This window comes from Crassostrea angulata, chromosome 4 (genome assembly GCF_025612915.1).
Source record: "Crassostrea angulata isolate pt1a10 chromosome 4, ASM2561291v2, whole genome shotgun sequence".
Taxonomy (NCBI): Eukaryota; Metazoa; Mollusca; class Bivalvia; order Ostreida; family Ostreidae; genus Magallana; species Magallana angulata.
Genome location: NC_069114.1, coordinates 43,541,655 through 43,685,833, shown reverse-complemented (window position 1 = coordinate 43,685,833; position 144,179 = coordinate 43,541,655). Strand labels below are relative to the sequence as shown.

At 32.7% G+C, this 144,179-nt stretch overlaps 8 protein-coding genes across 16 annotated transcripts; 3 read left to right on the top strand and 5 right to left on the bottom strand.

The window, feature by feature from the left end:
* Positions 1-32,963: 32,963 nt before the first annotated feature.
* On the bottom strand, positions 32,964-47,342 carry LOC128181438 (galactocerebrosidase-like). Of its 2 annotated transcripts, none has more exons than XM_052849836.1 (18): positions 47,184-47,342; positions 46,396-46,464; positions 45,134-45,197; positions 44,932-45,020; positions 44,572-44,736; positions 44,259-44,297; positions 43,728-43,855; positions 43,292-43,409; positions 42,912-42,949; positions 40,717-40,841; positions 39,487-39,626; positions 38,985-39,074; positions 38,266-38,361; positions 37,670-37,811; positions 37,307-37,487; positions 35,099-35,268; positions 34,841-34,917; positions 32,964-34,069 (listed from the first exon to the last, which is right to left on the bottom strand). In XM_052849836.1, the coding sequence occupies exons 1-18, from the start codon at positions 47,319-47,321 to the stop codon at positions 33,833-33,835; spliced, it is 2,106 nt and encodes a 701-aa protein (XP_052705796.1). In that variant the 5' UTR covers positions 47,322-47,342; the 3' UTR covers positions 32,964-33,832. The 2 variants fall into 2 exon arrangements, with proteins under 2 accessions (XP_052705796.1, XP_052705798.1); XM_052849838.1 differs by lacking the exon at positions 37,307-37,487 and adding an exon at positions 36,449-36,626 and having other exon boundaries at positions 32,966-34,069.
* Positions 47,343-50,933: 3,591 nt separating this feature from the next.
* Positions 50,934-74,796, top strand: LOC128179948 (uncharacterized). 5 transcript variants are annotated; one of them, XM_052847639.1, is made up of 10 exons: positions 50,934-51,084; positions 61,644-61,805; positions 62,181-62,272; positions 65,004-65,147; positions 65,489-65,657; positions 66,464-67,378; positions 67,693-67,869; positions 72,292-72,380; positions 72,567-72,707; positions 72,791-74,796. In XM_052847639.1, exons 1-10 carry the CDS (start codon positions 51,055-51,057, stop codon positions 74,499-74,501), a joined length of 3,630 nt encoding a protein of 1,209 aa, XP_052703599.1. In that variant the 5' UTR covers positions 50,934-51,054; the 3' UTR covers positions 74,502-74,796. The 5 variants fall into 5 exon arrangements, with proteins under 5 accessions (XP_052703599.1, XP_052703603.1, XP_052703600.1 ...); XM_052847643.1 differs by lacking the exon at positions 50,934-51,084 and adding an exon at positions 54,046-54,122; XM_052847640.1 differs by lacking the exon at positions 50,934-51,084 and adding an exon at positions 55,711-56,216.
* Positions 74,797-74,952: 156 nt separating this feature from the next.
* Positions 74,953-78,873, bottom strand: LOC128179951 (uncharacterized). Of its 2 annotated transcripts, none has more exons than XM_052847647.1 (3): positions 78,803-78,873; positions 77,229-77,335; positions 74,953-76,233 (listed from the first exon to the last, which is right to left on the bottom strand). In XM_052847647.1, the coding sequence occupies exons 2-3, from the start codon at positions 77,320-77,322 to the stop codon at positions 74,960-74,962; spliced, it is 1,368 nt and encodes a 455-aa protein (XP_052703607.1). In that variant the 5' UTR covers positions 77,323-77,335; positions 78,803-78,873; the 3' UTR covers positions 74,953-74,959. The 2 variants fall into 2 exon arrangements, with proteins under 2 accessions (XP_052703607.1, XP_052703608.1); XM_052847648.1 differs by lacking the exon at positions 78,803-78,873 and adding an exon at positions 78,113-78,220.
* LOC128179949 (uncharacterized) lies at positions 78,819-89,001 on the top strand. Of its 3 annotated transcripts, none has more exons than XM_052847645.1 (4): positions 78,819-78,941; positions 79,221-79,294; positions 84,558-84,689; positions 84,915-89,001. In XM_052847645.1, exons 2-4 carry the CDS (start codon positions 79,279-79,281, stop codon positions 86,192-86,194), a joined length of 1,428 nt encoding a protein of 475 aa, XP_052703605.1. In that variant the 5' UTR covers positions 78,819-78,941; positions 79,221-79,278; the 3' UTR covers positions 86,195-89,001. The 3 variants fall into 3 exon arrangements, with proteins under 3 accessions (XP_052703605.1, XP_052703604.1, XP_052703606.1); XM_052847644.1 differs by having other exon boundaries at positions 78,858-78,941; positions 79,238-79,294; XM_052847646.1 differs by lacking the exon at positions 78,819-78,941 and adding an exon at positions 78,973-79,071 and having other exon boundaries at positions 79,238-79,294.
* An 8,481-nt stretch (positions 89,002-97,482) lies between these two features.
* Positions 97,483-104,790, top strand: LOC128182034 (uncharacterized). Its single transcript, XM_052850638.1, has 4 exons — positions 97,483-97,678; positions 99,441-99,552; positions 101,078-101,148; positions 104,090-104,790. The coding sequence occupies exons 1-4, from the start codon at positions 97,612-97,614 to the stop codon at positions 104,146-104,148; spliced, it is 309 nt and encodes a 102-aa protein (XP_052706598.1). The 5' UTR covers positions 97,483-97,611; the 3' UTR covers positions 104,149-104,790.
* A 4,571-nt stretch (positions 104,791-109,361) lies between these two features.
* On the bottom strand, positions 109,362-121,607 carry LOC128181073 (1-deoxyxylulose-5-phosphate synthase YajO-like). The gene is made up of 8 exons (XM_052849326.1): positions 121,449-121,607; positions 116,675-116,814; positions 114,963-115,113; positions 113,632-113,805; positions 113,419-113,516; positions 113,112-113,293; positions 112,672-112,811; positions 109,362-109,864 (listed from the first exon to the last, which is right to left on the bottom strand). Exons 1-8 carry the CDS (start codon positions 121,527-121,529, stop codon positions 109,736-109,738), a joined length of 1,095 nt encoding a protein of 364 aa, XP_052705286.1. The 5' UTR covers positions 121,530-121,607; the 3' UTR covers positions 109,362-109,735.
* Positions 121,608-129,523: 7,916 nt separating this feature from the next.
* Positions 129,524-136,180, bottom strand: LOC128181136 (1-deoxyxylulose-5-phosphate synthase YajO-like). Its single transcript, XM_052849407.1, has 8 exons — positions 136,024-136,180; positions 132,811-132,944; positions 132,521-132,671; positions 132,192-132,365; positions 131,998-132,095; positions 130,850-131,031; positions 130,292-130,431; positions 129,524-129,782 (listed from the first exon to the last, which is right to left on the bottom strand). The coding sequence occupies exons 1-8, from the start codon at positions 136,102-136,104 to the stop codon at positions 129,660-129,662; spliced, it is 1,083 nt and encodes a 360-aa protein (XP_052705367.1). The 5' UTR covers positions 136,105-136,180; the 3' UTR covers positions 129,524-129,659.
* Positions 136,181-137,802: 1,622 nt separating this feature from the next.
* On the bottom strand, positions 137,803-143,250 carry LOC128182280 (1-deoxyxylulose-5-phosphate synthase YajO-like). Its single transcript, XM_052850869.1, has 9 exons — positions 143,214-143,250; positions 142,589-142,803; positions 142,322-142,455; positions 142,067-142,217; positions 139,368-139,541; positions 139,101-139,198; positions 138,571-138,752; positions 138,231-138,370; positions 137,803-137,998 (listed from the first exon to the last, which is right to left on the bottom strand). The coding sequence occupies exons 1-9, from the start codon at positions 143,248-143,250 to the stop codon at positions 137,876-137,878; spliced, it is 1,254 nt and encodes a 417-aa protein (XP_052706829.1). The 3' UTR covers positions 137,803-137,875.
* Between the last annotated feature and the right edge of the window lie 929 nt (positions 143,251-144,179).

The following is a 144,179-nucleotide window of genomic DNA, read 5'->3' as shown; positions in this document are numbered from 1 at the left end:
TGTTAACTGACCATTCATAGTAGTCTAGTAGTAGTTTTATTACAGGTCACATTTTCTTCTGTGACCAAATCGATTACTAAATGAAAGGAATATTTTATAATATATAATAGTATAGTAATAGTGTAAAGAATGCTTAACTGATATACTCTGGAAAAATCGAAATGCTGCACAGATTATCATAAAGATGAATCTTTATATTTTAATCAAGCTAAAATGCTATTTTCATGGTGTGTATATTCTAAAATGTTGAGGATATACAAACAAGTATACACTGTATGTTGTTATCTGTAAAAAATAAGATTACAATAGCAGAGCTACACAAAACGAAATTTTAAGAGAGTAAACAAAGGATATTTTCATTGCAAACAGATAAGTGAGAACCAATATATTTGTAAGGCATTGTAAATATTGAATGCATATGATTTACATACTAAATTGTAGAAAATGGTTAGCTTACAGTTTAAGTTACTGATTATGGTTTACGATTTAAATATTTTTGTATTGTTATTTTATGCACGAGAATTCTACAAACATATGTATAAAATAAAATTAAGATTTGAACAAATGTTTGATTTTCTGCAGGAATATGAAATTCATTTGCATGGACGTTTTAGTTTCTTTGTTTGTTTATTATTTTTTTTATTACCAGTCATTCAATTTAACAGTGTAATTATCCCGAAAGTTGCGACATTGTTTTTATTGATAGGTGGCTATATAACAACCAGATTAGTCAGATTGACAACAATGCATTTAAAGGGCTGTCACAGCTAAGAGAATTGTGAGTAAAAACTATGGTTATTCTTAACTTACCTTGAACTTTTTACCAAATTGTAAAAGAACTTTAGACTTTTTGTAAATATTTCTTTTTACTTACATAAATGTAATACTTACACGGAAACGGTATTCTCATTTATACATTCATAACATTTCATCGTGAGCCAAAACATTATACAGAAATATTGAGACGTACTCTAGAAAAAGAAATATTCCTTGAAGATTTTCATTATTTTCGTTGGCAGTATTAATCAACTGGATTAAATCTACAACATTTTTTTTATTTTAACCAAAGTTTAATTATGAAGCCATCTTGGTAAAAGGGTGTCAAATATATTGCAAGCGAACATATGCGTCTGAAACTACATGTGCATTTCATTGTTTGATCAGGGTATATTTAAACTCAATGAAAAGTTCGTCTCTCATTTAACACTCTTAATTTCAAGGTTTTGTTTTGTTTTTGTTGTGTTCTATTTTTATGTGGGATAGGTGATATGTACTGCATTTGTCTGAATTTCTCTTTTTGGTAGAAAATGATTCTAAGCTACGCTCAAATGTTGTGATGAGAGCATGCACAAATCTATGTAGCAATTTAATTCTCATCAAAATTTACATTTTATTTTGAAGGATCTACTTTTATTTTCGAGAAAAATAATGAAATGATAATGGAGTTCACCGATCAAAAACGAAGCAATGAAAGCGAAAATTAAACCATATCAAAATAAATGAATGTAAATATTTCGTTTTAAATAAAAACATGTTCTCAACATTATTTAAAATTGTGGTATACTCATAAATCATTTAACCTTCTATATGTAAATGAATGTTTTTTTGTTATTTTTTTCAAAAAACAGCCACCATTTCCAGAACACATGTTATTCCATTTTTATTAAAAGATACATAAACAGACTGCACACATAACATTCAAAACCTGTAACGTATTACACATTTTGATTATACCAGACAAACAGGTATTAGCAGTTTCCGGAACACATAAACAACAATACATTGAATTTTTGTAGGCACCTTGATAGAAATCAGATAAGTGGAATCGACAACAACACCTTTCGGGGGTTATCTCAGCTTCAAACACTGTAAGCCTGGTTCTTCGGTCTCAATTCCTACTTAGTTAATGTATAGTCAATGCGTTCTACTCAACTGAAATTACAAAAGTAATACTGTGTGTTAAATAATGGCAACAGGCTTCTTTCTGAAAAAAAAATACATGTTTGTTAATTGATTAATAAATGGTCATATCATTGCCTGCTAGTAGCTTTGCACATATCTCAGTCACAAGCCATGCTACTCTGAAAAACTTAATTCTTATACCTTACTAGATAATGGTTGCTAACAGCGGCGTCTACAGCTTAAAGTAGGTTTATAAAGCCGTAAGACAACCATTTTTTCCTATATTTTAATTCATAAAAATTTGGATTAGACATAAACGTTCATAAAGAAGAAAATATCCCATAAAAAAATAGTTTTAACCATTCAAAGTCTGTATTCCTTGGGGGGAAGGGGTGTGAAGACCATCTAACTCAGGAAAAAAACACTCTGTTCCATGATATTCACCTTTAAGGACGACGGACCCAATTCAAGATTTCGCACCTCTGCACAGTAATCCGTGCATATTCTTTGAATATGACTGTCGTAATTACGTACATCAGAAAAAGAGAAAATCAATTCCCTCTTATTCATTTCTAGCAGTGTTCATACAATTGCAATCAGACAACGAAATCATATCTGCGGTAGATAAAATTGGGAATGCCAATAATTAAGTTTATTTAACCGTTAATTGATATCAACACACCCGGTCCTGATGTAGAGCTGACACGTTTTGCCAAAGCTGTCAATCGGATTTAGGTCATTGTTTCTTTTGTGATTGACAAGGTGTATGGTTTTTTTTTATCTCAATCCAGATTAACTTTAAGGGAGGTGGCTTCAAATTGGGTCTTTAACGATTAATACAATAAAAGTACGTGATCAGATAAAAGTATTGCAAATACAAGGATACTAAAATCATATTTAAATTGAAGACATTATTTTGGTTATTCATTTTATTTGCTTTTTTGTTTATTTATTGTTTGTTTGTTTATAATTAAAAAAATGTGCATCGTGTGAATTATAGTAATTATGAGTTCCATTTACGACAAGCGTTCATTAACAAATTATTAAGAAATGAAAGTTACCTCTAGATATAACTTCCGTCATTTTGCTCGTGCAAATTGCTTAACAACAAGGTGCAACAGCAAATACATATAAATGTACCAACTTTTTTTCTTGGATCCTCGCGTGATGCGTCAGAGTCCTCCAACTTAAAACTTTGTTGACCAATTACTATGAGAGAGAGAGAGAGAGAGAGAGAAAGAGAGAGAGAATTAGAATGAGACGGGAGGGGGATGGGGAGTTTTGTGTTTGCTATCAACAAGAAACCCTCCTCCCTGAACGGCTGATAAAGTTTTAGATGAAATTACATTTTTGTCATTTGTCTCAAATCATAACAAATGTCTGCATGTTACAGTTTTTTTTATTTGAAGAAACTATTGCGTTTAGGAGAAGAGCTATATTGATAACGTGTTTAAAATAATAGTTAATGCACTATCTGCTAGTCTACATTTAAGGTATCTGGCGGGTTTCCTGACATCATTATAATAACAGACGTAAAAAATTGACCGTCTTAGCATAATTATTTAACTTTTTAGAAAATTACTAATACTCTATAACGACTTAAAATATTTCAAAAATGTTGCTTACACTTTATAAAATCTCTTAACTATTAAGTGATGACATTTCATAGACGTGATTTATAGGGTAACAGTATGTTCTATTAGGTATGCTTCGGTCCTAAATGATAGAAAATGCGTTACTTTTACAATTAAAACTTAAACGTTGTGTCTTCAATTACTGATCTAAAGATCTAAACCATTTAGCTGCTTATTATATACGATTACAAACTTACTACCTCTATGGTTTTATGCAATTATTTCTGCATTGATTAAGTTTCTTGAACAGAAAAAAAGTCATTTTTATTCTCTTTACAGACTTCCATTAATTGTTTATCTGCATTCGATATTAACTAAGAGATATGTATTTATGATATCTACTAAGTGTTTTCATGTAATGATATGTGTTGCTGTCTAATTAACAAAATTAATTTTTGGTTCTCAAACGTAAGATAATAATAACGTCGCGCTAACTTAGAGTAAAGTCATAATGGAAATATAAGGTTTTGTCAAATATTAGAACTTTAAAGTTGTAATACAAAAATTTTTGATAATCTTTATAAACTGAGTCTAAATTATCTCTTCTGATATTGTGTTGAGTAACATAAATTCGTCTAATTTGTAAAAAACAAAATTAGGAGAACAGTTTTTAAATGCGTTAACGGACTAAAATGTGTATGTTGCATATTTTTTTCTGTCATTGAAATTGCATTGCTTGATTTGATCAGCATTGCTGTGTTTTAAACACAATAACATCATAACAACGAAAACGAATCTCAAAAAAAATCAGATATAAAACTTTGAGCCCAATGGATCAAGCGGACAAGTTGTTAGGGTGTGTTTCTCACAAACAGTTACCCACGAGCTACCTTAAGTTTGAACACTTTATTTTAAATATAACATTTGAGGTTGAGGGCCTCTACATTTATTTCTTTAAATACCAATTAGCAATTAATCTATTTATATATAACTCTATCGTTGATCATGGCGACTGGTTAGTATCAAATGACATATAGGGGTTAAACAAGCGTTCGACCTTATTTTTTAGGAAATCAGCTAATATAAACTGAATTGGAAGTAGTTTAAGAGTTAGGTCTGCTGTCTGATCTCTATTTATGTACTTTTTTGTGATAAAAGACTGTCAATATTATTTCTTCTAATTACAATGCAATGTGCTTTAAATATGGTATAATGCCGTTATTTTGAATGTTGATATTCAGGCATTGGGAAATCGTAATGGAGTAATCGTAATCGATTGTAATGATTACTCTTTTTCAAGTATCGACAGTTATCTGTAATCGAAGAGATTTTCGATTACTTGTAATCGTAATTTAATCGATAACAGCTAAAAAATTAGTGTAATTATAATAACTTTTTCGATTACTTTCGATTACCTTTCACATTAATATATTGTGATGCAGATATTAATAGAAAAAAAATACTCTACCCGTGTTATTTATAATATTATAATAAGAGTAAAATTGATTATATTCATGTAGTTAGTATGATTTTCCTCTTTCACTAAACATATAAATATTGGTTAACTTGAGTATATAATCAGATAATCAGTTGTATAGTATGCGTTCACTCCGCAATTGTTTTCATAATTGAATCTAATATGTCTTAGAAAAATCACTAGAGCTCTTATTGATTGACCATTACTGAGAGAGAGAGAGAGAGAGAGAGAGAGAGAGAGAGAGAGAGAGAATACTCAAGAAAACTGCTTAATGTTTGAATAAGCAGTAGAAATTATAAAATGTTATCCAAAAAAGATAGAAATTGAAGTCTCAATTTCTTTTTCATTGTTAAAAAAATTCCCTATATAACTCTAAATCGAAATCAACTGATACGCTATGTTCAAAAGAGATATCAATTACATTTTAGTGAAAAATACTAGAAGTAATCGATCATTAAATGAAAACCTGTTTTAAAGTAATCGATTACAATCGATTATAGGACTAAAATGAGTGTGATTAATAATCGATTACACAAATATCCACTATGTAATCGATAATCAATCAATTATATTTTCAAGTAATCGTGCCCATGCCTGTTGATATTTCTATATTGTACATAATCCTCTTCCCCTGGTATCCTGCATTTCATCACACTAATTAGTTTTATTAATTTATATTAATTAGGTTACATCCACATTTGGGAAAAAGGTGTAAAAAAAAAATCCACATTCATTTTGGACATTGGTAGATTTAACCGGTGATGTGATGTGATTTACTGTATACCAAAAATCTAAAATTGTTCAAAGGCACTCACAATGTTCCTGCAGTTGCTTGAATTTATGTTTCTCGTAAATATTAGATTGCCTAAATAATAATAATCAGATTCCAGTTCTATTGGGATCATTTCATAATTAGAGGTTGCGTCATCAAGCTTGGGATTTTAACAACCTTTGAAAGAAAGGGAGCACATGTCTTATTTTATCATGTGTTTCCTTTCCTTTGAAAACACAGGATGTGATACAATTTGATATGACATGACTTTTTTTAAAATTATGTATTCTTTTCTTTGAACACACACCATATAACACAACTTGATTGAATTAAAAATGCCATCATTATACCACTACATATATTTAATTTTGGTTGAAACGCCTCATTTCATTATCTAAACAAATTCATCTATATCGTATAACATATCTTGTCACAATATGACGGCGTGAAAAGCTTATTATTAAGCCGCTTGGTGTTATATTTACATTTTTTACAAATTAACCTCAGGTTTTAATTTAATGCGCCAAATTTTCACATTTTGCACATTAACTCAGTACACGTAATATAAATCCATCTATTTTTACTTAAGTAACTTTCTAAACGACATTGTAAAAGAATGTAGACAATATTCTGTGCGTTTGGTTTGCTTTCATCTTTGTGTAAATTTGCTGCAACCTTGATGTGTGGTTCCCCTATTGTAGACTTGGAGTCGTTGACTCGAACCCGTCGTTATTGTCATGACTTTTAAAGCGCCGTGGATTCATTAACAAACCCTAGCAGTCATACAATCACATTGAGATCGCTAAGGTTCACACATTCTATCAACATTAATCAATAAAAGAATAAAAAGTTACGAACAAGGATTACATTTTCTGAAAGGGCGAGATATGAAAACTAAACCACAGTCCATCATTTTAAATGCAGGATAACGTAAAGGTAAAAGTTTTGAAACAGACGACTAATATAATAATCGTTACACCATTATATTTCTTGAAGTAGTGTATGTATGCTATGATACAAAACTTAACCATAGAAAATATACGCATTCAGCTATTTGTTAAGAAGATATCAATCGATTTTGTATTGAGCCGTTTAATTCAACTTATTTGTCCGAGGTATGACAGGGTTGAATCGAATTAATTTTACGAATTTAAATATTATTTCGTCAGTCTCTCCTCTGTCTATATTTTACAAACAGTTATTCTGTGAGTTGTGTGTTATGTTATTTTTTGTACGGTAGATTTCCCTTCTACGTGAATAAATAATGTTAAAAAACAATGGTTGGTTGCAAATCCCAAGAACGTTAAACTGAATATGCTTGGTAACAACATACTTAAAATTTTGATTTTTAGTGACTTTAAGTTTTGATTTTGAGTGTTTAGGACAACAAAATTTTTATAACTTAATGTAAATATCACTACTTAACAAACCCATACCTTCCATCTCTAACCACCCTTTCAAAAATCTTAAAAATCAAGTTACAAACCAATGATCTTGTACTTAAAACAACTAAGAAATTTAAAAAAAAATTGTAAATATTTTTTTTTGAAATCATTTAATAAGTGTTAAGCGATAAAATATACTACGTGTCAGATAAAACATACAAACTTAAATTATACGTTCGTAAACATTTCTTTTATTCATACTTTATTCCTAAAACAGTGTTTTACTCATAAATGATTATACCTTGTATTTAATTATTTATTTTCCATGCTGACATGAACTTATAAAAGTATTTGATTGCCATATTATTTTTGTTTGACTCTCAGCTGCTAATGAGATCGATTAAAAAGTCAATATAGCCACGGTCGGTTGCTTTTCGAACGAGGCATCCAGTTTGCATATACTTCTAAATGGATGAAGTATAATTTGTAGCAATGTAAAAAAAAAAAGAAATAACAAATTCTACAATGAATGACAAGTATAAAAAAATGTATTGCATTTGAAAGATTCGCAAAGGTATCCACATCAAGATAGCGCTGCCTTACTTTGCACCCTCATCGAAAACTTCTGTCGTTTATACAAAATGTAAAACGTCTAAATCATTATAGACTACGGTTGCACTTCCTATACCATGGTAAAAAAGCGGTAGTAAATTAAAAATAATAATAATAGATAAATAAAAAATAAAAGCCTGTTGTCGTTTTTATCAGTTTCTACAAGGAACACTTTGTTATCTTAAGTTCATGCTGTCACTCAACAGTCTACATATACTACTTACCGTGTATGGTTTGTGAATGTGCGATGGTATAACAGTATGACATAGATGACATAGGAAACGTTCTACAGTAATTTACGACGATTTTGAAATACTTGTGCTTGAATTACAGTCAGTGTTGATATGTCTTTCGTTGGGTATTTCTTACCGTGTAGTTGTTGTTATTTGTTTTATTTACTAAATATATAAAACTATATAAAAGATAAACATAAACGCTTTTATTTTCATCTTCAGATGTTTTACAAAAGTTGGTGTCTAGTGTACCAATGGCGAATTCGTTAGGCTGTGAGACATTTTTTTAATTCATTAAATAAAATATACGCAAATGTATCATGAACTATTAGTTTGCATTAAATGTGGTCATTATAATATTTCTGACTGTTGAGTCACGTTTTGTCCGCCGTCACGATATTCCGCCACTTTTTTTTTTTAAATCGTCACGTTATGTCCGCCATCAGGAAATGTCCGCCACTTTTTCGAAAAAATCATCACGTTATGTCCGCCTTAACAAATATTCCGTATATTCCCCCAAAAGTCATTACCATATGTCCGCCGCCTTCGAATTTCGGAGAAATTGTATTCAATACATGCACTGTTGCAACCACTATTGAAATAAGACCACTATTGAAATAATTTGTTCAATAGTGGTTGGGAATGTATTGCAAAGGAATCCTCAAATGAAATACATTCCCAACCACTATTGCAATAATTTATTTCAATAGTGGTTTTATTTCAATAGTGGTTGCAAAGTGATTTTACTAGTGAAATGCATTCCCAACCACTATTGAAATAATTTATTTCAATAGTGGTTTCATTTCAATAGTGGTTGCAACACATCCCTTCGAATGTAATCGTCATTTAAATTTTATACCACGTATGTTTATTTGACCCTTTCAGTTTCGCAGTAAAAATCGTGCCTCATGTTTATAGACTATTTGATAAAATCTAGGTACTTGTAGTCAAATATAAAATATAGACGTTTATTGATTTTGAACATAAAATTTATCTCCATTAATTGATGGATAAAATGTGTTCTAGAAATGAATTTGACAATACAAATAAAATATTTGTTTCTGCTGTTGCAACAATTAACATATTCAGAAGAGACTCCATTAAGGGTTTATTTTCGATCCGCGCCTGACCTTGTAATAGTAATGATAGTAAACAAACTATACTATTTTATGCCGGATGTTCCTTAAATATAGCTCGATATACTTATACGTTTTTATGCAAAACAGACAACCATTTTTTTTAAAAATAGTATTTCACACAAAAAGCATCAAACATGGCTATGATTTTATTAAGCAACACAATGTTTATATTTACAACCGCTCTTCACGTGATTGAACACGAACGATAACTCTGTTCTGAATATCATTGTTTAATATAAATAACCGCTAGGTTGTGAAATAAAATATACATCTTAAAAATTGTTCATGTTTTAAATCAAAGTAGGATATGATATGAGAAACAACCAGTACTTACGTATTTTGAGACTATTATCCAAACACATATACTTCCGATCGAATTTTACAGGAATCTCGGTGAAGTCTAGTGAACTGGATTTATCAATTAGCAACGATAAAGAAAACATTCCAAACACATTTGCAGAGGTGATCTTCGGGTTTAGTGGCTGCCGTTAGTACTTGTGTCTGTCTATCTGTCTGTCTACATTGATATTTTCAAATGCGTTTATATGGTCTACATTATTAACGCATTTTGAAAAACAAATAGTGTGCAGGGTCCAGTCGGAATTGTTATGACCGTCAAATATGATAATATTATAATTTGGTTTAACATATTTAAGCTCGTTGCTACATTGACAAAATAACCCAAGAATTTAAGTTATCATGGATAGCAATTTCGCAATGACAAAGATTGTCGAAGCAAGTTAGTTTAACAACTTACACATAAAGAACAACAGTTCAATGGTTTAATAATTGAGATTTGTATATCAGAATGACGGTATCACATAGACTGCAACAATTAGCTGCCATCTGTTCATTCAATTTCTAATCAACTTTTACTTTGTGTGAATATTTACTTCTTAAAGAGATGGGGGAAAATAATCAATTTATATGACTATAATCTGTTTATATAAGTTTATTGAATTGATAGGATGTTTGGGAAGGATAGATACGGGTGCATTCTTCAAGTTATCAGTTCAATTATTTATAATTTGGGAATTAGACTGTATCTTTAGTTGTCTACTCCTTTTCCCAGTGATGCTAGACCAAATTTAACAGTTGTTTTATTAAATAGAAATTATCAAATAACTAGATAAGAAATCAGAACGAGGGATGAAGTCCGTATTTTAAGATTTATACAATTTTTACAAAGTGTGTTATTTATATTTAGTTATCTACTCTCTTTCCCAGTGATTCTAGACCCTATTAAACAGTTTTTTTGCATTAAATAGGAGTTTTCAAATGACTAGATAAGAATTCAGAACGGATAACGAAGTCTGTATTTTGAGATTTATACATTTTTTTTTAAATGTCTTGTTGAAAAAAAATGTTGCAGTCATAATTCACTTTTGAATTTTTTAAAGTATGTTGACTTGGTTTAGATTTAACGCATTTTGAAAAAAAAAATGAAGGTGCGTTGCTTTTGTCCAAAATTGAACGCACTTTTAAAACGGTTTTCAAGGTTCGCATTTTTTTCATAAAGCGTTGCCACACTGCTTTCTGATTCAAATTTACAATTTATTATCATTTAAAGGTGCAACTGCAACACTCAATGATAGATTGTCATTTTACGTTACCCATTTTATATCTATCACCTTATTATTTCTTTACTTATGTAGGTTCCTTGAAGAAAATCAGATAAGTAAGATTGACGGCAACACCTTTTAGGGGTTATCACAGCTTCAAACGCTGTAAGTCTTTCACCCTAGTGTATTATTCCTAAGAAGTATTATTCAGCCAATTTGTTTGTATACAACATACACGGACATGTAGAAATGTTTGCTGCACGGTTTCATTCCACTGCCAAAAATATCACTTAGTTACTGGTGGTGTAATGATGATGACCATATATATCTTTTAGGAATGGAAATGTAGTTTAAATTTTAGCGGGCTTATATATGTCGGCGGGTGACACATGAATACGACCCGAACCATGCTTTTCTAATAGATTTAATGATTCAATAAAAAACATAGAACGTGCAATAATATGGTTGCTACATTTGCTATTGATACATCATATACGCCATCGTCAGGCCGTTCTTAACACCAAAAAACATAACAATTATAGAAGCTTCTGCAGATTACGTGAGTCCTATAGTCATTGCCCTTTAGTGATAATGGTCTTTTCTAGATAAAATATTACAACATATTCAATATTTCAAATTGAAAATAACATGCCCCCCCCAAATAATAATAACAGTTTAATAATATCGATTGGCGAAATTTATATAGAGGTAAAATTGTTTAAAAAAAACAGTTTAGAAGGTATTTATGTTCATGAAATTCACCTTAACTGTAGCTTTTACATGTAACTACCCGGAGGACGCATGAGGCCATGCAACAAAAAATGCCACTGACGTCGGTCACTGGCAACAACCTGCGCCCCTCTCCAACTGTTCCAGTCCAGTTCTTCTCTCTCTTTCTCCACTGTACGCCTCCAGGTGTTCCTTGGCCTTCCTCGCCTTCTTTTTCCTTTGAAAGCCCAAGTCAGCGCGATTCTGATATTCGAGTTGTTGTCCCTTTAGAGAACATGGTCTATCAATTAAATTTGCACTCGCGATGGTTTACAAAAAGTTTCAATTATAGTACCTAATAGGTAGGGGTTTTTTGTTGTCTCTGGATCTCCGCATGAATTGTCGGAGTTGTACATTGACTATATATGTATATACAAGCGCCAGTGATATGTGTAGATAATTTTTTTTTAAACTATGACGTGCGCAAAATTCAATTTAAAGAACACATGCAATCAAATTTTAAGGGCTTTTTAAGCACTCTCTACAAATCCTCACCACATCACTTATATATTTGATCATATATAAATAAATATAAATTTTTCTATATACAAACAATGTAAACAACTATACTTATGAAGTTTTATTGTTTTGAAAAGAAATCATAAAATGTACAAAACAAATTAAATTAGATCTGATCAAATATTATACCTGCATTTTTTGTCTAAAAAATGATACTCATTGCTTAAACCAGACTGGAAATTTTTAGTTAGATTAAAACCTATTTTGAAAAATAATATCTTTACTAACCACATGTTTACACAACCGGGGCGAAAACATCCCTTGTTTAGACATATTAAGGGATAAATACACCCCGGGTTGAATACTATCGGAATGTAAGGGGGGGGGGGGTGGTGTAGAAAAAACCCAAAGGCCGAGATAGATAAGTTAGATACGCAGACAGTTTCCCACTATTTCATTATATTTAGTCGTATATCTAGTTTTCTGTCAAATGAAACAAATTTTATTATGGACGAATTTGTTTTTGTTTGTAAAAATGAGCAACATTTTATTGAAATTTAACCATAAGTTTTTGGAGAGAGAGAGAGAGAGAGAGAGAGAGAGAGAGAGAGAGAATTAGAATGAGACGGAGAGAAAGTTGTGTGTCTCCTATCAACAAGAAATCCTCCTCCCTGAACGGCTGACAAAGTTTTAGATGAAATTAAATTTTGTCATTTGTCTCACATCATAACAAATGTATGCATGTTACATGATTTTTTTCTTTTATTTGAGGAAAGTCTTGTGTTTAAGAGAAGAGGAATGTTGATAGCGTGTTTAAAATAATAGGCAATGCACTATCCGCTAGTGTACATGTTTAGGTATCTGGCGGCTTTGGTGACATCAATATACGAATAGACGTAAAAAGTGGACAGTCTTAGCAAAAATTTTCAACTTTTTAGAAAAATACAAATAATCTATAACGACTTAAAAATGAAATATTTCAAAAAGATTGATTACACTTCATATAATTTCTTAACTATCAAGTGATGACATTTCATAGACGTAATTTATAAGGTCACATTTTGTTTTATTAGGTATGCTTCGGCCCTAAATGAAAGAAAATGCGTTACTTTTACAATTTTAACTTAAACTTTGTGTCTTCAATAACTGATCTAAACATCGACATCGTTTAGCTACTTATTATATACGATTACAAAATCACTATGTCTATGGCTTTATACAATTATATCTGCATTGATTAAGTTTCATGAACAGAAAAAAGGTCATATTTATTCTATTTGCAGACTTCAATAAATTGCTTTCATTTCATATTAACTAAAAGATTTGTAATTATGATATCTACTAAGTGTTTACGTGTTATATGTGTTGCTATCTAATCAACAAATTTTATTTTGGTTCTCAAACGTAATATGCTAACTTAGTGTAACGTCATAATGAAAACATAAGGTTTTGTAAAATATCAAAACTTTAATGTTTTAATGCCGGAACGCATATTGATAAATTTTATAACCGAGTCTAAATTGTCTTTTCAATTATTGGGTTAAGTAATAGAAATTCGTCTGATTCGTTTAAAAATTAAGAGAACAGTTTCCAAATGCGTTAAACAGCTAAAATTTGTATGTTGCATAATTTTCTGACATTGAAATTTCATTGCTTGATTTGATCAGCACTGCTGTGTTTGAAAGACAATTACATAACATCATAACCACTAAGACGAATCTCAAATAAATCTCAGATATAAAACTTTAAACCCAATGGATCAAGCGGACAAGTCTCACAAGCATATAACATGATTTAACAAATAATGTTTTATCAAGAAAAACTGAATTCTTTTTACAAGTATTAACTTCCTAAAATGCACAGACGTCACTGAAATATAACACATACAATAGTTACATGTATCATAGACTGTCAGTTATCAAATGGAACTGTACACGTTAATACATGTACAAACGACAACCACCAACCACTGCCAATTGAGTGCTCAAACTGTATTGGCAGAGGCGTTCACCAGAACCTCAAGTGTCACAAAAGGTGCATTTACTTAAAGAGAATTGGAGGAACCTACATGTATCTGGTTTGTTGGGGGGTTTTTTTATGGGGGTTTTTTTTTTTGGGGGGGGGGGGGTGTTGGTATGGGTTTTTTTAAATTTGGCCACATGAACATAATCTACATCCGAATGATATACACATCATCATGATTAAAGTGTTAAGGTTATTCATCAATTTAAGGTCAAGATCTAGTAAGTGAAAGGTGCCTACAGGTTTATGAAATTCAATATATAAATTCTTCCAATAGTGCTTCATAACAATATCTTTGTTTTATAGGGTGTACAGGGGCTTAAATGTTTGGTAAACATAATGACATATCATGTTTTAAATAACCATTTTCTATGAAATATGAAGGATAAAAGTAACAAATCTAGGAGTTTTGTCTATTTTTGACCAATTTAATATATCTAGATTGCCTAAAGTCTCTCCAAAAACGGCAGTACACAAGCTCTTGACCTTCTCTTTAAAATGGTGTCAAATTGAATATAGGTACCGGGATTTTTTTTCACATGATTAAATATAGAATGTCGACATATTGTTTTATTCTCTACATTATTGCTTTAAAGCCGTGAAATACGGGAAAAGATTCATCAAAATCAATGTTGTCGTCATAACGGTTCTAGCACTAAAAGTCACTCTGGGATCATTTTCTAGATCTTGGCCTTTATACCTTCTTCTCATGGTACAGACCTAATATGTATCCTATCCAATATTTACTTGATTGGTCTGTAACTCTTATCCATGTAGAGAATTGCATTACGTGGACGGGTAAGAGAATACATTATTTAAGATGCTGGAAACACTTCTACGAGTTTTCACAAAGCATCAAAAAGGCCAATTAAGGGTCAACGAATTCATAGATTTTTTTTCTTCTTTAGATTATATTCCTCACAATGAATCATGAAGAATTTAGGTTATCCTCAACGTGATTAAATGCTACATGTAAGTCTTGTAGCCTCATTTCTTAATAGCCACACAATTACATGTACGTGTAACATAAAAACAAAGATCAATTTAATATCATATAATGATATAAATAAAATGCCCATGAGCTGCACATCAATAAACTAGATTATAAATGTAAGAGCGATATGTTTTTGCAAACCAAAAACCAGAAACTTGATTGGTTTAATAATCAAACCTTATTGAGCGAAAATCGTTGCTGTCTTTATGCAAAATGAATGATTTTGTTGTTACGGTTGGGTTGTCAATACCACGTGGAACAAGAGTATTAAACAGAATAAACAGAGTGGCATTGAAATGATAGCGAATTAATGTTTGACCCAACATGCCAAAAACGTGAACCTAGTTTATTTTTGCGACTTTGCAAATAATCCATAATGACCTGAAAATTAGAACATTGGTAATGTGATAGTAGTTCCTATATTCAGCTTGATAATTTTGAAATATTTGAGTGTAGAACATTGCGGTTTTTTTGTACAGGAGTAAGATGTGCTCAAAATGCACAACCTTATGATTAAGCCTAGTGTTGCGTTTTGATATATCAGTTTCGCCGGTAATAATGCTTACCAATAAAAAAGCCGACCTGAATAGTTTGGTTTCATAGACATTGTTAAAAACTGCTAATTTCGAATGAAATAAATAACCATGTCAAAAACTAGGCACGCTAATTTCGAATGAAATAAATAACCATGTCAAGAACTAGGCACTTGGTGTCTGGGTATGCCATAGTGTGTTACATACCTTGTGACAATACCTTAATAAGTAGTGGGACCGACCACTAGAGTTGTGTAGTACATACACAACACAAAATGCTTGTTGTGTTGTATGAGCTGGTGGTTGTGGGCCTGTATTTCCTAAAAGACTTTTTAGCAATGAATCTATTCATATATGACTCTGATGTAGAACGTGGCGACTGGTTGGTATCAAATGATATAAGGGAGTTACACAAACGTTCCACCTCATTTTTAAGGAAATCAGCGGAACTGAAATGGAACTAGTTTAAGGATAAGGTCTGCTGCCTGATCTCATTTTCTTACTGCTGTGTGTTAAAGAACCTATGTCATCACAGAAAGTTTATTATCATAAACAACTTTTATTCATTGGCTTAAATTATTTGACATTTTATTATTTAACAAACGTTGTACTATTTAATGTAAGCATGTCACCTTCTTAATAATTTAGTAAAAGGATAAGATGCGTAAATACGGTTTCCTTTCATAACCTTATCCATTTTCACTAAGTATTTTCAAGGAATATATGTGTTTTCTCTTAGTGGCATGTCTGAAAATGTTATGGGAACAAACCATTTTTTTTTATCTTCAACTGAATACATATCTTAAGTCAAATTAATATCACCTAATGTGCTAAGGTTCACACATTTTTTCATAATTTATCAATAACAGAATACAAAGTTACAAACAAGAATTATATTTGCTAAAACGGGGATCTTATGGAAACTTAACCAGAGTCCATCATTTTAGATACAGGATTACGTAAAAGATTAAAGAGCAAATTAAAGTTTTGAAACAGATGTTCTGTTAAACGTGTCACACATGTAGTAAACGTTCTTACTTGAAAAGCAGTGATAATAGTAAGGAACGATAAGACGATTTAGTGTCTCCAGTAGTGTATTTATCTGAGTAATTGATTTAAAAATTACGATGTAGTGAATCTGCATAAAACTGAGGCACCCGATTTCTCAAACTTATAGTAGCCCAGTACCCGAAATCTGCGGTGACAATGTACCCAGCCATCAAGTATAAATTGTAAAGCCGCTGATATAATAATCGTTATTTTAAACGAATCATTACAACTCAGGTAAAGTAAATATGCAACGTTACCAAACTTAACCATAGAAAATATATAAATCCAGCTATTTGTTTAGAAGATATAAATCGGTGTTGTATTTAGCCGTCTAATTCACCTTATTTGCCCGAGGTATGACAGGGTTGAGTCTTATTGATTTAATGAATGTAAATAATGTTTCTTCAGTCTCTCATCTGTCTATTTTTTACAAAAAGTAATTATGGGAGTTGTATGTTATGATTTTGTGTACGGTGGATTTCCCTTCTACCTGAAAAAATAATGTTGAACAACAACGGTTGGTTGCAAATTGCAAGAACGTATAATTGAATATGCTTGATTACAACATACTTTACGTTTTGATTTTCAGTGACTTAAAGTTTTGATTTTGAGTGTTTAGGGCAACAAACTTCGTTTAACTTTATTGTAATGTCACTACTTCATATTATAGTCAACAGCAACAGTGCATGTAAAGGAGTGTTTAGTACGCAACCATTGAAAAAACATGCCATGAAACCAACCCCTTCCACCCCTAACTGCCCTTTAAAAAATCATACAAATTAAGTTAAAAATCAATGATCTTGTACATAAAACAACTCAAAAATGAAAGATTTGTAAATAATTTTAATATATACGTTAGATAGGTACATAGCGATAAAATATACTATGTGTCAAATATAGCATGCAAACTTAAATCATACGTTCGTGAAAATTACTTCTCTTCATGCTTTATTATCTAAAACATTAACGTGCTTTACTCATAAATGGTTATACCTTGCACTCATATAGGAACCTTTATAGAAATCAGATAAACAGAATTGACAGCAACACTTTTCAGGGATTACCACAACTTCAGAAACTGTAGGTCTGATTTTTTTCCTTCCTTATTTATCATCTTTACGTTCTACCCAACAACAATTTCAAAAATTGTATTACATGTAAAATTTTGACAGCAGGCTTCTTTCTGATAAGATATAAGATACAAGTTTGTTTTTTATTCATAATGAACTAAGCAATACCTGCTACATGTAGTAGATTTGCACATATCTCAGTCTCTAGCCATGCTGATCTGATACCTATACGCGTTTTATTGCAAATCACATACTTTACCTGAAAATGGTTCCTAAATAGTGGTTTTTGAGTGGCCTTTAGGAAGGAGTCTTCTCGTTTTCAAACAAAATTCCTAGAGCAAGAAATTTATGAAATTTTGACGCAGTAAATCATATCAAATACCCTAATGATTCTATCAGTTTAATCAAATTTGACCCTATAGTTTTCGCACAAAGGTCAGGTCAAGGTCACTACCTTTTTCCTCAACTTAAAGGGTGATAAAAATAAATGTAGTTCTTTGCAGTTATGTAGACATCTGATTAAGATCGAAAGATAATTTTCTTCATTAAAATGACATAATATAAAAATGTCTATCAGCTTATACAACTAAATTAGAATAGATATTGAAACGAAAATTGATGCTTTTCCTCTAGTTTTCCTAAATTTTAAAGATATTTTAATCATCATTCTCTGCTTCCAATATAAAAATAGTTTTGATTTTTACGTATTATGAAGAATTAATATAAAGATATAAATACAGAAAAGCTAATATATTGACCATTTAGGAAGAGAGAAAAACTGATTTTAGAGATTTTGAAACACAAATAAATGTAAAAAAAAAATGGGCGCTTTAAAAGCTTATAAAAATGTAATTTGATAGGCAAATCATATTTCAAAAACATGTTCTGAAACCCAACTACATGTAATATTTTTTAATTAGTTCATATTAGTTTTTAAAAAATCCAACATTAATGTTATTGTTTTAAAAATGCGAAAACAGATTCATTAATCTACAGAAATTCTGAATTGCGAAACATTTGATATTTTCCTATGCAAAAATGCCGCCAAAATATAGTTCTTGTTATATTTTAAACATTGATTACTATTTCTATGCCAAATTTTATAATTGTAACTAACAAAGAAAAATATACTACTTTAATTTTCTTTCATCTTGATATAATGTACATTTAACCAAATTTACGTTTGACAAGTCGAAAACCAGAAAAGACTCATTTCTAAGAAACCCTTACTTGTTATAATTTAGGTGTTTTATGCAAAATACGAATAAATGATACTAAATGCAATATGAACTATACAGATTGCATAAATAAATGTTCATTATAACATTGCTGATTGATTAAACATTATGTTGGTTTATTTTCCATGCTGACGTGAACTTATAAATGTATTCAACGCCATATTATGTTCGATCGACTCACAGCTGCTACTGAGATCGATTTATAAGTCGAGAAAGTTACGGTCGGTTGCTTCCGAATGAGACATCCAAGATGCATAGACTTCTAAATGCATGAACTATATTTTGTAGCAATGTGTTTAAGAAGGAAAATAATCTAAAATCAATGAATTTTTTTAAAAATGTTATATTATTTTAAAGATTCGCAAAGGCACCCGCATAAAAATAGTGCTGCCTTACTTTGCGCGCTCAACAAACACTTGTGTCTTTCATACAGAATTCAGAACGTGTAAATCATTTTAGACTACGGCCATACCTCTTATACCATGGTAAATAAGAGATATCAAATGTTGATATTGTTAAAAATGTCAAAATTGTCTACATAAAGTAGAGATACCGATTTAAAGTTGAAAGTTAATCAAATTTTAAAGGATTTTTCATCTCTATAATATGCATTTGCAAGATAAAACAACACGGTAGTCGAGCATTTGCAAGTTTAAAGATAACATGAATTCATAAATACGCATTACTACCCTTGTATCTCCTTTTACCGCCGTATAAGCTGTTACGCTCATCACTACACACCTCCTATTACTATTCATTCTTCGCTGCATTTAGGTATTTTATTTACCCCAAAACGATACATTGAACGGAAAGTTTTTGGCCTTGGTAACTTTCAAGACTGGCCCCTTAAAATTATTAGATATTTTGATAGCTTTTGTTCAAAGAAATAATTTAGATGGAATGTTCATAGGGGCATCCTGGCCCTGGGTCATATTTTGCAAAAAACCGACAACAATTTTAAAAAATAATTTCTATCATTGTGGTCTATATTAACATCTAAAAGTGTAAGTCCTAGAGAGGTCAGTAAGTTCAAGCGCTGGCTATGTCAACAATATTTTTTTCTTCTTTTTTTGTGCCATGATACAACTCTATTTTTGAGCAAACTCTTTCTTTTTTATGAAGATTTGTACATTTTGTGTACTAAACTTCAATCTTCTTCCTTGAATACAAATTTGCTCTTTCAATTATAGATGGAAAAAGTAGATACTTACCTACATGTACATGTATAAGCAATAATCTGGAACTATACTTTAGTGTAAGCAAACTTTGTTTATGGATAAGAATCATTCACTGTGTTACTCGAGACAGGTCACACGTAAGAAAAATTATGCTGAGCAAATGCTGTAATTGAGTTTGCGTTTCCAGAACATTTATAGGTACTGGTAAAATTGAGGGAGAGGTACTGCAAAGTAGATTGAGTGCATTGATGACGATATATGCCACAAATGCGGAGAAAGTTTTATATACTAAATTTCTTTTCAAAATATTTCTGTAATGGATGTCAACATAAGTCCTTGCCGTATTAGTACTTGGGTTTTGAGGATCAGTAGCCAGATGCAAACCATGCATCCTCCTACTGCTTAAAATAAATTTGCTTTACAGACAACAAACCTGATAGATACAATTTAACAATAAATAGAAGTTGACCAATATCAATTTGATTAATAAGAGAAATGACAACAAGTCAACCAAAATGCTATAATTAAAAAACAAAACAAGGCTTTAGCTTGTACGAAACTATCAAACAACTTCAAAATCTAACATTGAATGTATTTTTGCACTTATATGTAGATCTTAAATTCTCCCACAACATTAACGTTTAATAACAAATTATGTAAGATCGCCATTAATATATCAGTAAAACTTCATAAATCAAATGTTGACATCTTTTATGTGTTTTGAGCCACGGATCCTAAGCTCATCAAGTGGTTTTAGATTAAATCAAAATTGGAAAACAGTTTAAAAGTTTTGTTTTTACATGGAAGAAAAGGAATAAAATTGTAATTTATTTAATTATTTCTCTTTCTTACTCACTATCTACTCATTTCAAATACAAATTTCTGATGAAAAATTATTATTGAATAACTAATATTTTAACTTTAGTTCTTTAGTTTTGATGTTTGTACAAATAAATGGAGTTGAGAAACAGAAGGCAAGACTTCTCCAGTCTGAATAAAATCAAACCTCAAATAATTTCCTTTCATTTTGATTGTAGCGACGATCAAAATAAAGGAAACTCGTGAAGGTTTGATTTCAATCAGACTAGACTATCGCACGCAGAACCTACTGTGGCATTGCATCTAACACTGCAATTGATCACTCATTAAATTCGACTTTCGTTACTTTATATCAACATGATTTATTATTATAAGTATATGAAATGAGTTTTCGGATTTATGTGAACTCATCCGCCCGTGTCTAAATGCATAAAAAAAACAAAGAACTCACACTTTCATCCAAATTCAGTTTTTCTGCAGATTGGTGAATATGATTTTTTATTGTAAAATTCTCTTGATGTTTTTCATTCAATAGTTGGTCAACTACTGCTGCGTTATATTAGAAATATATCTCAGGTATGTGAATCATAGGCATAGGTTCCTTTGCAAGGAAAATCAAAATGCACCAATTGTATATTCTAAATACAGAGAAATTTAAAAATTATTTTCTTACACATACATGTACTTATTACCCATATCTATAAGCAAGAGCACATCACGACACCATATATTATGATGTCATGTTCTTTACTACTCAAGTTAAACACCTTAATGAAAGAACGTCGGGGCAAATAAATTATGTATAATATTAATAAGAGTATTAAAAAACTAACAAAAATTCCTGCACAAATCCTACGCACTTTCAAATTTTACAAAAATTGGAGGACAATTATACTGGACTGTGAATTTTTTCTCTGTTTCAACCCGACACTTAACCTTTAGAGTTGCATTATCGACATTTGTGCAGCAATATCATAAATCCTTGGAATTTCCTGCTTCTATTTATACATTGGTTCTTAAAAACAATATAGATTTTGGCCTTGTGATAATGCTCCTTTGTTGATATTCCTTATAAACTTGTGTAGTAAAGAACGATGACATTATGACGTGTACTGGTTATCGTATGTCATGGATACATAGTTTAGATACATTGTCATGGATACATAGTTTGTAAGAAAACATGTTTTAACTTTTTCCATGCAAGAGGCAAAACCATAATGCATTTTAATTTGTCCATTGGCATAGAAACATCTATACCCAGCCTTAACTCACTTGCGTATTTTCATTGCACAAGTTGATGAACTTCAACCATTAAACAAAATTGTAAAAGATGGAACAGTTTTGAACACACGCATTTCAGCCAATAACAATGACCAAAAAATGTTTTCCTTCTTAATAAATGTTTTATCAATAAAAAATCGTTCGACATTTATAAATGTTTACGAAACTGCACCTTAAGCACCAATGTCACTTTGGCATTCATGAAAGACATAAAGTGTTCAATTTATATTTTCAATCAATTATTTGATGTATTATATATTGTTGAAAATATACAGCTCTGAAACCATTATTTTTTAGAAGAAGGGCTTTCTCAAACGAAAGTTAAATTAAGTGAGGAATATTACACAATAATAGGCTAGAATGCTAATACGTATATGTCAAATATAAGATCTTATTGATGAAAGATTATTTTGAAAAGGACATACCTATTGCCCAACCAAAAGTCATTAAAACAATTAATTTTGTTTAGAGATACATTCAATCGACAGAGGATAAAGACTATCTAAATAATGATCTAAATAAGTGAAACAATATAAAAAAAAACATCGTGTAGTCAATCAAATGATGAGAAGTCAAATTGACCAGGATACCTTTTAATTAACATTTGAATAACTAAAATGTTATCAAATAATTTTGAACAAATATTAAATATTTATCAACATGTTTTGTGTTTTGTATTGTTATGCAGTAAATACTATTGACCCGGCTTTTCGAGATTTCATTACAAATGTAAATGATGTTTTAGCTTTAAGATAATTTCGTCAATTTATACACAAGATAAAGGATAACATTATACAGCATATTCCAACAGCCCCCTACTACTGCAATAAATCATAGAATATATATATCACTAACTTTGAACATTTTCAAAAGAAGTATTCCTTTTAAATGAATGATCGGCAATAATGATATATTGATAGCAAGAACAGGCACGTAGCATCCCCCCCACTTTTACTCACACATCAAATTTTTTAAAATTTATATATAAAAATTGGAATTTTCTTGGAGTTGCCCCCCCCCCCCCCCCCCACACACACACACACTTTATTGGGAGCGGATTAGGATTTCGAAGATTTTGGGAAAATCAAATTATTATATTTTTTGCTTGTCAACATTTTTTGGATGAGTCTGCCCCCCCCCCCCCTCACTTTCAAAACGATGCTTCGGGCCTGAAGAAGCAATCAACATGATCAGTTTGATGTATTATAATTTAAAAATTATTGTATTTTTAAAAAATATAGAATAATCTGTACACAATAATTTTATCATTATAAACCGTCAACAAATTTAATTTTGAATTAAATTTGGGGAAAGCCGTTCGTAAACTCCTTGTTTAGTTAAATATTTTTAACGTAATTATTAAATGTTAACGTATCTTCTTCTTCAGAATACTGAGTATGGCTCTAAAAGAGCATTAACACGTATACAAAGAAAGAGTTGTATTAATATAATTTAATGCAACTGAAAAACATTGAATGCCATCATAACTTGCTATTGAGGTCGCATTATAACGTAACCTTGTTTATAAATTAAGCCGTCTTCCTAGCTACTATTTATATAATAGTGTTGTGTTGTGCATGTACTATGCCTAAATAGTAGTCAGGGTTTGATATATAGTAAACTCGCCTCCGGCTCGTGCACTATGTATCAAACCCTGACTACTATTTAGGCATAGTACATGCACAACACTACACTATTGTTATTATTATGCCGACTGTTGAATATACAGACGTGCTTTGCTAGTAGCTGTGACGTTCGAGTCTTGGCAAGTCCTTAAAGATAATCACCGGAAAAGCAAGCGTTTGGGGTTTTTTTTTAAATTAATCAATTGATTTGATTGTTTATTTAATCAACAAGTTGTTGTACAAAAAAGGTCAACAAAGGTTTATGTTCTTTTCAAGAAATAAGAGACGTTTGACCTTACCGAGAAAACTCGAAATGTTTAGCAGACGAAATCTCATTGAATTTTTTTTCTTGTACATTCTTTATCAAGCGTCATTTAAAAAAGCGTTTTTGTGATTCTCATGTAGAATTTCTTTGTAAATTGTTCAATCGATTTGTTCAAAAGTTTATAAGAAACTTTAACTTTAAAATTATTCTCAATAATGAAGTGTTTTTGGAAGAATGAATAATTTTAATTGCTTGATGTCAGTCGTATATATCTACGTTTTATATATATAAATATCCGTTAGGAAAAATAACGGTTATTTTAGCGTAGCGGTAACGCGTTGAGCTTCAAGCTGGTATGATTTTAGCGTCGTGAGTTCGTATCCCGCTGTAGGCGCTTGAAAGATTTTCGTTGAAAACATTTGCCGTGCTCTATTTTGGCATAGTATGCTTACGCTATATAAATCCTTTGATACTATGCAAAAATAGATGAGTATTGAATATATAGTGACAAACTTACAAAAGGCATAATAATATGCAACATCAATAGATCGAGGTCAGTTCATGGAGTATCTTCTTATGATTGAGGTCAGTTCATCGAGGTCAACTGTATTACTGAATGAACCTTTCGATCGAAATTCTTACGCATCAGACAAAATGTGCATTCTTGAATTAACAGGTCGAACTGTATTTTATGTATGCTTGCATATCTTAATGTAAATGAATTGAAATAAAACTGAGTAAAATGTTATATAAATACTAAACCAAATTTCAAGTTTTTATAAGAACTACTTATGCAAGCGGAATGTGTGCGCACGTGGAAGCATTTGCCGGATGCCTCATATGGACACAATAGTGATCGGCCGAAGCCGATCACAAAATGGTATATGTTGGTATGGTTTGTGACCCTGTCCTTACGATGAAAAACAAACATGAGTAAATGAGCCTTAGTTTTGTAAAATATAGGCATATAAAGAAATTAAACAAATAGAACAAGACTCGTTTACACATTACCTAATAATTCCATAGTAAGAAAAAACCTTAACGACCAAAAGATCTATTGAAAATGCAACTGACAAATACTGTAAACACAAAATTACAGTTTAAAGTCATACCTATATACAGTTACGTCGAACACACTTACCGAAACGTACGTCACGTGACATGCGTGGTACAGACGAGTAACATTATGAAAATTTAAGCGAGTTCACACAAGAAAAACAACAACAGTTTGTAATGAAGAACTCAACTAGACTTTTGCATCTTTGAAGAGTGTACATATTAGCGCGTTGAGGTTAGCTCAACAAACCTTAGAAAATTTCGTGGATAATAATAATTTTGAATAGACCGAGTCAATAACTTTCAAAGGGTATACGCACGAGCCTTCATCTTCACATAGTTTTTAACATATATTAATTTGATAGAGCCAGTCGCTGACCGATGTTGTAAAATGATGGGGGAAAGGGGTTGATAATATTGAAAAAATTAGAGTTTATATAAAAGTTTGCACTAAACTTAAAACAGTAAGATAGATAATTAAAGCGGATGACAGGTACATAATTCTTGATTAGCCAGAGTTGTTGACTCACAATCTGATTATTAAAGTAATGTAATTTTTATGTTAAGCCTCAATCAGATAAAGTTATAGTCTGGTGAAAGAAAACATAAATATATATAGTGAATTCGTTATAGTTATTATTACGAATTCGTTATACGGATATAACGAATTACGGATATAACGAAGTAAATCCATCGCTCCCTAGGACTTCGCTATAACAGAATTTTACTATATATATATTAAAAAATATTATATATTTTATATATTATATAGCTTCTGAAGATTTTAAAATGAAAGCACTTAAGCTATATTGAACGTTTTTCTTATTTTACTTATATATATATATATATATATATATATATATATATATATATATATATATATATATATATATATATATATATATATATATATATATATATATATATATATATATGAGTATGAAGCAGGAGATCTGAGTCTTGTAAACATCTTCTCATACAGTCCTACTGGCTTCCGAAGATAAAAAAATCAACACTTTCTGACTAATTGTCATTCAATAGTTGCATAACCAAAGTATATATTGCCTGAAAACATTACAAAATAAAAAAAATTAGCAGAAAACTATACGTACGAGGGTCAATCACAAAATACGCAGACAATGTGGCTTAACTAACAGATTAATTTATGCAACAATACTTATCAATATACGAAGTTTCATTCTATTTGATGAAAAGGTATTTTTTGTTACTCGATTTGAAATCAACTTGTTTTGTCAAGACGGCGCACGGTAACGTTGAAAACATAACGTCAAGATGACGCACGCACACTTAATAGAAATGTGCAATCTTTATATCACCCAAGTCGTTTGTGCTTTTTACCATACAATTTAAATCGGCACTATTTCGCTTGACTTTTAGTTTGTTCACAAATCATAAGTTAGTTCCTCGAAGTTTTCTCATTTTTACCGCATGCCTTGTTGTTTACAGCATTGAAATTAAGAATCAAATAATTACAGATATTCTACTCTCTTTCGTATTGTTTGATGTTCAAAATACAGTTTCCACAACCCACAAAATGTGTTAGAGTTAAACACAAATGGCAAATAATATTTGACTTTTTTTTCTACCATTGAGTATTTTTACAATTTTTATCGGTTTTTTCCCAAGTTAAGATCCATACTCTTTATATATACCTTTCATTTCGCCATGACGTCCGGCGACGTCAATGTATTTAGTCAATTTTAAAGAGGACTGAATGTCTTTACTTACTGATATCTGTTCAACAAATATACATATCCCATCATTATTTAGTACATAGAATATCATACAATTTTTATGATTATAGGTTTCAATATTAGTTGGTTTTAGGCCCAATTTATGGAGATATTACTTTCATCATAAAATGATTTATTGTTAACACAACACAAAGTTTGACCAAGTGTCATGACCTCTTTTTTGCTGGATTAGATTCTAAATAATTCTTAGAAATAAGAAATGTATGATTTTTCTTTTTTTTTTTAATTGTTTGAAACGATTAGTTTTATTATGTGTACTGAATTAAGTAATATTGTGACGTTAAATAACGTGGCTATGGCAAACGTCTTCGTATTTTTTTATTGACCATCGAATATATAGAAATTATACGTACATTACTCGAAAAATTGCTTTACAGTTGGAATTAATGATAATGTTACCTACCATCAACTTAAGAATTTATTCATTTTGAGAGATCTAAACGCATATACCAAGTATCTATATTTCCATGCAAGATGTACATTGTTATTTTCAGATGAGTAATGGTATGGATATCTAATTATCCGAACACAACAAAATACTTACCGTTCAACTTTATTTAATATTGATTATTATTTTATTTTTTCGTATTTTAGTTTATATTGTAAATCCTCAATTCTGGATCTGTAGTTGAATTATTTAATTATATTGATTTAAATAACTTTTAATTCATTTTATTAAAGTATTCTAAATAACCGTGCGATTTAGCAAATGAATTGAGTAACTGGTTTGAGTGTGTGTTTGTACTTAGGGGTCTTATTTATTTATATAATCCTCGAAATTACGACCCAGTGCAGCTGATATCAATTATACCAAGGATTCAGCGTTATTTATTCAGAACCCCTGCGACATTTTCCAAAGTAATGTATACGAATCTCATGGCTATCAAAAAGCATTCTTTTTGTTGTCATTATAAACCCATATTCTCCTGACTTGAAAAGTCAAATGATGTCTTTCAACCATGCCAACTATTTATTCACATTAGTAAGGCTATCTTGTAAGGTTTGGGATATGTAATGGAAGCTTCATGATCTTTTATAATGTCCCATTGTCCAGGGTATTACCTAAAAGCTTTTAGAAAAACAAAAAGAAATCCAAACGCCTTATTACTGAACACATGAATATTGTTTAATGTTTTTACAACTCCATTTATACATGAATCTTCTGCATTTCATATAATTGTTTAAATAAATTATCAATAATAGAAAATTAGAATCAATAACACATTGTTTATCCTACCAAAGTACTGTTGAGTAATATGATGTAGGAAATCGTTAAATGAATATATAATTGGCTTGTTGCTGCATTTTTAATATAATGTTTCGTAATACTACTCTTGCGGTCTATCCACAGTGATTGAATTTATGTTGCCGAGGTTTGTTTCCTATTTAAAGGGAAGCAAAATAAATGAAATTATTGAAAGTAGCAAGAATTTAACGATTATCTCTTTGTTCATCATTATTTGTATAATACGCAAATAGTGGCTATATTAATTATGAAATACGTTGTATGTTGCTTTGTAGAAGCCTGTATAATAATAATATCACGTACTTGTCCAAGAAAATGTTTATGTCACTTTCGAACTTACGATATCTGTGAGTATTTGATAAAGTTTAAGAATACTTTTGATATTTTTTTAATGAAAGTGATCATTTTGACTTTCATATATTATTCTTGATAATTTACATCTTATTACTTGTCTATTCAATATCATATTAATTACATATAATGAAAGTTTGAAAGCTTTTAAATATGACGAATACTACACACACAATATATATATATATATATATATATATATATATATATATATATATATATATATATATATATATATATATATATATATATATATATATATATATATATATATATATAGAGTAACACTCAGTTTTTAGCAAAGTCCGAGGGACCAGTGGAATTACTTCTTTATATCCGTAATTCGTTATATCCGTATAACGAATTCGTAATAATAACTATAGCGAATTCACTATATACATGTTGTATTCTTTGACTAGACTATACTATTTGTTAATTAGGGCTTAAAATAAAAATATATTACTTTGATACCTTGAATAATCAGATTGTGAATTGAAAAATATTTATGAAATTAATTTATTCAAAGTATTTGGTTTAATGCTAATACAAACTTTTTTTAACTGTTAAGAAATTCGTTATAAAAGTGTTGAATTTCGTTATTATTCAATTCTACGGGATTCATAATCAATTCGCTATATCCGTAAATTCGTTATATCCGAATTCGTTATAACGGTTTTGTAAAGAATTTTATCGGGGACTAAAAAAAATCGCTATATCCGAGTTCGTACTAAACGAGTTTTAGTGTATATAGCTACATGCAGTATAATTTAAATTCGACTTTAATATTAATATTGTTCTTGTATATAACTTCAAAACATAATTTTCTTTAGGTATATACAGGAGAATCCGTTTGAGTGTAGTTGTGATTTGGAATCGTTTACGGTGTTTGTGCAGACAAAGGGACTGGTGCTAACCTACACTAGCCAACCCAAGTGCAACTCTCCAGCTCATTTAAAAGGAGTGCCGATCATAGAAGTTTCTTTCAAAGATATGGGCTGTAGTACAACATATGGCAAGTACAGTGCGAAAACATGTCTACTGTAATGTTTATAATTTTACTTTCCATTGCATGTGGTGTATTATTTTGCAGTTTAATGATTAATATTGTTTTTAATTTTGAACAGCATACATTTTGTTTTAATCACCAAGAATTGTAAATTACTGTATATATACACTTGATTTGATATTTAAAATTGAAGTATATATGAACATTTATTGTAACTTTGGTTTCAAAAAAACCTATCAAACAGCATCAGAGCGATAACATTTGTGCTTATTAAATCGTAAAGAGGTTTTCATCACTAAATCAATGGAAAAGAAACATTAACATATCACTATTTTGTTTTCGACAGATTGGTAATCGCCTACGATCTTTTTTCTCTTTCATTTTTATATAATTCATCATTATTTTAAAAAAAAGCATTTTGTAACATTTATAATTGTAGAAACAACGATATCTATACGCAAGACCACTGATTTTAAGAGTTCGAAGCAGACAGTACATTCGACACCTATGAAGAGCGATCAACACACGTCTGGTATTTCTCTTATAATATTTATTAATGAATAGCATGGCTTAAAAATATCTCTTGGGTGTATGTGCAGTTTCTAAAAAGTCTCATTATTACAACAGTTTTCATGAAAGTATGGTGTTCCGATGGGGCCACTTCGACCTTCGCACTTTCGCCTTTAGGTCGAGGTGCGAGAGTGCGAAGGCGAAAGTGCTAAGGTGCAACGCGAAGGAGCAAAAGTGCGAAGATGCGACGGCGAAGCGCGAAGATGCGAAGGCGAAAATGCGAAGTTGCGAGGGCGAAGAAGCGATACTACTATCGCACCTTCGCCATCGCAACTTCGCACTCTCGCCTTCGCATCTTCGCACTTTCGCCTTCGCCTTTTTATAATTGTGGAGCTCTCTATCGTTTAAAGACAATTTTAGCTGTATAAAAGAACATCTGAGGCAGACGATGAACTTTTTAGAATTTTTTTTAACAGCATGCGCAGATCCATAACCTTTTCAAGGGGGATGGGTGGATGGATAATTATTTTTGTCAGGGGTGGGGGAGGGTTCCGAGACATATTTTGGAGATTTTATTATATATATAATTAATAAAATTAAATTTTCCGGGGGGTGAGATCCGGACCCTCTCTCCCCCTTTACTGCATGTGTGAAGTTATTAATATATAATTTTCCGGGGGGCAGACCCCCTCTCCCCCTCTAGATCCATACATCAGCAAGGAGTGTCGCATAATGAAATTAGAATGTTCCTGTGTTTGATCCATGGTAAACAGACAGCTGGTAAGTGACAGGAGTCTGGAAGTGCATATGTATACATTATGGCGGACATTACATTTTACATATGGAGTATATAATGATTAGACAAAGCCAGTACTGGTGAACATATATGTCACATATACACATTAAAATATTTATAAACATTCATAGTAAGCACAATGGCCTAGCGCATGCGTACCAATGATATCATGGATTAATCGGAACACCTTGGCGAGTACGGTGTCTGCATCAAATTGTATGTAATCGACCGATACTTTCTGAATGCTATCAAAAAAGGCGAAGGCGAAAGTGCGAAGTTACGAAGGCGAGAGTGCGAAGTTGTGAAGGCAAAGGAGCGATAGTAGTATCGCTCCTTCGCCTTCGCACTTTCGCCATCGCATCTTCGCGCTTCACATCTTCGCACTTTTGCTCCTTCGCCGTCGCACTCTCGCACTTTCGCCTTCGCAACTTCGCACTCTCGCATCTTCGACCTAAAGGCGAAAGTGCGAAGGTCGAAGTGGCCCCATCGGAACACCATATGAAAGTCATGATTAAGAAACTTAGTTTGCTATAAAATATGTGAAATATTTATTGAAACATGCATGACAAATACGGAGATTTTGTCACTGCTGCTTCGAAAAAAACTTTGAAGCAGTCTAAGAAACCGAGGGTTGATTTTTCAAAAAGTGTACACATTGTTCAGTGGATCTAAACAATACAGGTATGTAACATATTATCTTTTTTTTTAAACCGACCGAAAAAGTTGACGCTTTGCCCGCTTAGCCAGACCAACAAGATAATCACTACAGTACATCGTATTCTTTATGTAACGGTTTTAACAGTTTAAATAGTAGTGTATTAATCTCTTGAGCATAATTCCGTCGAATTCCGAGAATACCTGGATCCTAGCTTTGTCTATTCGCAATTAGAAAAAGGTCCAAAAGTACAGGAGACGCACCATGTGTTGGGATTTTACAGGATATACAGGTAAACGTTAAGGTAGGAACATTTCTATGCTAACGTATGTTATGGGACTTCAATATCAAGATTCAATGTACATGAAACAAAATCGTTTTCTATATATTTTAATTCAACTACCAAGCATATCAATTGTTTACAATGCATAATTCTACAGAACAAAATGGATCTCTGAAAGTCAATTATATATAGCTGCAAAACCTCTACATATCGTCTTGCAGAATAAAAGTTTATGAACTGTCTTCAAACTAAAACGTTCTGCTTAAAAATATTTCTATTTAAATTCAGCTTTTGAAAATTGCATAGAGTTGCATGTACATCTACGTGAACCTGAATGACTGTAAAGGAAACGAAATTAATCTTTATGAATATTGATTGATTTTATTTCGGCACTATTGCAATTTAAAGGATGTTGCAATTTATGAGGACGACTGATGGATTCGAGTAAAACAAGAGGACATCAATATTTAAGTTTGTTATATAAATGAAGATAAAAAATACATAACAATACATTGTACATTGTCCATGGTTGAGATGCTTTCTACTTTATTTTATTTTCTTGCAGTCTAACCCGAGTTCCTCTCCGGTTTCATTCAGATTCATTCACAGGCGTGTTCGACAATAATTTTGATATAATGTTTTGGTTGTTTGGAATGCATGCTGACTTTGAAAACTGCATTATCATTAGACCATAATTTTAATAACAGAAGGATTTGGTGGTCAATTAGAAAATCAAAAAATCTACAGGGTTATTTCATTTCTGACAGAATTGATGACTGACATCACGACTTGACACTCCCTAGATAGGTAAGTGTAAGAAAAAGGAAAGACAACAAAATATATGAAAAAACAACTTATAAGTCGTATTGGAATGACTCAAGAAAAGATCACGTATGTCTTCGTTATATCTTGGTAAATGACGGTATGCCTTATGAATATAAAGAGCTAATCAGTTACCTATCTATTCAGAAGTGCTAGAGATTAATGTAAACCATTTCTACACACCATTTTTGTATTAGTACAACAATTTTCATTGCAAAACTGTACTTTTTAAAGATCAAATCGATTTACGTGGTTTGAAATAAAACAATAACAGCAAGTAGCTAATGCATGGGCCACATCGTTCAAACAAACAAGAACGTCTTTTTGACCCGAGTGTTTTGCTGCATGTGACTGTGGTGATCGCAGGTTGTAATTTAATATAAAACTGAAATATAATCATACCAAATATACCTCACTCTTGCTTTAAAGCATTGTTACAAATTATAAATGAAAACTCATATTTTCTTCAAATATATATCTATCTATCTATCTATCTATCTATCTATCTATCTATCTATCTACTTTTCTTTATGGTTATGATTCAAGTACTAAAATAAAAGATTAAATGATTGGATACTAAAGAGAGAATAATAAATTAATATTTCTATATCTTAATATCATATTTGTTTATACAAGTGTAAAATATCCCATGCAATCACACAGCGGGCTGGTGACATATACTGTCATAAAATAAGATTCGATGACAAAACTCTGAAAACTATATACTGACATTGTGAGTCAAGCATAATTTCCGCGGTTTTACAACAGGCTGATATTAGTCTCCTTTCGTACAAAATACATTATGATTATTAACGTATTCAATTATATAGTTAAGAAAAATAAAATCAAATTGAGAAATAATAATGCAATATTCTAGGAATAATTTTCATTAATATTAATCAATAAATATAACTTCTTAAAACATTAACATTAATTCATTTATTACTTTCGTAAAATATTGTCTGTTTTCTATTTTATAGGGGAAAGCTCCGTAGGTTTTACATCATAAATTGTTTATCAACTAAAACACAAAAATCTAAATACATATATTCCTAAACAATCATACACTGATGCGAAACATAAACATTTGTAGAAAGTTGTGTAAAATCAAACAAATTTCATTCTTATGCAGTTAGTATGTACATGTAGTTCAATATATTACATATGAAAGTATAATATATTGCGTGTAATCATTTTAAGAGAACAATTCTTCAGCATAGGTACCTGGAAATTTCGCAAATAATTATTGCACGCATATTTTACCTAGCAGGACAGTTTACAGCAGTAAAACAATGGAACATTTTGTTTAACATATCACAGTCTTACACATTTAACAATCGGCTAGTTACATGTAATGAACATCAGTGAAATCATTTACAGTAGATTTCTTTTTGGCTTAAAATATAATTTTGTATCTTCTACAAATATGAGTTCTTGGGGTGTTTTCAGTTTTGAAATATCAATATCCTTGGAGCTCATCATTTTAAAATTATCAAAATTTGCTATGCCATAAGAATCTGTACCTATGGCAACAAATCCATTGGATGGTTTAGATGGAATGGTTGTTGTAAACAAAGGAACTCCATTCACACTGCCAACAGCTGTAGAATTCTGAGAATGAAAGAGAAATTATATCAATGTTGTCGGCTAGTGACACATCCACGTTTTGACAATGGTTCAACTCGACGAATTTTATTCAATCAAAAACTCGCGCGCCATCCATATCGTCTTTGTTGTAATTTGGTAAAGTAAATATTGCCAATCTCGCAAATGCTTGTGTGCTTAATAGCCATGCATATTTACAAAATATAATTATCTTTCTTTTTAAATTTCCAAAATCTTATAAAAGAGTATATCTCCCTTATTAGCGATACATAGTGAAAAGTAGAAAAGATCGCTTAGTTGGTCAACGATAAGTACCTGTATACATGACTCTTGTCTCTGGTTCTTTGATAATGTCTTTTGAGTAAATGTATACCATAAGTACAGAAAGTAGGGGGACGGGGAAAAAGACATTTATGCATAAAGTTTATACCAGTAAGTTATTGCAATAACTGTCCGTTTTAGATCATACAATACTATAAGTATCTCTTTTGTATCTCAATTTTAATATCGCTGGACTAAATATATGATTCACAGAATTTATACATCTATAGATACATATTTATATCTAATACTAATATTTGTATCAATGTTTCAATATTTATGCATTCAGAGATTTTTCTAAAATCTATTTCCTCAGACTAAAAATGAGTAAAACATCCCAATTACAAAAGGCCTATAACGTATATTATTGAAAATTGACGGGTATTTTTCGTTCAAAGACACGCACGTGTTTACACAGTACTACTTATTTCCCTCTATTACCAGCAGTATACTTACTTTGACAGTGAGGCTTATATTATTCCAACCATTTGTTGATACATTAACTGATCCCTCTTTAATAACTTTTGTACGAGCTGTAATTAAAAATTATTAAAATCTAAATGCGAGTATTACAACACATGTACACTTAAATGAATTAGAAAAAAAACCAAAAACAGACAAAGAGAGGTAAAAATTTGATTTTTTGAAATAAAAAGGGCATTTAAATTAAACAGAGAAACAGAATTTTGGAAACAAAAATGCATGACCACTTACACAAGTCATTAGCAAGAACAAATTTCTGCTGATCAGGAAGTATAAAGAGAAAAATCCCCTTGGCTTCCCAAGCATTGCATCCCCCTTGATCCACCCTGACAGCAACAAATGTCCCTGAACTTCCATTGACCTTGGGGATTTGTGTCTCGACAGTCACAGAAATATCAGTCCTACAAATAGACAGGTACTCATGTCAAAGAATGGGTCATTAAAAAAATACACATTAAGGCCATATTTTACATCTTTCTAAATAAGCATACAAAACAGAAGAATAAATTTATATTTAATTCATGTTTAGATTAAGATCATGTTACAGATTTATCTCAGAAATTTTCTTTTTCAAAAATATAATTATAATCGGTGTAAAAATATATAGTAATGATAATTTTATATGCATTAGCAAAATAGTTTTCAAAATGTTTTCATATTGTTAGCTGAAGAAGTTTAACAAATACACATAACTTATATCATATCAATATTGATTTAAGCTTTCAATAGTTTTACTGTGGAACTCAACTTAGAACAGATTCTCAACTTGTTGCTTCTTTCAAATTAAAAATAACATCCTTAATATTTTTCCCTTAAATTTTATCTCTCATTGTGGCTTCTTCTTTATCTCTTTATGGCTTAACGTACTAAAATGTACTCAATTCGAGAAAATTGTGTACAGTGATTCGGTTTAAGGTACCTCACTACACCTAGATTTATACTTTTTAAGACACTACGTCACAAGATTGCGATTTAAACGTTTTGTCAAACTGTTCATATCGTTCGATTGGGGTGTATAACGTCGTAGCTCAGTGGTTATATTATTGGCCTTCGTGATCATGAGTTCATGAGTTCGAATCCGCCTTGAGCTTTTGTTCATGTTTACTGAATTAAATTTTTGTGCCTATTGGATTGAAATACTTGTTATCCATTATGATATCTCTCTTAATCAAGTGATTTTCAGCTGATATGAGAAAATACTTCAAGGTGTAGTGAGCCACCTTAAGAGGAAACTATAATTTACAACAGTGCTAAAGACAACAGATAGCAAACAGAGCTCATTTAAGTTGATGTAAGCAGAAATACTTCAAACACACAATAATGATCAAGGTCTGAAACTAACAAAACCTTTAGTGATCTTAAAAGCAAAAACAAATCCCTTGCATAACAGCATGTCTTTGTTAGAATAAGAAACGAAAGGTATGTCCCGTGTTTTGCATGTATCATTATATCAACGGAACACTGCACTGTTCTTTGTACATAATAGTGAGATAATTTTTGTGCAAGTGTGTTTCAGCAGTGAAATGTGATCATTGTTGGAGGAAAGACTCGTAGGAATAAGATAGAGCACCTGCTACATACCAAGAAAAGTTTCCTATGAGATCAATTGGGAAGACTAGATTCAATATACACCAGTATATAGGTGGGTAGGTAACGACTTGGGTCAGCACCATTCCATGACTAGGATCCTCAGATTTTCTGGTTTCAAACACACCTACTTGTTGAGCAAAGAGTGAAGGCTCAACATTTTCTGGGTACCCTGTGTGTACAGAAAGACATGACTCAAATGATTTCCTTGAAATTAGGATGCAAGAATAGACAGAATGACATCTGAATTATTGTAAGTAGAGAATTAAAGTTTTAACGAGAAGAGTGCAAGGTGTGTGCTCAAGTACAGCAATTCACAGAAAATTGTCTAAAAAGAAATCTAAAAATCTTTACATGTAGCTGAAAACAAAGAACAAGATAAAGATAGCCTTTTTTCCATTTTAATATTGATAGATTTAATTCAAAGAGACAGTGAGAAAGTCTTGAAAGTAAGATGTAGGGAAACTGGAAGACGGCCTATTTGATATGGTCACGGTAAGTCACAAGAATATAAAATCAAAGAGCAGAAAAAAACATTAGAAAATGATGCACTTACATTATGTGTTTTTCACAACTTAACAAAAATTCACTTAACATACGTAAAACTGCCTTCAAAATCTACAATTTCTGTTATATCTAATTTATAACATTTTTTGCTTGGACGATCATGAAAGCAATACAAGATTTAAACAAGCCAACAAAGTGTATGCCAGTAAGTACGCCTTTGTTAATTGTTACCTCTTATTGGCATAATGAGATAGTTTAGGTGTTTTTGAATGAAAATATACCAATGTATTTGCGAGTATTTGTTAAACTCCTTCAAAAAAAGTTACCATGACAATGATCATTTACCAGTTATGATCGCCTATAATATTCACAAACTTATTTGCTTTTTCTGCTTGACACCAAGAAACAGGAATATTCAAAACAGTCTGCGTTAAAATCTGTTTTCTGGAGGAGTCTGACGATTTCATGATTTCATATGCACCTGTCTGTTGTGCAAAGTTGTTTGGTTCAGAAAAATAAGGATATCCTGTTCAGAAAAGTTATTGAATCATGATGTTAGAACAGATATCAGCATCCTTGAAATTTGGAATATATCTATTCATGCAAAAGATAGTTGTTACCTTAATTTAAAGTGTAGATGAGTTGATAATTAATTTGCATCTATTACAATTACAATAAATTCCGTGAAATTAAATAAACAGTGCAAACCATCAAAGTTTTCACTATATGGCAGTGGGAATGGCTTAACATCTGGAGAGTTTGGGTATTGTCCTTTTTGTCCTGTTGACAATGTTGTAATGGTGATCACTTCATCAACTCTAACAGGGATATTGATCTGTCCATTGTTTACCTAAATTATAGGGCATAGAAATATTTATTGAAAATACATTTCAAACATTTTTGTAAGAAATTACCAAACCTTAACAAAGGGTTAAACATAGAACGAAGCTCTGGTCATTCAGTAAGCTAAAAAAAAAACCTAAAAGGTGACTGAAATGTAAGTGAAGGTGATTGGTTAAATCAACTCCTCAATTCAGTGACCTGTTCAGTCCTTTTAGTTTGTATTCTATTGATTAAATAGCAGAGATTATCCTGTAAAGATTTTCTTCTTCATGTTCAATCACTCAAGGCTGAAAAACTTTACATTTTAGTCTTAAATCAGAAAATGTTTGAAATACATGCAATTTTGACACACCATTTAAACATAATTTAGCAAACACCACATCTCTTTACAACAGTTTTATAAAGAAATGATTATGGTTTCCCATCAGGACTTTGGACCCTTAATAAATAAATTAATATACCTTGACTTGTCCAAAAGATCTGAAGAAGTCAGACTGGGAAGTATTCTGTCCAAAATGGAGGCTACTCTTCCACACATATACGCTTGAAATACTAACCTGCAATAATTATTTTGATCACATACAGAATAATCGCAGTATTGTTCTTTATAGCATAGTTGAATGATCACAAAATAGGCCAATGAAGACGTTTTAAGGACATATGCGACCTTCTTCAGTTTTAGGTAATTTTCTTTGATAAATTATTTCTTTTTTTATTTTGCATTCAAACCTGATAATGCCAAAAATTCAGGGTGCATTACAAGGCTCTTTTTGGAGTTAGAATATTTTCAATTTTTCTTTCAATAGCATGCAAAATGCAATTATATGCTTAATAATAAAGTCATAGTATATATTTTCAATTTGAAATAGTGTATAACCAAATAGAAAAATGAAAAATTAATATTTGAATTACGTAGTGAAAATCTTAAATAGATCTAGTATGATAGATTTGATCATGCCCCGACCTAAATTATCACCTCATAATATTCAAAGAATGATTCCTTATTCCTTATGTTTATATAATTTTATGCCATTGTACGATTAAATATTTAAATATAAGTAAGTAAACCCCGCTCGTGCCCCAATTATACGTCCTTTGAAGTTATGGATTTTATAGTACAAATCCATACGTAGTCTTATCACAGGCAAAGACACATGAAAATGTAAATGTTTTTACTTACATAGCTGCCTTTAAGTTGTATAGTGACATTTTGTGGTTTGACAGAATATGGCGGGAGTGGAGGGCGAATACAAATAGAATGGTCATGACTCTGAAAGAACATTTTATATTAAATATATGTACAAGAGACATAATTTTGCCTCGTTATAAATATAATTTGTTTTCTCAAATAATTTCAAAATTACAGAAGTTGAAAATCCCATTGATATCAATACGGTACATTCGTTTCATTAACTGTGTGTTGAAAGTAACTGTGTCATACAGTTATTTGTTATCAATACATTATAAGATGTGCTTTTCCCTCAAAATTTTATATTCCAAAAAGATGTTTTGTTATAATAGTTTAACATTTTTAAAGTTGAGCAAGTAATATGAGGCTTATTATTATTACAAATTAGTATAACAATTGATTAAAATTCTAAATCCTTTATTCCGTCTTAAAACTTAATGAAGTTGGACAGTAAATGAACTCGGAGTTTGTTGTAATTATTTTGAATTCTTACCATTGTTTCTATAATAATTGTGAGATCCTTGTTGTTGGGGCTGGTTAGAGACACCATGCTTCCCCCCTGGTGTAACTTACTGACTCCGTGATCATGGGACAGGTATTTCCATCCAGGTTTGGTGAACTGTGAGGTATGGGCTGACAAACATGTATCAGAAGGGGAATTTTAGGCAGCACATAAATTCAAGTGCATAATTTTTTTAAATTTTAGATTTTTTATATGATTTCAACAACAATTCAACATTAAGAAATTATTACCACAAACCTGGATGACATAGTACACTTAGAATTTCATGAAAAAAGAGTATTCTCTATTAACCTTGGGTAAATTTTAATAATCTAGAATACTTTTAACATTTGTGATATTTGTAATAGGCTACAATCCGGATAAATTATGTCATGAGGTAATCAAAGTACTGAAGAACTGACGGGAGTTGATTTTGTCGATCTTTATTTATTTTAAAATCAATGATATGTTATTTTGCATGACAAGTACATGTTGTTACATGTACTAATTTGAATTACGCAAATTTTTGTAATATGAATTTTTGGACTTTTTCGACAAGAATGTCGAGAAACCCCATATGAATCATGTTAAATAATATTTAAAGATAAAATTATTTCAATCAAACTATGTATCAGTAGTAGAAACATTTCTCGAAAATTGTATGGATCCAAGCAATATTGAACTCTAGTCTCGTTCAACCAAACGCTTGACTGACACCGTAAACCTCCGACAAGGTTTTACGGAGACAGCCAAACATCAAGTTGACCGAGACTATAATATTGAACTCTGGCGTAGGATTACAGACGACTACAAAAAATATTTAAATTGTTCGTACCATTTAAAACTGACTATTTCCAAATTACTTATAAATAGGTTTCCTTGAAAAACAATTCTTAAGCATACATTACATCGAATTTATCAATTATTTTCAAGAACTAAGTCTTGTCCGCAGCAATGATTTGTGCTGAGGTCCAAACACTGTTTCACTTTCGGTTTGAGTCGGTTTGTCTGAGTAACTGCATAGAAGAGCTGATTAAAATCAACTCCCAAAAACATACTTCTTATGATGTGTTATACAGTATTTCTCAAAATTAAACATTGAGCCTTCCTTCACGACTTAGAAATATAACTGATGAAGTAAAATCCAATTTGATATAGCACATTTAAAATTTGTCTCTCTTGTATTCAGCGTTATGTCTTAATTCTAACACTTGTATACACCTGTGATCCAGATAGGACTTTCAACAACATAGTGTCCACTCCATGGAGTCTCTGCAGTCATCAGTCCATTCCGAGGAAACGGCAGAGATTCGTAATAACTGGCAATCAGATTCCACGAGATGGTGCTACAATGTATTGAACACAGAATTAGGCTCAAATCTATATGCACTGGCTTGACTTGTTACAGTAAGTTATTATTTTTAATTTGCTTTATTTTCTCATTTAAAGTATCAAAAAGTGCTACAAAAAATTAGAATCTAAATATAATATCAAGAAAAGACCATTAAATTCAAATGATGTATGTAATTGACGGGCAAGTGGGGTTTGCTTATTTATATTCAAACATTTAATCATACAATTGCTAAATATTTTATAAAAATAAGTAATCAGGAATCATACTTTGAGGGGTTTTTTTATCTTTGATCTTATCTGACACTGTAAGTATAATGACAATATCAAAAAGAACCCCAACATTCCAGCTGGGTTTTGACTTTCGATAACTGCGATGATTTGTCAATCTGTGTATTGTAGTGGTTAATGCTTTAGGCCCTTGGCCTTCCTGTCGAAGACGTGTGGACAGACCTTCTTCTATACCTTTAGCCACCACAGGTACGGAACTGTTTAATATTTGTTTAATGGTAGCTAAAATTACACGTAATGTGGTAGAAAAAAGTTTTCAATTTGCAAAATTTTACTTTCAACAAAAAAAGCTACAGATTGCTCTCAGAAGAAGAATCCTATTCTTGGACATTCTTCGCCAGAAGAAACAGATACCGGATAGGCTAATGGACTATGAAACCGCCTTTCTATGGATCATCCATGGGTTTTAAATGAAATTCAAGCCTTATATCTCTGTGAAATCTAACCAAGAAGAACAGAACCGACAACTTGTAAGTTATGGACAGTAATGAGAGTGAGAGTACATGTGTTTTCTCAAAGGTAGAACAAAAAATTATGTGATCAAATCTGGAGATTTTCCTATGACTATTAAAAGTTTACCATACAACACTAAGAAGTGTTAAAGTTTACATTTTGACACTAACTTCATCAGCAGAAAAGGAGAGATATGTGCCATTGTGTTGGATATAACAAGGATTGTTTAATCTGACACTAAAATGTGATACATTAACATACATTGCATATATGGCTTTGTTGAGGATTTTTTTTAATTGGTTAATTTTTAGTTTACAGCTGTGTGGTCTTTTAAAAATACATATATAATTTATATTTTCATGAACTTATAAACCACTCAACTCTCATTTTTGTTTAAATAAATAGGACCTGCCACCTGATGTCCATATACATAAGAAACTACTTTAACTTCTTTAAATACATGTAATTTATTAATAAGTAAATATACAGAAAAAGGGGAGAAAACCTTTGTCCCTTATAATATTAAATGATGCAGAATTCTCCATAGATAATTACAGTGCTTTGGATGTATATAATAAATACTACTGACATTATTATTGAACTGTTCATACTAAAATGACCAGCCAAAATTAACTTAAAAGCCATTTTGATTCATCTTTCGTAAATTGTGTATCATGTGTATTTGCAATGTCAGAAAAGATTTTCTGATCTATGTGAGAAGTGTTAAGTGTATACATGTATGTTAATCTGATGCAGAAAATCTTATTTACAAAGGGTGTCGTGGAACTTCTGAATTTACTTTACTATAATTTTTTTATGTATCAATCTTTACATTAAGATATTCAAACAGAAATAAATATTGCATATTAGCAATATACATACCGATATTATTCTTTTACATCATACTTGTAGAAACTGGGTATGCTCATTGTTATTAACACATATGCCAGCATTACCAACAAAAACATGGCATGAGCTTTGTTTAGTGCCATAACAAAGAATTGTGACCTCTGTCTTGCTTATCACTCTCAGACTGACAATCAAATTTTGGTTGATCATTGTAAATGCATTACTAAAGCACTATAAACAAAAAATAATAATAATTTGACCGAAATCTTGACCATGCCCTTTTAAAAAAATTAATAAAAGATGTATATATGAATAAATTTAATTCTGGTTGTAACGCCTCATTTGTATATACATGTAACCTAACTTGCTTACATCACAATAAGATGCGCACTGGAGCATTTAACGCTTTATAACCTGCTTAAATATTTTATAATATACATGTACATATAATAAATACGGTAGTATACACATACCTTGTCATCATCCCATTTACGTAGTTCTGGTTAACAATCTGACAAAAATAGTAATTTGATGTTTATATTTACTTTGTAAACGTGAGATATTGTTATGGTCATTTTATTATCAATAAAACTATAAAAAAAAATCAAAACAAGACTTATACATGTATGTATACAAAAAAAGTGCTGATTGTAGATTTCATATTGTCCAAAGACTATTATCACTCTGTCAAGGTAGTAAAGAAATACCCATTGTTCATGCAGTAATCAAATTGTCTTTTCTACACCCATATCTAATATTTCCAATCCAATTAATGTTACATACTAGTATAAGGTATGTTTCGCTGGTCTATTTCCATAGATCTGTAGGTATTGGAACAGACACACAGACTTACCCTTGCCCAGCAGCCCCCTCCCACATTATCATTAAATGTGGAGTAATCTTCCGAGGACCACAGTTGTGTCCCTTGCTTTTTAGCAAATTCTGGAGAAATTGTTCCTGGATAGTGAACACTATTTAAAAATAATCTCTTATTAGATAATTATGCATATGAATAATAAATGATTTTGAAGCATTTCACTTATTCTTCATTTTCTTAAATGTTGTCACTTACATTCAGCTTTAAAATTCAACATACATTTACATCCATGCATAGTTTAATCAAAATGATAAATTTAGAATTTTTTCAAGTTCATCAAAAGTATCACAGCTCATTTTTCATATTAATAATTTAAGTAAAACTTTGTGATGATTAAATGATCAAGAAGGCTAAGCAAAGATTTAACAGTATTCAGATTGTGTTTAATTGATTATTGTCAATCAAAGTTTACCCCACATAGTCTACAATGTTTGCCAGTTCACTGTCCTTGTTCATATCATTCACGATTCCCCATCCCCCATCTGAGGCCACAATCTTAGTCTTCGTAAACCCGCGAGCATCTAAAGTTTTCCGCAAAGTCTGTAAAGTTATAAAGACCAATTTATGATAAATAAACAAGTAATACATATTCTACAATATCTACATACATTCATGTATGTGCATGTTTATTGGTATTTTTATGCAAGATTTAAAGAAGATACAATAATCAAAAACAAAATTAAGGTGGTTTCAATAATGTTCATTAGTATCAATTTTCATGGATTTTGTAAAAATGACAAAAGTGACAGTTTTAAGGATACTTAAAAACATGGACAATTATTCTATAAATACAACAGTTATTAGATTTCTCATATCAGTGAACAATGAATTTCGCCACTCAAACCAACAAAAAATTCCATGGAATTGGCATTCAGTGAATACAACCATATTAATTTTAATTTGCTGTTAATTATTGAAAACCTGATATAAATTTCAAAATTACCTTAATATATGTTACATTGTATGGTTTTTCATTCCATATCTAAAATAGAAAAAGAACTGTTTCACAATTCATTGCAGTATTTCATCAAGAATCATAGTCATTTTCCCAAAATATACGGTATATACTGGAAAATAATGATGATCATATTCAAAATCAGTTTTTAAATGGTATGAGACTGTAAATTCAGAATAATCACAAAAATAACAAATTATAGCCACAATAATTAAAGGTTATCATAGAATTCAGCCATTAATTCTACTTTTCGAAATTTAAAAAAATTATTATTAGATATTTAAGGTAGAAAAAAGCATACCCCAACAAAGTCAATGGTAAGGTTGTGGTCCTGCTTGGCCCCTTCAATCCACTTGACGATGTAATCAGCTGTCAGTGGAGGGTTGTGATAGGGATCCCTGGTCCCATTCCCAATCCAGCCAGGAAAGGCCCAAGGTAGTCCATAGAGCAGAATGTCAGGGTTTCTCTGCAATGTTAAAAAAAATTATTTCATTCAGTATTCAGTCTGTCATCATTCTTGCAGTTTTCTTGCATTCTTGTGATATTGATCAATATTCAATTGCTTAATTTATTTATTAATCAGATGAAAATGTTTCTAAATGTCTCTTTAAAGGACTATATACCTACAGTTTAACTGCATGAATGTACATATTTTCCCCACCTTTTTGGCTTCTTTCATTAGCCACCATTCATAGCCTCTTTGGAAGTTAAGGTCACCAGGATGATGCATGTGAGATGACTCTGTTCCATCTAATTAAAAATTCAAACATGATATCAAAGGATGCATGTAAAATAAATGCTTATAATTGTTGATGGAAATTATCTACTGTACACTAAATCTGATTTCAAACAATAATTGATACCTGTACTCTGGGCATCACCCCCTATTTCCACTTTCAGAATATGTAGTGATGCAGCAAAATTAGGCTATAGTAAAATTAAAAAAGATACTTATTTATTTTTAAATGTATGCAAAGAATATTTCTGTGATTGTAAAAATATATTGTAATAAGATATATAGTATAAATGGTCAGTTGATATCTGTAACATTTTTTTCACTTTCAAACTTGATGATAAGCAAAGATCACACACTTAAGGTAGCTCGCGGGTTTACTGCTTATGAGAAAACCTACCCTGAAATTTTGTCCGCGTGATTGATAGGTTTCAGAGTTTTATATTTAAAATTTATTTGAGATTCGTCTGCGTAGTAATAATGTTATCATGATTAAAACACCGTGTCGGTGATAAAATCATGCAACGCCATTTCAATGAAATATATAGTAAAATGCATATCTTAGTCGAAAACCGCATTTCAAAACTATGCTCCAAACTTTTAAACGATCTAGACGAATTTAATTTTACTCAACACAATAACAGAAGAGATCATTTTGAATCAATTCATAAAAAATGATTAATATGTGTTCTCGGCCAATTTTTCGCAAAACAACTTTAAAGATTTAAAAGATTTTACAAAAACCTATATTTTCATCACGACATTAGCCCGACGTCATCCATTTGTTACGTCCGAGAATCAAAAATGAAAATGCGCTGATTGACAAGACTAGCCGATTAACACATATTAGAACATGCAAATCTAATTAATGTAAGGTTGTGAAGAGAAGAAACATGGCTACTTTTCTTTTCATGAAACTCAATGAGTCAATCATTCAATGCAAAATAATTACCATACAAATATTGACATATCAGTAAGTTTGTAATCGTAACTATACCATAACTAGCTAAAGCCAAAATGATTTTAATAGTAGATCGGTATTTGAAAATTGTAAAACGAGCGAAGTTCATGCATACGGTTCAATTTATTTACAGTGTACTTGTCTAAACGTGATTTTAGATGAAAGAGTTCCAACGCACACTCATACCCTATAGAACTAAATATGAAAATGTATATCACGTATCTAAATTTTTAGAACTTGATAATTATAAGTGTTTGTATAAACTGCAATTTAGCTTTTTGAAATATTTCATTTTATGTTTCTAAAGATCATTTGTTATTTTTAAAAGAAATGTATGAGTTTGCTATGACGGTCAACTCTTTACGTCGAATCCTATTGTGACGTCAGCAAACCCGCGAGCTACGTTAAATTTGCAATAAAGAGTTTCTTACTTTAAAAAGGTAATCCAGTATTTCATCTCTTTGTTTTTGTGGATAATTCACCAATAGCCTGGATGTAGCCTGCATAACAAAAATAAATATCATAATCACACTTTTACTTGAAAAAAAGCAAAGAAAGTTTTTATTTAAGATATCAAACCATTTTCTGTCAACTTTGCGCTAATTAAGTGATGATTATGCAACAAATTTAAACATTGAATCTCCTAGTTTGCAAAATGTTAATTGAATGATAAAATTAACATTGTAAATTCTTTCTACAAATCTAAATATTTGTTTGTAGGTCAAGTAGTTAAATGTCACAATGACACACTAGTTTGATAACATATAGGAGTAGTATATCAAATCTTTATCATGACTTGATCTCCTGAGGGATTAGTGAACTTTGGTATGGATACTTGCAACAACAAAAATTTAACCCAACGAAAACTTAAATTTTTCATTGTAGCAATTATATCAAATATCCTAAAACATGTTGACATACAATATAAATTTAAAAAAAAAATTTGTATACGGTTTTTAAAAACATCGGCGTTCAATCTATTTCAACCATTTAATAATTCAGCGATGCAAAACATACTTAATTAACCAGCTACGTCTAGTTGTCACGTTAAAATTTACCCGTGGTTCTAACTAGTATGTGTGGTCATAAATAAGATCAACAATTTGACCATGAAACTTAAAATGTATCATAGAAAAATGCTAATAAGTAAAGAAGACCGATAAAATCAATTTTCAACATTGTAAGCATATAAATCTTTGTGTTAGTGCCTTGTCCCTACCCCTCCTCCGCTCAGACCTCCGATTCCGTCAAACCTCCTCCCGAGACCGGAACTGTCATCTACCGTGTATGCATCCGATGCTGCTCTATCCACACATAGTGAGAGGTTACAAATAAACAAGAGAACAGTAAATATCATTGTTAGAAAACTTTGTCTACCGCATTAAGTTAATAAACTTGGTCTTTTCCTTATTGTGTTTTTTATCACGTGAGTCAAGCAGGATGTTTTCAGATTCACACTTAATTTAAAACCAGACAAGTTAAACAACTTTTATCCGGAATGTGTTATCACTGCAAACAGAACTCTTGAATGAAGTTTACATGCTGTTGATGAAACAGTTATTCGAAATCTCACTTGAGTGATATCATAAATTAAAAACGGAGGATGGGAGCGAGCCTTTACAAATAATGGTTCTGAATAGGCCTATGGCTGTCTGTTTTAGCTTACCCGTGCACAAGATGAGCTCATATGTGAACTTTCTTTTTCGTTGTCTTTTAAATTATTGCTGTCACTCAATCTTTAATCTCACTATCACGCAGTACCGAATGAGAAATGTTACTCATCATCGAAATCATACCCTACATGCATATACTAAATTTAAAATAACAAAATACATGTACACTCTTAGGAAAGGCCTATATTGTTGTTTCATAACCATAATCATGATAATGAATGATTGGTAAGGGGATTCAATTTTTGTCAGCCGATCGTCACACTCGATATACGATCATTCATGTTTAGTGATGGTTTATAGGCTATATATAAGAGTTGAATATTCACAATATACCAAACATATTAAACAGGGGCGTCGGAAGGCCGAAATTGAGATATTCTATATATAAGCGTGTCTTATCATTCTTAAATTATATCAATTATGTTGTCACTTATTTTTAGCTTGTCGCTATCATGCTAAACTTTTGAGATATCATATTATATAATCACAAAAGAAAGCGTTGCACTTCCTATGCCATTTTCCCTAAAATGGTGCAAATGCTATGTAATTTTTTAAAGGGTGAAAAATGAGTAATTTAAATAATGCCACCAGTCCTTAGACAATAATATAACGTAATGTACATGTATTGCTTTTAAAGATACTGTAAAGGTTCCTCAATCAGGCATATCGTGTCAAAGATTTGAATGTATGAATCTACACAAGTCTTTATGTTCTGTTTTACATGATAATACATTTGTATGTGCAATGTACTACTGATATTACTAGTTTATAGTGACGTACGTACTGTGCATAATATATAGTTACAGAATCTCCAAAAACCACCGCAATGCGTATACATTGAAAGAGCGCGTCCAGAGAGATGCTAATGACAAAATATACCACAGATGGTTAGTGGATCGCTTCTCTCTGATAACATACTGACACAAAGATAGTGGCCAGTTCCCGCTGCGATATAATGAATTGTTTCTCTGACTGATGGTGATTGAAGCCGTATCACTCATCATTAGCGTTGTAACAACTTGTAGAGAGATACATCCGGCGGTGGTTACTGGCGATATGTCACGACTCCAGACCCAGATCATCTATTTTCTGTAATGAACAGGGAGGGAGCGTGATCCATATCTTACAGGAGCGGATCATAAATGCTTCGGTCAATAGTTTTGTTGTAAATTTTGAATTTACTGGGTGAGTGAAACAACATGTTTTTTTTCAGTATAAATTTACACCCACCCAGTAAATTCAAAATTTAAAACATAACAGTTTAATCCTTGAACAGAGTGTAACGGATGAACATTTTGTCAAAAAATATATATATATATATATATTGATTGGATTAAATATCCGCTTTTAACTTCTTGTTATCTACTTGTAACCAGTAATCAAATTAATTAAGCGTTTATGTTTGACCTTCGTGAATTTGACCGGTCATTTTTTAATATACTTGACCGATGCCTTATTTATGTGATTTTTCTTTTTTATCAAAGAATCCACCTCTTAACTGAATGCAATTCGCAAATGATTTTCATATAAGCGTTTGGAATACAGTATCTGCACATGCAGATCAATACATGTAATAAGAAAAATAAATCACGACTGATAACTTTGTTAGTTTTCGATTGTGTAATTTGGAGAGATTTTAGTCCCAGACATCATATATACATGGTAAGTGTTAATTTTAAGAACTGCTCCACCCAAATGATATTGAACTAAAATGATTTTACAAATAAAACACGGGTAATTACGGAATACAAACTACTTAGTAACATACTGACAACATTTGAGAGTACATACTGTAGATATACGATAATCATTGCATTTTGTAAATTATTCAATATTTTGCTATTTTATTTTTTCTGCAAATTTTTCATACCCGCAAAATACCGCCGAAAATACCCATTACACGGTGTAGTCATATAACGCACTAGATATACAGTTACCAATATACGAAAGTCCATATATTTGTACGGCACTGCATATAGTCACTTAATGCTACATATGAACATAAAACCATCCTAGAATTACAATAAATATATTTCTCCTCGTGACTGAAAAAAAACAAATACATGTAATCATATAATTCATTTTAAGCGGCACACCATAAAACATATACTTATTTTGCTTTTATTTACAGAATCCTGAACCGAAATCTGCTATATTTAAGGGTAGCAACATTATGTAAAGCCGACACGTTTTTGTGTATGTATCGTTTCCTCCTCTCTGTTGAAGTAAATCTCTGTAAATTCCACTTCAAACATTGTTAATAAGCTCAATGTTATCCCCATCTTCTGTTTTGAAGTTAAGCAGAAGATTGGCACTAATGAACAAGTGCCCTTTTCCATTAACCCTCGGGGAATATTCTTGTGTTGTCGGCAGGTGCCATGCATGAGATTGTTATCCCCGTAAGAATGTCTAAACGCCTAAAGAGACCAGCTCACCGTATTGGCATCATCCTTGTCACCACTCATCTAGTAGAACTAAGTGTCCACTCCCTTTGAGTTTTACTATTAGTAAGTTAACCTTTAAAAGTGATCATGGTTTTTGTTTTCTTTCCACACAAATATTAAGGATGCTGGGTGGTTAAAAAATTGCCCATCAGATATACATATACATTAAAAGATTTAACATGATACATTTGGTCATAAACCTATAATTAGATTAAAAAAAAGACCCAAATATTTTGAATATTTTGTAAATTTTATCAGATTACAATACCCCACTCATTTTTATTGCATCAAGTTGTGGGTTTTGACTCTGTTTTTTGTTGATTCTGACAGGTGATCGTTTTGATATCTATCGATCAAGCAAGGGATATTGAGTTCAAATATCCTTTGCAACTTTTTAAAAGAAATGATTTTCTTTCTCAACTACTAGCTATATATATATATTCATGTAGTGTGGTTCTTAAGACTTGAATATTACAGATAGGGATCGTTTCATTACATTTCACAGTATCCCAAAATCTTGAATTTTTGATACTGCATATAGTACATCTCATAGAATGTAGATTTTCAAAATACGTCTACAAAAATATTTTATCACATTAAATCTGCAAAAAAGCGATGGATAGACCGCAGTTTTCAAATTCTAGAACTCTCATCCGTTCTGCAAACATCTCTTTGAATTGTCATAATTAGCGTGCTACAGATAGCCCTTCTTTAAATTACTTTAATCCTCAGAACTAACAACGATAAAAACCTTTCCTAGCAAAATGTTTCTTTTATATTGGGTTCTCCGTACGATACAAAGTAACGGAGGGAGATTGCAATCTTCCTTAACACTGTCTTAATGGGCTCTAGCGTGCAGCAGCGATGGAGGTACGATAACAGATCTTCTCGTAGAGTTTTTGAACTTCACTAAAACCATCTGACTTTTCCGAGTTAAGGGTCATTTCTTCACGGTGATTTCGCTTGGATTATTATGGTGGCATTACATGTCGACAATAAAAAAGTAAGTGTTTTCTTTTTATTTGAAATGAAAAGAGCATTAACTTGTAGCATTTAATATACATCCCTCAAAACGAAAATATTGACTACAATGAAATTAATCGATAGTACGTGCTTTGGAATGTTCAATCTGCAATTTACAATCTGTTTGCAGGTCATGACCCAACCAAAAAACTTATTTAACCTTGACCTTAATTTCATTGAAATACATTTTGTTTTTGTTTTTGTTTTTGGCTTTTTTTTTTGTTTACCTTTGAAATATTGCTTTTGATATCAAACATGAACGTTACGTAAAACACAGCATTATAGAACACCACTCAGAAACAAAAGAGAATGATGCAACAAAACTGTCTCACCGGGAATTTGTTTGATATTGTGCGTTATAATATATGAAATTTTTGCGTAATGGATGCAATGACTAAGGCGCAGTTGGAACAGGGTGAACGTTAGAAAACTGTCTGCTTTCTTGTAACCCGAGTTTGCTCTTTCTTTCCCACGCACAGCAGGAGTATTTATCTGTCACCGAAACTGTTGTTATGACGTAATCATTCATAGCAAACATATTAACGTAATCAGATCCATGTATTTACATGTCGGGAATTCCGGAAGCCGTGCATTTGTCACCATAAAGTACGCTGATAAATACAACATAATGTATGCTTATTCTCTGCTCAATGGAATAATCACTAAATACGCACCATTCTGGTTAATTGCTGCAATAAGAACCGAATATTTTTTAGATTGCATGAAGTTGTAGAGAAGTTGTGTTGTCATTTTGCGAATACATTGACCTGATGAAAGCAAATATTTCTTGCGCACTAGCTTTTGAAAGAGGTAACGATTTTAACCGTGCTAGTTATGGGGATCCAACTATTTGATCCTAGAGAGAAACATCATTACGTACAAGAGTCCTTGGTTAGGAGGATAATGGATTTATAATTACCCTCTTGTTTTGTGAGAAACTTGCACATGCGCATTTAACAAAATTGAATTTATGCGACTGTACATGTTTAAAATATTAATCTTAAAAGCTTAGATGCATGTATATTTATAGTTACATGTTGGGATATTCACGGAGATCAATTTTGCAATGTCCCATGCCACGTATAAAAATCCATAATGAGTAAATGACTATATTTACTTCCCTATCTCAGCTCGTCGCCTATGAATTCAATTATCACTGTACAATTATTATGAACTGCGTATATTCTGTCAGAAAAGAGGCACAGGCGATACTTCATTGTCATACCTTATATTAATCTTAATCTATAAGCTTACGGCACATTGCCCCTTCGCTAAGAAAGGTTACCCATACATCATCATCAGAGTAAGGGGAGTCAATCAGAATTTACACTTAAACTAGATTTTGTGTCTTATAGAAAAATTAAAAAAAGAAAACAAACACAAAAGCTTTCTTGTATAATAATTACTTTTCTTTGCTTTGCTTAAGAAGACCGACTAAATGTGATGAAAAATATAACTTTAGTCCTATGTTTCGGCATTGTTTAATTATAATGATAATGAGATAGCGAAATGTTTCTTGTGTGCAATGCAGTTCAGTATGAGACTCGATTTGGATTTTGAAGAAAAAATATGAAAAGAAATTTACAGCAATGTTGCTATCTTGAATAGCACTGTGATATGAATATAACTCAGATGGGACCGCAACTACCTGTATAAGAAGCAAAACAAAATGATTAAACGCCAGGTACCATATGTATTTTCGTGGACGGTGGATTTTTTTGATTTTTTTTTTTTTTTTTGCTAACTTTACAGTAATGTATGATAAATAAATGTGCATGGTGTGAAATTTAAGTGGACTCGTATCACAAATTACCTGCAATAAAACTTAAGTTACATGCTATTACACGCAACTAAAGCGCCTCTGTTTCTAGTTTACCGGGTTTGTTAGATAAACATCATGTATAAATTTTCAACAGAATGTGACACGTTTGATCAAACAGTTGATACATGAAATCTAATCTTTTTATAGCCATGAATAGCTCACGTCAATAAACGTATGCCATTGTGTTACTCACAAATTATTTGTACATGTATGTGTTCCGGAAGACCCACAATCGAAGAAACAATAATGAACCAGACGCTGCAAAATTTCAATTGATTGTAGTTTTATGCATTAATGAAAAAAGGGTCTCTTCCTGTTTATCTCTTTATTTGGTTTACTGAATTAAATACACGATAAAATAAATTCAGTAAAAAACATAAATAGATATTAAAAATTTTCTGTTTTAGTGTTATATGTTTAAGTAACAGCGTCATAATTTGACAATACATGGGTAATTTCATACATTGTAATAGAAATTAAGCTTTTTGTTATTTGTCGTTTGTTAATTTTTTACCATGATGTAATTAATAAAACATGCTTTGAAATATTTTTATTTTTGATTAAATTACCACCAAGGAAAAAGTCATAACACTATCTTTATACATTATCGATCATGCTGCATCTTATTGCATATGTATCTTTTAAACTGTAATGTGTATGGAATGTTTTATCTGTGTATTGTTTGTTTTTCGAGTTGAAATCATATCAATAAGTAAAATCTACCTCTTAAATAGGTATAAACTGTGTAATATATAGCAACCATATTTGCAATTAAAAAAAAGAAAAAGAAAGAAAAAAAGACAAACAAAAAATATTTTCTGTGTTGGAATTCATATCGATGTTAGTTTGTACATAGAGACCAGTAACCTTATGAATATTCAAACTTATTATTGAAACATTTTACAAGTTGATAAAATTATCAAAAGCTAGCTAATACCATTTTTAGTTTTAGAAAAAATGCGGATAGGGCTTAATGTATATGTATACCTCAATCAGTGCATTTTATACGAAACATCAATATATCTAAAATATGACGCGTGCTTCACATTCTCCACAGGTTGACAATTTAACTATTTTAAAGAAACGCTTTGCTCCACGATCATTACAAAATCGAAACTGAAAATATTGTCAACCGGATTTCCCATGCACCAGTCAGAAAAACCCACCACACTTCAGGATTTTTAAGATTATCTAAGGTCAGAATTCGATAACATATTTCTTTCTTAGATCGATATAGTCCTAGAAATTAAATAGTGAATTACCAAAATCTCATTTGATTTTGAAAATGTTTAAGTCTGCAATCTGCAAACAAAGCTTTTTCCGTCTTTATAACTCTCGGAAATCACGCAAGGCGATAGTTTTTGCAGTGCTGGATAAAACCAATTTTAGCTGCAAAAGATAACGAACTGGCAAAGATCATTCGTCAGTGCACATGGGGATTAGCACCTAATATATAAGTCAATTAGACATGAAAACTCAGTAGCGTGATAAACAAAAATGTTTTTCCTTTTTGTAATTTTCTAATAGTTACAACGCGTATCGCCATTTTACTAGATTCTCGATCAATTATAAAAATCAAAGAATTGAAAGTATTTAAACAAAGTGACGTCAGAAGTTTATGTCATTTGTAGAGTGGAGGAAACAAATCACGTTTTTTCGTTGAAGGAAAGGGGTTGCATTTTTATGAAGACAAAAAAAGAACTTTGATTTCATTTAATATTTGTGGCAGAAAGTATTTACATTGAATTTATTTTTGAAAAATGGGTAAAGAAAGGGTGTTTTTTTTAACAAATATGTATACATCTTTTTGTAAATTATATCAAGTTTATAGAATCTTTCCAATGTTGGGTTAAGAAACTAGTAAAGAAAATAGTGTCTGAAAGAGAAAATGTACGTTGAATTCACAGTTTATACATTCATATATAATAATTATACAAGATTTTTAAAAAATATCCTCTTCTTTAAAATTGCATTTATAACAAAAGACGCTTGTTTGTATAAAATTGTTATAAAATTTATCTAAGATTCAAGAGTCTGTGATGCATTTATAAAAACCGATAGACTTACGACACCGATGGTAAACGCGATTACATATTTGCTCAGAGAGGCAATCTCGTTTTGAAATACTACCCATAAAAGGAAACTGCAGTTAGATACTTACAACATTCAACAATACCGAAGCTACGCGGATTAAAAAACCCAAATGCAGTCGTCTCTTCGACAATGAGCTTCATTGGACATTCACGGACAAGGACTTGATTTCAGATGATTTCAGATGATACAATAGATAGTCATTAATTTTCTGACACAAACCATTATGTATTGGATGTAAAACCAACCGGGAAGTCAGTTAATTGTACTCGCAGCAATTGTTACATTGCTAGCCTTAATCTCTGCATGTAATTACCATCCACTGTAATCTAGATCTAACGTTTGAGCGCCTCACTATCTCAACAAACCCTCTCTGGTTAATGAACAAGGTCGACTCTGGGTGCTCCCTATAGATAAATATTGTACTTCAATATTTGTAGGGATTAAGTGTCCAGTAGAGTAGCCATTAATTAGAAATCAAGAAACACTAATTAAAAATTAGATGGTTAAGTAATAGATAAAATGATATTTCAAATTAATACACATTGCTGAAAATGATGACGAACGTGAGCGGGAACATAAGATAAATCTGTTAACACATTTACTCAGGCTGAGGGGTTTTTAATGGTTACTAGATAGATATACGTTGATAAACACTGGCCACTGGCTTGTAGTGAAAACGTGTGTGTGTACGTTACTGTAAGTGATACCATGTATCTGAGGGGAGGGGGTATAGGATATCAACAGGAGAAAGAACACAGGCAATTACTTGGGGATGGTGTGTTGTGAACTAATCTGTTTGCGTCTCGTGTTATCGCCTTCCAGTTACTGTCAAAACAGCGATTTTTTGTGGTTCGTTGACTCGCTCACTGATATAAATCCATGTTCCTTGGACTGTACACATGGCATTTTCGATCAAAATCGTCAACATATTTTGCTATCTACATAGTTAAATCGTGGCTTCGGTTCAACTGGTAGGGGTTTTTTTTCATACGCGCACGACATTGTATTTTGGAAAGACGAGTCGCAGACGATACACCGAGATTAGATTGTGTGTGTCACTGGTCCGGATTAGCGGGTCGACTGTGGCCATGACCCCAGAACTACCTGTCTATCTGACTAAAACCACCTGATTTGCTTTACCTGGAATTTTAATGTCGAGTAAAACCTGTGTGAAAGTGGTTGCATAATTCTGGCAGGTAAGACAGATTCTATCTTTTAAACCCATGCATGGAAGGTGATCAGAGAGAGCATAATGATAATATTGTACAGGTTGAATGAATCTAACGATAAACCGTGGTGGGGATACCTAATATTGTCATGTTTAAGTTTCTCGTTATTGTAATTTAACATCTCCTTACTATAAGCCATCCAAACATTTTGTGGAAAAATAAATCTGTTGTTTGTGTGATATTTATTCAACAGATTCATTTTGTATATTAATGAGATAATAACTGTCAAATTATGCGCAAAAGAAAACAGCTGTAGATCAGAGACCGGGATAGTTTTGAATAAAGCAACCCAGCTGTCTGGAAGACCACAGTTCTACAATCGATGTACGTTCACAATGAATCTCTGTTAAATATTCGTGTATGTCATACATATTATATACAAATATAAATGCCCACCTGTTACATATATGATTGATCTTACAGGGTTAAACTACAATATTGTCTAAATGAGAAACGAATTTGTTTAGTGAAATTGTTTGACATTCAAATAGACTTGCTACTAACTTTCTTGACAGTTTATTGAAAAATAATCCAACTGTAAACATGTGAACTTTCTAAAGCAAATACACCCCTTGTACCCGTTTTCAATTGAAGAGCTTTGTTAAACAAAAGACATTGGACATATTTTCGCGATTTTTTTTCCTGCCATCACATCAGAACCGGGAGTTTCTTGATTTTGAAGAATGTGCTTGTCTAAATCCTATCTATAGCTATAAAAATATTTTAGTTTCAACTATACGAATATCTATACATGAAAATAGAAATTATAACCAGCCATGCATGGGTCTCGGGACAAAAAATAATATCCATTCAAAGTTTATCAATGAACACAGGGTGCTAAACAATATCAAGTATACACACTCTTTTATTTTCTTTAAACCGAGCAGTGAGGTCTTTTTATTCAGCCCATAAAAACTCTATTATTCATATTTACCCACGTGTTTTTCCTATCCAATTTCCAAATCTCGTTGCCTCTTTTACTCAAACGCCAATGCGCCCATCATAAAGTGAAGGAGTAATTATCGATGGTTAAACGTTTATCTTTAGACCATGTGATTCGGTATTTATTTTTGACTGATAAGTTTCCTGCAATCAATGAATTATCGAATCTTGCGCTGTTCATAGGCTTCTACAATTTTCGGAATAGTTTGACTATATCACTAAGTCATTAAACGGGGGCGTTTCTCATCGGATTTTTATAAGGATCCATTGGATTCTGTGTGAGTTATCGGCTTCAAACACACGATAAATAGAGGTAAGCGCACCTTCTTTCATAAAGATAGCGTATCATTTTTCAATACAGTAATGTATAATTTTTGGTTGGCATAATACTGCGCTGTTTTGGTATGGGTGTAATAATAAACTGCATACATGCTTTAACTGATGATTGCACGTTTTGATAGTTTTTATTTTTTAATACATTTTCGGGGACTGACTTTACAATCATTTACTGCCTTATAATTGTAAATGATATGAAACACCAGGGAGTTTCAGATAAAACTGTCAGAAAGAATTCCTAAAGATTTCAAATCATTCTAATGTTACAAAATGTAGAGAACGAAAAAAGATGGTGAAAGGGGACACCCCTTATAACACGTAATTACATTCAGGGTTATCTCAGAGCGCCTCCGTTTTCATTTAATGGAGTGAAAGACAGTCCGAAAATAAACCATTAAAGTGCCTGCCAGTGAACCCGAAAACAATATCATACCAACTTAGCATGACTCCGATGTAATCGTAGAAGCTTTCCTTATTTGCCATATTAAGTCACTGCCCTTCCTCCTCCCCTCCGATATTTTCCCCCACCTGTTATCTTTGCAATTACAATTTGTTCTCTCCCATTTTAGGGGGGTTAGGGATGGGGGGGGGGTATGGCCAACGAATGATAACTTTTCTTCATCTTTCAGCGATCAATCAGGTTTCATGCTGCAAAACGTACGTTGTTCCACTGTTTTGAAATGAGAACAACATTTTATGTGCTCTCGATGTCACTTCTCTTCCTGTAAATTCCAGAAATTATTTTTTTTTTTTCACTCCTTTCATTTCCTTTGAGGAATTAAATTCAGAGAAGGTTTAATTATTTTTTGTTTGTCTGAACGCGATCCGATCATCGATTGAATTGAGCGTCAAAAACAAAATGACTGCATGTATAATAAATGTCATCTTTTACTGAACGATTTAAATAATAACCACAAATGGCAGACATCTGAAATTTTGCACAAGACTCTCTGCCAAGGGAAAACCCTTCTGTAGGTTAGGTTCATTTGGTCTTCGACTTTTCGTTTCGATATGTAAACAGGTATATCTATATTGCTCAAACAAGATTCGATACTTCAAACTTTATTGACGTGAAATTCTGTATATTTACGTGTATTCGATAAGTACCTTCACAAACGTAAAGGTATTGAATTCCATTGTAACTGTTGTACACTGTAAATTGTACGTTGTAGAACTGTAAAATGTACTCGTTGTGAAATTTGATACTTTTTTTTAAGAATTTAAGTTGTAAGTCTTCATATTGCAGACAAATGTATAATTTACAGTTAATCTTCTCCGTTTTGCGGTTTATCAAAGTGAAAACACGGACGGGAGACCTGTGTTTAGGAACAGCATATTGTACGACAGCAGTTTCCACCTAGTCTTTATTTACTCACTCCTTATCCTTCAGGTTTTTATGGTGTGCAGTCGTTTGACTGTTTGCACATATCTTCAGACGAATTTACACTTCTCCATCGCCCGACCTCTGTATGAATGACACGAGAGTCCTAATTAATCAAGGGAGAACCCAATAGGTCTGCAGACGTTAACTCTAACATTTCGCGCTCTTTTACACGGATTAGCAGAAGATGAATTATTGCCACATGGTTTTTGGCTTGCACTAATTACAATCATGTTGCGCAAACTGAGTGTATTTGTAAACAGTTTTATTTGCTCTTTTCGATATGAACCAAAACTATAAACGATAAGAGTAACAGTGAGAGATTGCAGCATGCGTTAATACGCGTCATTAGGTGCAATTGGCTACATGGCAGATTAACGAAGAAACCAGAACTTTATCAATAATGAAAAAAAAGTGTTTCCATTACGAGACAATAACTACGTATTCGCTGATAATTTCCATTAAGGCGAGTATGGTTTTACACTGTTGGAGTAAAATAAGGAATTATTACTAGATACTATTAACTTTATGCACACCTCGGGAATTGAAGCTATTACACAGTGAACCCTAACCATTAGTACCATGACAATCAGATTTACCGATGTACTTAATTTGCTGTCACTGTCTGAATTAATATAAGATGGGACAAATTGTGGGCTTTTTTATATTGTTTTTCCTCCAATTTTCTATTATCAAGCCAAAACAAAATGGTCTGATTTGTGAACTTCTGTCGTAGAATCTGCATAATGGAATAGTCTGTGGACAATTTTGCAAATGGCCTTATAATAGATTCATTATCTTTATGCAATTTCATTTTCCGATCCGTGCTACAAAGAATCCTAACCATGAGGAAATTTTGTGACGATATTATAAATAAACTGTGAAGATTTGAAAACAAACCATTAACCTCCTGCCACAGGCAGGTTGGCTTTCCACACATAGTTGAAGTAAGTTCTATTTTGCAATGTGTTTCGGTACTTCAACATTCAATCGGTGAGTCACGTGATTGATGGGTTCGGACAGCTATGTGCTCTTGTGGAATGTTTGAAGTGAAGTAGAAAAGCATCGTTCTTTTTTTCTCTCTGTCTCTCTTTCACTCGACTTGAGTAATTATGAGTGAGGTTATTGACAGCCAGAGGGCAAATATGACGACTCCTCCCGATGGTTTTATTTTCTCCCCGTCTGCTATCTGGCGATGGCAAATATCTCAATAATTTCGGATGCCAATATATCATATCTTTAAGACAAGACACCTGTTGAAGGAAATTAAAATATTAAATAACCGAAAATTTAACCCTCATGTATCTCCTATTTCCTCAAAAATAGTTGAAATATTCATTGAAAGAAGAAAAAACTCAAAATATATTGGTGGTTAGTTAAACGAAAATTCAAGGAATTCTTTAAGTTGTTAAATGTTAACATATCTCATGTTAAAATCTATTAATGTGTTTCATATCATCTGAAATTGGTTTTCTGTAATTATTGTTGGGTTAAAAGTTGATGGGAAGGTTTTCTTTAAGAGTATTAAATTTACACCTTCAGCAAATTTTAAAGCTGCTTGGTCCGATTTTATATCAAATTTTATGCACGCTTTTAAACGATGTCTGTGCTTAGTATATGTATAAAAATAGACATTGCAGTAGTTTTACCTGTCAATTATGCCAAAATTCAATGAAGAAAAATACGTACAAAATTTGCTAACAAAACAAACGACATTAAAGGTACCGCGTTATTTCGCCTCATGTTAAATTTCACCCCTGACGACGAGACGGGAATGGTTTTATTACGAATTTGACATCGCTTTAAATAAAGGTCGAAATGATCAAACAAATTACAAATAAACATGTGTACGTTCTGTTAGCCAATATTTCTAAAGTCTGCTTTCTTTACAATCAATGCATAGCATGCGGGTCGAATAACCCCAATCATTCGGGGGACGAAAGCATGCAGTTTCCTTTTCTAAACATTCCCGTGATGCATTTTGGTTTGTTTTTTCGTTTGCCCAAAGTGAAATTATTTTTATTTACTTTGAATATTTCTAACTTTGAAAGGAGACTGATTCTGCTGGTGTAAATAGGAGAAAGTCCATAACTTTCTAAGATAAATGATTTGTATGAAAAAAAATTTGATACTGTAATTACAAAAAAATCGGACCAAGCAGCTTTAACAATGCAACAGCAGGAAAACTGACAATTAAGGAATCCAATTTCTTCCACTGAAAGCGTTTTCTAATACAGAGAGCAATCTCTTGGGTAAACTACTTCAAATTCAAGCCATAGGAAAACGCATGAATGAATCAACCTTTAAAACGAAAGTTAGTTGTATGTATGAAACGATCCTTTTAAAATTTATGAATTGACGCAGGCATGTTGCATAAGAAGTTAAAAAGATCGTCGAAAAAATAATAAATGTATTCATAAAACAGGTTTAGCTCTTGGTGGCTGAGTTTTTATACTTTATCAAAACATTAAGAGTACGTCAATACAGATAATATGGTTCACCCTCACCTGTGTATAATTCGCCAGTGTACAATACAGAACCGTCATTTATTTTTATACACAAACCACGTCTGTTCGTTATTTACGATTTCAGCACAAAACACAAACCTCATGTGCGGGATTAGTATTTTAATCTGTCTGATTTCAGGAGAACTGGATGGAAATTACTCAATCGAGGATATTTAGTTTTTAGCCTTACTCTGAATGAAAGATTAATTGTATTGTTTTTCCTTCTAGACCTTGTTAGCCAACAAAATGAAGATTCCACCAGACTTTGAGCCGGACACCTTACTAAAGAATGGCTTGGAATCCCCTCCCCCCAAAAGACCCCGTACAAGGAAGTGTGACCTGTATTCGGGGCCCTCTCGATTTAGACACGTTGATGACCACGTTGATAAGGTAAAATAGTTTAAATACAGTAAAAATCCATCGAATTTTAAGGTTAAATTTAGCATTCTGTAGGATAAGAAGAAATTTGCAAAACATATACAATGAAGGTTAAATCAAATCAGCCGTGATGTAAGTTAATTTTGGGATAGATTTTTGTGTACATTTAAAACTTAAATAGTTCAATAAAACTCGTAGTCGGGCAATAGAGAGTGTCACTTCTGCCGCTAAGTTCGTACACTAAAGATTAAGATTATTCAACATGCATGTATATCTTTATAGGGACACCTAAGAGATAAGTTCAATTGCACTAGACGACCGAGTCTACCGTCAGTCGGTTCTTTTTATCAATATAAAAGAATGGTTATATTTTTCTTTTTTATATAGGTGACAGCTGTCAATCACAAATCATTTCGTGGTTTGTTGTGGCACCTCCTGTTCTGCGACAAGGACATCAAGTCCGACTTAGAAAGAGTGAGGTAAATCTTCTTAATTAACCAAGAGTTATGTAAGAAGTAACTTAGTAATATGAACTAAAATTTAAAAAAAATAAGGAATGGGAAGGGCTGGATTGTAGACTACCGGTATATATACAAGTAAGCCTCCTGAGGAAGAGTAGATCTGTTTCTTTACAAGATAATAAGTGAAAGCTAATATAAACGAATCGTGTTGAAATTTTAATGTAGATTTGATGGTTAATTTGTTGACCTTCAAACCTCTTTAACAGGTTAAATACACATTGGGTCTAAATTATTTCAATTTTTATTAAACACGAATCTCTCATCTATTTTCATCTTACGATCTGCATATATTTGCATGTGGAAATTCTGTTCATTCTCAACGAATGACGAAACAAATATGACAAGTATAAATGAAAGTTCTTGACTTTAGGCCAAATATGAGAACCATGCCTTTCATTCTTTGAGGTTTATATGCATTTTAAAAAACTTAATGAACGACTCTATATGCGCTCTCAAGTAATTATCAAGTCGTCTCCTGCATAGGACTGGTTTTCTATTAGCCAAGTCTCTTTTATACAATGAGTCACAATTTTTGCCATAGATTCATTATGTTTATATCATGTTTTCTACGGGCGCCTGTAAAGTGCGAAACGAAATCATAACGAAACCAAACGAAACGAAACGAAACCAATCGAAACGAAACGAAACCAATCGAAACGAAACCGAAACGAAACCAAACGAAACCAATCGAAACGAAACGAAACCAATCGAAACGAAACCAAACGAAACGAAACCAAAAATCGAAACGAAACCAAACGGAATTTAAACAAAACTAATATCAATTTTGACTACATAAAAGTGAAAATAAATTCATTGAAATAAATTTTTAAACCATAAAATTTAACTACCTGTATGTTTCAGATTGCTGCTGTTAATTTTTAAGCCGATTATCCGAAATTTGCAAAAATTATATAATTATGTAAATAAGTGATGTACATTCCTATACCTTTTAATGTTTCTGATTTGTTTCATTAAGTTTAGAGAGAGAGAGAGAGAGAGAGAGAGAGAGAGAGAGAGATGATGATGATGATACTGAAGGGGACATTCTAACAACAATTTTCTTTCTATCGATTTGAAATAGTGTAAAAATGAAACGATCGAATACAATGTGATTTAGAGCATACTGGTTGGTTACCAGTTTCTAACATAATTATAATAAGAATGGTTTTAATATGTATAGCATGAATTTGGACGTCGTAATTTGACAAAATTTACTTGCAATATAAAGAGGTTTTTACTTGTGTATTACCTTAAATCAAACATAACCCCCTCTTTCTCTCCCTTTCACACGCACGCACATTGTATTTGATTCATTTTTACAATATTTCATATCAATATAAAAAAAAATCGTGTGGTTGGAATGTCTACGTAAATACTGTAAACGTGCTATAGTTAGGGTGTTCAATATTTGGCGGAATACAATTTTTCAACAAGTTAGCATGGATTTGATTTAGCGCATTTCTGAATTTACATTTTTTTTTTCTACTTTTATATTTAGCATTTGGCTATCTACTTGATTTTGCGGACGCCGTTTTCCGCCTAAAACGCAAAATAGAATACACAGCCAAAGGACTAAAGACAGCTTTTAATACGTTTACAGTATAATCATTTTTATATTGCAAGTTAATTTTGTCAAATTACGACGTCCAAATGCATTCTATACATATTAAAACAATTCTTATTATATGTTAGAAACTGGTAACCAACCAGTATGCTCTAAATCACATTGTATTAGATCGTTTCATTTTTACACTATTTCAAATCGATAGAAAGAAAATTGTTGATAGAATGTCCCTTTCAGTTTCATCATCATCATCATCATCATCATATCTCTCTCTCTTTCTTTATCTCTCTCCAAAACCTGCGTATATACTTTGCTATGTGATGTCGCTGATAAGTTTAAAGGCATCTCTCTCTCTCTCTCTCTCTCTCTCTCTCTCTCTCTCTCTCTCTCTCTCTCTCTCTCTCTCTCTCTCTCTCTCTCTCTCTCTACACGTCTGAATATCATTTAATGACACAAATCAGAAACATCAAAAGGTATAGGAATGTACATCACTGCAAATTTCGGATAATCGGCTTTAAATTTACAGCGGCAATCTGAAACATACAGGTAGTTATTATATTTTATGGTTTAAAAATTTATTTCAATGAATTTATTTTCACTTTTATGTAGGCAAAATTGATATTAGTTTTGTTTGAATTCCGTTTCGTTTCGTTTCGGGTTCTGGTTTCGTTTCGTTTCGATTGGTTTCGTTTCGTTTCGTTCGATTTCGTTTCGTTTCGATTTCGTTTCGCACTTTACAGGCGCCCGTTTTCTACCTGAATTTTCTAACGCTTTCTTTCTTTTCCTTTTTAATACCCCTATTCTCTTCTCGTATAATGTACTGTTTAAAGCGTTTTGAAGATCAGTAACAAATTTTCCCCTTTAGATAAACCATTTACCCTTCCTTACTCTTTGAGGGTTATTTAATAGCTTTTACATTAATTTTTAATTAACTGACTGTTCTCTTTTGTTACCTGATCATCGATCTAAGAACATTTCAGATTCGTTTTGATTTATCTGCTTCACTGAGAATACGTTGCCTTTGATATTTATGCAGACAGAAGCACTGTAAAAGCATCCCCTGTACGAAACACACATATTGGCGGTAAATGCAAGGTTCACAATCCGTCTGTTTCTTATTTTCAGGGCCATATACCGGTGGACGGCCGCCACCGGAGGCGTCAAGCAGTGCTTTGAAAATAATCCGAGTGCAAATACTGCGGAAGAATACATAACCAAGTTCCAGTCGGGCAAAATCTCACATGCTCAAATTTTGCAGTTGCTATGCATGTGAGGATGTTAATTTTTTGCATTTATAAAAGAAAGATTTCACATACACTGCACTTGAATTATATATATCTGTGTAGTTATAAACAACTTATTTTAAATGCAGTTCTGAAAGTTATATTTCTCCGATAAAATATAATAGAAACAAATCTTCAAAAATGTGATGTTTTGAAAATGAAAACAAAGCAGCCGCATGTCATAAACAAAACCGCACTGTAATGTGATAATCCAACTGCTTTACTAGTGACTACCATTAATTGAACAAAATAAACTGCTTTTAATTTTAAGATAATTTTCGTATCTCATGACATACACATGTTTTGTACCCATGATGCTATTTCTAGCTTCGCCGGACTACATTGTAAGATAATCACTGGATGCGCCAAAGGGAAAACGTTCCGGCCCGGAGATGCCTGCACTGGCGAGAGATTCAGACATTGCTGGAACGCCGTGTATTTTGACGGAAACTGGTTTCTTTTAGATGCCAAATGGGGTGCTATAAATGGAAACAATGTGAGATTATCACCATACTTATTTTTCTTTTATCTTGATTTACTGAATAGTTCAAAATGTTGAATTTCATACTTTTTACGGTTAATGATTATGATATTTAAAAATGATATTCCCCCTTTTCTATCATTATACACAAATTAATTATTATAATTACATGTATTTGCATGTGCATCTAAAATATAATATGTGTTCACAGTTGATAGTCTTTATAATTAAAAATCATATCCAACCATCTTATTGGTACACTTGTTCGTGATTTAAAAGATTCAAACGTGTGTAAATGTTAAGGTATTATTTTTTTCAAACTACCGTGGTTTCAATAATATTCAAGGTTATCAATTGTTGTTGATAAAGTGAAAATTATAGCTTTCAGGATACGTAAATTCGTGGCCAATAACCCATTCAATACAAATGTCAGCATAAACTGCACTTCAATGAGCATTTAATTTTGTGGATCAACTTAACAAATTCACCAATTTGGCATTCAACGAATATTGGTGAAACCAATATGCACAGTATTCATACTTGTGCATTGTACCTGTGTTGCTGGGATTATCAACTACCTGTCTGACTTTGAAAATTGATTTTCACTTACATAATAACATTATAAAGTTAATATAAACATGAAGAAGAAATGGAGAATAAAATTTAAAAACCTGAATAAATATACTAACAAAGTGTTTGAAAATTGGTCTTAAAATTCAAAACCCAGTGTATTGTAAAACATATGTTTGTGTATATTTTTATAGACTACCTGAGAGTGCAGTGTATTATAAACCACATGACTGTTTATATTTTTTTTATAGAATACCTCCGAGTGCAGCGAGTTTTATTTCCTGACAGACCCGGAACAGCTACAGTTCAGTCACTGGGCCGAAGATCCAAGATGGCAGCTGGTAGACAGACCCATTGCCATGAATGAATTTGAGAACTATCCGTTTGTCAAGCCTCACTTTTTCAGAGTCGGGCTGAATTTCATATCAAACGTTAAATGTGTGATAGAGACAAGGAGAGGCCAAGTAAAGTGGGATATAGGAGTCACCCATCCCGCTAAATTCAGCTATCGTTTGGTGTCCTCCGATACGGGAAGCGACAGAATTGACGGAGTACTGCTGAAAAACTTCATATTCCATGAAGTGCAAAATGGAAGGGCCACTTTTGCCTTGCGCTCACCTGCTCCTGGCGATTACTTCTTGAAAATATTTGCGAAAAGTTTACACGAGAGGAATGGCCATACGGGGTACACTCGAATGCTGGAGGTGCTAGAATACAGGGTTCAAATCAGTAAGACATGCATTGAGGACGACCCTCTGCCGAACTGCTGGGACACAACATGGGGACCAGGACAACGCACAGACAAGTTCTGTCTGTACCCTCTGCAGAAACGAGGGTTGATAACTACAGACGAGAAAACAGTTGACATTGAAATCAACAAAACCAGACCCGTTAACATTCTGTGTCGTCTCTGCCGCAACGGTTGGAAGGAATCGAAATTACAGAAATGTATAGAGATCGAGGATAATGATACAAAGTCCTTTTTGACTGTGACATTACCTTACGCTGGTGAATATGGACTGGAAATCTATGGATGTCTGCCGAGCAGGAAGACGGCTGGGTACCATCATGTGTGTCAATATCTGATCAGCTGTTCTTGGAGGGACGAAAATTTCACTCACGAGGACCTGGAGAAATACCTCGAAACAACTGAATCTGAGGATGCGGTACTTTTTCTATGCTTTAGATAATACACATGCTGCAAAACCATTATCGATTTGTAAGCTTAATATACGTGTCTGTGTCAAATTGCTTTTACATTGCAGAAAGACTGTATATGATTTTGAAATGGAATGATGAACGGTTTTTTTTTTATTTTAGACACTTGTCTATTACAAAATCAGTTATTAATGGTTAAGAAAGAAAAAAAACCTTTACAAAAACTTCTTAATAATCATTTACAAATCTTGTACGATATAAAAATCTATTTTAAAAATCCTTTTTAAAAAATTTCACATGAAACAAACCATTTATCTTACAGGTATTCGAAAACAAAGAATTGGAGATAAAGCCAGCAATTTATTCCGATAGTTGCCAATTACCTGTCCTGAAAATAGATGAATCTAGCTTGCCAGAACCCGCACCTAGACCCTTGGATCTAATGCAAGCGTCCCCAAGCATTGGATGGTCTCTAGAATTAGAAGATCACGTAAAATCGGTAACTATGACCTTTCCTCTACACGTGTGTCCAACTGTTGCTGCACAGCTTGTTCGTGCTGACGGGTCAAACCTTGCTAGAACATAAGCTTCCCCTGCTTTTCACTTCGGGTCATTTATTTTAAAGAAAAGAATGTCATTTTTTTAGTGTGGCCGTCATTTTAAAAAATGGGTTTATGGCGGCCTGGTGAAAAGGAATCGTTTTGCTTTGCTATAAATAATTTTTTTTTATGTTTGTTAATACCGGCATCACGAAGATTGCGGTGCTCATATGCACAAAAATTGAGCGTCGTATATTAATCTTGTTGATTTTGTTTCAACGTAATTTAAAACACAATGGAATAAGCTTTTAACTATTTTGACATCTTAACTTTGCGATAAAAATTCAAACAGTATTCGATAATAAAGTTAATGATATTCAAACTAAAACCATATGCATGACAGCAAGGATAAACCTTAACGGAAATACACTTACGATTTTCATTGAACACAATTACTTAATGTTTGTTATGATGTTTAGAGCTCACGTAAGTGTAAGAATTTTTACGATAATTTAAGGTTAAATGTATGATACAAAAAATGTATATGCGTCGATCATCTATTTCAATAAATCATTCATAATGATGAAAGCGCATGTGAATTGAAGAACGCGCCCACTTCCAGCCATCCAGAACTACTTTGACAGGTATCTTGTGCTGATGGGAAAGGAAGCGGATCGTCCACCCAAGGTAATAGTTTGTATTAATCAGTTTTGCTTTAACAGCGTGAGTGGCAAATTTTTGGTAGACGGAATTTCATTAGTTTTACTTTTATTGAATGGTATGCCTTCACATGTATATGATGATGTACAATGTATATCGGAATCTGAGTTATGTTGGTTCAATTTACTTCCGAAACAACTTGTTATTAATTCAATATATATGATTGTTTTGATAAAATAATCAGAGCGAAACAACTCAAATTTAAAAATATTAAATTAATTGTCTAACAGATATAAAATGATAAAATTGTATGTATCTAGTTCCAGAAAAAATTGGTTCAATCAATAAAGCATTCCAGTGCGAAAACATCGCTCATTACCCAACCCCCGCCCTGCCACATGCATGCTTTGCCTTATTCCAAAAACAAACCCTTCATACACATATAAATATACAGTATTTGACTGAATGAGTCACAAAGATTTAATTTCTTTGATTTTGTTGTATTATCTTATAATCCTTATGGAAAACTAGCATTTTGCACATTAAAGCATTTATATTGATACTGCATTTGATAACTTTGTCTTGTAGGAATACATTGATGATGCCACGTACGTCTAGAGACGACCAAAAGTACATCGTGCTGTCAGTTCATCACGGCGAAACGATAGGAATGCTCCGACAGACGAGCGAAGGAGACATACCAACATCTAAACTAAACTGAACTTTTTGTTATTGATTATATAAATGAGGTCCTTTCAGTCTTTTTTAAACTAAACATCATTACGTAATGATGCAAAACATTTTGAAAACATGTTTTGTTTTGGTGGGATTTTTTCATTTTCGTTTAGATAATAAGGCAGCTGTGGAACTGTTCTTGATTTCTTCGCTTCCTCTGCGGTATTTTCAATGTATAATTGTTAAGTGTCGAATTTGATTTCTTTCATTATAAAGGTACACTGGCTCGTTTATGAATAAATTAACTCTCAAAAGAAAAATAATTAATTTTGTCGCTTTGTAAGCTTGACAAGAAAGAGAGCATTTTTTGTCAAACTTCAAATTTTCTTTTGAAAATTACTAACACTTAACTAAGGGTGTATATAAGTGTACAAATCGTTGCTAAGTTTTAAAAACGGATCAGAATGACGCATCTTAATGAAGGATTGTGAAAACAAAGGTCGGGGTTTTTGGCTGTGTTTGGTCACATACTTGGGCGTAACACTCAAAACTCCACAATTAAGATCTAATTTAGTTTGAAGTGTTTTATCGTTTATACAATTAAAGGATTGCTTTCTTGCATTATTGTTTTGATCCACCCTAGAGCTAGATATTATTTATATGATGATAGATAATATTTTAACATCACGTTTGTTTAGACAAATAAGAGTCTTTTGGAAAAATGGGATGAATCATATTTGACAGCGAACTACTAGTGCGCCAAATGAAAACGACTTTGAATTGTATATCTCCATTTTGTTAAGCAGTACTTTCTGTAATTAGTTGTATATTGTACATTGTACTGTTTCCTAAAGGAAAGTAATTGTAAAGGAAGTAATTGTAGAAGATCATACATCAAATTGATGACCCGGAAGGGATTTTTTAAAAAAAATTGTCAATTGTCAATATTTCAGTGAATTATTTTCTAATCAGTTATTCAATGAATAATATTTTTAACATACAAGAACTTATATTCATATAATGTATTTTACACACACAACGAGAGAGAGAGAGAGAGAGAGAGAGAGAGAGAGAGAGAGAGAGAGAGAGAGAGAGAGAGAGAGAGAGAGAGAGAGAGAGAGAGAGAGAGAGAGAGAGAGCAAAATATTGATGGACATTTAAATCTAGGAATTGATTATTTAATTAAATTAGAGTTGTGTTATGAATAGTAACTTTCTGATATTCGAATGCATATTTAGCATTCGAATATTCAGTCACATATTTAACACCCGTATTATAAGCACTATAAACTATGCAGCATCAAGTTATTTCGTTACGATGGAAAAGATTTGGAAGCATTTTACTCTGAATGAAAGTCAAGACAAAGCCATTTGCAAACAACTCTGATCTATGACTGCCATTCTTGTTTACATTGAAAGTAAAAGCACGGTTTACATCGTACGGAGACAAACATTCTGGATTTGTCGATGATGAAGAAATATCTTGCTAAAATGTTTGTTAAAAAGTGCGAGTGTTAATATCGAAAGCTTAACACTCTAAAAAAAGTTTTACTTAGTAATCATTTTTTACTTAAAATCATATTAATAAGTAATAGGTAATTACTTAACATTTACTTTACCTAGGTAAATCATAATATTTTAGTTTTTAATGATGTGCGATATAATTTGTTTTTTAATTTTAAATATTCAGGACATTTTCCGGAATTTAGTTGGTTATTGGTTTTTCTAATACTATAATCAAACATGGCGGATATATTTGGACTGACTTACGAAGTTACGAATTGGTCTCAAACAGGAGTCAGGACTGTAGTATTTTATTAAAGATTGACGTTATCAATCTTTTGATTGTAGTTGATGGAGATTAATAAAAAATGGCATTAAAGATTATTTGTAAATGCGCACCTATAAATCAATGGATACTCATATTGTCAACTTCCAACTGACTTGTTTAATCAGTCTACACATACAGTCACATAGTAATATAAACTATCAAACATGCTTAATACCTTGTAAATGACGTCTACGAATATTCGAATCGAATGGCACTCACGAATATTCGAATATTGATTTATGGTATTCGTTTTAGCACTAGTAATATGCAGTAATCTTCCGGGAAGAACACTGCATATTACAATATCACAATGTTACATGTACATAAGAATTATATTTATGTAACTATGCGTTTTTAACATATTTCTGGGATTTCTTAAAGGAATTTGATTTACAGGGGTTTTTTTGTTTAATAAAATCAATTAATGCATATGTATGTAAATTTGTTGTAATGCTTGTATACCAGTCAATGATAAGCCTACATAGAAAAAGTGCTTTCAAATTCCAAACGTTTCGCATCGTGGCCAATTCCCTTAACGATTATAGTACATAGTATATCAACTTAATTAAAACAATCGAAAATTTTAACCCGTTTTTAATCAACAAGTTATCATTAGTACTGCACAATTTATGATTTTAAACCCATTTTATTATTCTTGAATGAATAAAATGCAATTAAAACAAGCCAGCACTCAATCATTAATCGTTTTAATTAGTAGCGTGTTCATACTAATCAAAGTTGATTCAATATGTTTGTGCGTGTAATTTACCTAATGAAGTAAGCAATAGCAATTTCTGTTTACTTTTAGCTCTTTGAACATTTTACTTTAGGGACAAAGTAATCCCCTTTGTTGAAAAATGATTAATATGATAAACCAAATTTTACACATTTATGGGTTATTAATTTTAGAGTCCAATCGACAATTTAGACATTTTGTTGTTAGTACGCCCTTTATTTGTTTTCATTTGATTAAACAGAAACATGTATTCATTTGATAATTCAAATAAATGTTATGAGATCGAGCAAAATGACTCGTTGAATATTAAAAAATGGTAAATACACTGACTTATTTCGACTCTACACGTCGTAATTTTCACTTTTACTGTCAGGGTAATGAGCCGCAGCAACAGGTTATATTTTGCACGTTTTATCCACGTTTTCTGATTTTAAAGAGTTCGCTCTTTCTCCGGTTTGAGGTGTGTTTTTCTTTTTTGTAGGTGTGTGACAGAACATACAGAAGTTTTGATACTCTACTGAGGGACTTAGTCTTTTCTAGAAATATACAGAATGATACTGTTAAAGCCAGGTACGCTATATAGTAGAAATTTATAGCACCATTCTACTGAATTCTACTGACAATTTTTTGAAGACTAAATGTTTAAAAAATGTCTTTTTAAACTTAATGAATAAATGGGCATATTCATTGATATTCATTATATCAAGTTAAACACTTTCAAATTATTCGTATAATCCTATGTTGCAATTTGTTTAGGATTCTGTTTCAATGGTTAGCTACGATGAAACCACAAAACTTGACTTTTGATTCCGTGGATATAGGAAGTCCCGAGGAAACGCTCCGAGGCCTTCAAACCCAAAGAACAACGTATGCAATGGCCTACAACACCCTCTGCAAGTATGTTGCTGATGTTTCTTTTTTACCTTCTTTCATAAGAAGTATATATGTGAACAATATTTAATTATTATAATTAATTACAGGTATAGTGGATTGGTTTCCAAAATTATATTTGGAGTAGCAAAAGGAATGGACTACAAGCCAGGAAACACATTTACTCCAGGATCAAATCACCACACATGGAATGCAGTGCTGTTGAATGGAGTTTGGGAGCTAGTCGATACGCGATTTGCTAAGCGACCAGTTCTAGCGGGCGCTACAGGCGGACCTAGTATGCAGTACGAGTTTGATGATCACTTCTTCATGACGAATCCTCAAAAATTTATTTACACACACTTTCCTGACGAATCCAAATGGCAAATGTTGGATCCTTTAGTTACAATGGAGACATTCTGTAACATGCCTGTTATGACACCTCACTTCTTTGCTTTAGGAATGGATCTTCTGAGCCACAAACTGGCATATGTGCACAGTACCGGAAAGTCAATCATCGAGCTAAAGTATCCGAAGTCCAAACGACTCCATCTCACATTTAGTGTAATTTCCGACAACGGGACCGAAGAGTATGAAGGCGTAAAACTTGTTAGATATGCAATGTTAGAAGCCAATGCCGGAAAGGTTACATTTAGATTACGTTTGCCTGTTGAAGGAAAATACACATTTATCGTGTATGCAAAGGAAGATAACCCGAATAAATCTGACAACGTTTTTGCGCAAGTGTGTGAATACATAATTGAGCAAGAGGACGTTTTGGTACCAAAACCATTTCCTTACCCGCCTTGCGCATACCAAAGTTGGGGACCAGGAATTGCTTTCTATCAGTTCAATTTGTTCACTGATACGGTATCGGCAGTCATTAAAACTAAAAAAGGCGTTGCGAAATTTGAAATCATGTCGTCAAAACCCATGCAGTTCAGAACACGCCTTGTGCAGCATCAAGAAACATCGGAATTTGAAGGCTACGTTACACATAAAATTCAAGGAAATTTGACAATGTTTACTATAACTGCCCCAAGTCAAGGGGAATTTGGACTGGAAATATATGCTAAAGACCCAGATACCGAGAGCAAGAAAATGAGGCATGTTGCGCAATATCTGATCCTTTGTGAAGAGGAAATTCACACAGTTCAGTTACCTAAGCTTCCATCCGGATTGCTAGGCTTACAGCCGATGTTGGTCAAGTATGGAGTGAGTACCATTACCCATTCTGACCCAGTTATTCACACAGACACGAACTATCTTGAGATACGGTTTGGGACTTCACAAAACATGAGATTTACGACAAGTCTTTTTGAAACTGAAACACAAGCGGAATACTCAGAATATGTTTTTATTCAATCTGAAATGAATGTCATAACTCTTCTTGTATGTCTTCCAAAAACTGGTTTCTTTACATTTTGTGTTCATGGCAACCTTTTGACAGACAACAGCCAGCAAATTCCCGGACTTTTTAATTATCTCATTCATTGCAATGAAATGAAAGTTGACGCCATTCCTTATCCAAAACAATATGGCTTCTGGAAAGAGGGTTGTTCTATGATGAAGCCTTTGGCAATTAAACCGGTCCAAGAAACAACGGTTGTTCCTTTCAAAGTCCGTATCCCACGAGCAACAATAGTTGCAGTGGTAGTAGATAACGATTGGACGCCTCTCGTTCTTCACCCCGATAGTGGAGTGTGGGAGGGTGATACACATATTGAGCCAACTTCACAAGGAGGAATTAAAGTTGTTCTTGTTGCCAGTTTTGGGGAAGATCAGTCCAAATACGCAACGCTTTTGGAATATAAATTATGAAAAATATATTACTTTTAGAAAACTTAAGAAGCCATTCGCCAGAAATAAGAAAATGAAAAATTACCTGACATTATTTCAAATTGATTTTACATTGTCTATTCTGATAACTGGAAAGGTACTGGTAACTGTTTACTTTCATTTTCATGTAATTTAAATTCCTTTTCGACTATTTTTGTAGTATGAAGAAGAACGACGAAGGACGTATTTATCACTGTATTCATTATACATATGTATGTACGACTATCCTTATAAAATGTGTAAATATTGTTGCCTGAATAAAAAAATACCGATTTTATTCTCTTACTTACTTTTATACAAGTATTAAAAACATTGAAACACAGTTTTGAATTCGCCAGTTCTTGTACAAGAACAGACATTTAATTAACCATGATAATAAATAAAATGAAAAAAAATACATTCATCTGAGATTAAAAAATCCAAAACAATAAACTGATAGACTATAGACGACATACTGGTTTCTTAAAATGAGATCCAAAGAAACTAAATCGAGGAATAGATTCACCCATTCGTAGACCAATGGAAACTAGCTGTTGACTACCAATTCCAAATACAGGATAAACACCTTTACTGAAAGGTACACTACTCAAAGTATCAATGAGTTTTCTTGGATATCTTTTGAAAACCATCAATTCACCAGTAGTCAGATGAAGTGAAAATCCAAGATAAATAATTTCTTTTAATCGTTTAGAAAATGAGGAATGCATAAGAATTTCTTCCTTGTGCATTTTGCCAAACTGCCAAGTCTGTAGACAAATATTTTTATTTCTTGAACATTTCCTTGCACAAATCATCCATGCATTGGACAAAGATCGCAGAGATTTTCCATGGTCGACAAACTGTCTTTGAGTAAACCCTATTTCAAACAAATGATCCTGTGCTCCAATCTCATAAGCCATAACGTTGACCTCTACTTTCACTTCAAAATATTCTGGTAAGCCTGTAAAAAATTTCCTGTTGAACTGAATATCACCAAGAACTCCTCTGTAGCTGACAAGATTGCCTCTCGAGTTTCTTTGAGAAAATTGGTCGTTAAATTTTATATTTGATATCGTGTTATTATCCGCAGAGATAAAGACTGTCCGATGCAATGTTGATACATCAAACTCTATGTGATTTGTCCCAATGTTGGTAAGGGAGGTAACCGCTAGTTTTGGGTTGTACACACCTACAGCAAGCCTCAAAGCGTTCGTAAATTCTACATTTTTGAAATCAATAAATTTGTTTGCAAAAGTATTGATGTAGACAGTCACTGTGTTTTCATCAGGTAATAACTGGTAGATAATTTTTTTGGAAACAGTTGAGTTGATTTTCTTTTCAGATATCGGTATCGATTTCAAAATTTCACCATCAGACTCTGCAATTAGACAAACATATTGACTCCTGCATCCAGCAGCTGATACCGTCCAGGCGGTTTGATGTTTACCCATAGTCGGGTGTAGGTCAATAACGTCATTATTAGCCACGCCTACTTGAAGCAAGACATCTTTATTCTCAATGCCAGAAATAATTTGGAATGAAAATCCTATTTCAAATCTTGTTTCTGTTTCTGTACTTATCTGATCTTTTCCGATTACTCCTTTAAATTTTTTCAATTGTTTTTCGTCTGTCATTGTATTTTGTGCATTACCGTTGTAATTAGAAACAACTGTATCCATTTCTGATAGGTATATATCTGGATGGAGAGATGTTGAATTCATATAAAACGTTGGACCTAAAGGGAAAAATGAGGGCATTTTTCAAAAAGTCTCTTATGAACAAATATTATTATTATTTTGCATGTCTATTATTGATATTGCTTCAAAACCCACCTTCATTATATTTAAATTTCTAAAGTTGTAATATCTAGCATATTTGATATACAAAGCACTTATTCACATATACATTTATTTCTACATCTTATACGTTTTGAAAAAAGTCTTTACAAACAACCAGTATTTGGTTATCTGTATGTTTTTACGTTCGTTTTTCATCATACACACGAGATGTTTCAATATTCCGTAGAATGTGCACACACTGATCTCTTAATTTCTATGAATTCAAATGATTCCACCGTAAGTGCTCGCATAGGCGAAGCAGTCCTTACTTCGAAAAAAAATCACGCTGCTTTGGCATTCTTTTCTCGAAGCAAATTCCTTTATTTAATTAAAAGTATATGTTTACTTACGTAAATAACGAGAAAAAATCATTTTATAGCACAAAATCTACCCATATGATCTAGTACAATATGTGAGAATTCAACGTAAACACCAATCTAGTGTATAATTTTACTTCAAATAAAATTTTGTTTCGTAAGTTTCAATAATGTTTGGCTTTAGATGCCTTATAAAAAGCGCTTGTCAGCGAACTTTTGTGACAACCCTAGTATTTATCGAGGCTAAATTAACTTGTATGTAGTACCCTCGGAAATGGAAGAGTTTGAAGATAATTTATTAAACCATGTAGATCCTGTACAAAGACGTCAATTAAGAGTTATGTATCATATTACATGTAAGCTTAAATGTCCACTGAGAGTGGGGGGGGGGGGATCAAGCCTTTCCCAAGAATAATTCAAATTTCTTAAATTTACATCGTAAAGTCCCCCACCCCCCACCCCGCAGACACTGGCATAATTCAGACCTCTCCTACGGAAAGAAAATATGGATCGTGAGACCAATTGTTTGCCATTCAGACTTGTAAAACGTATTTTAAAAAGTACATACTACTCACAATTAACATCCGCAGTCCCTTTAATCTGTCTGTTGACAACATAAAGCACCGCTACTAGAGCTACCACAAGTGACCAAGTCCAAGTGGAAAACATTGTGTTAAGGCACCTGTAATAGAAATTTAACACATTTTGATTCCAGTTTGATTAACAGGGAATGCGTAGGGAAAAAAATTGAGAATGACGTCATCCATTTGACTTGATTCAATATCTTCATTTTCAAAACATTAAAAAATAATAATTTCTACCAGAAGATTGCTTTTGCTGTAACAAAAAGGTTAATCAATGAAAATACTCGTACAGAAACGATTTTGTTACATGTTGTCCGTTTGTGATACAATTTACATTTTAACAATAAAATATACATCATAGTTATTTTTATATCAGGAAGTTTACCGTGTTTATCTATTTAAATTGATATAATTGATAACGAGATCTACTTTTTAAATCAAAATGTAAATCTATTGTTGATAAGATAATGGTCCGCCGTTTTAATTTGGTTGTCTTCGACAAAGATATCCAAAATGCAAGTTTGACTGATGTTTTACAAAATCTTTCGCATCAGCTTTGAAATCTTTCGACCAAGACTAATGAGATGACACTGATGGATCTTAAAGATTTACAAAGTGCAAAATGATATCAACTGTGTTATATATATATATATATATATATATATATATATATATATATATATATATATATATATATATATATATATATATATATATGTGCAAAACAAATGAAAATATACCAGTTAGGCATGGGTGCCGTAAATTTATTTTTATTTATGTTTAACTTTGGAAAAAATAGTTGTTCGCCCTGTACATATAAAACCAAAAACATGATCTCTCCATCCTATTCAGTTTTTACTTGAAACTTGTCATACCCAATTCATATCCTTTGTGAATATTTTTAGTTTTTATATCACTCCACTTTCCGTCAATCATCAGATTTTATTTTATGAATTCGAAATAGGCATGGGTAGTTAAATTCCGCAAGCTGTGTACTACGTCAGATAGTTATGTTCAGTAAACTTTGCACCCAACCTGCTGGCAAGAATTGACAGGAATTATTTAATATTGAATTTAATGACCATATTTTTAAATTGCTTATTGCGAGAATATGACTAAAAACTTTATGACTGCCTGTAGATAAAATAGTTCCGTCATGCAGAGTATGCATATAGTTCTGAGTGATTTAAACTGGCTAAAAAACATCAATCAATAGGAAATATTTATATATTTGAATGATCGGTAAGTTCTTTAATTAACTAAGCAATGATTTAAGTTACAAACTAAAAATACGTAAACGTTAAGATCTAAAATATTTAAATGCCAAACACTTTACCAGTACGTTGTACTTAAAAAACCCCGACTTAAATAACAAAGGACCGTCAAAATAAAAACCATCAAAGCGAAGCTGTAATCTTTAAAATATGTGTTGTTAAAGTTAATTTCTTATTGGAACAAGTGTTTTGGGTCGTTTTATAAATCATTTTAGATTTACATCATTTTGAATGAATACATCGGTTTTACTGTACACATATATTATATATTTATTACACATTTGAACCCACCTAGCGACCTACCTCCAAGATGTTTTGCTCAGTTAGTTTCGATTTGGGGACACCGTGTACCACATGGGCAGGCTTCCAGTAAAATTTCCACACTAATAATCTTCCTTGTCGAAAGAACATTTCAAGTGTTTTGTTGCTGGTATGTTATTTATGCTATTGAAAAACTGGAAACTTAATTTTGTCATTAAGAAAATCACCCTTTATTGAGTTCTATAAATTTGAATTCCTATTTGAAGTTAGTCTTTGTCTGAATAATATTAGCAGCTCAGGTATTATTTATTATTGATTATTGACTTTAAATTAATCGTTCTTTAATACGTAATAGATCAAATTACTTTCGTTATTATTATTTCAATTTCATATGTGGTTTTTTTTAAATCGTTTGAAATTCTAAAATCGATGCGTTCTAAAAATATAGATGATGCAATTTTACAGAAAAAGAACACATTGCGTTTGACAATAAGGTTCAGCTACCAATGGAAGGAAATCAAGGTAAGTGTTAACTTAAATTAACGGTTTTGTAAATCAATAACACAATTTTGTATATTATTCAACGTTTTATTCGATTTTTTTTTCAATTTTGATTTTTAAACTTATAGTCACAAACATATTACAAGTGCAATTCCATCTTAACTCTCAAGTCAATCGATTTTAATTTTTAATTAATAAAATACGAAGCCACCAAAAGTAGGTTTTTTAAGGAAATAAGCAAAGCATGACGTAACACTAAACATCAATAATTTTATTATAAAAGATATATACTTAGGTTGACGTAATATACGTATATAAAGACTACATGTACAATATAAAACATGTACAAGACATGTTCCAGAAGTTATCGCATAAGCTCAGTCTGTTAGAAAAAAAAATATACAAAGTCAAATGTAATGCTGCATAGTTTAAAAGGATGCCAAGTTTGATTTACGTGTGAATGTGCTTATAAAATCTTGAGCGTCTGACATGTTGCTTTACACGTACATATATGATTATAATCAGTTGGAATAACCATGCTCAAATCCTTTTTTCTGTTAATTAAAAATTATAGCGAAACCAGTATTTTGATCTATTTGGTAAACTTACATTTTTTTTACTGTTTGGAAGTTTTGGTTTATTTTTGGCTGCTTATCTCAGTTTGAACAGATGGTAAAGTATTCATTTATGATTAGAAGTTCATATATTAATATTTTTGTTCAGACGTAAAAGATAAAGCACAGTTTATATAGAGCAAGATAGGGATCGACAGGAAGTTCCATACATGAATGAAAAAATGCACTTACATGTGTCGGTTAATTTTTAGACATAAAACATATTTTACTTACATTGGTGAGAAAAAATATGTACTGTAATTAGGAGACTTTGCAACTGAAATCATTATATTTCTTGCTCTCGACATTCTTTAAAAAGTGTGTTGATAATTTACAAGCAAATCGAAAGTTAATTAAGGTTATACATGTAATCAATGCGAACAATTTACTGTTCGTAGCCGGTGAATGTGTTTTAAACAAAAAATCAGATAGAGTTTATGCAGATTATGCGACTCATGTTTAACATTCGTTTCTGCAGCAGAACCTTTGAGTCCTAGTGTGTTTGTTTCCTTTACGCTTGATATTACACTGTTTAATTGATTTGTTTGTCCTATTTTTTGACTTACAATTTAAACAGTATGATATACTGATTATTTAGAGTTTAGTTTTTATACCTGTTTACAATATTTATTCCCTCTATAAAGATAACGTGTTTAGATGCAGTGGCTCAAGGTATGTTATTGCATAATAATTCCCTCTGTAGAGATACCATGTTTCATATGAGTGTCACTTTACATGTAACTAAAGACTTTAAATAGCATTTGATGCTTAAGTATTTACACCATACAGTTAAAGTCCAACAAATCTTTAGTTTATTTGATATACATTATTTTAAACAGATTTATCACACGATCGCCCCTAACTTTATTATGCAACCATGTCAACCAAAAATTGAAATCAAAATCAAATTAATTTCAATGATGGCTATATGAATTTTAGAATTTGGCCCAGATATCGGTTATTGTCTTGTGGGACCATATCTTAATAAGATTGTCGTCATTTGTCCTTTTCCGAATCGTCTTTTTAGAGCCTGAGGGTTTTTTCCGTCGGCATCTCTATTACAAATGTATACTAAGTTAGAACATAAGCGAATCAGAGGAAGTATTTCGTATTGTATTGAAGTGAGTTTAATTAATTTTATCTACCTCATTGTAATTGATCCCTTTTTTGTTGCAATCTGCTGTATCAATTTAACAATTTATGGGGTTTGAATTTGTTTTTAAATTACATTTTTCCATTTTTATTGTCTAAAATTTATGATATGGATATTATTAATAGTTCTTAAAAATTTGAAAATCAAATTTCGAGTTACAAACTGGATACAGAATATGAAATTCTTTGCTTTGTTAACAAAGCTCGAGTTTTGTTTTTGTTTTAATGTGTGTTGTTATAGTTTAATTTTGAATCAAATGTTCTTTTGATGTCGATAGTATCATTAATGAACACATTGAACCGGTTTTTTTTTGTTTGGCTTGATTCATTTTGTGGAAGAAATTGTTGTTTAAAATGTCCATTTCATATAAAAAGTGTATAAAAGAAAAGTTGATCTCAAATCTTGATTAAGAGTTTTTTTAAAGTTATAATCTAAGAATGAGGTTTATAAGTCCCATCGATAAAGAAGTGTTGAATAGATCAATAAACATATACTTTGTAATCATCTGAACCCGTGTAAAAAAATCACAAGATACAATTTAAAATCAAAGTACTGAAGTACTGAAAGCCGGGCTCTTTTGGTGTGTCTTTATGCATATTGTGTAGTAAAGACTGAAAATCTCTCAAAATATCTCTCTCTCTCTCTCTCTCTCTCTCTCTCTCTCTCTCTCTCTCTCTCTCTCTCATATGCTTTTAATGTCGGCAAAGCATCAGAGAGCGACCAAATTTTGTAAGCGGCTATAAACAAAAAATAAGTCTGTCTAGTAGAAGTTGAAAAGTTCAACAAGCATTATATATTCAATCCCCGTTTCTTCATCGTGCAGCAAAGTAGTTCATGGAAATTCATGCGCATTGTATGTGTCCAAAATGCATAGTAATGTTTTAAAAACACGTTATTAATAAGAAAACTAAAAAAGATAGACAATTCATTCGAAATTTAAAAAAAGAAACAAAATGCCAACACTTTTGACAAAACGTGGCTCTTTGTGTAACTATTTGGTATAGCGGAAGCTTTACCTTGACGCTGTTTGGTTTTTTGTTTATTTGTACTATTTATAGTAGCATTGGCGATTGGCCTGCCTATAGCCAGGACTCTGCTTTCAGCAGAGCCCGGCTAAAAATGCATAAATTAGAGGGCACAATACTTTTTACATTGACAATGCAATTAAAATAAGGATCGAAAAAACTAATACACAAAACGTGAAGATCCGTTTTTCATTTATCTTTCGCCATTGAAGAAAAACATCGGTGAAATATACCGCAAATCATTCTCCTGCAACATAACTGAGTGTGATATTTATTAAAATAACTATATCGTATACTTATAGATAAAATAAACTTTCCGCCCAATGCGATATAAACCAAAGATTCGCCTACTCTTGTGTAATATACTCTAGGGGTTTGTAATTTAAATCGAATACCTAAAGAAAATAAACCTTTTCCGCCATGTGCAATATATAGAGGATATCTGTATTGTGTGCGTTTATAAATTTGCTTTATCCAACCAGTAGAAATGGTGTATATATTCGCGAGGCAACGAGTTGGATAAAGCAAATATAAAATCACACAATTATAGATGTTCTATTTATCTCATACAATTTTATTTATGTCATGAAGCTTTTGAGACGGCCCTTTATATGACAACCGAATTGACTTTTTGAAAGGTTAAAAACGATGATGCAACGTTATGTTATGCGGTTATTATGACCTTGCGCAATACAATTTACGTCATATCGGAGATAAATCTAACCGTTTTAATGTAAAGTTTCACAGAAATAAAGCTTGAAATAATTTTTTAGCTGTAAATGTTTTTTTCTTAGAGCTTAATCACCTGATTAAATGGAAATACTGATCAGAAGAATTGAATTAAGTTTCTTGACATACACAAAGTTGCGAATGCTCGTTAGTTTGAATTTACTCGAACAAGGAACAGTTGTTTTTGGAAAACAAACACTAGCCTAATGATTCGATATTGAAAATAGTGAATAATGATGGTGGAATAAAAGTATTATGAAACATTATTTCGGTAAGTTCTTTTATATAAACACAACTAAAACGTTCTGTTTTCATCGCGTTGTCAGGATGCCAACTCCTAGAAAGTTAACGTAATTTGTAGTTTTATAAACTACACAAAAGAAATTGAAAGTTGTCATTTATCAAAAATCTTGACTTAAAAAGAAAAAGGTCTTTTGGTTACGGTTATGTATAACTTTGAAAAAAGGGGGGAGGCTAAGCTCAAAACAATCACTAGCCTAACAATTCGGAATTGAAAATATTGAAAATGAATGCTAACTGATGGTGGAAAAAAGTTCAACGAAGCATTATTTCGGTAAGTTCTTGTATATAAACACAACCAAAGCGTTCTGTTTTCATCGCGTCGTCAGAATGAACTCCTTGATAGCTAACGTGATTGCAGTTTTATAAACTACACAGTGGAATCGGAAGCAAATTAAAAAGGGGGGGGGGGGGGCTAAATTAAACTTATCACAAATCTTAAGCTTGACAAGCAAAAGAAAAGGTCATTGGTTACGGTTATGTATAATTTTGCAATAAAAAGGGGGCCTAAGCTCCCCCATTATAGCCCCCCCCCCCCCCGTTCCGACGCCTATGCTACATGTTATGTGTTTTCCTTCATATTTGTAATTTAAATCTTTGACCAAACACATTTTATATCATTTTTTGGTAGTAAATATAGTTATATTAAAAGTACTAGGAAATCTTCGAAAATAGGTCACTGTAGCGTTGAAGCGAGGGGCTGTGTCAAAAATATTTCGGACCGGAACTATTTGATATAGCATCCCCCGTTTGATAAAGCAAAGGTTTATCACACGGGAAATATACACCACACGTATGAGATAAAATTCGTATATCACACCCCTAGCGATTATAGAACACGGGTAGGCGAATTTTCTGTTTATTTCGCACAGGGCGGAAAAGGTTATATTTTCTGTAAGTATACGATATAAACAGAAAATTCGCCTACCCGTTTAATTAAAACCCTAGGGGTATGATACATGATTTATATCACACCCCTCTCCGGCCATCTTCTGATGGTATATCACACCCCTGTTTCTGTATCTTGTATGATCGAATTGAACAAGACCTTGTTTTGATGAAAATATGACCCAAAAAAACGATTAAAAAAAAAAAACATGATATTTTGTGTACATCAACAACTGAATTTAAGTGTCTATCGTTTTAAGAAGAAGATTCAAGCAAAGAGTGTCCAGAAAATCATGTCTAGTTTACATCTTAATTAAGATTGTGATATTTTATATTTTCTAAATATTATAACAAGTTATTCTTGAGACCAAATGTCGATTTAAAAATCGTTCGACGATTTAATATACCAGAATGGTATATTGAATCTTGCATTGGAATAAAAAAAAAATGATTGAGGCAAAAGCAATTAATTGGCTTAATCTTTGATTGTGAAGTTTTTTTTAAATTTTATCAATTGTTATTCTTATAATATATATTGACACTTTGCACGTATAAAAATCGTTTTCCTTTTGCAGGAGGTCCTGGTGGTGTTGAAAATGAATTACGTCGAATGGGTGGAAGATTAATCTTTGTCATATCACTATGTCTGGCGCTGCTTGGTCTTGTATTATTGTATCAAACACATAATCCTAGTGGTGATGTCACATGTAAGTCTTCCTTAGTAAGAAAAAGACTTATTTGGGAAAAGAATACGTTACTTTTGAATATTGGTATGATAATAACTCTCCGTTCATGTTTTATACCTATATGTATGCAAATGAATACGTCCGAATATATAATGTGAACATTATTGGAAAAAAGGACAATAAGAAAGGATCTTTAATTTCCCTTTTTTTATATTTCTTCTCACTCTTTGAATAATTTTTTCGTAGGTCCCCAACTGTTTTTCGACGTGTCTACCATGCATAATGACCTGGAAATATCTGGAAACGGCGATGTAATTGCCAATACAAATCGCTATGTTAAGATACGTCTTGAAAACTACCATGGAATTCTTGGTATTTTCTCCGTGGGTAACATAGGGGAATTTCAAATGAAAATAAGTGTCACAATAGACATACAGAAAAAAATAAAAGGAGACGATCCATTGTTCGAAATAGCTTTTGCTGAACGAAAACAACTGAAAAACGATGCATTTGATAGAAAAATCAAGACGAGTTTAAGTATACTCGGAAAGAAGTGTAATAGCAAACACATGTGTTTAATTGTACAGAGACGAGGAGTGACTTACAAGAAAATGGAAATCACCGGTATAAATGTCGGAAGCTACATTGGAGTGGTCACGATGACCAAGGAAAATGACAGTATTGTTATTCATGTCTCGGACAAAGAACCGATTTGCAAACCGTTACTGAAACTTCCACAAGACAACATATTCAACAATGACATTGTTCCAGTTTATGGAGTGACAAAAAATGACAGTACAGCCAGAGTGCTTCTTACAGTGATAAGAGATGTAGACAATGTCGCTAGCTTTGATGAGACGACTTGTCATAAAACGATATATACATCTGGTGATGGAAAAGCCATAGCTAACTATAATGTCGGTATTCAATTTAGACGGGGAGGGGCTTTTTCAAAGGCTTACCGTGGGGTTCTAGGTGATATTGCTTTTAAAGAAAACAACAATGATAACGAGAGTTTTCTTTTGAAACCAGACTACTTTGAAATTAAAGTTCATTTTGATGTTGATTTACGGAACACCGAAGTTGAAAGTTCGTTGTTTGAATTTGGACTTTCCCCTAGAAATCTCATCGACAACCACAAAGTCTTAAGGTACCATTCAAGTGCTATCATTGTATCTATTGGACGCTGTACCAAGAGACTGCGTCTCTGTATGTCTTACTGGCAAGATGGGACACAAGATAGAATGTACACAGCTTTTGGTCAATACTATGAGAAAGTTAATGATTCTTTTACATTTGGGTTAAAGGTTGATTCTTCGGAGCATATAGTAAGTGTTTATTTAGTAAATGAAAGAAAGGAGTGGGTTCACGATTTTCTAGATGTGACCTTTGTTCGTCCCCTGTATCCTGTGTTTGGATTGACAGACAGAACGTTTGTCAAAATTCACCTTTTATCGTCATCATCAGTGACAAAAATGTACAGCGTATTAGGGTTTTTTCCACAATATCCTGCTTGTGAAATTTGAACATTACTGATAATTACAGTAAAAACTGAATATCTTAAAAAATTCTCTAGGTTCATCCATTTTATTACATAATATCATTGGGGGGGGGGGGGGGTCATCTCAGATAGACAGAGAAAAGGGGTGCGTAGTTTTAGTACCTGGAACGTCGGTAACAGATAGTGTTGGTTTCTTACTCATCCCATCTACATTGTACATGTAGTAGGTATGTTCTAAAAACAAAACCTATCGGGGATTTCAAAATTTATTTTTTGTGACAAACGCATGAACTTTGTATTATTTTCGGGTAGAATTTTACAAATTTTCAATTTTTTCCCCGCCCGGTTTTATTTTTATCATAGAGCTCTACATGTATATCCTGAACGTTTATTTTATTTATATCACGATCAGCAGCAGAAATATAAACTGACAAATGCACTGGTAATGTATGTTCGGCGTTAATAAATTCCAGTGGACAAATTATATCCAGAGATAGAAAAACTGACATTATAATATCTATTCATTCTTTTATGTTACAAGTAACTTTCTTTAAATTTAATTTTCAATTGTATGTAATATTATTATATATACATCTACCGAGTATGATTTCCTCTATTTCTTACGGAAACTTGTAGTTAATTCAAAGCTCTGTAGAAACAGCCAGACTAAAATCTACACGCCCCGTTTATTAATTGGTCGCAACCTACAGCGACCTTAGGAAAGTCATGGACAGCACGAAATAATCATCATGATGATGGTTTCAGACTCAAATTCTCAAAGGAGACGGTTTGCTTGTTTCTTTAGCTAATGTACTTATCATGTACAGTAATTTTGTAAATTTTACTTACTTTTTACAATCAATTTATTAATTTGTTAAAATAATGATGGATATATAAACAATAAAATGGTTTTATTTCATGATTGATGCGGGTTTGAACGTAGCGATCATTGCAAAAAAATTCAAATTAAATGTTTCTGCTGATTTAACTCTTGATTTAATATAAAACCAAATTGTTCCTAAAACAAATCATACAGTTAGGCGCGTGGGTACGCATTATGCGGAATATATTTCTTTTTATAAAAACTGATATTAACATCTAATATTTTTCCTATACAATCCTTTTTAGCTCACCTGAGCTGAAAGCTCAAGTGAGCTATTTTGATCACGTTTTGTCTGTCGTCCGTCTGTAAACTTTTTTGAACTCCTTCTCTTAAACGCTCGGCCAATTTCAACCAAATTTGGCACAAAGCATCCTTATGGTAAGGCAAATATAAATTGCAGAATTGAAAGACCGATCTTTATTCAATTGCAAAGCGGAGAAAACATCGAAAATGTAGTAAATGGGGTGCATTTTTAAAAATCTTCTTCTCAGGAAGTACTGAGTCAAATTCAATGCAATTTAATATAAATAATCCTTATGGAAAGGAAATAATAAATCTCAAAAATTAAGAGCCAATCTTTTCGAATTTGAGTTATTACGAAAATAATAATTGGAAGGGGTGGGCATCGATCAGTTTATAACTTCGGGTTCGGTATTCCATATCTCAAAAACCTCTTTGAAGCGGCCATTTTGAACATATGATAAATGGGTCAATCTGACAATGATGAATTTGGTTGTTGTGGAGAATTTCGCGTGCGAAAGGATTCTTTGAAACATGCAAGATACATTAATTCCGATTTTGTGAAGTAAATTGTGATTAAATATTCCAAAGCGTTGACATTTTCACATTTGACCGTTGTTTTAGCTTGTTTTGATTTTCGTTTCGTTTTCATGAATTACGGTTTGTATCAATCAAACATAGACATCGGTAACTAAGACAGCTGAATGTTTACTTGCGGAAAATAAGATGCATTAACGGGTACAGTACATTAACAACTAAAATACAAATTCTAATGGTAATACAGTATGATCTTTGCGTAATAGTTGATTAATGCATATGTTACAGGCTAGTTGTCAGTATTTTCTCTAGTCTATTCAGTCTAAACGGAGATTACTTTCCCTGATGGAAATACAAAATGTGTGTACATGTAGCAGAGACATAAATAATTGTTAATTCACCTAGGGTGAAATATACAGAGAAAAATCTTTAAAAATATTCTTCTAAAAAATCAATTGGTCAGAAAAACTGTAACTTGTGTGGAAGCATCCTCATATACTGTGGAATCATTAAATTTCGTGGGGGCCAATTTTCGTGGATGACTTAAATTTTACAGGTTCGTGGGGACGTAATTTCGTGTATTCATATTTATCTACAAAAGGGAATATGACTTTATTACCCTAATTCATCAATTCGTGATGGATGTTATTTCGTGGATGAGAGGTACCCACGAATTCCACGAAAAATGAGCCACCACGAAATCTAATGATTTCACAGTAGTGTAAATTCAAGTTTGCCCAAACCATGATCCCCGTAATAACGGTGGGGCTACAATGGGGGATCAATTTTTTATAGAAATATATGGAGAAAAATCATTAAAAATCTGCTTCTCTAAAACCAGTGAGCCAGAAAATTAAAGCTGTTACTTGTGTGAAAACATCTTCAGGTAGTCTAGATTCAATTTTTTTTTAAAAAAAGGTAGGGTGGGGCTACAATGGGGGGTCAAAATTTTTAGATAGGAATGCAAAGTGAAAAATCTTTTAATAAACTTCTTCTTAAAAACCAATTGGCCAGAAAAACTGTAACATGTGTGGACGCATCCTCGGGTAGTGTTGATTCATTCTAGTTTGTTCAAACCATATTTTCAGGGGGGAGGCTCCAAAAAAATAACAGAAAGCGATTCAAAATTTTTGAATCGGCTTTCTGTTATTTTTATTATTATTTATTACTTGTGTGGATTAATTTTACTCATTATATATATATATATATATATATATATATATATATATATATATATATATATATATATATATATATATATATATATATATATATATATATTGGTAACTTTCGATGGCTAGAACTTCGATCGCTCGAAGTTCTTGATCACTCAAAGTGAGTCTAGGTTCCCAATTTCCCCCTATATAACTAAGCAAATTTACTCTTTCTTTTTTTTTTTTTTTTTTTTTTTTTTTTTTTTGAAGGAAGTTTTATTGAACAATGTACATTTAAATTCGAGATAATACCTCCGCAGAGGCTCTCAAGATATACTTCACCTGGGGTGCCTGGGGCCCCCTGGATCAGTAGTGCTATTCAGCAGTATAGATAAATCAAATAATTATGTATATAAATGTACAAAATATATATATTTTCTTTAGTATTTATGATTGTATTTTTTAAAACATATATAAATAGACGTAAATATTGTCTAACATATTGTCTATATGCATACAAAAGTCATGTATATATCATAATAGTAATGTAAAATAGAAACGGGGATAACATTCAGTCATTGATACATGTAGAATGTTCGTATCAATATTATACAAATATATAAATCAAAATATATTTTGAAATTTTATATATATGCATACACAAATATATATGGAAAAGGAAAAAAATAGTAATACAATCACAATTGGTCTGCTAGTGTTTTCAAAATTTTGTAACTGGATTTGACACTTTTTGCACTAATTGTGGTAAAGTAATAATAATAAAGAGATGTTTTAAGAACATTTGAAAGCGCATTCTCATTTGGAATTTCGTTTTGTAGTCTACACTTCATTTTATATTTATATATCTTATACCCTACACAAGATATGACATTATTGAGAGTTTTCGTTGTGTCCGTAAACTCATAGAAAGCAAATTTACTCTTAATTTCTCGAACTCTTGATCTCTCGAAACCCTCGATCACTCGAAGTCAAACTGCAGTCCCGTTATTCATTATCTATAGATTTTTACTCTCGATACTTGTCAAAAAAGTGAATCTTGCAACTTAAATGTAATTGAAGATGAGTTCCATTTTTTCGTATTTGTCCATCACTTTGTAGTTTAAGAGATGAGTATATTAAAACATACTACTCCCGAAAACCAAGTGTCTATAAAGTAATACAGCTATTATTTACCTCTAATACTAAAGAACTGTGTAATTTAGGTAAATATTTATATTATGCAAACAAGCAACGAACTCTTCATGTGAATTATACAAACTGATTATGTACACTTTGTTTTTCTTACTGTTTATTTAATATGTATATGTTCAATTGTATAACCTTTGTCTCTTGGAATAAAAGAACTTGAACTTGATACCTCGAAGTGGTTGTTTATACCTAATTAACACCTTCTTGGTCATATAAATGGCTTCAGGCGTTAGATGCGGCACCCGTGTCACGGGTTGTTTATTTAGGCGACACTTTCCCTGCAAGGTGATAATTGTTTGATGATTGACCATATCGATACCTAATCTATAATTAACATTGACTGTTTACGATAATTTGGAGATGCAGTGAAAATTAGAAATAAATCCAGACGAAGAGAAAATTTTATGCCATTGTCATAATTTTAGATTTATTAAACTGTAGAAATTATGCTTATCAGCATCATTGGCATTTTAATGATTATTTTTGAACAAGTTCTTACAGCTGGTGAAAGACCCATACAGTGGGAACAATGGGTGATCATGTTGATACTCATTTATCTAATTTACGACATGTCGTATCGTGGTTAAGTAGTCTAAACAATCTGTTCATCATAAAATATATAATTATAGTGTATCACGAATTTATTCAATATTTGTTTGCATATAGTTTTAAAATATCCAGGTCTTTATATTTAACTGAAAAGAAAACGTTGTTTAAGCTCGTGCGTAAGGTTAGCACTAAATAAATGGCTTAATCATAACATCCGTTAAGACTAATTTCAAAACCCGTCGGTCAACCCGGAAAATTCCGAACTTTTGAAAGCTCGAACTCTTGATACCTTGAAGTTTTTCCCTGGTCCCATGGACTTCGAGCTATCGAGAGTTACCTGTAGTATTACTAATATGCAAACATATTGATATTTGTTGATTCTCAGTTGTTTAGACTGTTGCCGTCGATAATTCTTGGGCCACACAAGGGGTTCAAAGTTTGATATAGGTTCATATTTATATGAACAGTTGTTTAAGATTTTTTTGAGAATGGTAATGCTCAATATGTGATATAACTATGAAATCATCTAGTTCCAAAGGGGCTCAACATAGGAACATTGATAAAAAATTTTGAAAATCTTATAATACAGGATCTGTTTTACTCATTCATTGTCCCCATATTTTGGATATGACTTCATGAAGCTGATCTTATTTTGTATAATGTTGCTCAGGGGAGCGATGTGGCCTCTTGTTATGTAATATTTTCCAATATCTCATTTCCTGTGGGTATCCAACAGAAACTGTCATAAGTAACCGTCTCGATAACTTATTAGCTAATTTTATCGAAATTGCAGAAACTTTTCCAAAATTGAAATTCTTTTTTTTTTTAAAGGGGGGGGGGGGGGTAGCAAGGTTTATTCATTGTCATGTCATTAAAAATATAAATAACAAAAAACAGAAGCACCTTTCTTCTGGAGATTGATATTGTGAGATGTGCAATCCTTTTATTTTCCTTGATAAAAGTAGTTAGCTTTAACAAGGTGCTAGTGTCTTAGCTCAAGTATTAGGTATACACTATTTTAACAAAAGTTGTGTTTTTTCAGGATTCCTGATGGGCCAATGGGACGTTTAAAAGAAAATAATCGCTGGTTATTCTTTTACTTTTAAAATATAATAGGTATTTAAGAATTTTGAAAAAAAAATATCGATGAAAAAATGCAGTGCGAGGATATTTTGGAACAGAGTTTAGGGATCGTTTATATAGCTACAGCTGTACGTCCCCAGTGTTATAACATTATAAAATTGTAACAAAGATAGACGTATATATCAAATTCAACGTTCCGATACGTTCATGACTGTATAGAGATTAAATAATATATTTTAGATATTTTAGATCAATTTTATTACTCATTTATAAACAATCTGTAAGAATTAATATATGAAAATTTCACAATGTCATAAACAGAAATACCTTATATATCTTTCAAACAAATATTATAGGACGTAAAAAAGTGACTGTATATTATTAGATAATATTGTAAAAGTTTTGGCGTATATCTATGGTTATTTGTTTTTTGGGTTTGTTTTTTTCGCTGTTTCAGAACACATTTTGCATTTTAGGTTACAAAGCCTTCAAGTTGGAAGTCTGATTACCAAGTATGAATTTCAAATATTTCAATTCAATTAGTTTTTACAAAATCAGAAGCAATAAATTAGCTTAAAATATACCCTATTTCAGGATAAAGGTGAGAGAAATACAGGTATACTACACACACACACACACACACACACACACACACACACACACACACACACACATATATATATATATATATATATATATATATATATATATATATATATATATATATATATATATATATATATATATATATATATATATATATATATATATTTATATGTTCTCGGAAGTAATATGTAAGATTAATCAAAATGAATCATCTAGTGAGATCGATATCTTGCAATAGATGCCCAAACAATAAATACATTCCCTGACGGGCTCCATTCCCATAAGTTCATTTTATTCTGTGAAGCGCCAATACTCTGCGCTACGTTCCGCCAACGATATTGATTGGTCACGATTCTTGTATCGAACCATCTTCCAGAGATGCACGAGAGGTCAATCCGGTAATAAGACATATTATTATACTTTAATGTTAAATACTGAAATCTGATTGGATTAGACGCAGTTCTATTACCCTCAGCGTTAGCAACACACATGGCAACGGGTAACACAACGAATTGTTACATGCACGTAAATTATCCGCGTACGGTTCGCCGTAGAATTCACTTCATTTCTATATAAAAGCGGTAAAATTTTCTTTAAAATAAAGACATTCAGTATAATAAAATAAATAGTGCCTGTTTGGAAAATAGAGAGAGAGAGAGAGAGAGAGAGAGAGAGAGAGAGAGAGAGAGAGAGAGAGAGAGAGAGAGAGAGAGAACTTTGCTGGCTTAACGGACTAGAGCTTCATCAGGCCCCGCTTTCCCAACTTTTGTAAAGTCAATACTCAGCCTCAAGTCTGAATATTGACCTCAGATTTATGATTGTTGTTTTATAAAAGGATTTGATTTTGGGATTGGTTGAGTAATTTTGATATTTTGTGACGGTGAAGCCAGATTTTCAAAAAAAAGGTTCTCTATTTTTTTAAATAGCACACTGATTATTTTATGTGGTTAATTATAGTTGCAGCCAATTGTGCTAATAAGAATGTACTATTAGGTATCGACATCTTTCTTGGTTTACCCCTGAACCCACGCAGACGTACTTGTGAAATCTAACATCTTTGCTGATGAAAAAGTGTTGACAGACCCTTGTCCAATCTGACCGAAGTGGGCGGAGTTAAGACTCGTGAGTAAAGAGAGATAGAGTTAGGAATTCAAACATGTTAATAACCTGTGACCATATAAACTAAATATAATTATATGAGTTTCGGCGGCATGTCTTTGATGCCGGCGAAGTGACGATTGTCTCGATTTAGTAAGCTGCTGACGAAAACAAGACTGTCACCAAGTGGTAAAATCGTTTATATACAGAATTTGAAGAATGTGCAATAGACAAATGTCGCATAAAACCCCAAGAATTGTCTCCTGGGTCTTTTATCAAACCAAAAAATGCAGACAAGACGGTTTAGTTGTATGAATATTTCATGTAACATTATTGTTGTATAGATCTGACATTTCTCTTTCCCCGTGTTATTAATTTGATACTTTATAACTACTAGTATACATTATACCAACGTTCTGACTATCCCTCACAAGAAACATTGATTTATGGTTTCAGTTTTCCATAATGTGTCGCCGAAAAATGTTCTGACTACTACATGTACTCACAAGTAAAAGTTTTACGTGAAATTCTGCAGTCAACAAGAAATATTATTATACTTTCATGTTAAATACTGAAACCTGATTGGTTTAGACGCAGTTGGTAATTCGTTCTATTACCCTCAGCGTTAGCAACACACTTGGCAACGGGTAACACAACGAATTGTTACATGCGCGTAGATTCTGCGCGTACGGTTCGCCGTAGAATTCACTTCATTTCTATATAAAAGCAGTAAAATTTTCTTTGAAAATAAGACATTCAGTATAATAAAATAAATAGTGCCTGTTTGGGAGCGTTACTGTTGAAATTGACACCCCTCGAAAACCATTGTCAACCGACGCGAAGCATCGGTTGACAATGGTTTTCTCGGGGTGCCAATTTCAACAGATACCCTCCTAAACAGGCACTATTTATATACGATTACATGTACGATTACATGAAATCAATACTGTTTGTTTCTTTTTTTTAAATTTTAGATACTTTTGTCTTGTAAAATGAAATTGCGAGCGACGAACTTTAATTTTCATTTTATTTAAGAAATAAACTTCAATTTAGAAAGTTCACCAGGATATGAAGTTGGTTAGTCACGTGATCAAATCCTGTGAAGCCCGAAGGGCTTTGTAGTAAATCAGTTGACCCCCCCCCCCTCCCCCCCCCCCCCCAAGAATAAAACAGCATGACCTGCTACTCTCTAACTACATTATTTGCTTTATTTGTGACTTAATGGAATTAAGTTACATTTTACATAACGTTAGAACAATGATTTTTTCATAGAACATCATTTCTCTCTGAAGCCTTAATAATATATTCAATTGTTCTATCAGCGCTAGAATTTTTTTTAGAATTTTTAAAAAATAAAGTTACATTAAATGAGGATGTGTTCCGAATGCTAGAACAGGGCACGAAAGAAATAAAGAAATAACAAAAGCCTCTAAACAAATCCCAGATCTACCATTATTTCAGTCAACTGTTTTGAATTTATCTCATTTTGAGGTATCTCATTAAAATGTAATTAGTTACACAGGAATAGAAATTTACTAACTCTTTCTTTGATTCTTTTAAAACATTATTTTGATGAAATATGTTGCATTACTTGTAGTCGATAAAGTACAGGTCCTCAACATGTTTTCCTACTTACAACAATTTAGCTAATTGTGTACTGGTTCAACATCGTTGGCCATGACACGCATGCGCAGTGATTACAATATTCTGTTTCCTCTTTTTTTTTAAACACAGCAGCATAGGGTGCTTTATTTTGGGTCTAATTATAAATTGCATCTAGTAAACATAACGTTATAGGGAACGTTACATACCTTTCATGGATCATTCCCAATGGGACAAATTCGCGGCGATTTTCATTTCAATATTATAATATTTAGTTAATATAATTCACTTTGTTGGGTTGGTAAATCATTCGAATTCAAGCATTGAAATTTGTTTTGATTTAGAAACTTACGTTAAAGGCGCCACATTGATTGCGTAAGGGCAACCCTTCTATCTATACAACAGTTGATGCATGCATGTAATTCCAAATTAAAAGTTCTGAGAACCTAGCAAGTTGTCAGAACTTAATATGTTCATTCTCACTGTATATATAAGTACAATAAAGTATGGTCATACCAATAACAAACTCAAAATGTATAGTTTTATAATGTATAGATATTAAAAATTTAGTTTAAAAGAATGAAATGAAAACATTTTTTATGCGTTGATATACATGTATATTGTTACGGTTCTCAAAAAACTGAAGAATGGGGGTTATTACTCTAAAAAAATTCTTATCTCTACATCTTGTACGAAGCTCTTCTACTCGCATCCACATTCGTTGAGTTAATACCATTGCAAACAATTAAAATAAACAAAATACGATCAGAAAGTATTAACCTCAAAAATTGCATACGTCTCTTCGGGTGATTATAGTCCAAGTATCTTCTTCCAATTAAATGACACTTTTTCAAGCATTTTTCGTGATACTGTGAGCGGACTTCCATAGACCTGCTAATTGATACGTAAGAATGGGTTACAAATCAACTGATTGGTAATTTTTGTGTTTTCACAAAAAAAAAGTGGAGGGACTAACAATACCACCGGGTGTTAGTTATTGAATTGTCACAAATAAAAACAACCACCAATCTATTGGCTACAAATAACTAAAAGGAAAAAAAACACATTTTGTTGATTTTACACCCACAATTATTTGCTCCTTTATTTCCTCCTATACCATAAATATTAAATGTTTTCTTGGTAAACATTACGTGCAGTTCTTGAAGAAAAAAAAAACGTGCATTACATAATTATATTTCTCTGCAAATACCTTAACCCTCATAACCTTATGAAACAACAATAAATCTGCTAAACTAGGTTTAATAACAGCAGCATAGACGTTGACTCCCTCACGAAACATTGTGAATAATTTAATTTTCTCTCACTTTTGCTGATTCTCATATTTACTGTGCTTCTTATTTCAAAGCCAGAAATTTTTTCTCGTGTTTGCCCAAGCAATGTGCTTTTATCATTGTATAATCTCATGATATAGAGTATGCGTTTCATTTTCAATGCAAATTCAAGTTTTTTTTACACCAGTTTAGTTTCATAGTTAAGCAAACGGAATAGTTTTAAGAAAATGTCCTTTCTTCAGATAAATCCCTTGATCAGGATGTAGTTAGGCTATTTTCCATCAAACTTCTGTCGTTAAACAAATTAAATTTGACAATCTTGAAATGAAGATTAAAATGTTGTACACCAACTAGTATTGAAATAAAGGCCATAAAACCTTTCCCAAAAATATACATGCATGGCTGTGCCGAGCGCATATTACGCTTTAATGTCACACGTTCTCGTTGTACAAACAAACAAACACACAAAACAAAAAACCGGTAGCTTATCATAACAGATAATTTTAATCAGATTTTTCTTCATCAAATAGAACATCTGATAGTAAAATCGAGTGTCCTCAAAATAAAATTATATATAACAAATTCTGAGAAAGAATCAAAACAAGAAAATAAAAACCTATGTTATCAGAAGATTTCCCCCCACGGCATTTAAATGATAAAAGCTCACTTGTTCAATTTTATTGCCCCAAAATAAACACGCCAGTCAGTGATTACACCTGGACTATATATTGACACGAGTGACTGTGAGCAGACGTATGTTTCCTCTTGCAAGGAATTTTGATAATGCATATGAAACATGTTAGACAGGAAGTAGATCTCCTTATCAATTCTGAATTCATCGACAATTTAATTTCTAGATATCTGTTAAATCTATGAAAAGGAATAATTTCATGATTTTTTGATTTGGGAAATCAATCAGCTCTTCGATAGAAGATATAATGTAAAGATTTTTGCTGAATTGAAGTGTACATGTATATTACTTCATGTATTCGGGAACAATTCAGTAGATTAATTAATAGAGTAAAAATCCATTTCCCTGGCACAGAGAGGGGGCGCTGCAATCAATGCGCCTCCTAGCGGTAGATGAAATACATTGAAACGTTTGTTGATGCGAAATAATGTTGCAGTATTATCATAGGTATTAATTCTACTCTAAGGAAAACAAGGGCAACAGTTTTATAACGCGACAATGAAGGCGACTATGTATCTTGGATTTGTATGCCTATGGATATTTTTATTCAGCTCAGTCGTTGAGTGTAAGTATTTCACGCATTTCTTCTTTTGTTTTATTTTCAAGTTTTAACGTTAAGACCCCTTATGTTATGTATGTTGCCTGATCATAGTTCATTTCATTTTTTTCTGTTGATTCGTTTATTTCATGCCTGCTTCAAAGGTAAGCGTTGTGCGTTGATTTCTGGTCACAAAATCGTATCGATTTTGATGTCATCTTTGAATGCGCGTTTGCTTCAGACATTCATCTCTAATAATAAATACCGCGTTCACGGAGAGGTCAGTTAGCAAAACTGGGTTAGCGTAAGCCCTGCGGGGGAAAGGAAATCTGTTATTTGGAAACAAGCTGTTAGAACTCAGATCAGATGGTCGCTTCTAGTCAATTATTTACAGTCTTCACTATCGTGCGTTAGATCTACTTAGACAACAATTTTATCATTAATAATTTGAAACATAGTTTCATTTTGTTGAATTTTAAAATCTTTTAGATATAATAAAATAAAATATTTCAACTTTTATTCATAATTTTAGGAAGTAAATGAGCATTAAACAATACACAATATATTAATTGAACATCGAAATGCTAAAGAGTTGGTTTTTTTTTTTGTTTCTGATTTTCACAGTGCCACAGTACGTTTACAACACATGCATGCATTGTTGTTGTTACGGAACTCTTAACATATATCAGCTTTTATCAGCAACAAACGTGACTTTTTCTTTCTACATTAGTGCGTATAGAGAATGTATTGTTTGATACTTAGAAATGATGAGAGAGAGAGAGAGAGAGAGAGAGAGAGAGAGAGAGAGAGAGAGAGAGATTATTAATACATTAGAAAATTAAAGTATTGCAAAATGGGATTTGAAAAAAAATAGGCGGGAACAGCTTCAGAGAATTGTAATGATTTATTTATTACAATATAAGCCTTATAAGATAAATCACTTATAAACGCAAGATTTTTACTTAAGTTTGATATGTAAACTATGTACACATATCTCACTCAAAGGAATGATGGTTGTATGCAGATTTTTTCATAATGTAAACAACAAGCTTATAACTGAAGTCCGATTTAATGAAATTTTTGGTTATATATGTGAAGTGTTTCTCCGGATTTTACTTTCAGATTGTGAATTTTAATGCTAGTGCCATTTCAACGGCCCAAAAAATAACAATAAAGCTATGTTTTGATGGCTTTTTCATATAATTATTGTGTAAGCAAACAGAATTCAACTACATGCATATAAATATCAAAAATATTAAACGCATAATCTTGAAAGATCAACAATCCTTATTAATTAATTTCACGAAACAGAAAATTTAGTGTTTTCTCACGATTTCGTCAGCTTGAGGCTACTACCAATATTTCCGTCGAGGTTGACAGTTCAAGGAAACATTATAAACATGTATATGATGTCACTATAACACCGCTGTTTCAATTTTAAGAAGTTTGACATGTAGATTATCGGCCTCACTATTCAGAATACTTTTAAAAAGTGTCGTCACAGCTTGTGCACCCTCTCCTTAATTCAACGTGTTCAAAGCGGCAGATATACCATATTTTCGACGTTAACTCTTCATACTCAGAAAAATTCATTTTTTTAAGTTTAATGAAATCGGTGACTGTTCGAGTTCTTTGAAGTTTGGTTTTGGTTTTGTTAACACATTTTTAATATATCATCGATTAGCCAGATATTGGAGATTTTTTTAATGGAGCACATGCTGATTGTTAAGGTCATTCAAAGAAAAACAAATCGATATTCTTTTTAATATTTGGGTTCTTGTGATTTTAGCACAACTAAGTGATGCATCATGTCCCTACGACTACCACTACTGTGAAGGGACCATATTCTGCTGTCAGTCGGGATACATATGTACCGGAACGACAACCTGTTTACATCTGGCGTAAGTATCGCCGTATCTTCATTAACTGTCGGTAAATCCCTAACAGCCATCAATAACATGACCTACATTAATGCCCGTCTACACCCTTCTTTCTTTTCATGGTACGAATCTAGACGAAGAAAAACCATGGGCCGATAACATACGATTATGCATGTGCCGTGTTAACGATTAAATGTAAACATTCGTCTGACGTTTGCAGTCACATGAGTCAGCTCTACCGAGTATGATTCTCTCTATTTCTTACGGAAACCTGTTGTAAATTCATAGCTCTCTAGAAACTGACAGGACTGAAATCAATTCTTACTATTTCAATCAATTCATTAATTTGTTAAAAACAAGATTTAGAATCTGATATAAATGATTGTAAAAAGTAAGTAAAATTCACAAAATTACTGTTAATGTACATCAGTATGTTAACTAAATGAAACAGCCAAATCGTCTAATTTGCGTCTGACATCATCATAATTATTTCATGCAGTCTGTGATTTTTCTTAGATTTCTGTAGGTTTCGACCAATGAATAAATGGGGCTTCTACATTTCAGTTTGGCTGTTTCTATAGAACAATGAATAACCATAAGTTTCCGTAACGGAGGGAATCATACTTGGTAGATGTTAACCAGTCTTTACCATCTTCCAAAGTCTGATGCGCACCGCTCTACATAAACCCTTGACCGAATATACAGAGTTTGACGAGGTTAGAAACCCATAGTCGGAAGGCACGGGTTTTTTATCCATTGTATAGAAAACCCGTGGGTTCCGACGATGTTAAAAACCTCGCATGCTGGTTGGTGTCATACAAGTCTGCATGATTCAATAAAGAACGTTGTTTCAATAATGATGTTTACTGTGCATTGATCAATGTTTAACCGTTGTCAAATAAACTTGAGATGGACTAGTAAGTATTTGACTAACTGCTATCAGTTTTCAGTCGGAGTGAATCCATCTTTTCTATAAATTCGAATTTTGTACATGGGAGCAATCATATTGCTATATTGTTTCTGTTTATAACGTGTTCTCTGATTGGTAAGTACAAGAGGTCACAAAAGTTTAAAAATGATTACTCTCACTAGATGGCATAATCATTAACCCGCATATGTATTGTGTTTGAGGTCAAGGGTTTATGTAGAGCGCAGCAGATAAAAAACACTTGACTTTGGAAGATGTGTCTTTTCACGTACATTAATATTGGACGTGTGGTCTAAATCAGGAGTCGTGTAATTTGACATACTTTTAGAAGAGTTTCAATAATTGTCTCTCGTTTTTGCTCAGTTTATGTGGTGTGACCATCTTTTTTTAGTTTACACTTTTGGGCACCTCCCTCTATGTATTTTTACACCATACTGCCACGATGATATCATTTTATTTTGATACTCTAAATTCAACTCAAAACCTACCAAGTATTAAAATCATAACAATACTTGTGTACATATAATTACTTACAGAATAGTCACGTTCAAAATATTTACACGTGTATGTTGAAGCATTATTATACAGGTGTAATTTTGTTTCTTAATTTTTCCACAGGATCATAATCGGCCCTATCGTCGGCCTGGTAGTGCTAATCGTCTGCATTGTCGTCTGCTGTATCTGTTGTCGTAAGTATTCAGGAAACAGGTCACCTCTTATTGTTTTTTCAACACACATCACCCCCTATTACGTTTTATTACCCTGATCCTAAATTCCGCTGATACTTCATGAGTGACAATAACCATAAATATGCGCTTCGCTTCGCCACCTGGAGAAGTAACTAACCCGAAAAAATTTCCGTAGACGGTCAGTAAAACACCTAGGAAGTCATATTTTACGCCTCAATTATATATTGACAATGCATTTATTATTTGAAAATCTCCTCCTCCTCTCCTCCCGAATTTTATGCAGATGGATCCATACAATTACATGTACATAGTTATGATAAGGAAGAATACCGCTTCCAATATTGTGAAGTTCATGGCCCCTGGGACAGAGGTTTTGGTGTAAGGATGGGGTTCTGATTTCTTAATGAATGCATAAATTCTTTGAAAAATTTATCCTTTGCTCCTGGGTATTAATTCGATGAATTAAGTACATAGTTTTGATGAGGAAGAGTGCCTCTTCAAAAATTATTTTTTATTTAATGGCCCCTGAGTCAGGGGTTCTGGTGTTAGGGCAGGGGTCTAATGATTATATAGGGTTGGGTGGTGTAATTTCGACTGATTATTTTGTTTGTACTAAAGATTGTTCAATTATGTCACTGTATGTTATGCTACAATTAATTTTTTTTTTTATAGAATTTAGAAAGTTTATTGAATTATTCAATTCCATAAAATTAAAAATGATTTCATTAGCCCAGTAATTATAATGCACATGAATATACTTTGCAAAAGCCACACTGCAGTTACTCGGGTCACTAATAAGGTCCATGGGCCTCTTGTTTTCTTTATTTGGCATAACAAAAAACAAAACACGAATTGGGATTTGTTATTCTTATTGTCTACGGAAATACATCTGTTTATTAGTGATTATAGGAGGCAAGGCAAGCGTCATAAAGGAATGTAAGTAATAATATCCGGCCATGTATCATAAAACTATACAGTAGTACCACGTAACGTACAACTGTGCCCCCCCCCCCCCCCCCTACACACACACACACACTCGTCAAACAGATAACTCCGTTGATGTCGTATTTTGCAAATTTTGAATAAAATTGATGGGTGAAATGTGTGCTTTAACAGTTGTCACAATGTAAATTTTGTTTTTACACATTGTGAAAATATCACATTTACATAATGAAAACTGTAACTTTTGTAACACATGTTCTACTTAACAAAAAAATTTCAAATTTTACATTATGACCATGTAATGAACTTCTGTCAGGTTTGAGCCTACAAATAAATGCTAATTTTGAGGGCAATTTTTTTTTTCAAAAGAGAATTTGAGAGTTATGTCGCAACCTTTATCATACAAAAAAACTTTCAGAAGAAAATTAAGTTTTTTCTATTGTGTGAACAGTACCATTAAATGCTTACATATACATGTAACAATGTCTTTGCTAGTAAATCTTTATACTTGGTCAGCTTATAAAGTTTTCTCTAAAGTAAAATTGATGGCAATCTTTTCTCAATCTTTATGCCCAGAGCAAGTTCTTCCAATTGGTTGAACAAAAATAAATTGAATATGTCCCCCTAGTACATAAATCTGCAAATGTACGTCAAGGTTATCACACTTAATTCGATGTGTTTCATTTTAGAATATTTTTAACAAGGACTTGATTAAAACAAGAGGACTTTAAAATGACATAACTAGTTGTCTCAAGCTCTAGACAGTTTGTACTCTTCTCCTAATATGCATGCATTTTGATGGTGAAAGTTCAGAAATTATAAAATTTATATCAATGTACAATTTAAATACTATTTAAGAGAAAATTACAATCATTATTATAATAATAATTATTTTTTATTATTATTATTATTATTATTATTAGAATCAGAAGCTTTAAATAAATAAAGGCTTATAAAATGTAGATACACTTTTCAATATTCAAATTTGAACTTGAGTCTGAGTTCATAATTTTAGTTTGGTAAGAGGAAACATTTTCCAGTTTTATGACCCATTAAACCCAGTAATCTGTGTACATGTATATGACCACAATTTTGTTAATCATCGATATTGGACATTCTAGAGGAGAAACCAGACATCAATAAGCCCTGTTTATTATTAATCAATTGCAGAGTTATATGACGGAGTAAAACCAATCAATACACATAATGGGGCGAACCACAGTGGTTGTGGTACGAACTCCCTGCTTTCTCAATGGCCCAATTTTTATACCAACGCATTCAGACAATTGCCAATTGCCTGTGATATCTTGATCCTGATAACCAACATTATATATAATGTCGGATCAAAAGATAAAAGGCTATAAGATGAGATTAAAAAAAAAGGCACTAAAAAAACCAAGGACACGAACAATAAAGTAAAATATTGTCAAATTTTCGAGACAACCCGTCCCTTCTTTAGGACAACAAAGTAACAACTACATATGAAAGGAGAAAAACATCTACAAAACTAGCACTATACTAAAAACTAAATATAAAACACCGGATTTGAACGTGGCAACTATATCTTTGTTTTAAAGATCATAAGCCCGGGGAAAAAAACCCGTCCGACGCAGCGGACGGTCTCTGTAGGACTCACTTTATCTTTCAGCACTCCTACACAGACCGTCCGCTGCGTCAAAGTAAAACATATAAGCGCTTTCATTTTCATCTTCAGATGTTTTACAACTAACCAATTATTGTGACGCCAAAATAATAAACATATCTAAAACATTGCCAAAATATTTTTTCTCTCGACCCGAAGAAAAATCTATCTTAAAAAAAAAAAGAAACCCAAAATGACAAAAAACCATGGTATAATATCCCGACATTTTAAATATTAATTAACTCCCAATCCACTTTTATAAGCTCTCTCAAGCTCTTGCTCTCTCTCTCTCTCTCTCTCTCTCTCTCTCTCTCTCTCTGTATGATAGTATGTTATAACGAATGTTCTTATTTATAGGTCGTAGGCGGGCCACCCCTGGAGTAGTCTACAGCCCCACCCCACAAGCCAAGATGTGAGGCAGAATATGTATACAAGTGGTCATACAGATCACTACACTGACATTGCCAATTACAATAACTAAACATAGACATAGCATTACTTATAAAATTTTGAATGTGTTGACCTCTAATGAAAAGGCTGATAAGAAAATGCATTGCAACCCTATTTGAACTTCAAAATTCTGAATAAAATATATTTTAATCTTAACAAACGGTGCTTCGTATTCCCGGATTATACAATTTGGTGCTTTTTTCTGAAATGTTCAAATTGTTTAAGTTCTTTTAGAATTATCAAAGAGTTGAGATTTGGACACTTGTTTCACGTATTAAAGGTATACATATATCATCTTTGCTCTCAAAGATCTCTTAAATTCAAAAGAAGGTCATGCATTAGACCTGTCTTCATCTTTTCAGCAAGAAATTCTCAGGCAAATCAAGGTGGTTTTTTTGTGTAAATAGTTGTCGTGAATATTCTATTGAAGCTATGCTTCATACTGCATGTATTTTTGAACTTTTTATATTGTGTATATCTTGACGTATTTTGTTTTTACTATGACAAGTAATCATGTAAATTTTGTCCTAAGATTTTAGATTTTAGACGTATATACAGACTAATAAAAACGTAAAAGTTTACTTCAATAAAATGTTTTCTTAAAACATGATTCTTTTATATTGTTTTAAAGAAATTGCAATTTGAAATCACCACTGTGCCGAATAATTATGCCAGTGCCTTGGTGGCATTTTGCTCCCGTTCAAAATGCAGTTTCATAAAAATCTATATATACCAAACGATAGACCATCGTTTAAAGACTATATAGCAATATAGCTCCATATATATATATATATATATATATATATATATATATATATATATATATATATATATATATATATATATATATATATATATATATATATATATATATATATACGTCTTATATGACAGGTGAGATATTAACCTTTAAAAATAATATCCTATAGGAAAACAAGAATACCAATAGAAGAAATAACTTTTTTACAGGAAAAATTGAAAATTCTATAGGATTATTTAAAAATCCTAATGAAATTAAATTTCCTGTAGGTGAAGAGTATTTCCTGCAGGAATTTGATTAAGGCAGGTAGTTTTCCTGTAGAAAATTTCTTATTGGATTTTAAAATCCTATGGGAATTTTGTTCTTTTCCCATCAAATTTAATATTCCTACAGGATTTTTTTCTGGTAGGAAATTCTAATAACCCTACAGGAAAGTTGTTTTTCCGACAGGAAATTTGTTTTTCCTACAGGAAATTTGTTTTTCCTACAGGAAAAAAAATAAATATTTTCCTGTCGGAATTTATTCTTTAAAGGTAAGTATCTCACCTGACAGAGGAAGAGGAAGGAGGAAGAAGCTGTACCCGATCATGAGATTAGCGAAGAGAGATGGAAAGCGTGTGCGACTGGTCAAAGACTTGTTATACGTCAACGGAGAGTTATATGACCCAGAAAAGGACGTATCCACCCAGCCAGAACGCATGCCTTACTCCCGAGTAGTAAACACTGGTAGCCGCCAACCGCAGAAAAGACCGCGCCACGGATCAACGCCTGACCGGGTCAGATAGGGACGCGTGGGAGACCAGACAACAAAGACTCTAAGTTTTCTATCCCTTAACGTCTGCGGACTCAGGAAAAAATTACAGTATCCTGATTTTGTTACTTTTGTTTGTAAATACGATATTTTATGCTTAACTGAAACGAAAACAGACAATACTGATGTTATTAATATTCCAGGTTTTGTTGTATATATGAAAAATAGATTTGACATTGCAAAGGTAAAATCTGGAGGAATTATCTTAGCAATAAGAGAAAATTTGGTTAAATATATTGAAGTTTTAACATCTGAATGTGAATATGTATTTTGGTTTAAGTTATTCAGAAACTTATCTAACAGTTCCTCAGATATATTGTTTGGAATTACATATGTTCCTCCTGAAAACACTAGATACTCGCCCAGCGACTGTTTTACTGACATAGAACAGGAAATGTTGAATATGTTAAAAACTACTCAGAATATATGTTTGTTAGGCGATTTCAATGCAAGAACTGGCAAATTGAAAGATTATGTATGTTTAGATAATTTTTTAGCAAACCATAATAACATGGACGAAGAAACACGGCAATCATTAGAACAGGTTAATATATTATTGGACTCAAATATTTCACTTGAAAGGTCAAGTTGTGATGATCACTGTAATAACTTTGGATACAAATTGATTGAACTGTGTAAGAATAACAATCTCTTCATTGTCAATGGCCGACTCGGAGAGAACCGGTTAACTTGTAAAGATAGAAGTACTGTAGATTATGTATTATGTAATGCGTCTTTGTTGCAGTCAGTTAATGAGTTTTTTATTCACGATTTTTGTAACTTATACTCCGATGTTCACAGTCCAATCACTTTTGAGCTTTTGGATCAATTATCAATAGAGAAACAATAAAGTAGCCAATCAGCCGAAAAAGTAGATTCAAACTTATTCATTTGGGAGTCTGGAAAAGCTACAGAATTTGCACATAATATCAATAGCGATAAATTAAACGAAACTGTCAGAAATATTGAATATTTACAAGGTAAACCCATTGTAGAACAGTACGATATAGACAAAATCACTAGTGAAGTCTGTAATATTTTTATTGCTTCAGCAGGAAAGACATTAAAAAATAAAACTCCCCCGAAGAAAAGACAAGACGATGCTAATAAACCATGGTTCAATAAAACTTGTCGCACAGCCAGAAGAAAATACCACATTGCAAAACGTTTATATAATAAAGAAAAATCAAATGAAACTTTTAATAATCTTAAAATGTATGGCAAAGAATACAAGAAAACATTGGATAAAAGCATCAAGGACTACAATAATAGTATTTCAGACAAGCTTAAGGAACTCCATAAAGGGAAACTTAAAGAATACTGGGATATTTTAAATAGTACCAATAAGAAAGACAAAACTAGTGTAAATATTGATTTAATGTTTGAGTTTATGAAAAAAAAAACGAACGCTCAGTTGAAGACCAAGAGATAGATATAAACATAAATTTAGATAATGATACACTTCTTAATCAGTCTATAACTTGTGAAGAAATTAGGAATGCTGTAAAAAAATAAAAAAACAATAAAGCGCCTGGCGGTGACCATGTTATCAACGAATATATTAAGACAACAATGGAAACCTTCTTACCCTTATATGTAAACTTTTTCAATTTGGTTTTTGATAGTGGCCTAGTCCCAGACGATTGGCTATTAGGAATAACTAAGCCAATTTACAAAGGCAAGGGCGACAGGAGTCAGCCTGAAAATTATAGACCTATTACATTACTCAGTTGTTTAGGAAAACTTTTTACTAGGATAATATGTGACCGTTTAAACACCTTTGCTGACGAAATACACTTAATCAATGAAGCGCAAACAGGTTTTAGAAAGGGTTATTGTACATCAGATAATATATTTGTTATTGATTTTCTTTGTAAATATGCACTAGACAATAAGAGGAAACTATTCTGTGCCTTCATTGATTTTAAACAAGCTTTTGATACAGTTTGGCGAGATGGACTATGGACGAAAGTTCTTAAAAGTGGGATAGATGGAAAATGTTTGAGATTTATTATTAACATGTACAAGGGTATTAAATCAAAGGTAAAAATTGGTCAAAATTTATCAGATTTTTTTATGTGTAACATAGGTGTAAGACAAGGAGAAAATGTGTCACCATTTTTATTTTCTCTTTTTATTAACGATTTGGAAGATTATTTATTAAGAAACCAGATAGAGGGTTTTACTTGTCCTTCTCTTCAAATACAGGATGATTTATTTGCTATGTTGAAACTCTGTCTACTTTTTTATGCCGATGACACTGTCTTAATATCTGAATCTGCGCCTGATTTACAAAAGGCTTTAGATGTGTTTGCAAATTATTGTGATATATGGAAACTTAATGTCAATATAGCCAAAACAAAAATCCTCATTTTTTCAAAAGGTGCAATGTCAAAGCGTAAATTTTTGTATAAAGGAGTAACTATTGAAAACGTAAAATCATTTTGCTATTTGGGTATTGTTTTATCAAGAAGTGGAAAATTTAATAATGCTAAAAAACATTTAGTAGAACAAGCGTCAAAGGCATTGTATGGTGTTTTACGTAAAATACGTTATTTTACCCTACCAATTAATTGTCAGTTAGACCTATTTGACAAGGTCATTAACTCAATTTTACTTTACTCGTGCGAAGTGTAGGGTTACGAAAATTTAGATATTATTGAAAAGGTACATTTAAAATTTTTGAAATTTATTCTTAATCTTAAATCTAGTACTCCAAATTGTATGGTGTATGGAGAAACTGGAAGGTATCCATTGTCACTCTTTGTTAAAATTAAAATGATAATGTACTGGGCAAAAGTTTTGACAGCCCACGATTGTAAACTCACTAATGTAATCTATTGTTATTTTTATAGATGTTACAAAATGGATCTTTTATACATCCATGGATAAAATGTATACATGATATACTCAACTCGTGCGGGTTGTCATATATATGGGAAAATCAAACAATATGTAGTTATAACTGGCTTAAGTCAATAGTTAAAGAAATATTACAAAATCAATTTGTACAAGATTGGAGAAGTATTGTAGATAACTCACCAAAATGTATTAATTATAGAATTTTTAAAACAAATCTCAATTTAGAAAAGTACTTGTTGATTTTACCTACAGATCTACGGATCACGTTTACAAAATTACGAACATGTAATCATCGATTCCCCATTGAAACAGGTAGATGGCATAATATTGAAAAACATTTAAGAAAATGTACAATGTGTGATTCTAATAGTATTGGGGATGAATTTCATTATATTTTAGAATGTACATATTTTGTAAACGACAGAAAAATGTTTTTACCCAAGAGATATTATGAAAACCCAAATATTATAAAATTTAAAGAGCTCATGAATACTTTTAATGTAGAAAAACTAAAAAACTTGTCAATATTTATTAAGAAAATTTTCAAAGTCTGTTCTTCCAGAAACCAACTTTAACAACCTATTGTATTGTGATTTTAACTTTTTTTTGGTCATTATTACTTCTACTGTACATGTGATCCTTGACTGTATTCGTGTACATTTGTATATACTGATTTTGAACCTCAAATACCAGTGAACTGGTCTTGAGCGAATAAAGAAGTATTAGCTATTACAGATTGATGAACATAAGATACAATCACAACAAAGGTGGTTATAAATTTCTCAAGCAATGGTTTTTTGTATGGCATCTTTGAATTTTTCGATACATGCAGCTAAACTTGTTGCAAAAATGCCACCTTGGCACTGGCATAATTGTCCGCCACAGTGTTCTATATAAAGAAATATTCTTTCTTTATCTTATAATATCTACTTATAATCTAATAGAATTTTTTTAAAAAATGATTTTAATAACCATCAAATATTGATTAATTCAGTCATTGTTGTTCAAGGGGCATAATTTCAAATCAAACGATATACTGATTAGGCAAGAAAATTTGTTCTGCATATTTTTATTTGCAAATCTATTACATAATTTTCTCGGATTTCTGCCTTTTAAAGTGTTAAATTGTTCGTGTGTTTTTTACATAGGGATACGGGTTAAAGAGGTTGACCCTGTCTTTATTCACCAACCGTACCATGGCGTGTGGATATTGTAAGTCTAAGTCAGAAAGCTTGTCAAGTTCATCCATCTAAAACCAAAAAAAGTTTGACAGTAGCAAAATGAAATGTGTTGATAAAGTGAACAGTGTTCAAAATGAAAAGTCCACAGGAAAAATACAAAACAAGAGCATAGCAAACACGAAATCTACAAAAAGTATAGGTAGGATTAGGTGCAGTTCTAGTTACATGCATTAAGTAGTTTTGAGCATAATTATACTATGCTTTGATTTTTGAAATCATTTTCCCGTAAGTCAGTAAGCAAGTTTATTATAGTGACATTGGCGTTACAATCATTGCAATTTAAACTGTACACAAAATAAACATTAAACTAAACTGCTCATTGCCCATTGGACCTATAAGACTTTATGAATTTTGCCTATGCAGAAAAATTTTTCTATTGTTAAAGACCTTATGTACAAATTTGGCTAATGTAATCAGATAATTTTGATATAACACTTTGAACAAACAATCCGTATCATTATTATTTGAGTAATAACCCTTTATAACTATCAAGTTATTTCCCCCTGATATCATTATTAAAGGGCATGGTCACGATTTGGTCAAAAATTATTATTCCGATTTTAATGTTTGCAATGCTTCAGTAAGGCATTTCCAATAGTCAATCAAAACAAAACAAAACATTTGTTGAGTTATAATCGAGTTACAGAGCTTAAAATGCTTTGCTATGTAAACAACGCGTGTGTATACATTTAGAATGTTGAAGTAAAAATTCCAGTTTTAGACCAAAAATAAATGTGTTAAACTATCTATGATTAAAATGAATAAAAAGATAGACAATTAGCTTAAAATATTTTTAACTAGTATATTCAACCTATGTAAACAAATACAGGGCAAGTCTTGTTTACATGACAAAAATTGAGAGCTCTGTATCTTTCTTGTAACTCCATGAATGACTCTCAAATTTCATTTAATCATTAAAAATGCACTTTGAAAGCATTCTAAATAATAAAATCAGAAAATGTTCATCTTCAACAGAAGGGTTTGAACAGAAAATACACTGAAAGGTTTATTTTTTTAAACGTTTTAAATTCTAAAAGAATTGAAAGAATGCCTCATCTAAGATGTGCCAGGGCTGAACATTTTTGTTTTGAAAACATTTGAAGTGACAATCGGTTCAGTTTTATAATTAGATTAAATGGAATTTTGGAGAAGATTGTAATCTACACATTACTTTTCAGTTATTTTCTGCGTATTGAACCTGTGAGCAGCACTATGTAGGATTTTGATTCACGTGGGTGATTACTAATTAAGTAAACGGAATCAACCTCTTGAAAATGAATTTATTTTTTAACATAAACTCAAAACCATGCTGAGTATCTTAAATCAGCTGGTTTCAAAATTGCCAATATCAATTGTAATGTACATCCTGAATTGTAAGATGTAATTTTCAAAATTAAAATGGATAAAGAAAATATTTTTTTTAATTTCTTTTGAAGAAAATGGCCAAACAAATTGGTATAGAGGAGAAAGAAGAAAAAATATGTTCTTTTCTCAATAACTATAAATGACACAATTATTGATAATGTTTACAATTGCTACATGTATCCAGGTATACCGAATTATATGTACTGTAGAGTAACGTTTACATGTTCATACAATAGCCCTATACCAATAATGGATCAACAGAAGGAATTGCACCTTAATAGTTATTTATTACAAAGTTATAATTCATTTTGCTCTTGGAAACTTGAGAATGACGTAAATAAGCAAACATTCTGATACGCTGTTGATTAATGTTCGAATTACCCAAACCTGACACTCATACCCGGAACCTACATGTACTTTGGTGCGTTATATAATAAGCATCAGTCCATGTGAGAAGTCCAGATGAGAAGTTTAATCAGAACTACACTGCTAAATTTGTGTTAACTCGTCAATAAACAATACATTGTAGAAAAAAATGTGAATTTAAGGTGGAATAACACATCGTCATAAAATGGCTGACCTCTGATCGAAACGACAGTTTGTTTTATCGAAAAGATTTAATCGACAGCAACATACAACTTACTTCATAGCCGAGTGGATAAAGTGTCGGGCTTGTGACCCGTACAAACCGATTTGAATTCTGCTGGGGCTTTTGTTGTTACTTACTGAATTGATTTTTTTAGATATTCATTTTTTATCCCCAATTTGGAAATTGTTCGCTTATTTGACATATGTATAGGTTTTTCTATCATTATATCTTTCATAATCAAATAATTTACAGTTAATTTGAGTGACTATTTCCAGGTGTGTTATTCCACTTAAAGACCATGGTTGAGCCCGAGAAGGGTAACAATTTCCTAGGAAGGAATAATAAGAATAAATCTTTTCAGTTAGTAGTATCGCTACAATGTATTTTGATTTTCAACAATTGTTTGAAGTTTGGACCAATAATGAAGTAAAATGATTTCTTTCTAATGAAAGAGCTATCGTGTGGTGGTTAAGTGATATAACTTCGAAATCATTCCATTATCGTATCTTGATATAATTATTATTGTGTATGAAGAAGTCCCCTAAATGTAACAGTATTATACAGAGGACAGTAAGAACTGTACAAATTTACAAATTTCATGATAAATATGATACACTTATCCAAGTTTTAAAAAATACACAAATGAAATTTCCTACACGCATTCTTCATTGTCTGGACATCTTTAAATTTAATAAATTTTCCTTTTATGTCATATTAATGCTATGCTTGAAGATGTAAAAGTGTTCGTTCTCAAAAGTTATCAAAACTCATAACGTTGTCTTGTTCAATTTTAAACATTAAGTCCAAGTACCGTTAACGTCTGCTTTGTTTAAAGATACTTTTTGACTATCGTTAACCCACCTGTTCTTTATTAAGACACCATGCACTAGAAGCGGCAACGTTGTCCTCAAGTTGTTGTTTGGACGTGGCTCCTATTATAACTGACGAAACCACGTCCTTTTGCAGAAGCCATCGGATGGCTACCTGGGAGATTGTTTTTCCTAAAAGTTTTGTGAAAAATAGGAAAAATAGATCAAACATGCAGTTTAGGAATTGAATTATTATTGCTGCAATAACAGATAATTTACTTTATATATATAGATAAGTTACATAGTTTTGTTCAGTTTTCCATCGTAAAAGATAAAATAGAATGATACACAAAATATTTTATTTAATTTAAAACAAACATAAATTGCGTCCTCTGAGGTATATGAAACTCGTTGCTTATTATACAACCCTGCATGAAATTCTGTTAACTTAGACACTTTTTCACATCATGGATACTTATTGAATGCATTTACCTTGCTCTTTAGCTACTTTCTCCATTGCTTCCATGAGTCTCCAGTAGTGGTCTTTTTCTTCGTACTGGCTCCAAGCTGGAGCTATCTGCATGGCCAGGGATTCATCTTGGGCAACTACTCCAATTCTGCCTGCAGATGCATCAGGTCTTACACCTCGTCTATATTTCCCTGTCAGCATCCCACTGTCAAAAATTCGATACATATATGTATGTCGTTCCATTTCATAAGTTTGTAGTCTAATAAGCCAAACTCTTTATCATTGTATGGAGTTAAGCACTTCTCAATGATCAGAACCGTTGCCTAGTACCCTTTTAAGGGACTCCATGGTAAAACGCTAATGCCTTCGTTCTTGCAGACTTGAAATTCTTCAAACTCTGGATGTCGACAAAGCAAATTGTATTGTTGCTGTAAAATAAACGCAAAAAGACGTTATAGTTAGACACACCTACACCTTATATAGACGCACAAATTAAACTGGCATTTAGCCCACCGTAAACATGTTGCAATGTTACATCTTTACCTGTAGACTAACCACTGGCGGGAATTTCTCGTACTGACACAGATCTACGACTTTCTGAAGCTGCCATCCACACAGGTTGGATACCCCGATATGGCGCACTCTTCCAGCACTGACTAGGTCTCTTAGAGTCCCAAGCCACTCCTCGGGGGGAACAGCATCGTCCCACCAATGTATCTAGCCAATAAAAGGCCAGAAAAGTTACCCGTGATTTTATTTTCATTTGTTCATTCAAAAGTTTTGAAATGAATAATGAATGAACAGAATATTTTGAAGGAAATAATATCTAATGGTGTTACTTTAAGTACCAATACGTTGACAATTTAGTTAACATACTTTTTACATTTGGTTTATCAAAAGAGTTCTGCTGCATTCGTAACAGACCTGTTTTATTCATTTGTAGGGAAATGACCATTGAAAAGTAAAATACATGTGTAAAAAATACAGAGATGTTGTTGCTACACTTTTAGTTTTCTTTCGTTTTAACGAAATAACGAAATAAACAATAAAATCAAGTATAATTGTAATCTATTTTCTTCCCCAAACTGTTACCTAATAGCGACGAGCAATGGGTCAAAGCGTTCACTACGAATTTGTAAGTCATACGTATAAATCCTTTGGGGCTTTTATAATTTTTAAACTTAATTTTTTGGTCAAATATTGTAAAATCGGAAAATTCTAAACCGGTGAAAGATTTCGGATTTTAATGTATTTTTATTCATCTTTATATCGACAGATGTTCTATGCCACCTCAAGGAATAAGGAATTATTCTTTGAGTATTATGAGGTGGTAATTTTGGTTGGGGCGAGATAAAATCCAAGAAAGCCCGAATGATGCCCCGACCAAAATTATCACCTCATAATATATGAAGAATGATTCCTTATTAATCATAGAATTTTCGCTAATTTCACGATTAAATATTATTAGAATAAATGTGTATTAATTATGCATGCATTTGTTGGACTGTACAGTACAAAATCGATTTGTAGTGATATCACAGACAAAGACACTAAAAATGTAAATCTTTTGGACATGTTGAATTGTACACTACTTTTTGCAAAAATCGTAAGACAATTTAGTTTTGTTTTTATCTCATTATCTAAAGTGTTAATTTATTTTGAAATAGAACGAAGCATCCTTTTCTTGTCTTACAAATCTCTTTTAATACTTGTTTTTTTAAAGCAAGTTAAATAGCAAAAACAGAGTAAAAAGCACAACTTTATCTTAATCGTTCAGGGTAGAAATTCAATGATATGTATGTTATTATGTATACACATGTGTATAGAAATTCAATCTTATGTATGTGATTATGTATAAATATGTGTATTCGTACTTGATAAAGGTCAATATGGTCCGTTTGCAGCCGACGTAGACTCTCTAAACAGCTAGACATGATGTGTTTTCTTCCCAAACCGACATCATTTACACCAGCTTTCATTGATCCCCTTACTTTGGTTGCAATCACAAAGTCATCTCTTTTTTGTCTGCAGCATGAAACATTACATTGAAAGTAGATTTATTGCAAATTGTGACATTATCTCTTTTCAACCTACGGGAAGTAACTCTGAGTCTAACGTCTGCGTTATCCATATAAGATAATTAATATTGCTTGATGATATATATGAAAAATTACTCAGTTGCTTGATAAAAAGTCACGTTAAGGTGATCTGATGTTAAAGTTTTATATTAAATAATACAGTGCTTTCAATTACATGTCTACAATTTTCATGCATTCCAAAATCTTTGACATTACAATCAAATTTTGGTCTTTAGATTTATTTTGAAACAAGGCTTACATTAATGATATTGTTAACGTTTATTCAATACATGTTTGTAATAAAGACTTGTTATTGATGATTTCCATGATTTATGCAAGCATAATTCTGTATATATATATATATATATATATATATATATATATATATATATATATATATATATATATATATATATATATATACACACACATATAGGCTTCAAATTATTGCTTTATACCGGTATTATACCGGTAAATTTCTTACTGTGCACTGCCTCGCAGTAAACATAAACACGTTATTTTGAAATTTGAGTAAATGCTCAATTTTATAGCTCAGTTGTTGTCAACTGATAAAAAAAAATTGAAGTTTTATGTATGAAGCGATTTGCTTTGTTTTTGATTGTGAAAGTCGAAGACCCTGCCAAAAAATGAAAAAAAGTCAATAATCATATACAGCATATCATATCTTTTATCATTTCATTATGTGAGTTGTTTAAAGGGACTTGGACACGATTTAAGCTTTTTTTTAAATTTTATTTTTCCAACTTTATTCCCAATTTTATTGTTCAGAATGGTTAATATGGGCACTTTTAATGCGTTGTCAAAATTTGAAAGTCATATTTTGAGTTATAAGCAATTGCAAGATGCAGAGCTTGAAAATATTTGTTTTGAAAACAAAGTTCGAGCTTTGTTATGGTTTACATATGTGTTTTATTGGTATAAGTCTCAATCGATTATTTTCTGTTTATCATATCATGTATGAACACATTGATTCAGTTTAGCTTGTTTGGCATGAGTCATTTGGTCAAAGAAATGGTAATTCCATAGTTCATATTATTTGTAAACAATTATAAGACTCGAGCTTTGTTTACATAGCAATGAATTCTTACCTCTGTATCTCTCTTATAACTTGAATTCTAACATTCAAATTTTGGTCAATCATTCAAAATGAGTAAATAAATCATTTTTTACATAAAAAAAGAAAAAGAAAATGTTGATCTAAAAATCGTGTCCAAGTCCCTTTAAGCTAACCTCTTGTCATCTTTGCTTGTCAAGGGTGACGAACCACGGTGTTTTTCTTGCATCTCAAGTATCACTCTTGGCTAGCGAAGATGAGAAAAACACCGTGGATCGTCACTTGGACCTTGGTTAACGTAAATGAACTCTGGTAAAATTTGTATTTTGCATGTTGCCCAATCATTCAGGTCAGTCAATGATATCACGGGGGCCAAACCTATTTTGACTATAATTGATACATTTAACAAAGAAATAGCATTTGAAGTACATACCTTACTAACCATTCACCAAGAATGCTTTCAGAGACTCCCAGCGAATACATATTTGCCGTATCTATAAAGTTACCCCCAAGAGAAGCAAATCTGTCCAGTATTTTGTGTGATTCTTCTTTGTTCATCTTGCTGCCACCAAACTATAAAAAAAATCTATTATTAACATTATTTACATTGCTTAACTTGCGTTCATTCATAATTCATAAGTCATTCAGACTGCAAACCGTGAGGATTGGTTCTCCCTTTATTTTGTCTGATACTTTTATATTTTGTTTTTCAAGTCAACTATTTGTGGGACTTCCTTGCGTCATTTTTAAAGAGGTTAGCTCTTTAGGTTTTGGTTTGCCATTTTGGGTCACCTCTAGTCTGAAAATTCTGCATCACATATTAATTCTAGTAGTAAATCGAAATTGTACAAAGCCAAATTAAAGTTACTGAATAAAATTGTTTAAAATTTTTTACATGTTTACAGAGTTTAGTAAGGGACTACATTTTGTGGCGGAAGGTTTTCAAAAAGGAAATGAACAATTTTCATTACTCAGTAGTTTTAGGGTACTATTACATTAGCTTCCTAATTTTCAGCACAGACCAAACTTCATTATATATTGTGTATTACTTTATATTCATGATATTTTGATATTTCTATCGATTTCCTTTGGCATATTCAGCTTATATTTCTTAGAAGTTGAAAATAAATCAACTACATTTTTGGCCTACAATTAGCTTATTTTATGCTATATCTCAAATTCTTGAGATGTGACCACTACCTTATATTTATTACTTTTAAACGAGAGATTAAATGTTTTATATATGCAAAGTTTTGGAAAGATGACATGACTAGTATTTTTTTATTTGCATCATAATTTGATTACTCCAAAATTTTGTAACAGCTGTAGTTGTGTTCATTATCTACTGGCATTTGAAGCCACCAGTAGAGCAAGAATTTTTAAACCTTGACCTAGATATTACTTTTATAGTCACCACCACATGTGTTTAAGTTAAGACTGTATTAAAATCATAAATAGATAATAGTTCAAACTATAAATATTTGTTTGATTTCTTCAAATAATCAATCTCCGTGCCAAAGGACTATATATTATATGGGCCTTAAATGGCCCCCTAAAATGAACATCATCATTTTACTGTAATTCTTTGTTTTCCTTGTACAGATATATATGTGATGTTTTTACACCATGTTCATTTTGATTCAAGTGCCCACAATTTAGAAATATGACATCTTAAAGACAACCTTTTCCCGCCATTTTTCATTTTTAGCATAACAGCTTGTTTTCAAACAGTTTTTCTTTCAGAAAACACAGAGCACATGCTTGAACAAACAAAATATTTTAATCAGAGATGTATCTAGCCAAGACTAATAAGTGACAAAAAAATTACTTTGTTCAAGCATGCGCTCTATATTTTCCATTCGTAGAAAGATAAGAAAAATGTCTATTTTTTACTGATTTTGATTGAATTATAGACATAGCGTCACTTCTGACGTCATATACTGTCGGTGAGTGCAAATAAATCAAATAAATGGGTGAGAAATATATTTTACATCAACTCTTCTAAAATATAACAAAACATTTTATTGTGCCAGAAACACTTTAAAAAATGGCGAATTATGGGGGCCAAATTTAACTTATATCATATACACTTTTAATTAGTTCTTTTAGTAAAAATTTCAGGAATGTTATCATTTCTGTTTGAGGCCCTAAATTTTCAAAAAATGGCAAGTGACATGGGTCACAAATAAAAGTTAAATGAACACTTTAGGTCTCCATCTTTATATCCAAGTGGTTTTTAGATGATTGACATTACTAGTATTTCAGGTGCCAACCTCCTTCATAAATAACAAGGTTTCAATTTTTATAAAACCTACTATGCTTTACTGTCTAAATAGATGTATAGAAACAAACAAGTTTTAATATGACCTTGAACTTATAAAAAGGTTTTAACATACAGATCATGCTTTATTTTGCGATAGATATTTCTTAGTATTTCTTATACATGTAGCTGAGCACGACTCATAAAACACACGTCTGCCATATTTCTCTTTCCTTGCCGCTATTCCTGCAAATCCTATAAAAATGCAAGCGTTCAAAGTATTTCGATGTAAAAGATTATATTCTGTGTAGACGAACATCTTACATTGCCGTTTTACTCAGTCGCGATAATATAAGTTATCAAACTGAACGCATTTATTTCAAGCCAAAAGCAAAGTAACAACGCGGATGCAAAGATAAAACAATTACAAAACAACAGTTTATAAGAAAAATAAGTTGACTTTTATTTTATTTTGAAAAGGTTATACCTCTCTCTTATGGATAAAATCTTGATTCGCGCTTGAAATATCTAATATAAGAGTCAATGCATTGTATACATACAGAAAATGCACATGATCAAAAGTAAAAGAGTAACATTCATGATGACGTCATGAACGATCGATGTCGCCCTGATATTGAGATGCAGAAATCGAACGGTTGATTATTACTCGCTAAATTTTCAAGTCATTTTTTTTTTACTTTAGTCAGGTACTGTTTACGCAATTGCGCTGAAAAATAAAGTTCCAACCATGATCAACAACATCGATGTATATAAAATATGTGGAAAATTATAAATCAAATTACCTTGAAAAATTTCCTTTGTCAAACAATTTAGAGTTCATAGTCATATACTGGCTGCCTCATCAGTCTTTTTCACAAAAATATTCATAATTTTTCGATTGACAAATTTTTCACTAGTGAAAATTGTTTATATTGTTACAATAATTATATTACTTTCATGACTATTTTTCACGATTACTGTTCGCTTGTGATCACACAATCTCTGATTGTTTAATGTGTTTGAGTATGTATTTTTGTTTTCTTTTTATCTCACCTTAGTTAAAGGTACAAGTGAGCTTTTCTGATCACCTGTTGTCCGTCGTCCGTCCACGTGTCCATCTGTCTGAAACTTTTTTGACTTCTTTCAATAACCCCTGGGCCAAATTTAACCAAACTTTGTACAAAGCATTTCTAAATTCATGAATTAAGAGAAAACCCCTTCTCGAAAGGAGATAATTGTTAAACACAGAAAATGGGGGGGGGGGTTGTCTTTCATAGTCTTCTTCTCAAGAACAATAACACCAGAAATGCCAATATATATATATAAATATATATATATATATATATATATATATATATATATATATATATATATATATATATATATATATATATATATATATATATACACACACACACACACACACACACACACACACACACACACACACACACACTAAAGATAATGTAGATTCTTAATTTTTAAATTACCCGGACCAATATTTCGGCTCGAAGAAGTTTAACATAGAAATGGAAGGGGAAATATTTTAAAACTTTTCTTCGCATGGACTAAAAGGCTCCTTTTTGCGACTTTACTATGCAAGCATTCTAAGAAACGGTAGGATTCTAAATTGTTAAAATCGTGACCCCAGACTATCACTGGGGCTACAAGAGGAGTTCAAAGTTTAACTTAGAAATGAGTGTGGAAATATAAACTGATACAAGGAACTTTTGTTCAGGTGAGCACCGGGCCATGGATCTCTTGTTTTAAAGACAGAATGGTTGGGCAACACCTGGATCAATATCTCCTCGCACTTATGTAGACCATGAGACGCTGTTTCAATATTTTGCGGTATTTTTGATATCAAAAATAAATATTTGATATCAATAATTAATTTTTTTAGATCAAAATATGAAAATTGATTATAAGAAATGTATTTTCTAATGTCAGAGAATCCTTTTCATATCAAAACTTTCATTTTTTTTATCACAAAAGATTTTCTGATATCACAAAATAGATTCTTTTTTTATATTTAGAATTAAAATTTAATTTTTGATGCAAAAAAATCGAACTCTTGATATCAGAAAATCATATTTTGATATCAAAAACTTGAATTCTTGATATCAGAAAATGTTGATATCAAAAATTGTATTTTCTGATATCAAACCTACAGAAAATTAGTATCAATTTAATGAACGCTCCCTAAGATGCAACTTTTGTAATTCATAACATTGCTTTTTTTAAATCTGTAGATGATTGCTAAGAATAATATCGTATGCTTAATTTTCAACCTGATTTCATTTTTGCAAGTTTGCCCATATATACATTGGTTAGCACTGCTTTCGTTCCAATTCGCTGCGAATATGAGACAATCCAAAAGAAAAATAGTAGAGATGACGTCGCATAATACAAAGTAATTATACAGGCGTACAGTTAGCGCTTTCAATACACAATACCGGAATGATCACGAACCTTTATTAAATTCTTAGTTACATTAAATTTATCTTCTAATTAAAATCAACAAATATTATAATCCAAAGCGGGCTCTGTAATTCAGCAGTTTATTTTTGCGTCAAGGAAAAATTCATTAAATATGTGAAAGTTATTCGCCAATTTATTTGAATTTTTGATATCTGCAGAAAATATAATTTTTTACATCAATTTTCTAATATCAAAAACTCAAACTCTTGAAATCAAAAAATTGTTTTCTGATACCAGAAAGACCTCAAACGGCGCCCCGTATTAGACTGTGTGTGCAATGCATGTTTGCTAATAACGCAAAATTGGTTACAGTATTGAACATGAAGAACTAATACGCCAGTATTTTTTAACAAATTCAGTGATCCTCAATTAAAGATCATGCAACTTATTGATATAGTAATGTAGTGTACGTTCAGCGTCTCCTTTCCTACTTCTACTGTAACAAACTCCAAAGGAATATACGTACCCGCTGGTGACCAAATGTCATCGTTCCCAAACAGATGTTTGATACACGCAACCCAGAACGACCAAGAAAGTTGTACTCCATTGTAAACAACCGTGCAATCTTTAACCACAATGTTGCACAGGTAATTCGCAAACAGTTGGAATAATATAATCGTGACAATGAAAACTTTATCTCATTCGTACGAAAGCCCAGAAGGTTCATTTGATATTCGAGATTCAAAATACGAGATTCTAAATACGAGATTCACGATTAGAAAGCCGAGGTTCCGCATCTAAATTAACCAAATAAATCAAGGATCTGAAAACTTGTATCTTAGTGTAACGTGTTTGGGTCCGTAGATTTGGGTAGATCCGTAATCAAGACAATGATTTAAGAAAATGATTGTATGTTTATATATGTATATAAAAACCGATCAAGCAATAATTACTAAAATGATTTGTTAACAAGTACGAGTCAGTATATACAGATATTTAGTTTTAGGATTATCTATCCTTAATTTAAAAAGGCATACAAATGTAATTTGGGCGACTGGGTATGTGTCCGGGCAGGTATGTATCCGTAGGCACCTGTCCTATGAGTACGGGTCTCGGATGTGTCCCGATCCAGAGATCTGTCCTGTACACAGACAATAGAAATGGTGGAAATAATATAATTAATTGAATTAAATACGATTCCCCTATTAACCAGTATACTAGACACCGTATACTTAATACCAGGGTAACTTTATAACCTCACCGCTTCTGCTTCGATCTTCCCACTTGGAGTTTCAACTGCAAACTGTCGACTATCAGCTAAGCAGCGCCTTATATACTAATACGCACCCGAACTACCCTCGGGAGCTATCATTATACATAACGATAAAGTCCGGTTTACGTAATAGCTTGATACATTCCGAACCCGACTCTTCCGAGCCCGACCTTTAATTGTCACATTACCCACGCCTCTATTCCTCCTGCGTCCTCGCAGGATAAAACAATAAAAAGCTGATGAGAAAGAATTTAATGAGGAGAAAACATGAAATATGAAAACAATGATGAAATGATAGATGCATAGATAGACGTATCCGAACCAAATGAAACTTTAACTAAGTTCACCTTTCCAGTCTTTAAAACATACAACATATAACATAAGGTCAAGATGAATCTTGGATTAAAGACTACCTGTCTGAACAGTTCTGTACAAAGTTTCAAAAATCAACTTTCTTACATATTGTAAAACTCCTCTCTCTCCACAATGTTCTCTACGCTTCTGCCGTTCTCATGATACTTGGTTATGGTAACCTCCTTTACTCGCTTCCGGTATCCAGCTGTCTGGGTACTCTTGTCTGCCATACCACTTACAACATTATCTGTCTGTGTCTCAACGGTCACGCACAGGATGAAACTCTACCATTCAGTCAACTGAATGACAACTGAAAGGTCTGGAAAGGTGACTGAATGGCAGAGATATGCCATTCAGTCACATTTTAGTAACCTTTCAGTCACATTTCAGTTGACTGAATGGCACAGTTTCATCCTGTGACGCCACCTGGAACAGGATGCACTTCCGTCCTGCAGATGAATTTTCTGGGAGCCTGCACAGGGCTGGGCATAGTGCGTTTCCTGTAGATACGTCCAGCCAGCAGGTCATTGGTTTCAGTTTGAAGTTCCTCGTTTCTTGGAGTCTCCTCCAACCGTACCTCTGGATCTTCATCCCAGTCACTTTCACTGTCAGTATCATTCGTCTGTGAGCGGCTAGGACCTGGAATGTCTTTCTCAGACTCCTTGGACAGATCGATCTCTGCATGTTTCAATCTCATGTGTTTTGCCATATATTCCTTTTTCTTAAAGGACACACGACATTTTTCACAAACCAACATGCTACCGGCACACTTTATAACATGAGCTGTCCAGGCATCTTTCCCTTCAACTTCTTTGAAGCACACTGGACATATCTCTTTAGGCTTCTTGGGGGTCACCTTAGTATTTACCATTGTAAATCTGAAAAATATGTAAAATGAACTAACCTTATACACATGGTCTCGATTTTTTTTTATATGCAACAAGTAAAAACAAAACAATAGCAGGACTACTGGTCCTATGATGGATATACATGCTCTGTGATCAAGAATTTATGACATAGATAATTCTGAAATTCAGGTTCTAGTCCTGCACATAGTCTTGTAACCAAGTTGGAGCACGCCTTTCGCGTCTTGGTCGGCTCCCAGCAACCAACTCGTCTGTGACTTCAACCTTTTTGTAGGATGAACCAAAGTCATCATCCTGTTCTTCCACATTTACTTCAACCTTTGCATAGTCACTTGACTCTGGCTCGATATCCTCGCCTCTGAGTACTTGAGCTTTACAGGCTTTCATCCTGTCGCAATGAACAATTTGTTCCTTTCCATTGCGTCCACAGTTGACCTTGTATAGGACTTCGGAGATCTTTGCCAGGACCTGGAATGGTCCTCGCCAATACGATGTCAACTTTGGTGAACAACCAGTTTTCCTTTGGGGAAAGTACACATAAACTGAGTCCCCACTTTTGAATTGTTCATAGGACATCTTCATGTCGTGATAGTGTTTTTGTCGTAGAATCGCTCCCTCCGAATGTCGCCTCACCAAGTGATGAGCCCGTTCCATCCGATCAAGCAGAACCCAGACCCAGTCATGCTTTGGTACCTGTTTCCAAGATGAGGGCATATCATACACGATATCTAACGGGGTGGTAGACTCTCTACCCAGCATAAGCATGTTTGGTGTGAATCCTGTTGATTCATGCTGGGACGCTCTATTTGCCATCATTACAAAAGGTATGCATTCATCCCAGTCCCGGTGATTATCGTCTACATAGTTACTTAGCATGGTAGCTAAGGTTTTGTTGAACCTTTCTACCATACCATCAGACTGAGGATGGTATGGTGTGGTTCTTGTTTTTCGGATTTGCAAATGGTGGCACACCTCCCTGAATAAGAGACTCTCATACTGGCGGCCTTGGTCGGAGTGTATTAAGACAGGGACTCCAAACCTACAGATTACTTCTTCTACAATTAGTCTTGCTACAGTTTGAGCCTCCATGTTCGGCATTGGGAAGGCCTCTGTCCATTTGGTGAAGTAATCTGACACCACCAGTATGTAGCGATTCCCTTTATCTGTGACTGGGAACTCCCCAAGGATATCTGTTGCTATCCTCTCCATTGGGTAACCAACTTGCAAAGGCTGCATTGGACCTCTTTTTGTCTTGAGTGGAGCTTTTCTCCGTGCACATAGGTCACATCCAGCAACATAACTCCGGACAGCGCTTTGCAACCCTGGCCAGTAATAAGCTTGCCTAATCTTGTTCAATGTCTTGGTCACCCCAAGATGACCAGAGGTCTTGGAATCGTGCATCTGCTGCAAGATAAATCTTCGCTGTGAGAGCGGCATAACAATTTTGTATGTCGTATTGTTGCTTTCTTCAACTTCCCACATACGACAAAGCAATTCATCCTTCAGGACCAATCTACTCCATTGAGCCCACAATGACTTGACCATGTAACTTTCAGCAGTGACTTCGCTGTAGTCTGGACGCTTACCATCCTCCATCCAATCCCTCACAAGTCTTATATCCCGACTCTCATCTTGCATTTCTAGAAGTGTTTTCGATTCAGCAGTGCTCGTGTTTTTGACCTCATGCCTTAATGTCCTGGCATAGTCCTCAGGCACATCTGCTTTCTCCCAATCATCAAAATATCCGCATTGGGTACAAGGAACTCTACTTAGCCCATCTGCATTTCCATGTAATCGCCCCGCTCGATGCTCGATTTCCATATCATATGGCGAAATCACCTCTAGCCATCGAGCCAGTTGCCCTTCCGGATCCTTAAACCTAAGCAACCACCGGAGGGAACTGTGATCCGTCCTAACAAGAAACTTGCGTCCATACAAGAAATGCCTGAAATGTTTTATAAACGTCACTACAGCGAAGAGTTCCTTCCTAGTCACACAGTACCTTCTCTCCGTCTTGCTGAGAACCTTACTGGCATAAGCTACTACCCTCTCTTGTCCATTTTGGATCTGTGACAAGGCTGCACCAATCGCATTTTGGCTCGCATCGGTATCAAGGATGAAGGGTTTACTGAAATTGGGATGTGTGAGGATAGGTGCTGAGGTAAGCTTTGTCTTCAATGCATCAAATGCTACCTGGCATTCATTAGTCCATTTGAAAGCAACTGATGCTTCTGTCAGTCGATGCAGAGGGCGAGCTATTTCAGCAAAGTTTGCAATGAACTTTCTATAATAGCTGCAAAGGCCAATAAAGGACCTTACTTGCGTCTTGTTTACTGGCTCTGGCCACTTCCTAACGGCTTCAACCTTTTCCGCATCCGTCTCAACCCCTTTTTCAGATATAACATGCCCCAGGTATTTGACTTGTTTTGAAAACAGCGTACATTTCCTGGCCTTTAGCTTCAAACCAGCTGTTCTTAGCTTCTCAAAGACCAGTTCTAGGTTGTGTAACATTTCTTCAAATGTTTTCCCATACACAATGACATCATCCAAATAGATGAGGCATACTTGCCATTGTAAGCCTGACAACACCGTCTCCATCAGACGTTCGAATGTTGCCGGGGCATTGCAGAGCCCAAACGGCATCACATTAAACTCAAACAAACCTTGACGGGTCACGAAGGCTGTCTTAGGCTTGTCATTTGGGTCCAGCTCAACTTGCCAGTACCCTGCGTTCAGATCGAGAGTACTGAACCACTTGGCACCATTCAACTGATTGAGTGATTCATCGATGCGGGGTAAGGGATAGGCGTCTTTCATTGTCACACTATTTAACCGCCTATAGTCTACACAGAATCTTTTGGACCCGTCCTTCTTTTGTACCAAGACGATTGCTGACGACCAAGCGCTCGATGAAGGCTCAATGATACCCCTTTTTAGCATGTCAGAAACGTGTTCTTCGACTTCTTTCTGCATATGAAATGGCAGACGTCTTGGTGCCTGTTTGATAGCTGGTTGGTTTCCGGTATCTATCTTGTGCTGAACCACTGAGGTTCGACCGACATCCTCATCAGTCTCAGAGAACAAATCTGAGTACCGCATAAGCAAGTCTCTGGCTTTGCCCTTATCGTGGTTTCCAAGAACTTTGGTGCTGCTATAGAACAGCTCTTGTAAATGCTTTGGTATTTCCTTGTTACAATTTGCAGCACCTATAGAGCATTGTACTGCTTCCATCTCACTAACAGGAGACAACTTACCGACCACTGTTCCTGACTGAATAGTCCTGTTAGTTGCTGACATATTCATAAGGCGGAGTGGCACTCTTTCCTGGCGTCGAACCAAAGACCTAGCCAGCATAGCAGAATCTGATTTTATCAGTTTTTCAGATGGCTCTATAAGTCCAATTTTCACCGGGAACCCTCCATCCGGTCCTGCACAGATCTTGCCCTCGGCCAATATTCCAGATCTGGGGGGTATGACAACCCTGTTTATCAGTGCAATCTTGTATTCCTGTGCCGTGCCTTCTAACTGAATAAGGTGTTCTATACCCGATATAGCAACTTTGTGTGTACGCATGTTTATAATAGCCTTATGCTTCACAAGGAAATCCAAACCAAGGATTCCATCCACAGATATATCAGCCACAATCATTTCCTGTAGTATAGATGTTCCATTCAGCGCAAGGCTGATAGATGTTTTACCGTATATCCCTACCGATGATCCGTTGGCAGACAGTACATCTCTGTCAACCTTTTCCAAGCGCCAAGTGTCATTTCCTTGTATGTTCCCATAGCATACCTTTGATAGCAAGGAAACGGTTGCACCTGTATCAATGAGTAAGTATACATCCATCTCATTTATTTTGGCAGTGACATAGACTCCCGACTCCTTGATAGAGTGGATGGTTCTCGAGTGTTCTTCCCCTGTCTTGTATTCATTGCCTTGAGTCCGATCACATGTCTTGTGCTCTGTCATAATCATCTTCTTAACGCTATGATCTGGCTGATGGGCCTGGTTAGACGAGTTCGAGGGACAATCTCTTTTCAGATGCTTGTCAGATCCGCACCTGTAACACTTTCTTGTACTATTTGCATAAGTATTCCTGGTTTCGTCTTTGGTATGCCCTGTATCACGTCCCTTCTTTTGCATTTGAAACTTCCATTGTTTCATATCCTTCATTTCCTTTTGAAGATATTGCATATTTTTCTCCATCGTCTCTATGAATTTATCTATCTTTGAATCATGACCAGACCCATCCTCTTGATCCACGCTTCTCACACTCTCAGTGCGGCGGCTCTCAGCTCTGTAAAACGCTTCAAGCTCAACGGCTCTCTGTATAGCGTCATTTAGACTGTTAGGTCTGGCCTGTTTTATCTTCAGACGCATCTCCGCGTTATGCAGTCCATCTAAAAACTGTTCTGTGGCCAGGATCTCACGAACGTCGTCCGGAGCTGTAGGATAGGCTAGGTTCACCAGCCTCCTTATCTCCTGACCCATCTCCGGTAAGCTCTCCGATGGTCTCTGTCTCCTTTCTCTAAGCTGAGTCCGATATAGCTCTGTCTGGTTTAATGGCGCAAACCTATCCTGCAAAGCCTTAACCAGTTTTGCATAGTTTTGCCTCTCATCCCTTGGCTGATTACCTAGCACACCTTGAGCTAACCCTCTAAGAGACGAAGCTAAATACAAACCCTTCTCCGTCTCAGTCCATTCATTTAACAGACACAGACTCAAAATGAGATAAGTAGTCATTCCACATGCCTGAACCGTCATAAGTAGCAGGTTTAACAAAATTCCTTGATTTTCCTCTCGTCTGATTTTGGCCATTTGCATCTATTCTTGTGCTCTGTGCAGAGTTCTGCCTTCCGCTTACATCCCTGTGGCTTACATTACCAAGTGCCCTATCCGGTCTCCCTGTAAACGGTGTACTCGTCCGTGTTACTCGTCTTGGCATCGAGGTGCCAGATACATTTTCCTGCAAACCTAAAAATTGCATGGACTCATCTATCTCTCGACTGAGATTTTCTATTTGACGTTCTATGTATGTAATGTCAGCCCGTAGACCAGACATTGTGAAAGAAGCATATAATAAACTAATCAATTAGATCTAACCCAAATCCCGCAGCTGCCACCAATTTATGTAACGTGTTTGTTGGGTAGATCCGTAATCAAGACAATGATTTAAGAAAATGATTGTATGTTTATATATGTATATAAAAACCGATCAAGCAATAATTACTAAAATGATTTGTTAACAAGTACGAGTCAGTATATACAGATATTTAGTTTTAGGATTATCTATCCTTAATTTAAAAAGGCATACAAATGTAATTTGGGCGACTGGGTATGTGTCCGGGCAGGTATGTATCCGTAGGCACCTGTCCTATGAGTACGGGTCTCGGATGTGTCCCGATCCAGAGATCTGTCCTGTACACAGACAGATCTCAATAGAAATGGTGGAAATAATATAATTAATTGAATTAAATACGATTCCCCTATTAACCAGTATACTAGACACCGTATACTTAATACCAGGGTAACTTTATAACCTCACCGCTTCTGCTTCGATCTTCCCACTTGGAGTTTCAACTGCAAACTGTCGACTATCAGCTAAGCAGCGCCTTATATACTAATACGCACCCGAACTACCCTCGGGAGCTATCATTATACATAACGATAAAGTCCGGTTTACGTAATAGCTTGATACATTCCGAACCCGACTCTTCCGAGCCCGACCTTTAATTGTCACATTAGCAACATTAAATTGTTCTAAATAAAAATCATGAATGTGTTCATATTTTTATATGCAAATAAATGCTACTTTCTCCCTTACTAATTAATTATGTGTATTTCTTTTTACACAGAATTTGTAATAGACAAGTAATAGTCTTTTGTTACGAGTATTCTAAGCAATGTTATATATTTTGTTTTATCAAATTAATTTAGTGTTTTGAGATACAATTGAAAAAAATTATAATGTTCATTCAAAATAAACTTTAAAAACTTGAACTTAGAATAGATGAGCTATACACAACTAATGAAAAAGAGAGAGAGAGAGAGAGAGAGAGAGAGAGAGAGAGAGAGAGAGAGGTCTTTTTTTATCATAAGAATAAAACCTTTTTGTGATTTATTGTATATAATAAATGAACAATTCACAAGTTCATGATTAAGAAAATTTAAATGTTTATGCCACGTAACTCACAAAGAATAGTTTAAGATATAACAAAGTCTTCTTGTGAATCTTTACATTTTACACGGAATTTGTGACAGTCGGCTGAGGATTGAATGAGTTCACCCTTATAGCGTTCATTCTCCAAATCATCTCATATGGATACGGGGTACCAGGATTAGAGAGAGAGTCAAGTTCTTCCATCTGATTAGAAAAAGAAATTGTTTATTTATAATCAGTCTCTTTTTAATTTTTTATAACAAACTTTAAAAATTTAAAATTTCAATGTAGATAAACGCAGACATATGGTACCTAAAGACCTATTTAAAGACATACATATACATTTATATACAGATAGTACGGGGCACCTGTCCATATAAATGCGGATAAAAGTATAGATTATAATCAAAATACGTTCAGCGTTTTAAAATTTTCAAACTTTACAATATTAGACCAAAACAAATATCTTTTAAGTTTTTTTGGAAACGTTTAAAAGTCCTAGTGGGATTCGAAATCATATCTTACAGATTGGTAGTTATCCCTCTAAGCCCTTGCGCTACGCTGTTACATGTAGCTAACAGTTTCGGAAAGAAAAAAATTATCAAATTATGCTTGACTTATTGTTTATTTCGATCGGAAGTACGTCGCAATATGGAGGTGTCCCATACCACATTTTATAACACGGAAACTACTTTACTTGTGCTCTATTTTACCTGTTCCTTTGTGAGTTTCCAGTTATGAGCAGCACTGATGTTGTCTTCTAGCTGTTGCAGACTGTTGGCGCCAATGACCACAGAAGGAACCACGTCCTTTTGCAGCAACCACTTAATGGCTACCTGGGGTATTGTCTTTCCTTTTCAGAAAACATAATCATAGTGAGTGAAAACAAAGATTGATAACATGTATAATCTACTTGCCACTGTTTTTTTAATAAATCAATTCCCTTGAATAAAAAAACCTTTATATTCATTTGCATTATAGATAATCGCCTAAGATTTAAATGTCCTCTAAAATAATTTTCAAATTAAAATGATGAAAAAAAGTTGTGAGTCTCACAGTGTATCCAATGGTTTTTAGACTTTTAGTTGTATATTTGACCAAATACTTTTGTCCATTTTGCCAACGATGCGATAAATTGGAACAAATTGGAACAAATTGTATTTTGGATGTTAGCGTTTATTATAAATATAGTAATATAATCCCAAAATTAAAATTTAGCATCTAATTGTAATTTAATCAGTTTTTGAAAAATCTTTTTAAGTCGGGAAAACCGTTTTCTTTGGCGATCCTCTCCATTCCCTCCACGAGTTTCCAGAAGTCCTCATTTTGATCATACTGGCTCCAGGCCGGAGCTACCTCTAGTGCCATCGACTCGTCTTGAGCAACAACTCCAATTCTTCCTGCCGAAATCTGTGGTCTAACTCCACGCTTATATTTACCCGATAACATGCCACTGAAAAAGCAATTTTTGAAATCATTGCATTGTCACGGTGTTTGTTTATTCAACCCTCCAATTAACTAAAACATTTACAAGTCAATCTAAAATTGCTATATTATTGGATAGTGGAATATATAAAGTCACCAACTACATTATCTAGTTTCATCTGTGTATAGGAAAGTGCATTAATTTGCTGTTTAAAAGCTTTGGATTGGCAAGATTAAAAGATGACCTTCGTACACAGAGTATCAAACATAGGGCAACTGCAACACTATTTCGGGACATTGCGAGTATTGATTAAAATGATCGAAGTTTGCTGGGAAGATAATATACTAGTAGTTTGTAAAGGATGCTTATTGTGGGCCCTGATCCTTTTTCAAAATAGATTTTCTAAATATTTAAAAGATTGTCTATACGAACATGCAAGGGATATATGATATTGTCCTTGAGCTTTTTCAGACATTTAGAATATACATGAAATGTGGACCAATTGCAAATCATACATAATATTGAAGCCAAGTGTGTGGTCTTTTTGTTAAGGTGCATTTCATGAGTCCTGTTTACATGTATCTACTTGTTATTTGTCCAAGCAACTGCTAAAATCTTCCAGTGAAAAAGTAGCAGAAAGTACTAGTATACGGATGAAATTTATCTGGGCCATTCTCCTTATTTTTTATTATCCTTTCCTACAAATGAATCAACCCTTTTTCCAAGCACACGTCCAAAAGTGAAAATTTCGCAGTTTCACGTTTTCATTGATTTGATATTGACGTGCTACACACAAATGATTTCAATTTATGTTCTTGCATGGTATACCTCATATATAACAATTTAAGTTATGGATTTCTTCTGCCTTAAAATTATCCTTATCTAAAGCTTTGTGTCAGCGTGTATCGCAACATTTTCGAGAAAAAAATCGGTTTTACCACGAGGAACGGGCAAGATGATGATATGATAATCTGTAAAGTAATATTTCTTTACCCTTTCAAAGGACTCCAAGGCAAAACACCAAGACCTTCCATTTTGCAGACTTGGAATTCTTCAAACTCTGGATGTCGACAGAGTAGATTATACTGTTGCTGAAGAATAAGTCACTTGGGCGTTTCATTTTCATCAATCACATAGAGCATACATGTACATACAGTCTTTTCACTCAGAAAAATGTGATTAAGTACCTGTAAACAGACGATCAGTGGGTACTTTTCATATTTGCAGAGGTTGACTACTTTCTGCATTTGCCACCCACATAGGTTAGATACTCCAAGATACCGCACCTTTCCAGCATTGACAAGATCCGTTAGAGCTCCCATCCATTCCTCAGGGGGAGTGGCATCGTCCCAACCATGTACCTATGACCAAGGAACAAACCCGTCAGATTCTCTTCAATAAGATTCAAAACGGTTTTTAATATATGTCTTTTGATGATGTTATGGATAAAATTATTTAACAAAGTGTTTAGATAATAATAAAAGAAGTACAACAATTGGTTTCTAAAGTACTTTACGTAATAAAGGTCGATGTAGTTTGTTTGAAGACGTCTCAGACTCGCTTCACAGCTGGCCATGATGTGTTTCCTACTGAGACCTATATCATTGACACCTTCCCCCATAGGTGATCTTACTTTGGTGGCAATGACCAGATCCTCTCTGTTCTGTCTGTTCAGTCATTAAATATTTAAAACATGTTTAATTGTCAATGATGATATTGTTCACCAAATACTTTGAATAACAAAAAATCGTCTTTATTATGCTATATGTGCAGTCTTAAACTGTTTTGATATTTTTGTGGACATACTTTACAAGCCATTCGCCAATAATGGTTTCTGATACTCCCTTGGTGTACATATTTGCTGTATCAATAAAATTTCCACCTAGATCAATAAATCGGTCCAGGATTTCATGACAACCTGCTTTGTTCAATTTTCCCCACTGTAAAAAAATGTATAAATCAAAATAAATCAGTATTCAATATTCTCAAAACGTAAGGTGTTACATAACTTTAGATATGGTTTTAAAAAAGTAGTGTCCTTTATTTTTAATTTAGAATTCCCATCCCACAAGATGCTTCGTATCAAGTTTGGTTAAATTTAGCCAAGTGATTCTAGAGAAGATGTTAAAAATGTGAAAAGTTTACAGACGGACGGGCGACGGGCAACAGTTCATAGAAAACTTCACTTGAACCTTTGGTTCAGGTGAGCTAAAAAGGGCTCCCCATTGCTGTAACACGAGACGATTACTTTAACTATTCGTGAACCCAAGAAGTTTTTAAAATCAGTCAAATATATTGTATCGGTCATTCACTTGTTAACAACACTTTATAATTAAGTTAACTGACCGCAACGACATTAAATTGGCGTTTTATTTAAGGTGGTATGGGACACCTCTATATTGTAATGTACTTCCTAACGAAATAAAAAACAAAATCAAGTATCATTGTATAAATATTATCTTCCCTAAAATGTAACTTAACAGCATAGCACAATGGGTTAGAGCGTTTACTACGAATATTTTAGTCATGAGTTTGAATCCCTCTGGGACTTTTCTAATTTTTGCCTTTTGAAAAATATTAAAACTCATTTTCTCTTTTCAATATAGTAAAAATTCAAAATTCTAAACCAGTGAAAGCGTTCTGATAAATATGTACTTTTATTCACGTTTATTACCGTCTTCCTTGGAAGACGGTATAAAGAGTTAAAATAATTTACAGTCTCTGGGTTGTGCACTTCCTTTCCTTTGTGATTGGTTGAAAATACATGATGTGAAAATTTACATTTATTTCATTGATTAAAATACTGTTCGGCGCAAGGGAGATAATTTTCTGATGATCTTTTTCACGTACGACTTAACAAATTTCGTAGATTTCAAATCTTAAAAGTGAGAAAACGAAAAAGCAATACAAATTGCTATGAATGAAATTCAGCCTTTGGTTTTCAGGTCCAACTAGTCGAAAGTAACATCCTATAATATCTATTGAAATTATTTATTTTTCTTTTAGAATTGTTATTCAAATATTTATACAAAAATGTATTTAAAAAAATTGATGCGGTATGCCTAATATAGGTAAAGTTATTTGCACCTTAGATAGATAAATGCAGTGGTATAACTTTGATTTTATCAAAATAATACGAGTCTACGACCTTACCTAAGATCTCTTTCACCCTATAGTCGATCTCAACTTACAAGCTCGGGTACGCAGTTCTGAATTTTAGACACGCAGGCTTAAACTACACATTACGCAAAAATGTTTGGATAAATCCACTCGCCATGCTATGTAGAGGAAGATGACATTTATATATATAAAAAAAAAGTTAAACTGTCTTTGATAACTAAGTGCTGTTTAGGGTTTGTTCTAAAGACGGTAAGCTTTTTTAAAAAAGCTAAACTTGTATTGAAAGCTGTCATAATACCACCATAAAGCTGACATAAATTTATACCGAGCGCAGCGAGAGGCGAAGCGAGGATTAATGGTAACACGTATATATAAGAAAATCAGTGAAAAATGAAAGTTGAATCAGGGGTACTAAAGCCAAGAAAAATTTCTTCCAGCCCTGGTCGCCGCCCTATTGACAGCCATTTTGTTTTAAAAAAGTTAGTTCGATCATTGATTGACTGGTACTTATCGAAGTTTATTGCCCATTAACTCGATTAAAAAGTTTCAGTGTTTCAATATAAGGTAATTTGAATTTTAAAAAGTAAATAAAAGAGGACTCCAGATAAGTTTCAAAAGTGCTTCAATCAAGAAACACTACTAGTTATTTGTATGTCTTATCAAATTATCAGCTGGAAAATAAAAACATTAACATCAAGGAACTGATCTTTAAGGTTCTGTATAAAGTATTATTAAAAGCATTTGGTCGCCATATTAGTTTCGATCGCTTCTCAGCTGTCACTGGGGTATATAAACCGGCCAGGAAAGTTATGGTCGGTTGCTTTCCGATGGAGGCATTTAGGTTGCATGGACCTCTAAATGATAGAACTACACAATGTAGCAAAATGTTTGTAAAAGTAAGTAAATGAAACTACTGGGGTAACGGATGCCATTGACCTTCGACCTAAACCTGGGACCGGTTCGCTTTGTGTTTCGTTTAGTAAACGGTTTTGTAAACGGTACGGTTCATTTCTTGCACGGACCGGTACGGTTCGTTTTAGAGGTGTAGTAGCACGTTTCAGGGTCTGTACATCTGATTGCACTTTTGAGACTGTCAAAGGGGCATGGTCACGATTTTGGTCAAATTTTATTTTTCTGGTTTTATTATTCGCAGTACTTTTGGAATGCATTTCTAATGATAATATGAAATTTGGGTGCCAGTCGTTGAGTTTTAAGCAAGATACAGGGCTCACAATTCTTCGTCATGTAAACAAGGCTCGTGCCCTTTTTTTGTTTACATAGGTTCAATATACCAGTAAAAATCTTTTTCAAGCTGGTTTGTCTATCTTATTTTTCATTTAAAGCATAATTAAACAGTTCCTAACGATTAATACATTCATTTTAGGTCTAAAACTGGAATTTTCACTTCAACATTCATAATGTAAACAAAAGCTTTGTTTACATTGCAAAGAATTGTAAGCTCTGTAACTCGCTTATAACTCATCAAATGACACTCAAATTTTAGTTGCCTATTAAAAATGCCTTACTGAAGCATTGTAAACATTAAAATCGAAAAAATAATTTTTGACCAAAATCGTGACCATGCCCCTTTAAGCACAGATGTATACACTGCATGTTTGCTAGGGACGCAAAACTGGTAACAGAATTCAACATGAAGAACTATATACGCCAGTTTCCTTAAAAAAAATCAGTGATCCTAAATTAAAGATCGGCTGAGCACTACGAAGTAACTTGGATACGGGGAAATACATATTTATTATTGTATACCCGAGTGCTTGTCCCTGATTTTGGGTGTTTAGCTTTAAATAATCTTGCAACACATTATAATGGGAATATAGTTTACGTTCAGCGTCTCCTTTCCTACTTCTACTGTAACAAACTCCAAAGGAATATACGTACCCGCTGGTGACCAAATGTCATCGTTCCCAGACAGATGTTTGATACACGCAACCCAGAACGACCAAGAAAGTTGTACTCCATTGTAAACAACCGTGCAATCTTTAACCACAATGTTGCACAGGTAATTCGCGATAGTGTTATAAGGGCAAAGTAACATGAAGAGGCTCTTATGTTGATAATCTTCGAACTGTAACGATGTCAGATGCTTATGAAAGCCGGGAGTTGAAATAATGGAAACGATGAATGTGAAACAGTACTAGTGCAGGCCGTATCAGCTGTGTACAGCTAAAGGCATCTGGTTTGTTGGTTGATTTTCCAATACCTGTTTCTAGCAATTCAATCGACATTGTGAAACATCGATTTTAATACATTAAATGTGTAGTGGCCAGTGGCGTCGGAATCAAATTGAAAAGGGGGGGGGGGGGGGGGAACTAATTTCCAAAATCATGAAAAAACTAATCAGAGGGGGGGGGGGGGATAGTATACTTATAACTCTTCTTATATAACTTCTTCTTGTACTTATAATTCTTACCTACAAAAATTTCAATGACTCCAATTTTCAATATCACAATATATAAATTTAAGAACAATTATGTTTGCTGCGAGAAAAAGTGAGGGGCTGGCCCCTCTCTGATGCTATGTTTTAATGGTTACATCTAACTTTGCAAAAAAAAGTGGGAAGGGGGGGGGGGGGTTCCGACGCCTATGGTGTCTGAATTTTTTTATGTGAACATGCAAATTGTTTTACTTCATTTTTGTTAAATCGCCAGTTTTTGCAATTTAGAAATTAAGGTATGAAAGTATAATGAGATTGGTAATAAATGAATTCCCTACACGATGAGGTAGGATTCTTTTCAATTATAGATAGATCTTTTTACAAATATGACAACTAGAAAAGGTAAATAATGCGTATTTATGAATTCATGTCAGCTTTAAGGTGGAATAGCACATCATCAAAAAATGACTGACCTCTGATCGAAGAGAACATTTCGTTCCATTAAAATAATTCTATCGACGGCAATATGTAACTTACTCCATAGCCGAGTGGACAAAATGTCAGGCTTGTGATCCGTTACAACAGAAAAATGTTTTTTAAAAAGTTCTTTTTTTAAAAATCCACTTTTAAAGGAAACAGAAGGTGTACTATTGATTATTTTTTAAAGATTTTAGTATGAAGTGTTAAAATATAGACGGTGATTGTGATATTTAATGTGATTATTGTGATAATTGATTGTTAATCAATAAAAGATTTTTTTTAAAGTGTCAGGCTTGTGATCCGTACATCCCGAGTTCGAATTCCGTTGGGGCCTATGTTGTTACTTACTGAATTGATTATTTTAAATATTGATTTTTTTATCCCCAAACTGCAAATTGTTCGCTTATTTGACATAGTTTAGTACAGTTTATTTATCATTATATCTTTCATAATCAAATAATTTACTGTTAATTTGAGTGACTTTTTCACATCATTAAAGTTTGTGTCTATTATTCTCTATTAATGATTTTAAATTCTAGGAAAGCGATGATATGCAACGATAAATTTCTCCGAGACACGGGCTTGCTCTAAAATTGTATTGCAAAAATTGTTATCATTCGAGAACTGGCTTCATTTAAATACCATTATCCCTCTTCCGTATTAGGATTTTAAGAACACACTTTAATGAATTATGATATAGATGTACATGTACATCACGTATAATTTAAATTCTTTCTACATGCGACATTATGATCGGGTTTGTTATTCTATAAGATAAATGATTACATAGAAAATGAAGGCGATTGATTTCTAAGCATTAAAATTTATTTTCATTGTTGCAACCATAAATCTAAATGTTTTAGTGCGTTTTAAAATTCAGTAGGTATTCTTTACGAAAGGTTGAGGATAGAACGGATTATCCCTGTCAGCGCCTATTCGCAATATCACTTCATAGGGGTAAGGGATGTCTGTCTGAGAAAGATTGTCAAGTTCTTCCATCTGAAAGAAAAAAAAGAAACATATAATCTACTTTCACTTCATGCAATCTATAATTCGTTATATGTGATTCCCTAACGGCCTGCTTTCATACTGATAAATTTGTAATTAGAATATAAATTAAAACGCCCATTTTTAAATGTCTAAAGAGTCAAACATATTAGATAATGGATATTTAAGTGATCAACAATCTGTTGTGTGTGTTCATTTTTATTCAAATTATACACGTCTTTACCTGATCCTTTGAGAGACGCCAGCCATGAGAAGCACCCATGTTGTCCTCCAGCTGTTGTAGACTGCTGGCACCAATGATCACTGATGGAACCACATCCTTCTGCAACAACCATCGAATGGCTACCTGGGGTATCGTCTTCCCTATTTGTTAAAAAAAATAGAACTTAGTGAACATTTTTATCTATTACTCATTATTTACATATAATTTCTATTTACGTTTTCTAACAACCCTGAAAAAAATGGTTAGCTATACTAAAAACACAATCATATTATTGTACGAATTCAATATTAATTGCAATAATTGTAAGCAGACGGATTAAACGGATAAATTAAATGCGAACCTGTTTCTTTAGCGATCCTCCCCATTCCCTCCACGAGTTTCCAGTACTCAGCATTGTTATCGTACTGACTCCAGGCAGGTGCTATCTGCATGGCCTTGGACTCGTCCTGGGCGACGATTCCGATTCTTCCCGCCGTGGGCTGGGGTTTTTGACCACGCTTGTATTTACCTGTCAACATGCCGCTGAAAACACAGTCGTTAGTTTTAGTTACAACATTACAGCCAATATAGAACAAAGGTTCCAAATGTGTAAAAGTTTGCAAATTATGGCAAAAAATATGTTCAAATCTCATATTTTTTTCTGTCACGCCCTCTCTGACACCAAAATCGGTAATCTACGTGTAAAAAAGATCGTCACTTTTACATACATGTAAACAAACCCACTATTAAGTAGCACTTGTTTTAATGGGGTCATAAAAATAATTTCCAAAATGTTCTGCGACTATGCATGGTGAAACCTGAACAAATTTAAATGCTTTTGAATATTTCTTCCTGTTGTATCACAATAGGCTGTAAGTTTTGCAAGTTTACCCCTTTAAAGGACTCCATGGTAAAACACCAAGACCCTCCATCTTGCAGACTTGAAGTTCCTCAAACTCAGGATGTCGACAGAGTAGATTATACTGTTGCTATTGGAATAAAATAAATATCCCATATATGGGGGGTTGTTTTGTTTTGTTTTTTCGTTTGGTTTTTTTATTTTGTGGGGGATTTTTTTTGTTTTGTTTAATGTTGTTAAAAACTGAAGGAAAAAATTTAATATTGTATTTGAAATAAGAGCAAAAATAATTTGAATACCTGTAAGCTGACAATTGGTGGGTATTCGCCATTCTTGCAGAGTTCCACAACTTTCTGTAGCTGCCACCCACACAGGTTGCACACTCCAATATAGCGCACCTTGCCAGCACTGACAAGGTCCCGCAGAGCTCCCAACCATTCCTCGGGGGGCGTGGCAAGGTCCCAGCCATGGATCTACATGGTAAAATACAAAGGAAAGTTTTAATCTTAATCAAAACGGTCCTTATGATATATGAGAATAAGAGTTTACTTGGTTCTTAATAAAAAAAAAATTGTTATCTTTCGATCAATTTCCCTGCAAATGAACTTGAACTAATTGGAATATTTTTGATTCAGGTACTTGTATTGGGTAAAATTACTTGCAACAAAGATCAAAGTTCGGCAAAATTAATAAGGTGTTTCTCTGGGAAATGCTTATATTATATTAAATATATGAAAAAAGGACTATGTGCGGTTTGGTGAAATATCTGCCCCCGATTTCAACCAATTTTAAAATAGTTTCGTATAAAAAAAATTCATAAATCATTGTAGAGAGGATGCCTATCACTTTTATCTTGATTTTAGTCATCATTGCTCATTCGCTGTTTGTCTATGACGTCACCTGAATGACATAATTCCCGCATATTTGCAAACAAATGAAAATATTCTCATTTTTGCTTTATATTTTGCATTCGGAAGTATAGAGCGCAGGTCTTCTCAAGTACGATTTTAACATATGTTTTTCTTCATATAGTTATACACATTATTCTGAAATATGGTACCTGAGCAAGCCTGCGCTCCATGTCTCCCAGCCGAAAAACCATCGGAAAACACCCATATTTTGCTACTAATCATCAATTTATCCAAATAAGGTAATCTTCATGACGTTATTTCTACATTATGACGTCACTGTGGTGATAACCTTTTACACCCTTATTTTCAATATGTTTTAACTATCTTTCACCTTATTTTTAAAGCTCTATATAAAACTTTGATTTTGGTAGCAAAAAAAGGGACCTAGACACGATTTCAGATCAAAATTTTATTTTTGATGTTTATGTATGAAATAGTTTATTTGTGTGTTTTGAATGTTCACCAAAATATGAATGTAAGAAGTCATGTTACAAGCGAGATAGAGCAGAAAGAGGACGTTGTAAAGTAAACAAAGCTTGAGTCTTATATTGTTTACAAATAATGTAAACCAAAGAAATTAGCATTTCTTTGACAAAATCACTTATGGAAACAAACTAAACTGATTCAATGTGTTCATAAATAATTTTATCAACAACAAAGACCAATATTAGATTAAAGAAGATGGGGGAACAAGGTAGCGCAAAATACCCATTCGGTTTAGTCGTAAAATACAATTTGAAATTTCATTGTTTCCAACTAAATATACTTGATAATGTTTTAATTCAAGTTTACAAAATCACAATTTCTGAATAATTCAGTTTTGAATATTTTAACAAACGATGAGAGCAAAAATTAATTCTAAAGTTTTGGTGGTTTCGAGCCCACATCCTATAAACCCTAGCTCCATAAATTTACCTATAAATGTCCGGTGCTCTAACCACTGGGTCATTTCAGTCACAACAATCTCCATTGTAAAATGCTATATTCAACCACTTTAACCACGAATTTACGGACTTGTATTATTTTTCTAAAACGTTCATATGTTGCTATACAAATTGACCAATTAAAAGTAAAGTGGGTCATCTCTCTACGTTTTCGTTGATTGAAATCGATTTGATTTCCTTTAAAGAGGCATAGTCACGATTTGGGGCAAATTCTGTTTTTATGTTTTTATTATTTACAATGCTTTAGTATTGCATTTCTAATGATCAAATAAAATTTGAGAGTCATTCGAAGAGTTATAAGCAAGATACAGGGCTCACAATTCTTTGTCATGTAAACAAAGTTCGTGCCCTGTTTTTGTTTACATAGGTTCAATATACCAGTAAACATCTTTTTCAAGCTTATTTGTCTATTTTTTTCAATTTATTTTAAGTATAGATAAACAGTTCCTAACGTTTAACACATTCGTTTTAGGTTTAAAACTGAAATTGTAACTTCAACGTTCAAAATGTAAACAAACGTTTTGTTTACATAGCGGAGAATTTCATGCTCTGTAACTCACTTATAACTCAACAGATGACCCTCAAATTTCGGTTGCCTTTTTAAAATGCCTTTCTGGAGCATTGTAAATATTAAAGTCGGAAAAAAATTTTTGACCAAAATCGTGACCATGCCCCTTTAAACCTTATATAGACTATGACAAAAATATGGAGCTCAGACCCACTCTATAAAGGAAAAGGCTTTGAAGTTCTAAAATGACACTATTTGGAGGTATTGACACGCATACGCAAGTTAAAATCAACCTATTCCAAATATTTAACATATTTAAGGGTTATAAATCGATGTTATGGTAAATATACATTGTTTTCAACACATCTGTTAACAATAACAGGACTCGAGATTTGTTTACAAAACAAAGAGTTCTAAGCTGTGTAACTTGCTTGTGACTCGATTTTTTACTTTCAAATTTTGAAAAAGCATTAACAACATCCATATTGACCATTCTAGACATCAAAAATAAAAAAGATAAATTTTGAAAGATTTAAGCTTAAATCGTGTCTAAGTCCATGTGGGTCTTTTGCGAAACGTCTTCGATCTATTTCCCAATATATTACACAGTAAAATTCAATTGATCTTTTTATTACCTGGTAGAGATCTATGTAGTTTGTCTGAAGTCGTTTAAGACTCGCTTCACAACTGGCCATGATGTGTTTCCTACACAGACCTATGTCATTGACACCATCTCCCATTTGACCCCTAACTTTAGTCGCTATAACAAAGTCTTCTCTTTTCTGTCTGTTATAAAGTCCAATATTTGACAGTTCATTGAAAATAAATTGATGCATTTATGATTATAATTACAGTCTCTAAATTGCAGAGCAAGAAAAGAATATACATACTTCGCCAGCCATTCTCCGATGATAGTTTCGGATACTCCTTTGGTATACACATTAGCTGTATCAATAAAATTTCCTCCTAGGGCAGCGAATCGGTCCAGAATTTTATGCGAACCTTCTTTGTCCAATTTCCCAAGCTATCAAACATTAATATATATTTTTAGAGTGATCTTAATTAATGCGTTCAAATCTTATAAATGTGACCTTACAAAAATCTCTTAACTCTGAACTATTCAAATCTAATTAACAAATAAGGTTTCTTCCTTTTACCTGTGGACTGCCAAAAGTCATCGCCCCGAGGCAGATATTGGACACTCGCAGTCCGGTCTTTCCGAGGTATTTATACTCCATAACTATAGGAAGTGTTTTAACGAGTATTGTTATCCACAGACGTGATGCCCTTGTGAACTTACGGTAAATTATGTGTATATATATATAGTTGTCCCCTTGATGGGTATCGCGGGTAGCCCTTATCTTATCTTTTACTTAATATATGGTGCACCATTCGCGATTAATATTATCAGTTTTTAACACAGGATTTCTGTTTCTATAAATTCTTAAACAGAATGAAACGTTAAGTTACGTAATTTTTTGACACTGCTCTAATCCACATTTTATGAATATAAACTTTATTACATAGCTGTAAACTTTACTTAGACTGAAATACAAACTTTCGATACACGCGAATCTTACTGAATGACAACATTAACAAAGCACATACAAGATACAGTGGCGTCGGAAGCAAATTGAAAGTGGGGGGCTAGACTAATCCTCAGAAATCTTGACAAACCAAAAAAAAAAAAAACTTCCAAAATCTTGAAAATCCTAATCCGTGGGGGTGGGAGAGTCTACCTATAGTTCCAAATAAAAAAACAGTATACCTATGACTTATGACTATCCATCTTTTTCAGGGTCCATTTAGGATCAATCATCTTTCCTGCGAGAAAAAGTGGGGGGCTGAACCCTTTATGATGCTATATGCCTTATGGTTAGGTCTAACTTTGCAATAAAAGTTGGGGGGGGGGGAGGCTAAGCCCCCCCCCCCCCCCCCCGGTTCCGACCCTTATGAGATATGTAATATATTGATTGAGTTTGGTCATTACTGGGTTTTTTTTCACAACAGTTTTTATCTACAACACGTGTGTCTTAAACATACTCGGTATAACCAAATTCCAAAATTATTTTGAGTTTTGCATCATTTTTAAGTGTAAGTAGTTTAATATTTCATATCAAATTGGCATGAAATGACCTTTTGATATCCTTTAACATGAACATTTGAATCTATTTAAATTAAAAGATATGCTCTTTGCTGGTTTATGCAGGTATGAAGGTATCGAGCACTGAAGAAAAATACGAAACCTAACCAAACTACTGTCAGTGTGAAATAATTCACACAAAGTCAACTTAATGTTTTAAACACTGCATTTGAAAGAAAAATTAAAAGGTTAAAGGAATTCGCATTTTAAATTTGCTTCTAAGTTGGTTTTAAATAGATATATCATGATTCGGTTTTGTCAATCGCTATATATGAAACTTAAATTTTTTGAAAAGAAATAGGGGAGAAAATTCTCAGCGGGTGTAAATCTACATGTGCTACCATATTACACTTTGTGACTAACGCCTGTCAGTGAAATATGTCAATAAAACATTGAAAGTTGAACCGGCGCACCGTAACTTTCTAAATGAACGCAGTGTTATGATTTAGAACAAAATGGTTTGATTTAGAACAAAATGGGTTTTCACTGATCAAAGGTTAACATCACATTGAAGCACTGTAAGCACGTGCTTACATTTTTTTCTGAATCTCAAATTTATTAAACATTGCAAATCCCGACAACTTTAATTTTACCTGCGTTTGTGC

Excerpts from the sequence above, each read along its gene's own strand:
- LOC128182280 (XM_052850869.1), bottom strand. The coding sequence starts at position 143,250 with ATGATTGATCCTAAATGGACCCTGAAAAAGATGGATA. Across the intron at positions 142,218-142,321 it reads ATCGGAGAATGGCTGGCGAA|ACAGAAAAGAGAAGACTTTG; the intron begins GTATGTATATTC and ends ACTTTATAACAG. Across the intron at positions 138,371-138,570 it reads GAGGATCGCTAAAGAAACAG|GGAAGACGATACCCCAGGTA; the intron begins GTTCGCATTTAA and ends TTTAACAAATAG.
- LOC128181438 (XM_052849836.1), bottom strand. The coding sequence starts at position 47,321 with ATGATATTTACTGTTCTCTTGTTTATTTGTAACCTCTCACTATGTGTG. Across the intron at positions 44,298-44,571 it reads TTACCATTGACTTTGTTGGG|ATATGGAATGAAAAACCATA; the intron begins GTATGCTTTTTT and ends TTTCTATTTTAG. Across the intron at positions 34,070-34,840 it reads ATATAAGCCTCACTGTCAAA|AATTCTACAGCTGTTGGCAG; the intron begins GTAAGTATACTG and ends TTTCATTCTCAG.
- LOC128181136 (XM_052849407.1), bottom strand. The coding sequence starts at position 136,104 with ATGGAGTACAACTTTCTTGGTCGTTCTGGGTTGCGTGTATCAAACATC. Across the intron at positions 132,672-132,810 it reads ATTGGCGAATGGCTTGTAAA|ACAGAACAGAGAGGATCTGG; the intron begins GTATGTCCACAA and ends ATGACTGAACAG. Across the intron at positions 130,432-130,849 it reads GAGGATCGCCAAAGAAAACG|GAAAGACAATACCCCAGGTA; the intron begins GTTTTCCCGACT and ends TTTTCTGAAAAG.
- LOC128182034 (XM_052850638.1), top strand. The coding sequence starts at position 97,612 with ATGAAGGCGACTATGTATCTTGGATTTGTATGCCTATGGATATTTTTA. Across the intron at positions 99,553-101,077 it reads ACAACCTGTTTACATCTGGC|GATCATAATCGGCCCTATCG; the intron begins GTAAGTATCGCC and ends ATTTTTCCACAG. Across the intron at positions 101,149-104,089 it reads CGTCTGCTGTATCTGTTGTC|GTCGTAGGCGGGCCACCCCT; the intron begins GTAAGTATTCAG and ends TCTTATTTATAG.
- LOC128179949 (XM_052847645.1), top strand. Across the intron at positions 84,690-84,914 it reads TCCTAGTGGTGATGTCACAT|GTCCCCAACTGTTTTTCGAC; the intron begins GTAAGTCTTCCT and ends ATTTTTTCGTAG.
- LOC128179948 (XM_052847639.1), top strand. The coding sequence starts at position 51,055 with ATGGTGGCATTACATGTCGACAATAAAAAA. Across the intron at positions 65,658-66,463 it reads GTGCTATAAATGGAAACAAT|AATACCTCCGAGTGCAGCGA; the intron begins GTGAGATTATCA and ends TTTTTTTTATAG. Across the intron at positions 72,381-72,566 it reads AATGATACTGTTAAAGCCAG|GATTCTGTTTCAATGGTTAG; the intron begins GTACGCTATATA and ends CAATTTGTTTAG.
- LOC128181073 (XM_052849326.1), bottom strand. The coding sequence starts at position 121,529 with ATGGAGTACAACTTTCTTGGTCGTTCTGGGTTGCGTGTATCAAACATC. Across the intron at positions 113,806-114,962 it reads ACCATATTGACCTTTATCAA|ATACATTGGTGGGACGATGC; the intron begins GTACGAATACAC and ends TTTATTGGCTAG. Across the intron at positions 109,865-112,671 it reads GGTGTCTTAATAAAGAACAG|ATGGATGAACTTGACAAGCT; the intron begins GTGGGTTAACGA and ends TTTTGGTTTTAG.
- LOC128179951 (XM_052847647.1), bottom strand. The coding sequence starts at position 77,322 with ATGTTTTCCACTTGGACTTGGTCACTTGTGGTAGCTCTAGTAGCGGTG. Across the intron at positions 76,234-77,228 it reads AGGGACTGCGGATGTTAATT|GTCCAACGTTTTATATGAAT; the intron begins GTGAGTAGTATG and ends TTTTCCCTTTAG.